This window comes from Tachypleus tridentatus, chromosome 10, assembly GCF_004210375.1.
Source record: "Tachypleus tridentatus isolate NWPU-2018 chromosome 10, ASM421037v1, whole genome shotgun sequence".
In the NCBI taxonomy this organism is placed as follows: domain Eukaryota; kingdom Metazoa; phylum Arthropoda; class Merostomata; order Xiphosura; family Limulidae; genus Tachypleus; species Tachypleus tridentatus.
Window position 1 is genome coordinate 24532695 of NC_134834.1, and position 144179 is coordinate 24676873.

At 35.0% G+C, this 144179-nt stretch overlaps 1 protein-coding gene across 2 annotated transcripts; it reads right to left on the reverse strand.

Annotated features, from left to right (window-relative positions):
• Positions 1-11195: 11195 nt before the first annotated feature.
• Positions 11196-72641, reverse strand: LOC143228895 (nose resistant to fluoxetine protein 6-like). Of its 2 annotated transcripts, none has more exons than XM_076460328.1 (15): positions 72235-72641; positions 34488-34675; positions 33423-33531; positions 32165-32261; positions 29137-29303; positions 27578-27760; positions 27067-27160; positions 20558-20650; positions 19078-19246; positions 18654-18733; positions 18131-18247; positions 17301-17433; positions 15635-15821; positions 14959-15100; positions 11196-14079 (listed from the first exon to the last, which is right to left on the reverse strand). In XM_076460328.1, the coding sequence occupies exons 1-14, from the start codon at positions 72503-72505 to the stop codon at positions 14985-14987; spliced, it is 2004 nt and encodes a 667-aa protein (XP_076316443.1). In that variant the 5' UTR covers positions 72506-72641; the 3' UTR covers positions 11196-14079; positions 14959-14984. The 2 variants fall into 2 exon arrangements, with proteins under 2 accessions (XP_076316443.1, XP_076316444.1); XM_076460329.1 differs by lacking the exon at positions 72235-72641 and adding an exon at positions 35600-35618.
• Between the last annotated feature and the right edge of the window lie 71538 nt (positions 72642-144179).

The window sequence follows — 144179 nt, forward strand, 5'->3', positions numbered from 1 at the left end:
ATGGAGGTCTAAAGAAATAAATTTTTAAACCCAAATACAGGTTAGTTACTAAACCTGAAAAATTGTAGTGGAATTCTATGGTATTAATATAGTAATCTATGATTTTGTTATTTCAAAATTCAAACCTAAACAACTTATTTGTATCTTCCACATGCAAAATTTAACAAGGCTTGGCAAATTATAGCAAACAGCAAACTAGCAAAAGGTTTATAAGTAAAAGAGGTAATTGTTTTCTATGCTTCTTTATTTACTATTTCATGTTTTTTTTTAAAAAAATCAGTGAAACGTATAAATAATATATGTACTCATACATATTATAACTGAAATGTAACTGTTTTAAAACATACTCATCCACTAGAACACAGCCTAGACAAGTTACTTTGACAGACAGCTTGTACTGTTGGACCAGTGACACGAGAGTGCATATGCTGTATCAGTGCAACTTGTGTAATGTCAGTGAGATACTGTTGAAAAGTTCATTAAGATAAAAATATTAGGTATTTATAAAGTCATGAACAAGATTTAAGCTGTTTAGACTTAACATTTGTAGTTTTGTGTTATAAATTGTAATAATTGCAGAATGAAAAAAAGTGTAACTTGTATGTGTTTCCTAATTTTTATCGTTGTTTATCATGCCAGTCAAATTAACTTCACTCGGAAAGAAATACAGAAATGAAAATAACAGGTAAAATGTAGAGTTTGTTTAAAAAATAAGTTATTTGGAGATAATAGATTTTGCATGTGAAATCTAACAATTCTCTACTGCATAAAACTGTTTTTAATCTTAATTAAAATTAATTTTATGTTGAATAGTCAACATTTAGAAACAAAAATAGACAAGCAAATAATTAATTTAAAAATCTGCAGAATTTTGTGAAGATGCATGTACAGTATAACTGCTTAGTAGTGACTGGGGGATACAAGCTGGGTTGAATTGACCCACCTGTAGTGAAAAGGTAAATGATGACAGTATTTCAGAAAAGTGCAAATAAAATGCTTCATGTGGAGTCCTTTATAATCAATGCTTGAAATAAACCAGTTAAAAATTCATTTCAATCACAGTAGTTACAGAAAAGTCATTATAAAAGATGGAAATCATTGAAGGATGTTACAAAAGTGCTTAGTTGTTTTAAAGCAGAAAGAAAAAGACCTAGTGAATACTAGTGTACATTCTCTAGGCCTGACCAGCACCTAAATTTTTTAGGGGATTCCTTGTACCAAAAGTAACATTTATCATTAAAAATGTTAGTTTGGATCTTGATTGGTAACAGAAAAGTCAATATGGTAAAATCAAATGCCCATCAGAATGAAAAACTGTGAAATACTATTGAATTGAACAAAGTTCAGTGGTAATCTTAAATACAAGTGTTGAGAATTAAAATTTTGATTCATAAATTCTATAAATTAGTTTTCTTAGAATTATTTGTCAGCAGTTAGTTTAATGTCAAAACTATCAGTCACTTGTTCATACTCTAGCTCAGTGGTTCCCAACCAGAGGTGCTTGCACCCCTTAGGGATGTGAGATAATATTTGTTTTTGCCACCTTCACCTTTATTCTTAAATAAATAATTACTGTGAGGGGTGTGAGAACATATTAAAATTTTTTTAGGGGTGCAGGGCATACAAAAAGTTGGGAACCACTGCTCTAGCTCAACCTGAAGAGAGTTAGAGTGTTTATTAAAATATTTGTGTATACAAGTCAGAGGAACTTGATTTAACTATAATTTATTTGATTATTTCTATACATTATATATGAGTAATAATTTCTGTGCTACTTACTCTGGAATGAGAGCTAAAGTGTTCAGTTTTTGTTATTTTAATGCTGTAATTTTTAGACTCTTTGTAATGATAACTTATACTTTTTTTTTTGTACAAACCTCCCACATTTGTGTTCTGTGACTTCATCCAGACCTTCCAGAGAGGTTTTCTGCTGGTATTTGCTTATATGCAACTTTTCTAGCAATTTCCATGTGGATAAGAACTGCACTTTTTATGGTTCCATAAGTCTGGTGGTTGTGGACATTTTCATCCTGGGTGTATAATAGTCAAGGAATATTAATTTTAAAATACATCCATTTGATAAAACTACATGATTGACCTTTAGTGAAATAGCTACTGGTGCATTTATTTAAGAATAAAATTATGTATTATTGTTCTTCTAAGTGCATTTACTTAGAAAACTTAATTTCCAAGACTTGAACACAAAATAGGAATGATTTTTTTTTTTTATCAAACATTTCACTGTATGATCTGCAGTTGCGGTAGTTTTCTTGTTTGGAAATTGAGTAATGTTTAACAAAAGTAAAAAAAAAAAAATTAAAGCATGTATTTAACCTATTACTGAACTGTTTTTGCAGGATTATAATTGTTATTTATCTGAATATATACAGGGTGGAGCAAATGTGACTAGACTGCTGTTTCACTTTGTTTAATTTCCACTTGTTACTCAGAAACAAACAGGGAAATTGATTTTGGTTATCTTTGTAGAAGTTTAGTATCTTTTGTTCCACCATCTTGTACGTAAAGAATGACATTGTGAACATATCTTTAGACATCTCTTATAGTTTATCTGGTGATGGTTTAAGAACTAAATACAGTGTGGCAAAAGTACATTTTGAACATGTTCAATCGACTGCAAAATTTGTAATTAGCAAAACAGTTTCTTTCACTAGTTAAGAAATGTAAATCTTTTAGCATTGAGGTTTGAATTGGGTAACTGAATAAATATGCAAATTGAGATAACATTTTAATTACAGGCTATTTTTCTCTTTCTTATTTTCCCAATCTGTGAGAGCAAATTGAAACTTTCTTTTATTTTTTCCTATGAAATATGAAAAATATATTTAATACAATGCTAACAATTTAAAAATAATTTTCCATTGAAAAAAAATGCATATTCAGTAATTTTATTTCTTAGAACTGAGTTGTGATATGTAGGTTTTCAAACTCGGTTTGTATTCTCACAGCATTTTAAAGTTGTTTGGTTAATAACAAATACAGGCTTAATGGTGTAAAAATATTTTCTTTTAAACTAATCAGATGTAAAATTATATTTCACTTGACAAGTTAATTCAGTATGTAGCATGTTTACTTGTTGCTTATAAAATTTGTTTTTTTTCTATACGAGTGTACACTGCAAACTCGTAATAGTGCAATCACGTCTTCGACACTTTAGTAAATTATAAAAGAAATATTTAATACAGCATCAACAGAGAATAAGATGAAAACTATATTGTATTCCTTCTTCAGTGATGTCTTGCATTACCAGCTTTCTTAAATATTGTGAGAGGTGACCACAGGAAGTAACAGTGCTTGTTACTTGTGTGTTGTTAAAACCTTTTATAAAAAAAAACTCAAATTATTCCTTCTTCTGTTTTTCAGGTGTGTTATTTGTAGATTATTCTCTGAAAAGTTCTACATGTTTCTAGTTTAAAATCTGTGTGAATAAATTAAGGTTACTTTGTTCAGTAATTTAAGATAGTTTTATTTTTTTTCAAGTACATATGTATATATTATAGATGTCTTTTTTGTTATTTTTAATCTAACTTAAGGAAGTTCCATGTTAAAATAGAAATGACTGATTAGATATTAAGGTGAATTGTTAATTAATCATTGTCTTTATTTTGTTGAAAGTTGGTTTGTTTTTAACTGTAATGTTAATTCCAGTAAAGTATTGTTTGTTCTAGTTTTAGAAAGTTCTGTTCTGATAGTCTGAAAGCTCTGTGTAAACAGTTTTATGTCAAACAAATTTTAAAGATTATGCTTTTCCATTGTACAAAGGAAGAATATAGTTGTTGTTACCTTGCATGTTTTTCAAAAGTGTTTGGTAATTATAGAACTCTGCACTTGTCAGCATCAGAATTTTGTTAAAAGATGCAATTTAAAGAGCGGTTAATATATGATCCATGATATTCTTTTCTTGTATAGATCTACAGATAAATGTTAAATTTCCAGAAAGCCAATTCACATTATATTAAAATTTTTCAATACATTTAACATGATGGGATAACACTTTTTTTTTCTTACCAGAATGAATTAATTTAAAATTAAATAAACATGCTTAGCACACATTTCATAGAACTAATCAATAATACAGTAAAAAAAAAACTTAATGGGATGCTTGTATTAAAATAAAAATTTTAATAAGAAATTTAATTTGGAGCTACAGTATTTACTCTGTATTGAATCAATATTATAAACTACAAGAAGGTTTTCAATGCTCAGGCTTAATTCTTGGTATTAACATTAGTAATATTTTTCTGATGATAGTATATTTTTAGTTAGGGCATTGTATCTGTACAACATAAATATGGTATAATGCTTCAGTAAACAGAAATTACTAATTAATGCATAAAGTTTATATTGTTTTCTTTAACTCTTAGGAGTGTAATTTTTTTGCATTCAGATTAAATTACTTCCATTATTTTTTGATAATTATTACAATAGGATATAAATTTTCAGTTTGTTTATTTGTGTGTGTGGATAATAATAAGGTTTAGATTAATTTTCAGCCAAAGGGACACAAATGTTATATGTTGTCACTGTCTGATGGGTAAATTAGGATTTTTGGCTGGATGCTGGGAGCACCTGCTTGGGTTTTAAGAAGTTATGGTAATTTATAATTACCATGGGAAGAAGGTAAAAATGAATCTAAATATCTAACATACAAGTAGCTTTGTAATATGATGAATTATGATTCATTACATGCTTCTTGTGGTGGTAATTGGATATAAAAAGTAAGGCTGGTTTAATTTCACTTTGATGTTTTCTTATCTTGTATAATTGAAATTAATTTATCTTTTTTGTATATTTTTCTGTTTGTTTGATTCAAGTTGTCATAGATTGTTTTTTTTCACTGGTGTGTGAATTTTTCCTTACAGTTGTCATGATGTTATGGCAACAATTAAATATCACTTATCAATGTTCTCCAAGATATGAACACTTGTAATCTTGTGCCTTCTAATATTTTTCCAATACGTCTGTATTTTAAAGTCTTGTATTATCTGTTAAGCTAGTGTGAAATACTTTCCAAAGTTAACATAGGTACTGTTCTCTATAATTAAAGTGTTGATTTGGAAGAGTTATCCATTGCTTGTTTGTGACAGAGTTCTTGTAAATTATTTATTGTTTTATTGTATAACATTGACTTAATTTTTCCTAGCTTGTTAAAATGGTTATTGATAATTGATGTTTGTTGGAATTAGGTTGTTCAGGTTTTTTAGGGGTCTTCATGTAATAAACATATCAGAATAAGATTGTCTTATGTGAGAATATTTATTATGTATTTCATTTGGTTTTTTTCCTATTAATATTACTAGCCTAGCTTTTAAAATGTGTTTTTTTTGTGTGTGTTTGTGATTAAAGAACTAGAATATCCTTTGTTCTATCAATCATAACTATAAGTGTGAAAAGTTGTAATGTTGTCAGTACATTTTTTTAAGGGTAATGTTTGGTTCTGAAATATCTAGCAAACTTGCAAGAACTTCTTATTTATGTACCAACTGTAGTACTTTTAGCAAAAGTCCAATGCACCTTGATTGGTAGAAATTTGTTGGCCGTTTTTTTTAAAGATCTCTAATGTAATCTTGAATTATTTATTTTTAATGTTTTATCTAAAATTTTGTCTGATTCATACCCAACAGATTTGGGCGTTAACTGGAAGCTTGTTATTGTGTCCCCAGCATATTGTTCCACTGCTTTTCTGGCTAACCTAAGTGTGAGTGAATAGATGTAGTGTTTAAATGCAGTTTTGTTTTCTCCTTGTTACTATTACTTTTAGTTTGAAACACGTAATTTAGAAACACTCGAGTCTGATAGCTGGGAAAGATGATTTTGACTACATGTTCATACTTTTAAATGAATATTACCAAGTTAGTTTTCAAAGTGAATAATTCTCCTATCAAACATATTACACATACTAATTACTTTTTATATATCGTTATTGTTTTACTTTAATTTTAAATTCTGATTTATTTGTCGTTTGAACCATTCCATTATGTAAAACCTCATTAGTTATTTTAACACATTTCTAGATGTTTTTTCTAATATTGTCATCAACAGAAACGTCTCAATGAACTTGGTCATCAAATCTACTTAACCCTTAAACAGTGGGAATGTTAACATGGTAGCAGTGTCAGTTGATAATGGCTGCCGTTTAAGGGTTAGCAGATGCCTGTGAGATTGGTTTTGGGGTCTCTCTTAAGCTCCCCCTTCAGGGGTACAGCGCTGTATCTACAGATTTAGTGCTAAAAATCTGGTTTCTATACTAGTGGTGATCAGAGCTTTGTGCTCAACATGAAAAAATGTTATCTTTGAAGTTTTTAAAGTAGTTGAGAGAAAAGTGAGAAATGATATATCAACTGAGGGCAGGAACTTACTGTACAGTGTTTTCATCCTAAACGTATGACTGTGTAAAGTAAGCACTGTTCCATAAATTCATTTATAAGTTTTAAAAACAGTTTCTTTGTTCCTTCATCTTTTATTTATTTTATCAGATTATCGAGTTTGTGTGTGTATATGTACACATCTTTTATTGATTCGCGTAATAATTTTGTCTTCACCTATGGTAACATTCATTTTCTGTGTAATAAACTTCAGTAGTAATTGGGGAATTTTTTTTTTAAATATTGATTGTTTTTGTTTATTTACCCCTTTTTCGTGAAGTTCGTGTGTTATAAAGATCCTTTGTGAGCGAGCAGTTAAGGCTGTGGATCGTCAGGTAATTAATACATAAACGTTACGAAAATGTTTTGTAAATCCTTTAGGATGTAAATGACTGCAATAATTCTCGTGTTAAAACTATTTCAGTTCCAAGGGCAATTATAATTGGGGCATTTCTACTTTATTATGGTACATTACGTCTTTGAAACGTTCTTTTCAAACACGTCGATGCCTTGTGGTAATGTTTAATTAAAACCTGACAATATTTATGGATAAGTTAATTTACCCTGTAAATATATTTATTCTGTGTTCTATATCAAACTAATGTGAGACTTAATAATGTGCTGCACTGTAGATTTTGGAGCTATGATTTGCAACCTGTTGCCTCAAAAAGAAATCACTTTTTGGCACTTCATGTGCAATGATGTTCCAATCCCATTATTTGATTAGCGCCTCCAATAGTCGATAAGTGGCGCTACCGCATAGCTGCCTTCCTTCTGGTAATTCAAAATTAGTTTAAAGTAACAGATGTGAAGATTTTCCTCGACCTAATTATCTGTTTATCATGTAGGCACTTCTTTGACTGTTTTAAGAAAAATTGGATTTTCCCTGGGGCTGTAAACGGGAAGAAGGTTTAGTATATATTGCCCTTTCACTGGCCTAGCAAAGCTATGTAGTTAAAGCACTCAACTCGTAATCCTAGGGTCGCGGGTTCGAATCCCCGTCACATCAAACCTGCTAGCCCTTTCAGCTTTGGGTGTTATGTGACGGTTAATTCCACTATTTGTTAATAAAAAAAAGTTGGCGATGGGTAGTGATGACTAGTTGCCTTTCCTCTGATCTTACACTGCAAGATTAGGGACAGATAGCCCTCGTGAAACGTTGCACGAAGTTCAAAAACAAATTTCCCCCTTCCCTGAAATTTCTTTTGTCCCGGCAAAAAGATATTTTTAAAAACATTTCATAGTTATTTGCATATGTACTCTATTTTGTGTGTAAATGTTTTCCAAGTATTATGTTATGATGTTTCTTTTGTAATGGGTATTCGCTATTGAAGTGTTAAAAAATTCAGTTATTTTTTTCCAAAAAGGGAGAAAATAGTATGTTATATATAAACTGAAAGAAGTGGTAGTGTTATCTGGGTTAAGGGGTATATTTCTAGCCATCCCCCCCCCAACTGAAATCATGGCTACAGTACTGTTTTCTCTTTAAAAATGTTTTCTTCTGTAGAATAGCAGAAGAAAATGCATTAATAACTTGTTACAGTTTATCTTGTCTCTATAAATGTTATCTGGTTGTGTAGTTAAATTTTTATCATAATTTTATATTTTCTGCATTATATCAAATTTGCTTCTTTTTTTTCTTTAATGACACTAAAACCTTAACCTTTTACATTTGAGAGATCACTCCTTGTTAAAGACGTTTTTTTTCTACAATAGCCTCAAGAGAAGGTTGTTTAATGAAGTGCCTAATTTCAAATGTGTTACGTATTCTGTAATGTAGTTTTAAAATGCAGGTTTGTTTTTGTATGTATTTGGAATGGCATGCGTTATTATATATTTGACTGATGAGACTTCATTGGTTCAGAGAATACTTTCAAATAAAATTACTCTGAGTTTACAAGAGTTATGAAAGGAAGAGATTTGATATGTTGTGATCATTCAGGAAATTTCAACCATTATGTTGTGCAGAAATTACAGACAAAACTATGTAATTGATCTGATTTGTGTGTCCAGGAAATGTTCAGTTGCTATTTATTGTATGTACCTAGTTTAGACTGACCACTACTACAGTGTCTTTGTTGCATTTGTAGTTTAGGCCCCCCATCATGTCATGCCGTGCAGTATGTAAGGGAAACCCCGCGTCACATTGGATCCAGGCTAGTTCAGGTAGGTGAGTCGAACTGTGGAAGATCACCTAAGTAGTACTATTGTAATAAAAAAAAATCGTATGCCGTAGTCCATTGCAGGGGCATAATTATTGTCATGGTCTTTTATGCCTGTATACCACACAGTAATTATGTACAGTATTTAAGAAAAGTTCAGTGGTACTTTTTATTATCCCTACATTTCCAAACTTGTCTACTACAGCTAAGATATTTATAATGTGCTAGATATGATGAAGGTTTTGGTTTTGTTTATACCATTCCTGTATGCGTTGATGGTTCTTCTGTAGCAGCCAGTATTCTGTTGTTTTAAGAATAACATATCATGTATATCTAAAGGTTTTATTGTTATCTGTCCATGAGTGATATTCCCTATCCTCCACTTATTGATAATGGTTTGTTTCTCATCAGCAAATGCAGTCGTCATATGATAATTTTGGCTAAGTCTAATGCTGTCATCCAAATTAAAAGTTAAAAAAAACTTGTTAAACATGCATGTTAGCAGATTTATTTGTCATCACTTTCAACATTTCCATTAAATCATTAGTATTGAATCTATCTTTAAGGATGGTGAAATTAGAACTTAGATTTAAAGGCAAAAAAAAACTTCTCCAGGACATCCAAGTACTTGTAACTAAGTGATATCCAAATGATCCTTTGTAGTGTTTTTGTAACCTGTGCTAAAACTGTTTTATAGAAAGTCATTAACAAATGTGTATCCTGTTGTAATAAACAGGTTTACCACTAAAAGTGTTGAAGTATTGAAACTTAGTGACATAAAGCATCATTCTGTAGGTGTTGTGTAGTTGTACATCTGAGTTGTTGTCAGGAATGCTACACAATAATATTTGGTGTAGAACTGTTGTGTTCATTGTATCCTCATACTCCATGTTTTTTGTATTGTTGATCATGACTGATGTTTAGAATAACATACAACAGTGATCTGGGGATACTGTTTACATCTTGGTTGTAGTTTGTATGTAATTAGGGTGGTTGCAAGTGCATCTTTTTATCACAACAAATCTAGATCGATTTACACATGATATGATTTAAAGCTTATGAAAGTGGTTCAATGTCATAGAATTTTCTTATTATAACATTAAACATTACAAGTTATCTTTTTAAGTTTTTTTTATTTTTCATTGTTAGTATGTAATAGCAGTTATTTGTATGGCATTAGTATCTATTTATAAATTGTATATCAATGCATCTTTTATAACAGTTTATTTTGCAAAATTATGTAAAAAAAATTAACGAATCGTATTACCGTTCATAGTTGTAGTTAAGTCCTATACAATTGTTTGTAACAATATGTTGTAAGGGCGTGGTGAGACTCAGCTCTGGTCGTTGTGTTTCTTGGGTTGATGAGAATGCTTGAAGTTTATTAAGTCAATATGAAACTTAACAGCTCACGGGTCCAGTGTCGTATGTGATTGCCTGACTTCTACCTAGCTAAGTAAATATAACAAAATTGTTAGGCCACCACTAAATTACCTATGTCAGAATTTTTTACTCAGGGAAAGAGGTAATTGGACATCTTGTTGATACTCAGTTTCCAGAGGCCCACATGATTCAAAATGGATAGTAAGGACAGTTGCTTTTGTCATTGAACAAGGTGTGTTAAAGGAACTTCTCGAATGTTGTACCTTGCTAAACTTATCAGTATGTTTCTTCTTACACGTGAAAAAGAATATTAAATATATTATTAACTCATCTTAGAAGTTTTGTTATTTCAACTCGGTCAGATAATCTACAGCAGACAAGTTTAACCAAATACTCAATTCATACTTAATCATTTCAACTTGGTTAGTAAATTTTAAAGTAATTGATTCCAACAATACAAGACTCTCTCAAAACTCAGTATATTTATTTATTACTAGCTGGAGTACCTGTCCGTTAGACGGACGATATAAAAAGTCGTTTGTAACAAAGGATAGTAAAATGTGCCTTTTCTTTTCCAGCATAATAAACATTGAAAGTGCAGTAAAAATATATAATTACCAAAACTGAAAAGGAAAAAATATTTCCAAGAATTCTGTTAATATAAAATTTTGTGAAAAGACTCCGAGCGCCCCCTACCTCATGACTTTCTGCATACCATTCTTATATCACTTCATAACGCTTGATGCTGACTGGTCAAGAAATGTGGAGACGCTTAAAGACAGCTTAAACACGTTTATTTATATAGCTGACGTACGTTTTCGATTACAATTTTTCAAGAATAGAAAACGGAACAGACTTTTTAAACACTGATAATATGTTAATTTACAAGAAAGATAACTCATTCTATTAGAAAAACATTAAAACTTTAGACGTATGTATATAATACGATAGAAAAAAAGTCTGCAATATTGTTTTGTTTATTTTCAAATATGAGAAAATTCACACTCACTGTAGTTTTAATAATTACTTTTAAGTAAATCTTATACATATCGAGACAAATATCACTGATGTTTTAAAAACTCATCATAAAACTGATATGTAATATTACTTAACTATGGCACCGTAATATGAAAAAATATTTGGATTATGTTGAAATTTAATAATTCAAGTAGATGTATTAGTACTAAGTACAAGATATTACCATTTTACGTTTTTGTAACTATAATTTCATTTACGAATTAAATGGCTAGTAAGTTTTCATATTCGATTATTTTTTAAATATAAGTTGAGTAGTATGTCTTAATGATCACAAAATTTTAGGATTGCTATGCGTTGTAGAAGCATATTTATGGTGTTCATGGCCAGGTTATTAGGACACTCGATTCGCAAACTGGAAGTTCGAGTCCTTGTCCCATTTAACATGCCCATTAAGCCGTGGAGGACGTTATAATGTGTCGCTCAATCTCACTATTCGTTGGTTTAAAAAGTTGACGGTGGGTAGTAATGACTAGCTGGCTTTCCTCTATTCTTTTTTTTCAAATTCAGACCAGTGGATAAGAGAAATGTGTTGCATTCTGATACGTTGAAATCTTTGTGTGTGTGTGTGTATTTACGTATCAGAAGCAAGATTCGAAAATTCTTGTAAACATAACTGCTTTCTGTTATTTCTAGTCTTGTTAATTTGGCGTAATTTCATTGCCTAATTAATTACGACTTAGTGGTATGAAAAATCAAGAGAACCGCGCTTATTTCCAAGGAAATATTGACCATACTTTAAACACAATAACAGAAAATGCACAATGTCGCAGTAAGTCTTAATTAAACCTGTTCAGCCTAAAAGAATGAAAAAAAATCTACATTAGTCATTCATTGGATTACCGAAAAATAAACATAATTGCGTCAAAAGATGATAGCTTCACTAAATTATAAGATTGTCAGCCAGCTTATCAATGAACTGCTTTGATCACGAAAGAGTATATGGATTGATTTTTTTGCATGTATTGTTAATAACACGCCAGTAAACTACAACTCATTAAAGATGGGGGAAAAAAGAAGTTAAATTAGAACATTTTACTCTTCTGAATTTTGTAAGATTAATTCATATATTGGCTTTAAGTTTAGGGTTCATCTTAGTAATGCTGCTATTGATGTTAGAAATTCGGTCAAAAGATGAACGAGTTCTCAACAGTATAAACTAGTCGTAATATTTCAACTATATACAGTAAATACTATTTTGTTGTGTTTTAAAATGAATACATACTGTAATAGGTTATTTATTATTTGTAAAGAATATAATGGTTCTAAAGAGCGATTCTAGTGTTGGCTTCTAGTTAAATTCAAAGCAGTTTGAATTCCTGTCATTAGTTGAACTGCAAACTTTTATTTCTTCCATAAAATTCAATGGAAGTTTACAATAATGCCCGTTAATACACTTGGCTGTTTTACACAACTATGAAAGTGGTGGTTAGTCAAATATTTTAAATGTTTATGGCGTAGACTAAATAAATTGCATAAGAGTTTGTTAACATGTTAAGCTTTCAGGAGTGTTAATTGTTAAAAACAAAACCATCAAAGAAGTTCGCGCAAACTGTTATGGTACAAATATAGCAGCTTAACCTAAGACCTAATGTAAAAACATTATTACAGAAATAGAAAAGTTTATCTTTCATTAAAAAAATAAATATTTCACACAAGTTTAAATAAATTTGTAGTAGTGCATAATTTTTTTTTAAAGTCTCGTTCAAATTAAACAATGTTAGCTTTGTTAATTTGAAACAAAATATGATATTTAATTTTACTATCCAAATTTTATAAGAGGTCGCTGCTAACTGTTACAGCAAATATTGCAGTAACAGGGTGGCAATTTCAGTTGTTTTGAATCAAACGATGGTAAAGTCAGCTTTGTCATCGTAGTAATAATTGTTTTTAATATTTGCGCAATTTATAGTATTGTACATGTTTGTCTCTTTTAACTAATTAATATTGAAATTAATTAGGGTAATTTAACATTTAGTACATATAATGGTTAATAAAGTGAGATACGTTAAACTCCAAGAAGGTTAATAGAAATACCCGTTAAGTTTAATTTTAGGTGGTAATGGCCAGACATTCTAGAGTTAGTGCATTTTAAACAGACAATTCGCTTTTCTAACATACTAGTTTGATATATTATTTGTTTTTAATGAGTGGACTCGAGAATCTTGTAATTTATGATCTATAAACTAGAATTGAACTTCAATGGATAGTTATGCTAACCTTCTCTCAAAATGGGATTTTCAACATAGTATTTATACCTTTATCTTCAACTGTACATTTTTCTTTGTTTTATGGTACCCTCCAGTGGCACGTCCATAAGTATATGGTCTTATAACGCTAGAAACCAAGTTTTGATACCCGTAGTGGGTACAGCGCAGATAGCCTATTGTGCTTAACAACAAACAAATGTATTTTTGTGTTTAAGAAACCAACTTGTCGACAGGTATTTTTTATACTAAAGGAACTCGCTGTGTGCTTCTCATGTTAAAATAATACTTATTCTGCATTATAAAACCGAAAAATATACTTTGCACTCTAGAAATCTAACAAAATGTTCAGAGGTATAAAGGTTTGTATATCACGCTATAATTTGGAGAATTGGTTTTTGGTCCACGTAGGCTTGACATAACTTTTTTTTTTTTTAATGTACTGGCTATTGAAACCACTTTACAGTTCAAGTTGTGCAGGCTGGTAAAACGCCATGAACATTTTTCCTTATGAAAAATCAAAGTATTGCGAGTTCAACCGTCTAGTCTTCTAATACAAAAAATACACTCATTTTTAACACTGGTTGCAATACGTTAAACTGATATATGTGTGTATATATACGTAACAAAAAAAGTACTTAAATAGTTCCTAAGTTACAAAAAAGAAAAATAAACACGACAAACACTAACGTATCAGTATGTTCCCATCACAGTTTTGTCGGTTTTGACTTCTTTAAAACTGCACCATTTTTCTGATCTATTGACATTCGAAACTCATAGTTTCGGTGGTTTTCAGTTTTCTTTCTTCAATATGACATTTTCCAATCCAGCAAATGGAAACTCGAAGAAGAGAGATACAATAAAAGCTAACATAAAAGTGAAGACTAGGTTTCCGAAGATGAGGTACATCTGCAAGTAAGTGAAGTAAGCAAACAGTTAATACGTGTTTTTTCAATTACATTTTAACATTTAAACGTGAATATCAAAAATAAAACTACGGGGCAAAATTATTCAACTGAATTATTCACGAGCATAGTATAAGGAAGGGTAATTAATACCATTTGTTAGAAAGTTTATCTAAAATTATTATTAATTTCACAATATTTCACATCCGTCATTGTAGTTAATCGACAATTGGCTATTAAAGAAACTACGGGACAGTTTTTCCTGGGGTTAGTGCTTAAAACGCGACCGTTACACTTACGAACCAAAATAACACGTTTCACATATTTTTTTTTAAGTTACTGTCGCTTGTGTGACGTACGTACTACTTGACCAAAATAAACAATTATTGGCTTTATAATATTATTACCCATAGTCACATGACTTTGATAGCACAGAGTAATCTGGTGTCAGAAGTGTAAAAACATGAAAATTAACTTGTACAATAATTAGAAAAAATAAAACGAAGAAACTGATTCCTTCCCATGAATCTGAAAGCACTTCCCACTATTTTATTTTGGGGGAAAAATATTAATGTCGTAAAGAATATTAAAATACATCGATGTTTTTGGCAAGAATATGTAAATCGTCGTTATTAAATAATATTCTTATATTTGAATTTTTTCTCGTTCGGACATTTGGTCATCACAAACCAAGACTGACAGTTTATATAAAGCACCAGTATATTCACTGGATAGCGTGAATTATCTTGTAAATAATATTATAAACTTGCTGGTCCAGTAGGACTTTTTGTGAGATTCATGAAAGAGACCAAATGATATATACTGTGAAGCAGACAAGCTAATTTATGAATATGTTTTCGAAAATTATGGTTAACTGATTTACCATAAAGCCGAAAGTTGCATCAACTGTTAATTCTTGTCCCCGTAAAGAGCTGCCATGAGAACTGGATGGATCAGATACGCAGAATACGTCAGGCGACTGAAAGGAATGAATCCTCTCCATGACAACAAAGATGTGATAAAACCTGAGTCACAGAAATAGAAACTGATGTATAGTCAATGATTAATTAGTGTGTAGAAGAGATATTATTACGAGAAATAAATGGCTTTGTAAAACCAAAATGCTTTTATTTAGTTAGACACTCGACGTTTCGCTTCAGAGTTTCTTCAGGAGTGTTCACTAAAACTGACAGTTAATATATAGCTTCAAAAGCAGCAGCTGTAAAGCGAAGTGTTCGGTATCTAATTAATTAAAAACATTTTGGTCTTATGGGGTCGTTTGTTTCCAGTAATAATAAATGTTACAAAAGCAAATAATCGTAGATTTTTAAATGTTAACTACAACTGTGTACTCGTAGAATATTGTTTAAAATCTTATGTTTCGGTCTAATTTATTTAGTTTAAACCAAAAATAACCCTCGCATCCAATTATCCACGATCACTCAAAAGCACGTGACTCGTTATTAGTCTAAATTTGAATGTCCATATATTATTAGGTTATCTTCATTACATACAGAATACTTGTAAAAAAAGACAAACCCATAAAGTTACTTCCATACCTCCATAACCAACTGTACAGGCAAACGTCAGCCACGCAAGCCCGATTGCCCAAGCTGTTCGTGCTAAAGCGCTGTACATAGCAGAAGCCAAATCATTTGGAAGATTTCCTTCGTAAGCTGGCCACATCCCGTAAAGAGCCAAGACGCTACACACAAATGCTAGGAACCATCCGAGTGTTACGTACCTCTGTAAAACGAAAGATAGACAGGTGGACCCAAACGGTGCATGTAAAGTTAAAACATTCACTGTTATTGTTTGACGTCGGAAGAAGAAAGGACAGCGTGATGTGACAATATTGTGTTTAATTCTTTAAGCTTACTTTGCAACTACTAGAATGTTTATGGCAAAAACTTTTCTTTTAAAGATCTTTATACGGTACTACTTGTTGTTCTATATGTTTATATTTTTACACTCGAAACTTTAAAATCATTCTAAGTAACTATTGTTTGTTTACACTGTCCAATCGTTACTGGCTTATACTACAACAGTATGTTGACTTGTGCTAGGGAGCTTGCGTTGTTTTGTTTCCAAGTAGGTATTAACCAATATAAAGAAACCACTATTGGTTTACATTGTGACATTAGTGTTGGTTTATAAGTACATGTACACAGGGTGTCCGAAAATTCTGGAACTGTAGGTTAGTTGTGGCTTTATTAAATTTCAGTCACGTGACTCATGATGCTGTCCAAACAGGAGAAGGTCGAGTTAATCTTTTCTTAATCTAAATGTGTTTCGAATTACAGGATTAACATGTAGAACACATTCTGTAAAAGTTGTTAAAGTATTTGGTTTTAAACTTTTGAGTGATAGATATCTCGTTATTTACGTTTATTTTATGTAAGCCTCTTAAGTTGTGAAGCATCGGAAATGTATTTTGAGTGACGAAGAATTAGGAGAAAATACTTTTACCTAAAATATTTAAATACACATGTTCAAACCCATATGTTTCAATGTAAAAGCTAAAATATTGTTACATAGCCATTTAAATAAGCTTCTGATAGGAAATCCTCAATAGCTGCGACACTTGAAATTTTTTTTGGGCTGAATTATAGTAAATTGGTTTATGATACTTTTTTCCTTTCTATTAGCTATATTTTTGGGTTATAGTAAATACTAAACGTGGGGCGCCTCAAAACCCGATTCGATGTTATTACTCATCAGGATCTCTACGAAACTACCCTCAACTTGAAATTATTCTAGACAGGATTAGAGTAAATGAATCTATAAGAGACTGGGCGTGATCGATTGCATCAATCGAAAGGGTTTGGCCTACTGAGTCTAAAACTGTAATTAGATCTCAATTCGTTCGAGAGATGGCGGAGTTGTAAGATAAAAGTTCGTACTTGAAGAAATAAACCGCAACTCACAGCCGTTCTATGAGCCGACATACAGTGGCTCAAAGTATTATGGATTAATTACTTGGAATTAAGCACAAAATCACACTGCTAAAACCGAGTTTCAATACCCGTGGTGGACCGAGCACCGATAGTCCATTGTGTGAGTCCACAGAGACGCTACTAGGGAGCTTAAAAGTATTAAGCTAGTAACAAATTATGTCATCTTCGGTGACGGAAGTCCGTCTTTCAATTCATATTTTAACTTCTTTTGAATTAGAAACCGTTAAAATATGTTTCATTTCAAGTTGATAGCAGAAAAGATGTCTACCTTTTTCAAGACCACTTTTCTTCCATTACTGTATAATATGTAACCTAGTGTCACCCCTACTAGGAAAGGACCCATTCTGCAATATGGTTTTATGTAAACCATTGAAGAGTAGGTGTTCATCACAGTTTCAGGGCTAATAAAAAGAGAAATTATTAGATGTTTAGAAACTACATATTTATGAGAAATGGTTGGTGAAAAAGTCCATATTTATATTATGGCTGATTAAAAGTAACTAAGTTATCTATAATGTTAATAAATATCAGTACTCGAAACAAGTTTCAGTTTTTATTAGCCAGTCTTACGTCACAAAGATGAATGCCAAAAAGTTGATATTTTGACTGTTTTAAAAGTAAACACTTAAAACAACAAGGTATGCTACATTTAATTACATACTAGGATGTCTGAATATTCATAAGCCTCTCGGAGCTCTTGCCATTTTAATATAAACCATGCATGTCGGATTTTGTTACAAATTAAAATTGGACACTAACTTTGTGCATACATTCAAATAAAAACTTTTCAGATAAAAATCGCTTTTTTTTTACCTATTATGTATTACGGAAAACGTAATCAATAAAACTTTTATAATCCGAGTGCTTTCAAAAAGTGGACTTTTTTTTTTCTTCGGGGACAGTTTATTATAGAAGTCTTATTATTTCCATTACGACTTCTTGAACCTACATGATTTTCTAACATCATCAACATAATTGTATTATTAACAAGAGAAAGTAAGAAAATTTATATAGAAGTACTAGTTCTGATAAACAGGTTAACAAAATTTATTAGCATCTCAAATTTGGCTTCTAATATGCAAAATACTTTCAACTTACATGGCTTTGGTAAGTAAAGGAACAGGGGGTAAGTGTTGAGATCCTGTGATGAGACCAGTTACCACCGAGGTCAACACAAAGAATCCGACTAAAATCGGAAGTCCCCATCGTATACCCCTATCGATAAAACATCGAACGTTAAAATTAACCTTGGTGTAAACCAACCAAAATTCAATACTCGGATTTCTAATGTAACGATATACAAAGTGGTTTTTTATTATTATTTCTACCCTATAAGAATACAATCTGAACATGTAAAGATATGTTTTATTATTTTAAAGCAGTGATATAATAACAGCTTGTTTAGTCTATTTATTATTAAACCAAGAAGGTTCTTTGAATACGTGACATAGTATGATATCACTGCATAAAAGAACAACAAGATAATAATATTTGTAGTTTAATCTGCAACGCACTGTTGTTTTGCGATCTATAATTAATTCTTCACAAAAGTTTGATGCTAAACATGCAAAGTAAATTAGCGTACAGGTGCAATGGATAAAGTATTAACAGGCACACGTACCTGTAAAATGGATAAATAATTATTGGCGATACAAGGTAAAACTGGAAGTCCACAGCTGAGTACCAAGAATGGCTCAAACACTGGAAAGATACGAGGACAACATTGGAATTTTAGCTCAAGAAGATACTACAGTATGGTAATTGTGATATAGTAAGTACTACAGTTTTAAAACGGACTTCATTATAAATTCCTGCATTTTTTTAAACACAAGACAAATGTACTACATTTCAGAAACACTTATTTAAATACGTATTAAATGTGCTTAAAAATTAAAATGTCGGAATATATTTACGAAATAGATATTTTAGTTAAAGCTGACTTCGAGGTGTAAAACGATATATCTTAAATTCCTTCTCACCGCAAGTCAGAGCGTCATTGAATAATTTTCTTTTAGCAACGCTTATATGACAAAATTGCATCTTACCATGTTGCTAGTGTCAATAAAATTCTGCAGGTAGAGGGCGTTCAACCACCAATTTTTCCTGCACCAAGCATCATACATGACAACTGTATCAAGCCAAGCAGGTCCTTCGAATACGTAACGTAGAATCCCCGCAGAAAAAGCAATGATAACCATCATCAACGGCGTCATACTGATAAATATATAAAATGTTATAATAATAATTTCGCACAGTATTGAAGTGTAATAATGATGTATGAAAGGGAATGGTTCGATGAATTGTTGGAAGCCAAATATCTGAAAAGAAAATGTTACTTCTTGATGTTTCACATAATTTGAGATTAAATATAGTAAAACAAAGTAAGTTCCATTAACACAACTGACCTGCAGTAGAAAGAATATTTGTAAAAGTCCCCCGCTGGGATAGCGATAAGTCCACGGACTTACAACGCTAAAATCAAGGGTTCGATTCCTCTCGGTGGGCTCAGCAGATAGCCGGATGTGACTTTACTATAAGAAAACACACAAACCTATTTGTAAAGAACTTTTTTTTTTTTTTTAGTTGCATACCCATTAACCAAGGTCAATTGAGTTAGCTACACAAACTACACAACAAGTACTGCATTCTGCCCACTTCGAGTATCCAAACCCGAATTTTAGCGTCATAAACCTATAGACTTACCGATGAGCAGATCAGTTATGAAGAGTATACCAATTATTGTAACTGAATAATATTGTAGACTACAAAAATAGTTTAATGGGTGTATAATGAAAAGTGTTAAAGAGATCTATAAATAACACTGTTCTACCCATTAAGAAGTAACTTGCTATAACGACATTCTGTTACTCTTCAGACGTTTAGCGGGTAGTTTCAATTGTTAATTTTATAGTAAAAAATACGTTTTCATAAATAACTACCCTTTTTTACATTAAGTAGCTTATAAAAGGTTGTTAACCCTAGAGTTACCAACTGAATTTTACTTAGTTCGTTACCAGTAAGGTCCTTAATGAGTAATATTTATGTCTTTGTCTCAGCGTAAATAACTTAATAAAACAATTAAGTTTAATTATTAATTTTGCAAATAAATTACATAGGGAACTCTAGCGATAATTGAATGAGTTAATTGTATAACTATTTTTTAAACATTTTTTAGGGGGTGACTCGTGTTGTCAGTGGCCAGTAAATAATTTTATGCATAAATAGCTTAAGAATATTTGATTTAAAAATCCAATGTTCGTCTATATTGATAATTCTATAGTTAAATAAAACACTAGCGTGCAGCACGCTTTATTTGCTGTTATGGTGATTTTTCGTTGTCTTTATAGCTCGTAAGTGAATGTTTTATCTAAGCAAATAAGTAAACACGAAAGAAACAAAATGGAGTTCGTGATCTTAAATACATTTTTATAGATTTTAAACAGAGTTTTGTTTTGTTTTTTTTTTACTCTTGTTCTCTGAGTTTCATGAAGAGAAAACTAACATGAAACTAAAACCACCACTTACCGCCAGTAACGATGAAAGTAAAATAGACCCAAGTGAAGTTTTCCTTCTGATTTTTTCAATTTCTTTAATGTCAGAAACGTTACGAGGAATCCACTGAAGGAAAAAAACAAACCATGCTTTATTGTGTAGAACACTGAAGGAAATAGTTGCATACCAAACACACAACTGTATTTAAGTGAACACTGCGTACATATGATTTCCTTTGGTATTTTTGTTTGCTTTCAGAATTTTACGCAGAGCTATAGGAGGGATATCTTCGTACAGCTATCCATAATTTTAAACTGATAAGCTACAGGAAAGGCAACCACTCAATAGTATCTAGTACCATTTCTGTGGTTATACTTAGTGGCATTTTGCTGTCACTTTTGTAAGGCACCCATGGTTACCCTTACTGGTATTTTGCTATCACTTTTGTAAGGCACCCATGGTTATCCTTAGTGGTATTTTGCTGTCACTTTTGTAAGGCATCCATGGTTATCCTTAGTGGTATTTTGCTGTCACTTTTGTAAGGCACCCATGGTTATTCTTAGTGGTATTTTGCTGTCACTTTTGAAAGGCACCCATGGTTATCCTTAGTGGTATTTTGCTGTCAGTTTTGAAAGGCACCCATGGTTATCCTTAGTGGTATTTTGCTGTCACTTTTGTAAGGCACCCATGGTTATTCTTAGTGGTATTTTGCTGTCACTTTTGAAAGGCACCTATGGTTATCCTTAGTGGTATTTTGCTGTCAGTTTTGAAAGGCACCCATGGTTATCCTTAGTGGTATTTTGCTGTCACTTTTGTAAGGCACCCATGGTTATCCTTAGTGGTATTTTGCTGTCACTTTTGTAAGGCACCCATGGTTAACCTTAGTGGTATTTTGCTGTCACTTTTGTAAGGCAACCATGATAACAGTTTGCAAATTGTAAATCTTCCTGTTAACAACTGGTCAAACCCGGCCCCTCTTCCTTTTTATTTGATCTTTACCCTTTAAAATCAGTCTAATTACATTAGCCTTAGACTTATCATTCTAGATGGAGTACCCCTTTTAAAGAAAGTGGTGTTTGCCAATACAGATGGAGTAGACCCAGCATGGCCAAGTGGTTAGGGCACTCGACTCGTAATTTGAGGGTCGCGGGTTCGAATCCCACTCACCTCAACCATGTTCGCCCTTTCAGCCGTGGGGGCGTTACAATGTGTCGGTCAATTCCATTATTCATTGGTAAAAGAGTAGCCCAAGAGTTGGCGGTAGGTTGTGATGACCAGTTGCCTTCCCTCTAGTCTTACACTGCTAAATTAGGGACGGCTAACGCAGATAGCCTTCGTGTAAATTTGCGTAAAATTCAAAACAAACAAATAAATGGAGTTCCCTTTCTAAAGAAAACTTGTGTTTGCCAATACAGATTATTTTGGAGCAAAGCTTTACTTACCAACTAGTAATATCACATAACATAATATATTCCAACAATAAGTTATGACAACGACGTCTCCTTTGACGTAATCTCCCACTGAATGAATATTAAGAATTTTAACCACAATGTCTAGGTAGCGCATTAGGTACAACACAGGTTTAGAATCACACATCAGAGGTTGGTAGCAATGGTGCAGCAACCCTCCCTGTATTCGTAGTTGCTTGTTCAAGTGTCACAGATCACGTGCATATTCATTAAATTCCTCAACCTATGCTGGCTACATTTCACCATATTTCATGGAAGGAGATCACAAACTAGTCCTTTAGTTATTATTTTCAGGTTTTCTGAAGTATTAAACATGGTATTTAACCACTAGTGTAATCTCCTACCATATGGTTTGACATTGGTTTAGTAGAAATGGTTTTAACCCACACTCGTAATTTAGGATCGAAAGAGTCAATGACAAGACACAGTCTCATCGGGTAGCAACTTGCATGAAGTATCTAGGGTCGAGAGGGTCAATGATCAGACAGGGTCTCATCAGGTAGCAACTCGCACGAAGTATCAAAGGTCAAGAGAGTCAATGATCTTACAAGGTCTTATGAGGTGGCAAGACAATCTGTCACCATTTTTTTGTTGTCTCACATAAAACAGTGACCTCAAATGTCCACTCTTTGCTCTCAGATGTGGTGTGACAGAAGCAGCACTGGTGATACCAATAGTTTCTAGTTACTTCCACTTTACATACTGTGCTAATATCCCATAAATTTCAGAACAACACCTAGCATTTTACATCCTCTCGGTCAGATATCTGATAATTCTGTTTGTTTTCTAGATAAGTAATAATGCATTTCTTCTATTGTTTATACCACTGCATTAAAAAGTGTCAATATAATAACCCTTGTCTGCATTAAACCGTGGAACATCACTTAAAAAATACGGTACTGTGACTTTCTACGACATTCATTCACACAGTCCACTATTCTTGGATCTGATCTGTGGTTGATTTGACCTGATTAAACATCTAGTAGGATTTTACAAAATGTGGGTCAAAATTCCAATGGGGGTCATGAAAGGTTTGAACGAGGATTACAAGTTATTTAGAAAATATTTTAGTGCGAAATTTGTAGAAGAAATAGCGCAAAATTAATGCTATTATAACCTTTTGTAAAATACATCACATTTTAATACATTTACAAATTCTACTTTTTTTAAGTAGTGTAACATAAGTTAAGTTAAAAGAGCAGAAATAGAACTACAAATATGACCAAGAAAATCTACAACCTCGCTTGAAGAAACTCGTTAATATAAAAGTTTAAAAAGAAGCCAAAACCTTGGATAACGGTATCCTTATTAGTTAACTTTTGGAATACTTTCTCAGATAATTCGTAATGATGGAGCTCTTGCGCTTAACGTGGTTCAAATCTGACAATAGGTGTTGACATGGAAAATATATAATGTTATAATTTTCAAGACACCAATTGTAACTTAGGGTGAATGAGCAGGGTCTTTATCTTTCACGAAACCTCTGCATTGTCCAGGAAGCTGGCCAATGGAATAGAAGGCCTCGCTCGGAAACTGTGATGTATGAAGTATTAAAAACTATTCATTTCATACCACCAAATGTGATGTTCTGGCTGCCCAAATAGCAACTCATACCATAACAGAAATACTAACATATTTTGTTATCTTTCCAAATGGGTAAGTATGTTGTAGTAATTAATGTGCTCGACTGTGAATCCAAGACTTCATGATTCGTGACTCATTGCTACAAAAATGAACTCCACACCTCAGGAATGAGGTTGTTGTAAAAGAGTGTTGGTTGAATCCCATTATTCGATCAGAAAAAGCAGCCTTACAGATGATGGTGTGTGCTGTTGATTTACTGCCATCCTTCAACTCCATCAGCTCAAAATTAAGGAAGGCACAGATAGTCATTTGCGTAGCTTTGCAAAAAAAAAAAAAAAAAAATGGTGCAAAGGGCACATTCTGTTGGTTTCAGGTGCTTAGACCATGCAGAAATATTGTTTTTCTGATCTGACTGAAAGTGTATTATCATCCACTTGCTAATTACCTTACTGTGTTTTGTTGACTTTGACCACATTTCCATCAAGCAAATAGGACTTCGTGGAACCATGACTAATTCCAAGAATATTTTTGTTTCTAATATAACTGTTTGTATTCTATTATCTTTGCCAGGTTATACCAGCACTTATATGTTGAGGTTATTTGCATATTACGCCTCGAAGATGGTTGAATTAGATTGTCTATTTACACAGCCTACCAGTTTATACTACTTACAAATTTTGATTCAGATTGGTACAATCTGGTAGGAAGAGTTACGGTGGAAACAAATATACACTTTTTCTTTATATATAGATGAGTCATGTGGCAAAATTAAACTCTATTTCTATTTAATAAAGCCTTTTGGTTAATTATTCCCAGCCTACTGAGTCAATCTCAAACAATCTTGACAGGTGACGCTTTAGACAATGTTAAATAAAAATTCAAGGTCAAAAGTTGCTGGATTGTTTCCCAAACCACCATATTTTCCTCATGGTCGCTGAGATGTAGAGTGTTCAAAGGTGGGATTACATAAAAATATTTATTTGTTGGTAGATGGAAAGCAAACTACAAATATTGTGTATGAAGAACCTTTGTTGTGATTTTAAACTTTTGAAATAAAGTTTATTTTTAAATTATTAATTATGAATATATGATTACTGTTAAACTTACATTGTTGGTAATTAAATGTTAAACATTACCCATCAGTTGACGGGTATTTCAGCTTGCTAATTTATATAACTTGTTTTTATCTGGTGAGTTTAATATGTTTGTTTTGAATTTCGGGCCCTAATTTAGCAGTGTAAGACTAAAGGTAAGGTAGCTAGTCATCACCACCCACCGCCAACTCTTGGGCTACTCTTTTACCAACGAATAGCGGAATTGACCGTCATATTATAACGCCTCCACGGCTGAAAGAGCGAGCACGTTTGGTACGAGGGGGATTCAAACCCGCGACCCTCAGCTTACGAGTCGAACGCCTTAACCCACCTGGCCATGCCGGGTCACGTGTTTAATCTGCTTTTCATGTAAACAGTCCCATCATTTAAACAGAATGAATACGTTAAAACTACAACGAAATCCTAACAAGATGGCGATAACTTCGCCAGTTTATATACATGCTATAAAATATTATTTCAATAAAATATGTGAAAAGATATATAAGTAGAAATATCACCGCTGAAAAAGGGTATTCGGGACATTTGTTTAAAGGTTTGAGTACCTTGAAATTATTTTAAGATTCTTAATTAGTAGTCCTGGTGGTTAGAGTGCTTGACTCGCAATCTACGAGTCGCCAGATCGAAACATGAAGGTTTCGTAATTTGATGACCGTTCCCATATTCAATGATATAAAGTAGCCAAAGGGCGGGAAGTGCTGTCGGCTGTTTACCTTCCTTGTGGTCGCTAGTTCAAAGTTAGGGATAATGACAGGTAGGCTTAGTAACTTTACCATAAACAAACAAACATTTAAAAACTGTATAATCGCTTTATGTCTAATAAACGAAGACTAATATCACAATAACCAATCAATAAAATCACATAGTAAAACACTCCACCTGTCGAAAAACTAAAAAGATAAAAGAGACCAGAATTTGATAAAACTACATTTGATATAAAGCAATCTGTAAAAATACTAATAATATAAAAGGCGCCATAGCAAAAATGTTAAAAGGCTACTATATATTTTGAGAAAGGCTGGATGGATGCTTTGTTTTTGTGAATTTCGCGTAAAGCTACACGAGGACTATCTGTGCTAGCCGTCCATAATTTAGCAGTGTAAGACTAGAGGGAAGGCAGCTAGTCTTCACCACCCAGCTCTTGGGCTCCTCTATTACCAACGAGCCCAGCACGGCCAGATGGTTTGAGCGCTCGACTCTTAATCTGAGGATCGCGGGTTCAAATCCCCGTCACACCAAACATGCTCGTTCTTTCAGCCGTGGTGGCTTTCTAATGTTATGGTCATTCCCACTATCCGTTGGTAAAAAAAGTAGCCCAAGAATTGACGGTAAGTAGTAATGACTATCTGCCTTCCCTCTAGTTTTACGCTGCTAAATTAGGGACGGCTAGTGCAGTTAGACCTGCTTGTGTGAAATTAAAAAAAAAAAAGCGACAAATGGTGAGATTGAACGTTACATTATAACGCCTCCACGATTGAAAGCGCGAACATGCTTGCTGTGAATGGGATTTACCCTAACCACCTGATCATGCTGGGCTACCGAATGGATGTATAACCTTCAGACTGAATAAGGTAACTTGTAACAGCTCTGAACCTTACAGAAAGCTTCGCTAATTTTACACAATAAATTTTCTTCTATTACTATAACAAAAATAAATATTGTTTGAATAAAAGTAAAATATTTTGCAAATTCTCGATCGTTTCCTTCGTTTAATATTGCAGTTTACATCTGTGTTGTAGACATTATGACGTTTTTGTTTTGCAGCTTGAAAAGAACAAACAAAGGCCATTTAAATATATACGTGTGTGTATGTACTGTGAAGGGAAGTCTGTAGTGTCGTTTCTCTAGCAACTTGCAATAATAAAAAATGGTTTCTAATTTTTAAACTTCTACATATAGTATATTCTGACAAAGAAGAAAGGAGTATTTTTATCTTAACTTTTTACATACATAACATGAGCCATTCTGTTTTTTGTACACACCTAACATGAACTATTAGTCTTATTTCTTACAAACCTAACATGAACAATTTTTCTTATTTTTTACGAATTTAACATGAACTATTTGTCTTATTTTTATTAATCTAACATGAATTATTTGTCTTATTTTTTACAAACCTAACATGAACTATTTGTCTTATTTTTTACGAATTTAACATGAACTATTTGTCTTATTTTTATTAATCTAACATGAATTATTTGTCTTATTTCTTACAAACCTAACATGAACTATTTGTCTTATTTTTTACGAATTTAACATGAACTATTTGTCTCTTTTCTTACAAACCTAACATGAATTATTTGTCTTATTTTTATTAATTTAACATGAACTATTTATCTTATTTTTACAAATCTAAGTCACTCAAGTTCATTGTTACCTGAGAAAGAAAAATGTATCCACAGACAAGGTTCCATTTACTAATGGCTGGATCCAAAGCGATTGAGATACACTTCCAATGCCTATAGAACTTCCTTAACAGTGATAACAACAAAGAAAAAAAACACAAAGGTCTTAACGACTGACGCTATTATAAAAAACCAATGAGAGTGTTTCGTTACTAGAAAATAATAAACGTATTTTGTTAAAAATATTTATTTTACTCAAATAGCATTGCATAAATCTCTAATAAGAAATTTTAATATTTGACGTTCACACGTAAGTAAAATTAATTTAAGTCTATAAATTCACGATTCTAAGCAACTTTAAATTTACTATAGGAGCAAGTCATCATGACATTTATATCTTGACTTTTCTGGCAACGATTCTCCTAGTATATTGGTAAAGCGCATTATTTCTCCACCTACCCAACCTCCTGAATATATTCTGTAACCACAAATAAATTCAATTCTGTGTCACAAGGTCTTATATAATTTAATTTATTTACTTACTGAAGAACAACCAGCGAAGAGCAAAAGAACAGGAATGTCCAGTGATAATCCATATAATAGTTAAAACCCGAATTCCATGCAGGACTTCAATGGACTCCTGTGATCTGGATGTGTTTAGAAGTTTGTGGGTATTGCTCCTTAGTGATAATGCTGTCAGTGCTAGTCTGATCTTACTTGCAGATCCTAGGAAGACGGAATGTGGAGATACTTGAAACTTACACTAACAAACATGTACAACATGCTTCTTTCCACACTAACTTAACATGCACATTATATTCCTTACTACACTAACTTACTGGACTTACATGTAAATTATAACACTTCTCTCACTAACTTTACGTGCTTAAAAACTGAACATTATACCCTCGAGAACACAATTTTGGAGACTTTCAGAGTGTACATTATTCCAATCACTTCGCTAGGTTACAAGGGTTACAAGATGTAACCTTTACCCCTCACCTCGCCATTCTGGGGGCTTGCAAGTCGTAAAAGTTGTTGTTTTTTCGACATTCTATAAAGTCATGAGGGATCTTTCTGCTTCTGTTTTCTTAGTTTAAAGACGCTATAGGGATGTACTTACATGTCCCTCTTCTTCGACAGTTGAGTTTAGATACAGACAAACATTATTATTATTATATAACAAAAATTACCAAAAATATTGGGATATCTACCCTACGCCCGTCACTACTCCAGTTACGTACGTTTCTCACCCATGCACTGCTATGGAAAATTTCTTAGGACTGACGTTATCTCAGACAGCGAGTTCGAACTACCGAATTCCTGCATAGCTATTCGGGGAACACCTCGGGTAGCTGTCCCTGCTTTTGAAGTGATATTGAAGTGAAAAGCAGGTATTTAAAACCAAATACTGCCAACTCACGGGCTACTCTAATCGAACAGATGGATTTACCTGTCACTTTTATAACGCACCAACGATCCATAAGTGCAGAGAGCGATTTTTCTTTGGTAGTAATGGAACACGAACCATGGTTCCACGATTCGGCACGTTAACCATTAGACCACACTCGGCCCACAAGTTGAAGCGAAGAGGAACACTGTCATTTTGCACGTGCCTGTCTTGATAGAATGATATTCTGCACGTGCCTGTTTTGACAGAATGACGTAGAGAAGGACCACATTTTTGTTAGGACACTCGTCCATTCAGCAACAGTTTAAAACAAAATAATATTTAACTGGAGTGCTCTGAAACGTTTTGGAATGCTGCCTGAGAGACAGAAAGAACAAATCTCACTGCAGTGAGAATTTTTTTTATTATATTATTTACTGTTATTTTTCCAAAAAAAAAAAGAAGTTATAATATTTAATAGCAAGCGTTAGTAATGGGATCCACTCCCTACTAAAATTAAGACTAGTCACACCACACACAGTCACTTTTTTTCAAGGCGTTATGTCCCGATAGTTTTGGTAGTATTGTATATATTCTCTCAAGTTATTGGCTTGCATAGTAAGTGTTCTATTACAACTCTTTTGCCCCCCTGCTAAATACCAGTTTACATGCAAACTAATAATAAGACATGAGAGACACTTTTTACACTTACCTGAGTATTGTTTACTTTCACAGAGGACTTCAGAGGATGCGTTCATGTTTGGTACCATAACCTGCTTGTTTTTTCTAAAGCAGAAGTCCGTTTCTTGGAACGTCTTGAGAAATATCTCAGAGACTGTACCAATGATGACAAGACAGATGATGGCGAGTAACACTGCCCTAAAAGAAATACACAGTACCAAAAAGTTTGTCAGAAATCAAAAACATATAAATATCTGTCATATATCAGTGTTCATGATCGTCACTATTTGTCTTTCTTTATTCAATAATTTCTTATAGACTCACCTGGACTACATCATATAATCTAAAACACAGTGTACGATAATGAATCCACTACTATAATTCCGTGTTGTCAAAATTATTCCTTTAGTATGAAACTATTACAGACAAGAATGCCATTTCTCTGCCAAAGTTATTGCTCTTTTCGATTATTTGCCAATGTTTAGGCTTAACAGACCTTGGAGGGTCAGGTGTTAATCACCTCTTCCTCCTCTGATAACTGGTTTAGGTGAACACGAGTTTAAATGATACATGAGGGGCAGAGTACCCCGCATTTACCCTGACCCATTTTAGGGCAATGTACATGTAGGTATTTATGTTTATATTCGTGTGAATAAATATATTATCGAGGCAAAGCCCTGCACTTGGTGATCAGTCCCTAGTGTATTTTTCACATATATTAATTTTACACCAATCAGTTTAAAGTTAACGCAACTTTCTTAGTTTAACATTAGGTGGCGTTAATAAATTCTCATTCTTAAGATATGTATTAAATAATGAGAGTTACTTAGGGCAATCTTCATATATGTAGTAGTAGTCTAATTCACACAGAAGGAGGCCTGGCATGGCCATGTGGTTAAAACACTCGACTCGTAACCTAAGGGTCGCGGGTTTAAATCCCTGTCATACTGAACATGCTCGCCCTTTCAGCCGTGGGAGCGTTATAATATGACGGTCAATCTCACTATTCGTTGGTAAAAGAGTAGCCCAAGAGTTGGCAGTAGGTGGTGATGACTAGCTGCCTTCCCTCTAGTCGTGCACTGCTAAATTAGAGACGTCTAGCGCAGTTAGCCGTCGTGTAGGTTTGCGCGAAATATAAAAAAACAAACACACAGAAGGTCGTTTTTGTGCAAAGTTTTCGCGAAATAATTTAACGAATTTTGTAAGAGTCTATCAGAGACAGTTTGTGTATTTGCATAATTGTGCATAAATTTTAATGAACGTCATCTCTGTGCATATTGAGTTGACACCTGTGATAGTGCTTTAGAAGCCCCAGCCCAGAGTTGCTCAGCTGCACGTCTGGATGCTCGTAACGCTGACAAAAACTGTTTTCTGTGCTCGTGGTAAATAAATCACAGGCTTAAAACAAACAGACTGTTCAGAATAAAATGAAATATATACTTATACGTAGTGTAGGTTTTAACAGCACTCTGCATTTTAGCGTTGTAAGTCCATAGACTTACCGTTGTTTCAGCGGGGAAACCTCTATTCCAAACAAAAGCACTGTGATCTCACGTATTCCAATTTTACAACGTTTCCTCTTCTCAGTGCCAAACTAAAGGCTTAGAAATACAATATTCAGTTTTAGATAACACTTAAAAACCAGTTGAGTACTTTGTAGACCTTCTATACTTTGATACAAAGTTATTGTTTTTTTATTACGATTAGTAAACACATATTCAGAAAACAAATGAAAAACTGTAATATTTTGTATCTGGAATTTCTTTTTAACATTAGTGGTTCAGAGAACCTACCTCGTTTGTTCTTATATTTTCAGCATCTTAAACGTTTTAAATTAAAAACTTCAAATAGATATGTTGTGCAGGAATTTTGTTTGAAATAAAGTGTGGGGTCGTTTTGCCTTGTTCACTTGTGTCGTATGTGCTAACACTAACTTTAGATGTGCTTGTTTTTATAAACTGGTACTTTGTAATTATTATTATTTTGACGAGATGACTTATAGAATAAGGTCCTGAATTCTCGTCTTCAAGAATTTTCATGAATATTCACCCTCACAAACAAAAGTACTACATTTAGAAAGAATTTTAAAAATTTAACATGAAATACATTCATGGACGCCCGCAGAAAGAGATAAGACTGAACATCGTCTTTTTACATGTTACAGCACATTTCACGTATTTTCATGTAAACTCAACGTCATAGTTAAACTAAATATTGTTAGGAATTGTTACTGAAACTGTGACTCTGTGTTTGCGTCTAAGCACACATAACACATATGTTGACTTACATTGTAAAAGTTGATTCTCTACTAACATGTTTCGCTACCGAAAATATTTTATGGGTACCTGAATATGTTTTATTTTGTGCTAAATTGTGTTTTATGTGTCACGTAAAATAACATCATCTGATTAACAAAAGAATTCCCCGTTGGTGCAGCGGTAAGTCCACGGATTTACAACGCTAAAATCAGGGATTTGATTATCCCCGGTGGATTCAGTAGATAGCCTGATGTGGCTTTGCATTGAAAAAACACACACGCACATTAACAAAATGTTTTATTTTCAAGACACGGCATACTTCGAGAAATGTTGTTCAATCAATATACTTGTTTCTCGTGTTCTTTTTTACAAAATACACTATCTAACAAAACAATATCTAGATAAATATTTTATCACGTTAAATTAAATACACAATATGACACAATAACGTCTAGATGTTTTCTTACAAAATGAAATTAATCAAATTTTCTAACGTTAAAATATCCATACTAATGTTAATACTGTAGAGTGAGGTAGATAACTTCACACCACTTCTTCATCCATGTCTATCACTGGATTATTATTGTCAAACAGTTCTAAAACTGGTCTGAAATAACGTTCTATTTTTGTTCTTTTTCCCAACCATTTAAAGTTTTTGCTTAATGAATATGTTAATCAGATACTCTGAAGCCTCTTTTTATAACTTATATTCAACTAGTAAAAAATCTGATTATATACCTATTAATATGATTGGCTATACCACTGATGACGCCAAACAGCGCATTACATGGAAGTACTTACATCACAGAAACTGCTGCTACGTCATCAAACATATTTTTTTCATTTGTATAACAATGTGATATGGTTGCCGTCCAACCGTTCGCCACCTGCTTCAAAGCTTACAAAAAAATAAAACAAAAAATATATACCAAACCTTATAGTGTAAATATTCTACCAATCAAATTCGGAAGACTAAAATAGACATTTTTTTATTTCTTTAAAATTTAAATGTCTGTAAAGTCAAATATACGTCACAAAACTACCAGTTTTTTTTTTATGTCATTTACATATCGGAGTTTATATTAAATATTACTTATTGTAATGCTTCAGAAAACGAAAACAAAACTTTCAGATCTTTGGTTTAAGTTTAAACAAATATCTAAGGATTAGTTTAAAAATAATTTACTTAAAACTAGAAAACTGGGAAAGAAATTAGGCTTAAACTACATAGTTTCACACTTTTAAATCAGGTGTTATTGTGAATAAAAATGCAACTTAACACCACGAATAAAAATAAATTGGAATTTTGTATCCTAAAGACAACTGACATAGGTATTAAAACATTAATTAAAATAAAGTTTGTTTGTTTGTGAATTTCGCGCAAAGCTACTCGAGGGCTATCTGCGCTAGCCGTCCCTAATTTAGCAGTGTAAGGCTAGAGGGAAGGCAGCTAGTCATCATCACCCACCGCCAACTCTTGGGCTACTCTTTTACCAACGAATAGTAGGATTGACTGTAACATTATAACGCCCCCACGGCTGGGAGGGCGAGCATTTTTGGTACGACCGCGATTCGAACCCGCGACCCTCGGATTACGAGTCCAACGCCTTAGCACGCTTGGCCATGCCGGGCTGATTAAAAAATAAATAAAGTACAGGACAACGTATGAAAACTTTCCTTGTTAACCTCAAGATGATCTGAAAAGGTCGAAACACTGTCTTATACTTTATTTTAATTAAAAGTTTTAATACCCATACCAGCCGTCTTTATAAAACATTTTTACTTCAAGTGAGTTTCTCGTCATCATGAAGCTGGAATTTTGTTGTCATGGTCACCTCTCTACAAAATAGTTCGAAACCCATAAATAAAGTAAATTAATATTACTTTATTGTTAGATTTTGTTGTTGTTCATCAGAAGTTTACCTTTCAAAAATGTTTTAAACTTTTATACAGATTACCCAGCTCAACAGTTCATGAAAAATGTTTTATTATTACCTTAGCGTTTTGTCAGACTGTAGTTTAACATTTGTGAACAGCTGACACTAAACAAAAGATTTACCTCTATTAAAAGCAAGAGATACGTCTTCCAGAAAGCATGTTGATGGTACACAGAGTCCTATCTTGGGGCTATTCAATCTCAATACCTTGTAAGAAGGGCCCGGTATCCCCTAATTAAAGACAATACATAAAAAAAAATATTGATAGTTTCTCATTTACGATTAGTCTGTTTGTGGAATACATCTCCAAATATGTATCTTATTATAACAGAATCAAAACAAATACAGAGTGTAGTGCTTAGTAATTAATATACTTAAAGTGTTCGCTACTTGTGAGAGTAATTCGTATCATGAGCACCCTTAATGTCATTACAAACCCAGAATATGAAATATTGTGACTGATTTGCTGCTATATGTTTATTTTAATATGTATGTTTGTGTAGGTTAAATTTATATTTAGAAATGTAAATAACTTATACTGTTAAATCTGTAATGCGAAATTTCCGCCTATTTACTACATGTATACACATGTAAACGACACTATATCGTCGGTATTGTTGTGAAAACTGAAATTTCTCGAAACTCTCATCATGCCTTTAAATATAAGAAACGCGAGGCGCCAAGAGACAGTATATACTGTTGGTTTGCTATAGTTGGTATATTATAAACCTTGGAAGTTGTACCTGAACTGTGATTAACGCTTATTAATGGGGAACTTCAGATTTATATAATTTCAGCTGTGGAAAACTCATTAGGTTTCTGTTAAGTGAATTGTACCGATATCAAATGGAAATTAATTCACTCATCGTGAATCCTCGATACGTTATCAAAGTAGTTCCAGATCAGTTAGAAACTTCAGTATTGTTTGTAAGTTTGTAAAAGGTTTGTATATATTATCTGAATACCATCACAGTCGTAAAGAAAACTACCTGAAAACTGAAATGAGCTATTTGCAAATCTAATTTAGCGTGTGTTGAGGTGCTTTTGAACAATTTCAAAAATCAAGGTTTATGAAAAATGTAATATGAAATAGCTATTATTTGGGATTTATGCCAGAGAATGCATACACGGCTTTTATTTCTGTTTTCCTAGACGATAAATTTTATTAGTCGGTTTCACACACCTACCTTAGGGGGCGTTGAGGTAGAGGCTCCAAACGACAACGTTGGTAAGCAGTATTTGCCTCGAAACGGAATAAGGGTATTTGTGTCTGTTGGAAGAATAGCTGTTGTCTTCACGCATTCCGAATAATAGCCGAGAAAAACCACACTTCCCTGAAGTATGCCGCTAGAGGGCTTTCCGAGAGCATCAATCACTGAAAATGATATTATGTGTAGAAACGTATATTAGTAATATATATTTATTTTGTTGTTTATTATGAGAACTGAGAGAATATAAATGCATGAATTACTGAGAATTAGCCGATGAATTCTTTTCAGAACAGCTATGTAAGTTTCCTTTGTAAAGAACAAAAATATTAATATATATATATATACGATTTCTAGCCGTTCCTGTAAATAACAAAATGCAGTAGGTTATGGTGTATAATACTAAATAAACAAGATAATCCAACTTTGGTTATTTTTCATTAACAGACACCGGGTACGTTTTATATATTTTACTATAATCGATTATTACCCAACCAGTAAACTACTTGCCAACTATCCAGTTTCAAATTTTAATTTCGTTTATGTTTGTTTCCCAATAAATCAATGGTAAGTTTTCCAGAGTCAGTTCCTCACGGTGCACATAACTGACTGTGCAACGTTGCGCTGAAACAACAGCAGTAAGTTTCTGCTTGGAAAAACTATTTATCCTAAACTGTTGTTTAATAAGAAAACAAATATCGTACTTCTTCAATGAACTGTATATCATGATTCTTAAAATAAAAATTCAAAATGTCGTTCCTCTTTCTTCAAGTCCCTAAGAATGTCGATATTTTAATAATTAACATAAACTTGTGATTTAAGTAAACTATCCACATAGAACATAACTAAACAAGTTAAATCCGTGAAACGTGACAAAGTGGAATTGTTTCAGCAGTTGGAATTAACCCTCGCTATTAACAATATTTTCAGTAACACCTCACGAGGACAGATCATCTTAGAAGTTTAAAGCTAGTCTTAATTCCATGTGCTAAGCTATCAATCCAATGTCACTCATTTGAAACGATAGAGGAAAAAATGATTCAGCTGTGTTCTTCCTCAACTAGTATTAATTTTATAATTCAAGTACTTACTTTAGGCTTAATAACATCTCAATCACTGCTCTTCCTATTATATCCAATCCAGTCTGAAGAGATTAGGTATTTGTTTGAATGTCCTTCTGGATATAGATATGTATAATATTATAATACATTTTTCTTCATATTCATTCATCAGCACTTATATAGTATAACTTCGATGAACGAGCACCTTAAAACAACGGGTAGCGTGCAATTAATGACAGACCTTTTCAATCTCTTTACTTTCTACTTTTGTAACTAAATTATGTCTTGTAATAACAGGTACCTCTATGTTCCTGATGAAGGGCAAAGCCTTTATTTTTTGTTCTCCATATGGGCACTGAATAAAGCAGACAGTTATCTTTGTTTGGCTTCTATGGCATACCGCTATATTCTAAATATTCCACAAGGATGACCATCATTCAAATTCTTGCAATGTTAATTGAATTGTATCCGAACCATATAAGGTAGTAAATACGTTTTTACAGATTCAAAGTGTAATCTTATTACACTGTATAATTCTTGTTGTAAAGGCTGTAAGATACATATGCTGATAAATTCCACATTATTTTCTCTGGTGCAGGCGTCGAGTCGGCTTATTTTTGTGCGCGTGCTTTGTTGCTCTCGAGAGTACTGTAGTAAAATGTACGTAAACAGTCTAATGACACAAACGGTGCATTTTTGCTTTTTTTTTCAACGTAATTTTACTTCCGTGATTTACAGTAACATAAACACGGAAAATAAGTGGATAATGTTTAGCAGTTTAAACTCTGAAGAGAAGTACTTGTTGACAACACTTCATGTCACAGCAAAGTGCATCTTATGAACACCCATGTCCTACATACACCAAACAAAATGGAGGTTCTAAAAAATCAGAACTTTGCTATAGTCAGTATATCCAGCTTTGCATTTTTTCTTCTTTTATAGAATGGATTTGGAAGGGTGCCCTTTTGCTATAGAATGGATTTGGAAGGGTGCCCTTTTTGTCCAAGTAGTACTTACTAACCATATTCCCCTTTCTTTGATGCTGTGGTCACTAGACCCATTCCGGGGTCAAGAAGAACAGTTTGCTGGTTCGACAGTCCGTCTAGATGATGAATAGATTAACTCATGTGAAAATATGTAATATAATAGTAAACCTGGAATTAAAATAAGTTTACAAAAATATTTTGCTAATAAAACCTAACCCTAATGTTTAGTGACTTACGAATATTCTTCATAATTACATTTCATTAACTTGATAAAGTTTCCACCGAAATAGTTGTTATTCAAGCTATTTAAGACCATGAATAATGTCTAGATCATTATATCACTACATTCTCAACTGGATTGAAGATTGGTTTTGTTTTGAATTTCGCGCAGAGCTACACGAGGGCTATCTGCGTTAGCCATCCCTAATTTAGCAGTGTAAGACTAGAGGGAAGGCAGCTAGTCATCACCACCCACCGCCAACTCTTGACCTACTCTTTTTACCAATCCGGCTGCAAGGACTAACATGTGTGGTATGACGGGGATTCGAACCAGCGACCCTCAGATTACGAGTGGAGTGTCTTATCCACCTGGCCATGCTGGGCCAGATTGAAGAACCCTAGTATTCGGTGAAATGTCTCGTCAGTACTGTGTAAACCAGCTAGGGTGTGATTGGTATTCTATTATAAGAGAGTTTAAAAGTCAGCATATCTAGAGAAGGAGCAGATTTCGTTAAAGAAGACACACACAGCACGATTAAAAAAGTTCAATTTAAAGAAAAATTGAAAACGTTTTGAATAAAAACCGAAGTTACTGAATGTTTACATTTTTCAGTAGCTGCTCTTTTTCATTTGTAAAAAAATAAAATAAATATTTATATTAAAACTGTAAATAACTACGGTTCAGTTTATAAACAGTAAAACCTTCAAGTAAAAGAGAAAGAAAACACAACACCAAAATATGCTACAGTTTTTTCAGATCTTTGAGTCCATTAAAAAACAACAACACTGATTTTGGGTTTCCAAGCACCAAATAAATAAAGGTTTATTTCCTTTACTCTAAATAAAGCTATGTCTAAGAATTTTAATTCGTAAAGCTTTGGAATAAGTCAAAAGCATTTAAACAAGTATTGTACATGGTGTTCGGAAAGTCACTGTGCACTTATATATTTATTAACAGACATGTTTCAATATAGAATACAGGAAGTAAATATGAATGACAATTATAAACAATGTTGAAAGTGACCCCCGTTGACATCAATACAGGCCTGGATCCTTCTTATTTTGTTTCTAAACACTGCTATCAGTTGCTGGCTTGAAATAGACTGAATAAAATATGATTTCAAAACTGCACAGTGACTTCCCAAACACTCTGTACTATAGTAATATTCTCAAGTTTCCTGATAACTTCACAGAATGGGATAATAACCATAATTAAATGTATTTGGGAATTAAAACTAAAATTTTGACTAGATCTAGTTAAAACGAAAACCGCTGGATACAGTTTTGAAGAAAGCAAAAAAATGTATATTTATTCAATGCACAAAAACAATACGAAAGCGTCAGACAGAAGTTCCAAAGTACAGAATGAAAGGTTTGAACTATCTATGTCTTCTAAAAATATTTCTATATATTCTGGATTGAGAGATCATGAGATGATATACAAGAAAAAATAGACAAAAATATCGGTCTTCTCGTACAGCCCCGCAGTGGCTCAGCGGTATATCTGCGGACTTACAACGTTAAAAACCGGGTTTCGATACCCGTAGTGGGCAGAGCACAGATAAGCCCATTAAGTAGCTTTGTGCTTAATTCAAAACAACAACTTCTCGTACATCGTTCATGCAAAACCAGTAAATTATTTGTTAAGCCTTCAATTTCAAACCTTAGTTTAGTTTATAATTTCTACCGTTCATGTCACTGGTCACCCATTGTTGAAGATAACAATAGTATCGATGCAGTAGTTAAATATCCAACAACATCAACCATTGGAAAGCTCAAACATATGCAGGTAGAACACACTTCTTGACCACGTGTAACTTTCACATAAAATAAGCACGTTACTACTGTAAAATACAGACTTCCCAAGTGTGACGTTTCACATGTAAAGCTACAGGAAGTACGTTACTAGGAAACATAATACTTTATCATAATACATATTCTCTTCACTCGTTGTATTAGGCTTGTCCTCCAGCAGTTTTAAAGTTTAAACCAAACAAATAATTAAAAATCCAATAATCATCGGGTTTCTTTAGTACCAAAATTTCTTGCGCCTGTAAAAGTACTTACACTGCATAACAGATGCATAAGACAGTTAAGCATAACTCTCAAGTTTTTGTTGTTTGTTTCGAATTGGTTATTAAAGAGCAGTTCAAGGGTTACCTGCAATAGTTAGTCTTATCTGTGAACTGATAAACGAAGTAAAAACAACTTCATTAGCACCCTTCGCTATTTCTTGAGCAAATATTATCTGATTAAATGATGGGATTTTATAATGCACCCATGACCTCAAACTGTGGAGATCAATTTGTTTTGACAGTAACGAGACGCAAACATTGCGCCGCAAGGTCCATAATTCATAGGCCATTCCCGGCCTAACCATAAACAAAATCAAAATCACAGCGTCACGGTATGTTAATAAGCATCCTCTGTCATGAAATCAAACTACAATTTCGAAATCTAAATTAATAAAATACTAAATGTAATAAACCATTTATGAAAGATAACATTGAAAATAAAAGTAATAAAGCGAATCAATATATATATATATGTATGTATATTGCCCTAATAAAACCTGATGGTAATAAAAGTACTTTAACGCCGAAAATAAAACAGAAGTAAAACCCTTTATCGTATTTAAAACACTTCAGAAATATAGAACCCTTTAACAATGACGTAAAATAATAATGATACAACACAAATATACCTTCTACGTAATATATACATTTTACAAACGACAACCCTTTAACGAAGACATGAAGATATTAGAACGTCCGTATAAAGTAATCCCTAAAAATGGCTATTATACGTGTGGTATAAAAATACACAAAAACACACACAATAAGATGATGAATATGAAATCATATGCATGTCATAATACCAAAATATCAAATAATACTGTAGCCTACTAATATCCAATAATCACAATCATAGATATATCAATATACATAAAAGTGACAGCAAGTGAAAATATGAGTTAACACGAAAATAACTAGAGTGCTCTCATCTAATTACATTGGATATATTCATACACGCCATACAATAAAATAAAAAGTCCGTCTAAATAATCAAAAACAAACATTACACATATAATTACTCACTCTTAAAATGTTAAAACCCAGATTTCAATACCCGTAGAGGGCACAATACTGATACCCCATTGTGTAGCTTTATGCTTAACTACAAATAAGCAGCCAAAATGTATATTCATTCCCCTAATATTTGGGGTGAATATCGTGTAAATTGCTAATGATTTTCTCCCCCCATTCTTCAAAACTGCTTTAGTATCTGAATATTTATTACAAATATAAGTTTGTTTGTTTTTGGTTTTTTCTTTGAATTTCGCGCAAAGCTACTCGAGGGCTATCTGCGCTAGTCGTCCCTAATTTAGCAGTGTAAGACTAGAGGGAAGGCAGCTAGTCATCACCACCCACCGCCAACTCTTGGGCTACTCTTTTACCAACGAATAGTGAGATTGATCGTCACAATATAGTGCCCCCACGGCTGAAAGGGTGAGCATGTTTGGTGCGACGTAGATTCGAACCCATGACCCACGGATTACGAGTCGAACGCCTAAACCAACATGGCCATGTCGGGCTGTTACAACTATAAGGCGTATTCAGTTCTGATGTTTCAACAACTTTCAGTGTTTAAAACATATATATATATATACTTAGTTTAACATTAATATTGCTGAACCCTTCCGGTGAGTATGTACATAGATATGTGTTTTGTTATCTATATATATACAAGCTGAGGTACCTGGTCTTTGTCCGGGTAATGAACTTAAAAAATACGTGGGTAGATGTTATGACAAATAACATAAAAATCCTAACTTTAACACAATTTATTTGTCACGTATTATTACTGTATTCATCACTAAAAGGTCTGTATAAATTTTATTTATACTTAAAACATGGTGTACCCTATGTGATGGTCAGTGTGACTTTATAGGAAGAGGTAGCGATAAAGTAGTGGTGTTAGGGGTCCTTTCTTTTACTCGCTTTCAACAGCCATCTCTTAATGTGCTTCCAAAGTCTTTCACGTGATAAATTAATTGACAGTTATTTGTCGCATAAATGTCTTACGGAATGAAGTTGAAAGGTGATGATTCAAAGTAGGAAATTAGTATTATTAACTGAAGGGCTCTTCGTGCCAACCTTATATTAGTTATTAAAGTAGAAACTTCGCCTAAGGCTATGTATTGTTTCAGTAATGACGGCCTTTCTTTTATTGCATTCCTCCGTAGACGGTGTTTTCGCACTCTCTGAGATATATAAGACGTCTGTACGCCCTTCCCCAACATTGTGTGTATATTGTGTTATCGAAAAATGTAAGTTTTGTGTTAGTAAGAACGTGGCGCCATCTATTAATGTAATTAACGTTAATTAACGTCAGAGATAATAAATGCTCAATAATAACAATGATGAGATAAAGGGAGCTCACATACTCTTTGTTCCATCATAGAAAGTTTGACTGACATTGACCCTGTAAGTAGTTAGATATCAGACAGACATTTTTTTTTTTTTTTTTTGCTTTATACAGGATGTTCGGAAAGTCACTGTGCAGTTTTGTAATCATATTTTATTCAGTCTGTTTCAAGCCAGCAACTGATAGCGGTGTTTAGAAACAAAATAAGAAGGATCCAGGCCTGTATTGATGCCAACGGGGGTCACTTTCAACATTGTTTATAATTGTCATTCATATTTACCTCCTGTATTCTATATTGAAACATGTCTGTTAATAAATATATAAGTGCACAGTGACTTTCTGAACACCCTGTATATACCATGACGCGAAAACAGTGCACACAAAATAAAACACATTTTAACAGACACGATTATAAAATGACGCTGTCAAATTACTGATCTCCCAAACACTGTAGAGCAAAAAGAAAAGTGTCTTATGAGAAATTTCATTCACAAATTACAGCACAAAATAATGTAAAAAAATGTTGTTACACGTGTAGTTGTGTGTGTGTGTGTGAAACCAAATTGCGTTTATATTAACAAAAACACCTTAAACACTATGAACCTAAACTAATTACAAACAAAACAAAAATATAATAATCAAACCACCCTATACGTTTATATATATACAGACATGTCTGTATATATTTCGCCAGCCTGTCACCAGCAGTTGGTTGACAAATGTTTTCATAATGACAGACGTCTTCCATTTCAATTGTCCCTTTTTATTGTGTCTAATGGTAGATATCTTTAAACAACCGATCGAGGAGACGCTATTTGATGTCGACACTTCTGGTAAAGAGCAGATTGTTATCACAACCTTCTGAAAGTACAAAGCACCCGCCCCCTCAGTGGCCCAGTGGTATTTCCGCTGACTTACAACGCTAAAAACCGAGTTTTGATACCTGTAGCTGAGACAGCACGGGGAGCTCATATCCATTGTGTTGCAAACTTACCATGATATAACATTGTATTTCACATATGTTAATATACGCAAGTGTTTTACAAATGTGTACGGATTTATTACACCAGAAACCAGGTTTCGATACCCATGGTGGGCAAAGCGCAGATAACCCGTTGTGTAGCTTTGTGCTTAGTTCTAAACAACAACGACAAAAACAACTTAATAAATTGATGACATGGTGTATAGAGGTGTTTTACTTCTGTCTCCTACATTAGTTCTTTCTTATCGTAACAGTAACCATTAAAACGCAGGATGTAGGCGTTCAAAACCAACACGCCATTTAAAGGTGTACAGGACTCTTACCTCGACTTCTGTCTGAAAGCTAGATTCAACTAATGTCATACCCTAAAGTATTCCAAGCAATCTTGGAAAAAGCAGGATTTTGGCGACGCGAGGTGTAATGAAGTATGCAATCTATTTAGTTACAAAACATGTCTCTCTTTGTTCGTTTTTTGTCACACACGCTGTGATCTACCGCTGAAACGTTAAAAGTTTGTCTTCTGCAGAAGAGAAATAGTTAACACTAATTCTAATGTGTTTTTTTTCCTTCATGGCAGCCTGCATAGAATTAAACTGTGTTATGGCCCTTTTTCAATACCCAGATCAACCATTATCCTCACAACCCCTTAAAAAACAACAAAATATGATGATAGAAGTTTCCCTCAGTCTCTTTAATTGTGTAGATTCACATCAAGTTCAATGTTTGAGGACACAGGAAAGCAATGATAACTATGATGACATATACATAAAACGTTACGTAAGTTAAAATAAAATAAAAGAAACAGTTTAAGTTTAAGAAGACACGTGAAATTCCCATCAAACTCTTACGGCCAGTTGAAACTGCATGTGCTTTTTTAACCTTGAAATAATTAAATTTGCTACAACTTTTGCTGTCAAGAGCACAAAGCTACAAAACGAGATCCACCAGTGTGACCGTGAAAAGTCTACAGACTTAGAACAAAAAAAAAACGAGGTTCGTTTCCCCGTGGTGAACACAGCAGATAGTTCAGTGTGGCTTTCCTCTAAAACAATGTGGGCCATCCGTGTTCAACCCACCGAAAGTATTGAAATCCGGTTTTTAGTGTTATGAGCCCTTGGTCTTACCGCTGGGCTAGCAGGAATGAGGTGAGAGAGAAACAGACTACATGTTATCAGTCTGAGTGAATCTCGCACATCCTGGTCATTAGGGCGACCGACTCACAATCGATTACTCACTTCCCGTCACCGAACATTTTCGTTCTTTCAGCCTGAAGGATTGTAATGCGTAGGTTAATCACACTATTTCCAGCGGCTCAGCGGTCAATCTGAAGGCTTGCAGCGATAGCTGTGATTGGCACAGCCCAGATACCCCTTTGTGTAGCTTCGTGTTTAAAAGTATAGAAATGAAACCCAAGATTAATTTAGGCCAAACGTTAGTTGACGTACCTGTCTCGTTTCTTTTGGCAACCGAAGTATCAGGTGTCTAGCTTGCTATTTCTTCTTTGTACACTACCAACTTACGTCAAATTTGGCAAACAAAATGTAATTTCCAATATGATCTCGCCAAGAAAATTTTAACTCGATATTTTTCCAAAACTCTATTCACCAGTTAGCAAGAATTAAAAAAAAAATCGAATCTCTGTGTCATTGTGGGAATTTACCTTTTTTTTTTGTTTCATTATTAAACAAAGGCTTAACAACATTACGTTCTCTCTCACCAAAATGCCCCCCGCTAGTACAGCGGTATGTCTCCGGATTTACAACGCTAAACTCAGGGGTTCGATTCCCCTCGGTGGGCTGAGCAGATAGCCTTTGTGGCTTTGCTAAAAGAAAACACACACACACTCACCAAAATAAAAACAAGTTTTGGCTCGGCGCATTTGTATAGACTTAATTTATTTGTTTTTCTTTGACCTTGAATGTAATTATTCCCAACAACGGACTTCAATGGTCTAAACGTTCAGAAAAAAATGTCTTAACGTTAAAATCCTAATAAACTGCGGTCATACACATATAAAATTAATCAATTGAAAGTTTAAAAATCACTTAGCTTATGACCCTCAAAATAGTAATATATGAGAAATGTTGATTAAACTCTGTAATATAGTCAGCGAAAGATGAACAGTCGTTACGTTTTTGAATTTCGGGCAAAGCTATACAAGGTCTATCTGCGCTAGCTGTTCCTAATTTGTAGCGTAAGCAGCTAGTCATCACCACCCACCGCCAACTCTTGGGCTACTCTTTTAACAGCGAATAGTGAGATTAACCTTCACTTTTAACGTTCCACGGCTGAAATGGTAAGCATGTTTGGTGTGACGGGGATTCAAACCCGCGACCCTCAGATTACGAGTCGAGAGTTCTAACCATCTGACCATGCCAGACCGAGTTGAACATGGGAGAAAAATGTACAATTTCTGTTCTCCCAGGTCAACCCTCTCTAGTCACTCAAGAGGCTACGATTTTCGTTTAGCTCACTCAAGTCTGCTAAAGCAAACTAGGTGTGACTACCTCAGTAGACAATAGTTTAGAGTTAACTTTTAACACTGTCATTTTTCCCTGAGAGAAAGACCTCTATATGTTTACATTTAGATAATTACGATAGTGGTGCATCATTTTGCAGTGTTCACAGAAATATCATACAAAAACAACAACAAAGTACTTTCTATAATGTAGTTACTGTCTTTAAAATCTTAGATGAATATCTAAAAGGATTTCTCTGGCAGCTTTGTGTTGTGGTATACTTAACATCTATGTGTTTCAACATTTCATCTTGTCACAGTAATGTAACCAAACAGTGAAATTATGCTCCAATGTACCCAAAGTTCAAACAAATTATTTATACAAAAGAAAACATAGGAAAGAAACTCAGTTGCCCAATGATAATGACAGTAACCACGTCCTTCGGTACTGGACGTATTAACTGAGTGTTTCGCACCCTTGCTCTTTCAGAACTGGGTGGTGCTCGAAATGTGCCCATAAATATTCTGGATCGATGAATATAGATTCTGGCTGATTGATCTCACTTTATATCAATCACTTCGAACGCTTAACAGTGGCTGTAGGGGCATGTCACCAACTATGTCCATGTCCAGTCCACCACAGAACAAAAATAGTTACCTCTGACCTTGGTTCTGGCATTTGTAGAATGTAAAGTGGAAACTGTTGACCAGTCTTTCCTGTCCGACAGGAGAAACTCATTTTCCGAAAGAGGTCAGGACCAATGAACCGCATGACTATATTGCATAGGGAGTCATAGCACAAGTGATGTCATTGCGTTTTGTACTTCGACGATAGAGCAATTGTTTCGTTTCCATAAAGCAGTGGCGTTGGTTCCGACAGAGAATGACGTGTTGTTTCGAGGTTTTGGGCAGTCTGCTATTTAGCTTGCTATTGCAACGGTCATTAATTGATTGGACAGCCAAGTTTTACTCAATTAACTATAATAATAATAATAAATAAACGAGTTTTCCAAAAGCTAAGAGCTTATGCAGAAATAACGTTTGTGTGCAATGTTTATAACTAATTATATCACTTTTGAAGACAACTAAATGAATAAAACTAGGGTATCAGGTTAACAGTATAACCTTAGTTTAGTGACGTTGACAATTTTAATGTTTTCTTGTTTAAATTTATAACACGTTGGGCCAAACGTGATGCACGTATATCGTAACAAAGTAGTGTATGTGTAAAAACGGCTGGTTTTGGGTTGAGAAAAATTTTATGTAAAAGAGCGAAGAACGTTTCGACCTTCTTCGGTCATCAATTGGGTTTTCTCGTCATCACTGATTGTAACAAACTGTTACTGTTGCTTTGTTTGTCTGCTCATCCGTGATGACGAGAAAACCCACTTGAAGTAAAAATGTATTCTCAGGACAGCTGGTATGGGTATGAAAACTTAAACTAAAATAAAGTAGAGAACAACATTTTGATCTGTCATAGGTCGTCCTCAGGTTATCGTTATTCTGTACTTTATTTTAGTTTAAGTTTTAAAACCCATACCAGCTGTCTTGAGAATACATTTGTTTGTCCAATTTCCATCTTATAATATTTGTTCTACTCCGTAACTGCCTTACACACAACGTGTGTTTTTTCCATGCATGTAATTACACATTTTAATGGATGGTTTCTGTGATTTGATTTTGAAAATGCAGGGACGAAAAGACATCTCTGCCCCTATTAAGAAATATCTGGGGGTATCATTCCCTACCCCTGGCTCCGATGCCTATGGTTTTATAATTATTACAAACAATTGGCGATTAGTGACACTTGAAATCATTAATTATGATTGTATTTTCTGTCGCAGGATGCGCTATTTTTAAGCACGTGCTGTACCTCTTACGTGCTATTTTACTGGAGTTTTAACCAAACTTAAGTATTGTTTCTTCGCTTATTTGTTTTTGAAGTTCGCGCAAAGCTACACGAGGGCTAACTGCGTTAGCCGTCCCTAAGTTAACAGCATAAGACTAGAGGGAAGACAGTTAGTCGTCACCACCCACCGCCAACTCTTGGGCTACTCCTTTACCAGCGAATAGTGGGGTTCACCGAAACATCTTCACGCCCCCACGGCTGAAACGGCGAGCATGTTTGATATAACGGGTATTCGAGCCGGCGACCCTCAGATTTACGAGTCGAGTACCCTAACCACATGGCCGTGTTGGGTCTCCAAACAAAAGTATCTGTTTACTTAGTTTTGGGCTGCTTTAAACAAATACGAAGACTCTTCACATTTATCCACCAGATTAATTGGCCTCGTGAACGGTGGCTTGACACTGTTAAAACGCATTTGAAAAATTTATTGTGCACGCTTCTGATTGGAAACTGTCAGGGACTAGCTACGAATTATATGTACCTAAAAGGATGAAGGTTCTTTGTTTTATAGTTTTTATTTTGTTGTTTTTTTTTATATTGGGTGAACTTATAAATGTTGGTTAAATAGTTCAGATTGATGCTGTAGTCGCTGTAGCCAGTTATGGTGAACATGTAAGCGGACTTATCGACAGTTAAAACATAAATACAGTACGAGTGCTTCCTTTTCATTGGTTACTGGTAAATGATGACAACCTTTAAACGTTGCGAAACGTTGTTTTGTTGTATATTCTTGTAAACCATTTTAGTCAGTTTTTTTTTTTTTTTTAACTGCGGCACAACGGCTCATAGAATATGAACTTTTGCTCACAGCTCCATCTCTTGATTTTGTTTTGAGCTTAAATTACTGCCGTGGCTATTGAGAATTCCCTCTTTTTTCTTTGCAGATTTGCAAATTTATGTAGTGTGTGTAGTGTACTTCTACAATTTATATTTATATGATAAAAGATTAAGGGTATATGCTAAAAACAACAGGAATTTGTGATACATTTTATTACTATTATTATCGAACATCAAAGTTTTTGTAACTTTGTTTATTGTTTTCGTAGATAAGCTACACTGTTATTACTAGACATTACGCTTCTATTTCTCATATTATTATCAGAGAAAAAGTTATTTGATTTTTATTACAATCTACACTTACTTCATTTAACAAACGATAAAAACTCACCATTATCAATATTAAATAAGGAAACATAATAAAACCAAATCTCCCTGAAAAAAAAAAAAACATTTGCGTGAAGTCCGTGATCTAAATATGAAATAATACCAACAGTGGAATGGAGATGTTTTGTTACTAGCTTTTATTACTGAAGATTTAAATGACAAGTGGTTCGCCACCAGAGGCGCTAGTGTATGTATATGTTATCTTTCGACAAAGCCATATCGAATTGTCTGTTGCGTCCATTGAGAGGAATTGAACATCTGATATTTGTTTTGTAAATAAAAACACTCGAAGTAAATATTTACAAAAGTAAAAGGATATTCCTTCATAAATTCACTAAACGTTAAATGAATTTAATGGACATAACACGCAAACACATATGATCATGTACGAATGAGCCTTACAACGTATGGCACTCGACTCATAATCTGAGAGTTATAGGTTCGATTCCCTGTCACATCAAACATGGTCGCCCTTTCAGCCGTGGGGGCTTTATAATGTTACGATCAATCCCACTATTCGTTGGTAAAAGAGTAGCCCAAGAGTTGGTGGTGGGTGGTGATGACTAGCTGTCTTGCTTTTAGTCTTACACTGCTGAATTAAGGACGGCTAGCATAGATAGCCCTTGAGTAGCTTTGTGCGAAATTCAAAAACAAACAAACAAAACTGGTTACAATACGTCAGTAAAATTATGCAAATTTGATAACGTCACGACCCAACAGCACAATTAGATTAATTAATTCCCATGCATAATTTGTGAAATTTTAATTATTTTTGCAACTTAATATCTTACAACAAATACCAAAATTTATAACTTCGTTTGAAGCTGACTGTGACACTAGTCTTTCAATTGTTTCACGTAATTAGTTCTTTGTATAAAATGTACCGCTCGGGTTACTTCTTCCACGAAAAAAAACTTAAATAAAGTTTTAAATAGTTACTAAGAATATTCTGAAAGTATCCTTAGGTAATTATTTGACAGCGTATTTTTGGCAGCATGCTTAACGTTAATAAGTTTTATTTCACATGTTTAGTACCTGCTACATACCACATACGTCCACGTGTATATATATGTATATCAAGTGTGTAGGAGTAATGTGTACGGTCATACGTGTACGTATTACCACATTCTGCATGTACGGACATACGTGTACATATTACCACATTCTGTAGTCTGAGTACAAACTTTCAAAACCCGAACTTTGCGAGGCTTCGACGAACAGTGTTTGATTTCTCGACATAAAAACAAGACGTCCTTGGCATATATTATATGTGTTATAGGTAGAGAACAAGGCGTGTTCAGTCTGTTAACAATAAAATGCGTGTTTTCATTGCATCATACTATAACTAATAAACGCAAATTGATTCATTGCTTCAGTGCACGTATTTTAGTTTTCTGGCAATAGGTGGTGTGATATGTAATCAAACCGAGTAGGTGACCCTGAAGATGAGTTTTGTCGGGCAACACATATTTATTTCCATGTATGTCCCATCCACACACACAAAACAACAACACGAGAGGATATTTATCTATACATATAATAACTCTTTGTTACATAAGAAACTTGTTCGATACCACCTGGTTTTGGATTTCAGAAACGGCCACAACTCTATGTATGCTGTAAAAAGTGGTAAACCTTCCTGTGTAACAGAAGACGATGAACTATTGAATATAGTGTTATCCCACGAAGAGGGGGTTTGCAATGTTACAGATTGATTAATTAATGAGTCTGAAATGTTGTCCCTCTATATCATTCTGCGTTTAGTACGCTGTCCCTGTATGTCATTCTGTGTTTAGTACATTGTCCCTTGGCCCGGCATGGCCAAGCGTGTTAAGGCGTGCGACCTCGTAATCTGAGGGTCGCGGGTTCGCATTCCCGTCGCGCCAAACATGCTCGCCCTTTCAGCCGTTATAATGTGACGGTCAATCCCACTATTCGTTGGTAAAGGAGTAGCTCAATAGTTGGCGGTGATGACTAGCTGCCTTCCCTCTAGTCTTACACTGCTAAATTAGGGACGGCTAACACAGATAGCCCTCGAGTGGCTTTGTGCGAAATTCAAAAACAAACGTTGTCCCTCTATATCATTTTGCGTTTAGTACGTTGTCTCTCTACAGCGTTTTATAACAACACATTGTCGCTGTATAGCCTTCTGTGTTTAGTGCATTTTCCTCTTGCCATTCCATTTTTTAGCACGTTTGTCCCTCCACAGAATCCTATTTGTACCAATAATGCTTAATTTCCTAAGTGTGTTCGTTTTTATTACAGTAAAGCCACATCAGGCTATCTGCTGAGTGCACCAAGGGGAATCGAACCTTTGATTTTAGCATTGTAACTCCGTAGACTTACCACTGTACCAGCGGGGTACTAATTTGTTGTTGTTTTGAATTAAGCACAAAGCTACACAATGGGCTATCTTTGTTCTGCCCACCACGGGTATCGAAATCCAGTTTTTAGCGTTGTAAATCCGCAGACATACCGCTGAGCCACTGGGGGGCGGCACTAATTTCCTAAGATTACAATAAACAAAACTACAAAACGTCAGTAATATTGCAACGTCTGAGTGTTTGAATATATAGATGAACCCGAAGTAAAATAAAAAGGTAAAGTTTACCTTGAAATTTTTGATTACGTTTTATATTTATTCTACCAACATAACTATTGCACGTGGATTATTCTTAAGAGACGTACCTACGCTGTTAGAACAATAAAAAAAATAACAAAAAGTAAGTACGTCACAAACTGTTGCGAAATCACCTCTAACAAAACATTCGGATTTTCCTTGACACGTGTCTGGTTGAATTTGTTAGTTTTTTTTTTCTAGTACATTGAAAACCAAAAGTATGTCATCGTTGTGTGAAAATGACACGAAAACCAACTTCATTGGCTAAAGAAACAAACGCTACGCCCTATGATTTTTTTTGCTGTTTTTGTATAATTCAATTCCATGTAAAGCAACACGAGAACTATCAGCGCTAGTCGTTTTTGATTTGAGAGTAAAAATGACAAGAAAAAAGGCAGCTAATCAACACTACCTACCGCCAACATCTGGGTTACTCCTGTCAGATCAGAAATTGGGATTTGATTGTCATTCTTATAACATATTCATAGGCCCAAAGTACGAAGCACGATTTTCGTTGTTTTGTGTGTGTGTGTAGAACGAGCCACGAACCACGAACCACGTAACTTCAGCTCTGCAACTTGAAACCACTTTGCTCCCTCCTCCCTTCAAAACGTAACTATTGCACGACCTGTATAGCAAGAGCCCCCCCCCTTAGTACAGCGGTATGTCTCCAGATTTACAAAGCTAAAATCAGGGGTTCGACTCCTCTCGGAGGGCTCAGCAGATAGCCTAATGTGGCTTTGCTATAAGAAAACACACACATAAAGGTGTAGGAAGAAAAAGAATAAAAGTGATACGACAACATGAGTTTCGACCTAAGAATAGTGTGACATTTAGTTATCAATATTATAATAATTTATATTTCCTTATATTGCAGCAACTTATGTGCGAATAAGCGATTAAAAATTGTTCAAATAATCCTATGTGAAGGCACTTCAAAAAGTTACTTAAACTTTTACAAATATCATTATATTTTCTTTGAAAAGATTTTCAATTCCTGTTTTATCAAATGGTCACCATGGAAAGTCATTGAAAGTGTTACACCAGTTAAATTCCACTATATTACATGACGTCGTGTTCCAAAAACATCCCAGTGTAAAAGTTATGTGAAATCCGACCTACAACAGAGAAAAGGAGAGTAGTCATGCTCCAAATGTTGTTGTTGTTTTGAATTAAGCACAAAGCTACACAATGGGCTATCTGTGCTCTGCCCACCACGGGTATCGAAACCTGGTTTTTGGCATTGTAAGTCCGCAGACATACCGCTGAGCCATTGGGAGGCTGTTCCAAATGAGACAATCATAAAAGCGAGAAAACTCACGAAGTTTTCTTATTTCTTATGCAGTAGAAACAACAAGGGACAATCCCACACAGAAGTCGATGACTTACTTACGTAGTTATGTAATTAGATGGATCTTGGATCCACACACTAGGTACTCAGTGAACCCAATCCTCCTCAAAAAAAAAAAACCCTTCAAAATCTGATCTTTGAAAATAATCTAACATAATTAATTTGAAAACTGTGGCTCACCCAAACGTGTAAATGTTTTGATAACTTTTAGTTAAGTTTCATTTGAATAAATAATTTCAAATCCAATACTATACAAACTTACTACTATATGGTACTATACAATGAGCCAGACAGCAGTAGCAGTTGACACATGACAATGCACACAGACAACAGCTGACACAGGACAATGAATCAGACAGCAGTAGCAGTTCACACATGACAATGCACCAGACAACAGTTGACACAGGACAATGAATCAGACAGCAGTAGCAGTTCACACATGACAATGGACCAGACAACAGTTGACACAGGACAATGAATCAGACAGCAATAGCAGTTCACACATGACAATGGACCAGACAACAGTTGACACAGGACAATGAATCAGACAGCAGTAGCAGTTCACACATGACAATGAATCAGACAATAGTTGACACAGGAGAATGAATCAGACAATAGTTGACACAGGAGAATGAATCAGACAGCAGTAGCAGTTCACACATGACAATGGACCAGACAACAGTTGACACAGGACAATGAATCAGACAGCAGTAGCAGTTCACACATGACAATGAATCAGACAATAGTTGACACAGGAGAATGAATCAGACAGCAGTAGCAGTTCACACATGACAATGGACCAGACAACAGTTGACACAGGACAATGAATCAGACAGCAGTAGCAGTTCACACATGACAATGGACCAGACAACAGTTGACAAAGGACAATGAATCAGACAGCAGTAGCAGTTCACACATGACAATGGACCAGACAACAGTTGACAAAGGACAATGAATCAGACAGCAGTAGCAGTTCACACATGACAATGGACCAGACAACAGTTGACACAGGACAATGAATCAGACAGCAGTAGCAGTTCACACATGACAATGGACCAGACAACAGTTGACAAATGACAATGAATCAGACAGCAGTAGCAGTTCACATGAATCAGACACAGGAGAATGAATCAGACAGCAGTAGCAGTTCACACATGACAATGGACCAGACAACAGTTGACACAGGACAATGAATCAGACAGCAGTAGCAGTTCACACATGACAATGAATCAGACAATAGTTGACACAGGAGAATGAATCAGACAGCAGTAGCAGTTCACACATGACAATGGACCAGACAACAGTTGACAAAGGACAATGAATCACACAGCAGTAGCAGTTCACACATGACAATGGAACAGACAACAGTTGACAAAGGACAATGAATCAGACAGCAGCAGCAGTTCACACATGACAATGCACCAGACAACAGTTGACACAGGACAACGAATCAAACAGCAGTAGCAGTTCACACATGACAATGGAACAGACAACAGTTGAAAAAGGACAATGAATCAGACAGCAGTAGCAGTTCACACAGGACAATGAATCAGACAGCAGCAGCAGTTCACACATGACAATGAATCAGACCACAGTTGACAAAGGACAATGAATCAGACAGCAGTAGACAAAGGACAATGAATCAGACAGCAGTAGCAGTTCACACATGACAATAAATCAGACAGCAGTAGCAGTTCACACATGACAATGCACCAGACAACAGTTGACAAAGGACAATGAATCAGACAGCAGTAGCAGTTCACACATGACAATGGACCAGACAACAGTTGACACAGGACAATTAATCAGACAGCAGTAGCAGTTCACACATGACAATGGACCAGACAACAGTTGATAAAGGACAATGAATCAGACAGCAGTAGAGTTCACACGTAACAATAGACAAAAGATTACTTGTATCACTTTACCCACTCAACATGACGGAAAGTCTTGAAGTTTGAATGGCCAACTATTATTGCCCGAATTAGAAGACTTCTTCAGTTGTGAGGTACGCTTTAGTACCTGTAAATATTTGTTTGTTTGTTTGTTTTCAGTTTCACGCAAAGCTACACGAGAGCTATCTGTGCTAGCTGTCCCTAATTTATTAGTGTAAGATGAGAGGGAAGGCAGGTAGTCATCATTACCCACCGCCAACACTTGGGTTATGCATCGCCAAAATCTCCTAGCCATATATCTCCCTGTTAAAGTAGGAACCTAAGGGAATGGCACACAATAACAATGATATTTGGTTTAGTTATTTTTACCTAAGTATTTTGATTTAGAATTTGTCATATGAATGTACAATAATCATTTGTTTATTTTTGCAAGTATATCATTAGGTACTTGAAAAACAAATACATGTCACCTACAGTCAGTTATAAGATATTTCAAAAGCAAAGATAAAATTAAGTGATTGCGTGACCTGACTTTTGCTTCCAAACGTTAAACCAGCCTCTCCTTCTATTACTAACCGTACAGAGATTGTACTCATTCTGTAATTCGAAAATTAGTCACGTCGTGGCGCTGCCAGATAACCATGAACTTTCTTATCTTTTGAAATATAGAAATACGTACAGATTATTTTCTGCTAGCCATCACTTTCTAGAACAGTGAGCGATAATGGCCCGAGAACCTAGAACGTAGTGCTGTGAATAATAGTTACGTACCTAGAACAACACTAGCACTGTTGATAGCTCGAGAAACTAGAACGTTAGTGGCTGTTAATAATAGTTAGATACCTAAAACAACACTAGCACTGATTAAAGCTCGAACACCTAGACAGTTAGTGCTGTTAATAATAGTTACGTACCTAGAACAACACTAGCACTGATGATAGCTCGAACACCTAGACAGTTAGTGCTGTTAATAATAGTTACGTACCTAGAACAACACTAGCACTGCTGATATCTCGAGAAACTAGAACGTTAGTAGCTGTTAATAATAGTTAGATACCTAAAACAACACTAGCACTGATTATAGCTCGAAAACCTAGACAGTTAGTGCTGTTAATAATAGTTAGATACCTAAAACAACACTACACTGATTATAGCTCGAGTACCTAGACAGTTAGTGCTGTTAATAATAGTTAGATACCTAAAACAACACTAACACTGTTGATAGCTCGAAAACCTAGACAGTTAGTGCTGTTAATAATAGTTAGATACCTAAAACAACACTAACACTGTTGATAGCTCAAAAACCTAGACAATTAGTGGCTGTTAATAATAGTTACGTACCTAGAACAACACTAACACTATTGATAGCTCGAAAACCTAGACAGTTAGTGCTGTTAATAATAGTTAGATACCTAAAACAACACTAGCACTGATGATAGCTCGAAAACCTAGACAGTTAGTGCTGTTAATAATAGTTAGATACCTAAAACAACACTAACACTGTTGATAGCTCGAAAACCTAGACAGTTAGTGCTGTTAATAATAGTTAGATACCTAAAACAACACTAGCACTGATTATAGCTCGAGTACCTAGACAGTTAGTGCTGCTAATAATAGTTACGTACCTAGAACAACACTAGCACTGATGATAGCTCGAACACCTAGACAGTTAGTGCTGTTAATAATAGTTACGTACCTAGAACAACACTAGCACTGATGATAGCTCGAACACCTAGACAGTTAGTGCTGTTAATAATAGTTAGTACCTAAAACAACACTAACACTGTTGATAGCTCGAAAACCTAGACAGTTAGTGCTGTTAATAATAGTTAGATACCTAAAACAACACTAGCACTGATTATAGCTCGAGTACCTAGACAGTTAGTGCTGTTAATATTAGTTAGATACCTAAAACAACACTAGCACTGATGATAGCTCGAACACCTAGACAGTTAGTGCTGTTAATAATAGTTACGTACCTAGAACAACACTAACACTGTTGATAGCTCGAAAACCTAGACAGTTAGTGCTGTTAATAATAGTTAGATACCTAAAACAACACTAGCACTGATTATAGCTCGAGTACCTAGACAGTTAGTGCTGTTAATAATAGTTACGTACCTAGAACAACACTAGCACTGATGATAGCTCGAACACCTAGACAGTTAGTGCTGTTAATAATAGTTAGATACCTAAAACAACACTAACACTGTTGATAGCTCAAAAACCTAGACAATTAGTGGCTGTTAATAATAGTTACGTACCTAGAACAACACTAACACTGTTGATAGCTCGAAAACCTAGACAGTTAGTGCTGTTAATAATAGTTAGATACCTAAAACAACACTAACACTGTTGATAGCTCGAAAACCTAGACAGTTAGTGCTGTTAATAATAGTTAGATACCTAAAACAACACTAACACTGTTGATAGCTCAAAAACCTAGACAATTAGTGGCTGTTAATAATAGTTCGATACATAGAACAACACCAGCAATGATTATAGCTCGAAAACCTAGACTGGCTGTTAATAATAGTTAGACACCTAGAACACTAGCACTGATGATAGCTCGAGTACCTAGACAGTTAGTAGCTGTTAATAATAGATAGATACACATATATAGATGTTAGCATCATGGACAATTTATAGTTTTGATTTTAACCGATAATAATATCTGATTTACAAGAATGAACAAAACAATACACCTGTGTAAAATTAGAGACGTGACAGCAGACATATAGTAAAGAGACAGAAAGAACACCAGAAAATAGTGTTCACTTGCTCCACTATTATAGTAATAACTCTTGTTATTATCTTCATTACATCCACTGTCTTGAACTTTTTATTTTTACTTCGTGATAGTAAAGGAGTGGTGTGGTGAGAAGTCACTCTGTTAAAGGTCAAAAGAGCAACCACTTGCAACTATTCCCCTAACCCGAGTTTAAATATCCAACTATGCAAATTCCAAATAAGTATGTTGTGTTTATATAGGCAGGTGTGCAATTATGTACGATAAACATTCGAAAAAATGCATTATGTAAAATGCACAATTTGAACAAGAAAAACAAGAGAATTATGTGAGAGAAGTCAACTGTTGTGTTAGCAGAACTGGATAGTCTGCAAAGTACGGACAAGAAAAGTTGGAAAAGTCTACTCTGACGAATGTAGGCTGACGTCACTGAAATACCAAGAATGTGAAAAGCAGTATTTTGGAGATGTTTGAAAACTGAGGTTTCCTATAGTTAACGTACAATAGAATGTGTCAAAGTATAGCGTTACTTGGAAACGTGTTTCCCTTCATGTTACCCTGCGCATGCACCGATGAGAGAGTACTTAACAACAATTAAGCCCTGACCACTACCTGCCTGCAGGTGTCAGGAGAATGGTCAATAGTGTGTGAAGTTGCCAACTCGCCACTAATCAGCATAGATCATACTGTATGTCACATATAGTCTACTAAACTCAGAACTATTCATTTTAAGCCTAATGATTTCTATTTTTGGCTTAAGTGCACCCACTTTTGGACACGTGAAAACCGAATGCCTAGTAAAGACGGATGGACAGTCAGTACTCTGACCACTGTCCGTGTCGGCCTGCACGCAAAGGTAGCAAGGTTTTTTGTGGCTTAGTTGGCTGCAAGTGTTCTACAGAGGAAATGTTTCTAATAGCGTTTTCTTTATTATTTTAAATTTAGATTCACGCTGAGTTGAAACTTGGATTGTTGAGACGTTATGGGACAGAAAGGTCAGTGTCGGCATAAGGTCAGGCAATGTTTATACTGACCATTCATTTTTCGTTCCCTATGTGTATCGAAAAGTGAGGCAGGCCCTTTTTGCACTAATGAAAGACACCAACAAACTCATGTGCAAATATGTATGTTCTGTATATTTATCTTTCAATGTATTTTATAATTTTTCCAACCATTTTCACATTGGTACATACACGTAGCTACTAAGTAATGGCTTCAAACTATATCGCTTGATTAGTGTATATTTCTGCATTTCTAAAGTGGATGTTTTGTGCTTCGTTTTGCTTCAAGAGATTTTTGTTGTTTTTTTAATAATCACTCCTTTCATACAAAACTGTTTCTAAACGCTTAATTTCGGTTTTCAACTATTCTATATGTTTCTTGTATTGTTGCTAGGTTACTGTTTTTTTAAGGGAGGACTCAAGAAAGTGAAGTTTTGAGTATTGTTGTAAAATATGTTTAATTCAACAAGTGTAATATCAAAATAATATTGTTATTCGTAAAGGACGATTTTCTTACTATTTAAACAAAGAGGGAAGGTGTTATGAACTATGCTTTGATATTTTAACATAATATGTTTTATATTGTTTACTAGAGAGAGTTTTAAAGAGATGTAATAATTATTTTTGCGTTTGCAAATTTCCCATGTGTCTCAGTTTGGAGTGGCTTGCACATGGCTTCCAAATGTGCTTGAATCTCTGTAAATATACATATATATACTGTACTGATATGAAAACGCCAGAGAATTAGTTAGTAAGTCGAGCAGTTGATTAGTGAATCAATTAGTTAATTAGTTAGGTTAGTATTGTAATTTTTGTGAATCAATTAGTTAATTAGTTAGGTTAGTATTGTAATTTTTATTTTTTTTAGTTCCTGTCGGTGATATGAAATAAATTTAACAAGTGACTGTTAGGATTCTGTGACTTAGGTCTATCACTTAGTCGTTGTTAACTCATAAACTGGTGTGAGTTACAAAACTATCAGTTAAGAGAATAAACCACTTTCCTCTAAATAAGAAGTAGTTATATAATTAGCTAATTACTTCAGCTAAGTAGACGCAGACTAAACTTATTAATTCATGCCGTTGGTGCTAGGATTTGTACACATCATATAATTTGCAAAAAATAAAGATCCGCTGGCCGTGGTTTTTAGGTGCTCGCGTTGCAAGTGCTCAGTCCACCTTTCGCTACTATACTTTCTGCGCTTACTTTTTGAAGCTGCTTTTCTTAACCATGAATAAAGAAGAACTAAAGTTATTTTAAAAGCTATTTTAAAGTATGTTTTACATTTTCACAATCAAATTTTGTAAAGGTGTGGACACTGAATTTTCCTCTTCATTTTCCTACCACTTAGAAGAATAATGCTTGCACTAATGGTTTTAGTATTGGAGAAAGATTATAGGTACCGAAAAGTTTGAATCTTTTCGAAAACTTCACACAAGTCCATAATCAAAACTGGTGAATGACATTTTGCAGACCTGTTCTAAAGATGCATAACATTAAGGACAAATATTAACATTTGCCATTTTTATTTCTAAACAAAGGTAATAAACATGAATATTTTATACATAATAAGTAACCTATGGGAATATTAAAGGTTGTAATTTTTTCTTTATTTTAACTACAAAATTATAGATTTTTTTTTTCATAATTGAAAACTCTGTTATTCCTCCTCGATGATGGGAAACTTTCTTGTCACCAAAATGTTAAAGTGAAGGTGTGTTTTTTTCTTATCGTTTATTACCGATTGGTGTGAGAAATGAATATTTATTTTACTAATAACTTATTCTAATCCAGTAACATGTTAATTATTTCCATTGTTCATACTTCCAATATTAACATCTAGCCTAAAAGATAACAATAACAAAAAATAAGACAACCAATCGACAATGTTTTTATTGTGAACTAAATAATGGTTTCGTTCAAAATGTGACCATTTGGTTCCCCCTAATAAAATTTTTGCTATTTGTAACCTGTTTATTTTTACTGTAATAAATGAGCGGTGAGCATTGAAACTCATAATACTAAGTATTTGGGGTTCGATACCAGTATTGGACACAGTGTTTATTGTATAGCCTTGCACTTAAACAAGCAACTGTAGTAGATAATACACCTCATTACTTTTACAATGTTTTCCAATTAAATTAATAAAGAATAATTTAAATAATTCTAGAAATATTATAGCCTGTTGGTTTGTGTACCACAAGTTATTTAGACACTAGTGTTTAGACACTATTGTTTATAACAAATATTTGAGCAAATTTTATAATTGTTATTAGCCCACCGAAAGGTTGGTAAAAAATGTTTCCTTATCGTTCGTTATAAGTTAGAAATACTACTAAAAAGTGCGTATTACCCACGTGATAAGCTTTTCCAAATACATTGGCTCCAAATAAGCATCTCTATGTCATGTGGATATGTTAAAATATTTAGTGCAAAGAAATAAAACAAGTGTCACAGCGATAAATCTTGAGGATTATAAAGCTAAAAAAACCGAGTTTCTATACTGGTTGTAGACACAGCACAGATAGCCCATTGAGTAGCTTTATGTTTAACTCTAAGCAAACCGCAACAAAATGACAGCATTTCTTAGAAAAATATTTTAGATGTTTGTTTTGTTTTTTTTAATTTCGGGCAAAGCTACACGAGGGCTATCGGCGCTAGCCGTCCCTTATTTAGCAATGTAAGATTAGAGGGAAGGCAACTAGTTATCACCACCTACCGTCAACTATTGGACTACTCTTTTATCAACGAATAGTGGGATTGACCGTCACATTATAACGCCCCCACGGCTGAAAGGGCGAGCATCTTTGGTGCGACGAGAATTCGAACAAACCCGCGACCCTTGGATTACGAGTCGAACGCCTTAACCCACCTGGCCATGCCGGGCCAATATTTTAGGAAACATTCAAACTAAGTACGAAAAAATAGTATGCTTATGACTTAGAAATTCCATCAGCTATTACGTGGTAACGGCAGATTAATATAAACTTAATGTTAGAGCACTGTTTGGGATATTAGTTATTGCTGCTGTTGTTGTTTTGGGGTGGAAGGGGGTAAAATTCACCAATAGGATTTAAACTTATAACGTTCCTTACCGTGTAAGATACAATCAGTTACATTACTTTTATTTTGTTGTTTGTAACTAAGCACAAAGCGATACAATGGTCTATCTGTGCTCTGCTCACCACGGGCATTGAAACCCGGTTTCTGGCGTTGTAAGTCAGTAGACATTGTGCCGTGCCACTGGGGAGACATTTTTTTTATTTTTTTATAAGTATAGAACTAGACACGACTCATGGGTTGGGTGATCTGACAGTATCTGTTTGTTGGTACTTTTTCAGGTGAAATTTGGAAAATGCAAAATTTGAAAGGAAGCTGTCTCATTTTAAAGTAATTTCTTCAACATTTTGGAATCGAGTCCTCCGAAAGTATTGCGTGATTTTTTCATCTTATAAAGTGAGAACTTCCGCCTTTTAGTGAACCAGGCATGTTATTGTGGTTGGCGTGTCGGGCTGCGTATCGAAAGGTTCGAGGTCCAATATGCTACTGAACACATTCCATACTTTCAACTGTGCGCATATTAGAAAAGTGACAATCAATGCCGATATTTGGTTAAGAATAACCCCATAAATTGTGGTTCTTAAGATCAGTGGTTCTACACTTGGGATTTCTGTAACTGAATATTTGGATTTCTGACCTGATCTTTTAACTCACGTGTCGCATAAGATACCGTTTGAAAATATGAAATGTCATTTCTAGATAATAAATGTACATTTTTATTCGGCTGTATAAGCTTTTACATTTGCCAGTTCAACAAGTGAACCCCCTAATAAACGATACAACTAATTTATTGAGTAGACAATCATCCAACACACACATCTAATACTAATAACGGCTCTCCACAAGCATATCTTTCAACTGAATGAAACCTTAAGTTATGGACTAGGTCATAGGTCTTAATGGTTTGGGTATAGCAATCCAATATTTTGAAACACCAATCAAAGGGCAGGCAGCCAGCCGGACAGTCAGCAACATCGACTTCCACAGAGGCTTTTACTGACTATTTGAACCGAAAAATGCGATTAAGAGTTACTTTTATACCATGCCCACAGCTGGCACTGAGGAGTATGTTATTTGACACTTTGATATGCCGCTAACCAATGGGCAACACCCTTATTATGCTTTTATTAGAATCTTTTCTACGTCGTCGATTGTGCTTAATTTAATAATAAACAACCTTGTATTGTTGCACAAAACTACAACTTTCGCTATAAGAAGTTTCCGCAAATGAAGGTTTGGTTTGGTTTGAATTTCTCTCAAAACTACACGAAGGCTATTTGTTCTCTCTAGAGTGTTGTGAACATAGAGTTCCACTGATCCGTGCCTTCCATGTTCTTATCATTTCTATAATAGTTATTTCTAGTTTCTTAGCAACTGTTGATAACATCATCTATCTTTCTCTTCCTTTACTTTTCCTTCCTGGGATTTTTACTGTCATAATGAGCGTTTCTATCTATCCTTTTTTCATTATACGTCCAATAAAACTCCGTTGTCTCTTTGGTAACGTTTTCCACAGTATTCCTTCAGTCTTGGCCTTTTTTTATAACGACTTCATTACTTGTATGTGTGTTCCATGATATTTTAAGCATTCGTCTTAGGAACCACACTTCTACTGCATCGATGCGCTAGCCGTCTGTAACTTAATAGTGAGAGAATGGAGAGAAGGCAGTTAGTTAGTTAAAACAGCTCACACCAACTCTTGGGCAGTGTGTTACGTAGATCAGAGTTGTTGATGCTCCTCATATCCAACCAGTTTAATACTACCCGGCCCGGCATGTCCAGGTGGGTGTTTGACCCGTATTCTGAGGGTCACGGGTTCGAATCCTCGTCGCACCAAACATGCTCGCCCTTTCAGCCGTGGGAGCGATATAATGTGACGGTCAATCTCACTATTCGTTGGTAAAAAAGTAGCCCAAGAGTTGGCGGTGGGTGGTGATGGCTAGCTGCCTTCTCTCTAGTCTTACACTGCTAAATTAGAGATGGCTAGCGCAGATAGCCCTCGAGTAGCTTTGCACGGAAATTCAAAAATAAACAATCAATACCACCTCACTAGAAGTCGCCATTTTGATTACCGTTCAGCAACTATTGAATGAGAAACAAGTTGGGAGTTGGGTAAGGACTAGGATCCTTGGTGTATTCAGCACGAGTGCACTATATTCCAAAATACTTTTCTATAAATATCATTTTCAGTTGTCGTCTAATCCGCCGCATGTATTGAGTTATTGAAAGCAAGAAGGAGAAAACAAACTCTTCATTTTAGCGTTGTAACTTCGAGAATTTAAAATAAACGCATCGAAAGGCGGAAGGGGGGGGGAGTTTGTTTGTTTGAAATAAAAAGCTTTAATATTAATGGCTAAAATTCAGAACAGAAACATTTGTTGGTAAAAAGAGTAGCCCAAGCTATCTTCCCTTTAGTCTTTCTTGTTTTGTTTTTTTTGGAATTTCGCACAAAGCTACTCGAGAGCTATCTGTGCTAGCCGTCCCTAATTTAGTAGTGTAAGACTAGAGGGAAGGCAGCTAGTCATCACCACCCACCGCCAACTCTTGGGCTACTCTTTTACCAACGAATAGTGGGATTGACCGTCACATTATACACCCCCACGGCTGGGAGGGTGAGCATGTTTAGCGCGACGCGGGCGCGAACCCGCGACCCTCGGATTACGAGTCGCACGCCTTACGCGCTTGGCCATGCCAGGCCCAATTTAGTCTTTCACAACTAAATTAGGGACGGCTTCCTGGAGAAGTGGTGGACGTCACCAGATAAATGTAGCCGAGGACCACCAATGATTCATCAGCATCTAAGATATCCCAATAGTCATAAATGGCCTCGGAACTAAAATAAATTAGGTTCGCGACACGGTGTTGTTACACAAAACATCATCCCTTTCAAGAGAAATCGCGCTACAGCAGAAAACACTTTCACTAGGCATCGCGACACGATGTTGTCACGAAAAGCTGGACATATTCAATGGGTATCGTGACACGGTGTAGTCAAAAATAATATTAGACATTTTCAATAAGCATCGCGACACGATGTGGTCACAAAAGTATCAGACACTTTCACTGGGCATCGCGACACGGCGTGGACACACAAAGCACTACACATTTTCAATAGGCATCGCTACACAATGTGGTAACAAAAAGTAATAGACAATTTCAACTGACATCACGACACGATGTAGTCGTGAAAAGCATTAGACACTTTTAATGGGCATCACGACACGATGTGGTCACAAAAAGTATCAGATATTTTCGTAGAAATCACGACACGACACTTTCACTACGCCTCGTGGTAAGATGGCTTTACTTATGGCACTACAATGATCCAACATTTCTTGAAAACTGCTACTAACATGAAACCTCAGTGCTATTAGTATTTGTAGCGAAATAATGACCTTGACCTTTATTTCCTTTTAATATCTTTAACGTACTGTTGATGAACAGGTACAGTTAGCTCCATTCTCAGTGTTTTCTTCTACAAGCTCTTTTCGCTTTGCGATAAAAAAAAATACAAAGAAAAGTTTCTTGTGGTTGATTCCAACCAGTCGTAACTTTCATTAGATTGAAGTTAACCTGCAATATCCTAGCCACTGAATAATCTTCGATCTCTTCGTGAAACTCAATATTTTACTTGTGATGGCAATTACTTGCAGGGTCCGACATGAGAGTCGCGGGTTCGAATCCCCTCCCTCCAAACATTCTCGTCCTTTCAGCCGTAGACGCATTATAATGTGTGGTTAATCCCACTTTCATGAGTAGCTACTTTCCCTCTAGTCATACATTGCTAAATTAGTGACGGCTTACTCAGATAGCCCTCGTGTAGCTTTACGCAAAATTCAAAAAACGAACAAACAGAAGCTGCTTTCCAGATCTTTTTCATGAAATGCGTCCTAAGTGTGCATAACGAACTATGCAAGTTGAAAGTTGCATTTTTTTTGCGCGTACATTTAGCATTACTCAGACAGTACTCTATACTATCTTATTAATATTTTTCGTATATATAATACAAAAGTATGTTTGTTTTTCTTGTGACAAAACCACATCGGACTATCTGCTGAGCCCACCGAGGGAGAATCGACCCTCTGATTTTAGCGTTACAGATCCGTAGACTTACCGCTGTGCTAGCGGGTGTGCGATAATACAACCTCAAAATTTAATACTTATATCCGTTAAGCATATTAATATTGCATTTTTAAGAACACTAAGTTATACTTTTAGCGTAAAATTGTTTTCTAAAAATATTTTTTTACATAGCTTCATGCTTATTACATACTAAATAAAGTTTGTCTTGTCATAAAACAAATATAACTTTTAAGCAATTTAAGGAGTTCTATATAAACTGAATCGTATTAGGATAATTTTAATACAGCAGGTTTTGTGTTTGTCTTTACTTCAATTATCGTAACGTTTAATAGTGTGTCTATACTGCGTAAACTTCGTCTCACAACATTCTGTGAAGAATCAAATATACAATATATGTATTTAAGACCTAAACACCAAAAAAAAAAAAGTACAACTAATTGTTTTGTAGTTTCTTAAGTTGTTGGTGCACACAGAATTCTTGTGAATGTGTTACAATTCAGAAACCCACCAGGGTGCAGGTTTTCGTACCAAGAATTCTGTTGGGATTGGTCAGTCTAGAAAAAGATAAGAAAAGCAGCATATTCCAAGAAAAGAATGTTTAGATTTTACTTTGTGGCCCATTTTTCCGTGCTAAGCTTGTTACCTTGCCTGAAGAGAGATATAAATTAACCCATAAATATTCAAGAGCAAAAAGAAATGAAACGTTAAATAATTTGAGTGCTGTATAAAGAATATACTTGCCAATTAAATCAATTTAAAAACTGTATATAACAGTTAGGACCAGATTATTCATTAGGCACACTGTATGTTGTGGCTACGGACTATGAAAATTAGAAGAAACTACGAAATTTATTGAAAAAAGTTACATGCTAAGACGATAAAACGATGAAGATATGGTATAACAAAGTTATAAACTTTAAAATTCGTCTTGCAAGTGATGTATCCATATACAGGTAGGGAGGTTTTTTTTTATACTGAGTCTTATCACACCGTTATAGTTTAGTAAGGCCTACGAACAATTACCTCATTTGTCTTTTCTTGAAATCATTATAGTGGAAGCTTCGCGCCAACATATGTTGGAACTATAAATCTGAAAATATTCATTTTATAATGAATTTGATTTTAAGAAAAAACACATAATCTTAAAACGTGTGATTGTTATGTTTCTGTGAAGTAGATTTTTGAATTAATTTACCTTAACTATTCCAATTTTATATGACGTTTAGAGTTAACAACTTCAACTTCAAACAGTTGACAGTTAAGCCTAAAACACATTTATAATCACTTCAAACAGTTGCTACTTAAGCCTAAAACAATTCACAGCTCGAGTTGTTTTTGAATAAATCTTTCCTTTGTACATACATTGACATTCGTTATTCACTTTTATATATTATTTAATGTAATTTGTTAGCTTAAACATTTTTGTTACTTAGTGGCGTCATTTCAGGTGAGTAAACAAAAAAAACCTGTGGTTATTCTAGGAGGTGAAACTGATACCTCATAATAATTAATGTTATGGTTAAGTTTTCTCATTTAACGTTTATTTAACTGAGCTGTTAATAATTTGATGATAGCATTTAGTAATGTAAACAACAGTGGTGGATTCAAGGTTGCGTGGGCCCAGGGACTAATAATTTTGGTGAGCCTTACATCTCATGTAATTATACATAGAATAAAATTATCATTGGTCCCCATTAATGCCATGGATCTTGGGGCTGAGCTCCTCTGGCTCCTACCTAAATATGCCACTGGTAAACAATGACCTAAATATAATTCTGTGCACAATTTCGAAAGGTTAACTATAAGTCTTTATTGAAACAAGTTGGACTCGATAAACTGCAAATTCTGTCTGTATTAGATATCTAGCTGGTATCAGCGACATGTCAAAATTTATTTTAGTCGGCAGTAAACTTACGAAAATACAATATTTTTCACAATTCATATTATTATTGGATCATAATAGCTACGCAACATGCTTTAGACATTCCGACGTCTATGAATAAACCAGATTTCGCAGGTAATGTTATCATGCAATCACAACTTTGAAGTGTACCATGTTTTACCTTTTCATCTCGCTGAGCAAATAAAACAACCAGCGGTGACACTGATAAACTTGGTGTTCAAGGAACAATTGAAGTTAGATTTTGTTCAAAACACCTTAAGGGCTATCTTTCTAGCTGCTTCTAATTTTGAAGTGACGGATTAGAGGAAACACAGCTAGTCAACACCAACTATCATTAACCCTTGAGCTACTCTTTACCGACGAACAGTGGGATTGACTACACTTTATAATGCCTTCGCGGCTGAAAGGGCGAGCATGTTCGAAAGGGCGCGAATGAAAATGGAGAAACACTGTGTGATAACTGTTTAAGCAATTCAATAACTAGAAACGTAGTGTTTTCGTCCTTTTTATAGAACGAAAAGTACTAACACTACAAGTGACTGGAAAAAATAATGTGCAAACAGGACCGGCGTGCCATCGTGTTTTTTGTATATTATTAGTTTAAAATACTGACTCATTTGACGTTTTAAATTGTGAGTATATAGAGGTAGGCAGTGTCAGTACTTTAGTGAGTAAATCTATGTCATTCTCATGACACCTTACGTAAAAGCGAAAGTGGTCTTCGAATCTCTGACCTAATTACGAGAATATCTGATTCAGGTTTAAAGTACAGTCTAAAATCAACATTGCAGGGACTCGAAGCAAAGAGGAATTCATCGTGTCAAGAAATTAATTGTTCCTACGCTCTTTTACAGAAAATAATTAAATTTATATTCCACGTGTAAAATGTATTTCAACTAGAATATATTTTGAATTTTGAAAGTGGTATTATTTTTAATTGCTGTAAATCATGTTTGTTTTGGAATTTTACGCAAAGCTACACGAGGGCTATCTGCGCTAGCCGTCCCTAATTTAGCAGTGTAAGACTAGAGGGAAGGCAACTAGTCATTACCACCCACCACCAACCCTTGGGCTACTCTTTTATCAATGAATAGTGGAATTGACCGTCACGTTATACGCTCCCACGGCTGAAAGGGCGGGCATGTTTGATGCGACGGGAATTTGAACCCGCGACTCTCGAATTACGAGTCGAACGCTTTAACCCACCTGGCCACGCCGGGCTTGTAAATCATGTAAGCACAACAAAGCTGTAGTGATGTGATAACAAAGATAGTGATATCAACATTGGTACTTGGTTTTCTCGAGCGATGTAAAACGATTGTACATTTATCTGAAAAACCAAAAACAAAAAAAACGCCCGAGATTGTGGTGTTTGACTAGAGATCCATATTCTACACTTCATAATAAACGTGTTTTACTAAATTCAAAACTTAAATATAAAACATCAAAAAGTACTGCCCTTTGGACCAGGTTTGGCCAGGTGGTTAGGAGAGCTCATCTCTTAACCTGAAGGTAGAGGGGATTCGAATTCCTGTCACCTCCAACATTTCAACCGTAGGATCGTTATAATGTTTCAGTCAATACCAGTATGTGTTGGTAAAAAATAGCCCAAGAGTTAGCGGTGGGTGGTAATGATTATGCCTTCCCTCTAGTTTAACACTGCCAAATTTGGGACGGCTAGCCCAGATAACTCTCGTGCAGCTTTACGCGAAATTCAAAACAAACAGACTATCCCTTATTATAGGTGCCTCCTCTCCCAATTCGTGGCACAGAGACACGTCTGCGAACTTACAATGATAGAAACCGGGTTTCGATACTAGTGGTGTGCAGAATACAGATGGACCATTGTGTAGCTTTGTGGTTCATTACAAACAAACAGAACCCTTATTATAGCTAGAACAAGTTAACACAGCATAACGAACTCATTTTCTATCGTATGAGCACGGTACATTGTGAGTCAATAAAACAGGTTTTAATCGCCTCCTAATAAAACTACTTACAACTCTTCGGACAGCTAACCTTGTTTATTTGCAAAGCCACATTAGGCTATTTTCTATGTCCGTTGCGGGTAATCGAACTTATCACTGTCCCACTGGAGAACTGACAGCTAACCCACTGTATCTTTGAATTACTTTGCAATAATTTCACATCTAGCGACCTAACGGGGAATTTTCATTGCACTTATTAACCGTTGCTCAAATTTTGTGACCAGATATTCGTAAATAACGTAAAACTTGCTTAGAAGTTACGTAAATTTATTGTTTTTATGTTTATTAAAGTGCCACGTTTTTCTCTGCTTATTTGACGTTTTTAAAAATAAATGTACATGTACGAAACAGATTCGTGCAAGTGTGATAACCACAGCTTACCACTAAGTTTCGGGAGATATTAATCCAGCTAGTGAATTTAAGAGAAAACAAAATATGTGGCACAGCGGCATGTCTGCAGACTTTTAACTCAAGAAACCGGGTTTCGATACCCATGGTGGGTAGAGCACATATAGCCCATTGTGGGCTATAATCAAAAAACATAAATGCCTTGGAGGAGAATCCAAATGGTTCCACCGATGGTTAACTTCACGCCAGCTACAACAGCCCTTCTACAGTCATAAACCTCATATTTTTCCACATTACTGCATGAAACGTTTCTGGAAGCCATGAAGCCAACACATAACAGTCACGTGGGTTCTTTGGGGTACTCGTTCGTCCCTTAAGGCGTAAATATCGAATGAGTGTAACATAAGACGAATCAAACAGTCTGACGATACGATGTAATAATTTATATCATCCAGAATATGTGATATGAGTCACTCACACGTACTCATTTGAGATAAAGTAAAATTTTACATCGCATCGTCAGACTGTAGCTCATTTAAAAAAACTTGTAAATAATTTAATCAATAAATATTTGAAGATAAATCACGTTTTATGTGTCGTCAATATAAAACTTCGTGTCATGTAACTGCGTTTAAAACTTTCCCTGTTTGGCATTAATAAAAGTTCAGGCTTTATCAGGCACTACACTTATCACTGACCTGGTGCCACGAAACCTGAATTAAACTAGCTTTTATAAAATTATTTCTTTAACTGCTTTATCTGTAACAAAAAGAAAGCATGTCATAAGGATCACGTGACCGTATTATTATCACTGACTGCCAGTAAGTGTTGGACAGACAAATATCGTAGACGAGAGTGACTGACGTTTCTCAAACATAAATTACCAAACACTTTAACACATATTTGACGTCATGTTTCATGTGATCAATTTTTCTGTGTGTGTATAAATATACATATTATGTTTAGTTTTAGTTAAAAATAACTTTGAAGTACAATAAAAATACATTTATATGGTCATTTATCGAAGTTCGTTTACCCTACTTTCTCCGTTTGTATGTTCTAATCTTTTTTCCTAACGAAAATATACACACATATATTTTTGTATTAAATCTATACTACGTTAACTTCTAAAGACCCGGGATGATCAGGTGGTTAAGGCACTCGACTCGTAAACTGAGGGGCGCAGGTTCGAATTCCGTTATGTCAAACATTCTCATCATTTCAGCCATGGAGTGCATTATAATTTGTCGATAAATCCTACTATTCGTTGGTAAAAGAGTAGCTCAAGAGCTGGCGGTGGGTGGTGATGACTAGCTGCCTTCCTTCTAGTCTTATACTGCTCAGTTTACTTTCCTTTGAAGAAAGACTTATTTCAGTGCTTACGTTGCCAATGTAAACACATAAAATGATAAACATTAAATAAATAACATAAATATCTTTCAAATAACTATAATTAATTATTTTTACGTACTGTTATAATATTCCATCAAATAATGCTCCTTTATAAGTTATTTGGAATGACTAAGGCACTACACTTTGCCGCAAGTCGAGACTTCAGATCATTTTAAATTAGTAAAAACCGAGTACTGTAAGTAAAGAAAGGAAGATCTCAGTCGCTAGGGGCATAAACACACCTCTCTCGTGCACTGTATATTGTCCTACTTTCACCCTTGACTCCTATGTCACGTGTGACCCGTTTTATAATGATGTCAGTTTCTTTCTCTGTCACTGTTACATTTTCTCTTTCATCACTCTCTCTATCAGTCCATCAGAGACATTATTTTTCAAAATATACGTAAATCAAATGTTTATTACGAATATCTTCCCTGTGTCACAAACCACATCACTCTAAAACTTCGTAACGAATGTACTGTATAACACTGACACGTGTAACGTATGTAAACTTTGTGGCACATAGAACATAAGTATTTTGAGATATGTAATGCAAATTTAGTTACACGTTTCACTTGTAAACTTTGCTACACAAGTAACATATAAAGTTCGTAGCAGATGGAGTAAAAATATCGTGAACCACATCACATATAAAACTGTTGAATAGTTTAACCTTAGAAACTGGTGACACGAATAACATCCAAGCTTGATCATAAGTATAGGTAAAATATACGCCTCATGACACGTGCAACGTATTTTGATTTGAATACACAAGTAGTATTTAAGAGGGCTGGTTAAGAGGGGCGAAATGTGTTTAACATAAAGTGGATAATACACGAAACGTAAAAGCGGGACATGAACATTGAGCACATGTGGTATACAAACTGGTTGGCACGTGTAGCGTATAAATTGGGTAACACGTGTGACATATAAACTTGATGGCATATGTAACGTATAAACTTAATAGCATATGTGCCCATAAACTTTATGGTATATGCAACGTTTAAAGCTGATGGCATATGTAACATTTAAAGCTTGTGACATATACAACGTATGAACTTGATGGTGTATGCAACGTAAAAATATTATGGCATATGTAACATATAAAGCTCATGACATATGTAACATATAAAGCTCATGACACATGTAACGTATAAAGCTCATGACACATGTAACGTATAAAGCTCATGACATATGTAACATATAAAGCTGATGGCGCAAGAAATTTATAATTTCACAGTACCAATGCTAATAAAATGTTAAAGTGTTTTAACGACTTGCATATAAATATAAATAACTTGATGTAATTACGAAATCTATATTATAATTATATTTTAACTTTAACAACGCTTGGAAAATAAAAATGACTGTCATATTTAAAAAAAAACAACTGTCAATTATAACTTAATACAATAAAAATATACTCAAACCTGGGAAATATATGAGCCAATACTATTTACTTATTCATTTAAATTGCTATTTTCAATCACGTGTAATTCATTGACATTCAGTTAGCACGTGTACATTGAACTTTTCTAGTCCTAAACACATAATTTTTAAAAGTTCGTATAACGTTTCAGTGTGTCTATAATAATGACAAGTACAATGAAATACCTTGGCTTGTGAAATATTTGACACATAAGTTTTGCATAAACATTTAGTGCCAATAGTGCATAATTTTTCATCCAACACATTGATATGTTTCAGCTTGAGACAAATGTCTAGTGCTATGTTTCAGCTTGAGACAAATGTCTAGTGATATGTTTCAGCTTGAGACAAATGTATAGGGATATGTTTCAGCTTGAGACAAATGTCTAGTGCTATGTTTCAGCTTGAGACAAATGTCTAGTGATATGTTTCAGCTTGAGACAGGCGTCTAGTGATATGTTTCAGCTTGAGACAGGTGTCTAATATAAGAAAAGTCAAACAAAAATAAATTAAAAGTATGTTAACCTTAATTCACTGCAAGCGTGAATCAGGAGACGTGTCAGTTCAGTTTCAGCTTGCTTAAAAGTGTTTGATCTTAAAAGTCTAACTTCTATCCTTGGGTTAGTAATTGAGAGAGAGGGAAGAGGTAAGAGACAGACGGTGGAACTCGGGTAACAATAAATAATTCGTGTTTTACTTACTGCGTAGAGCCCACGATTCCTCTGCACGGACTGCCTGTATCAAAATATGGGTTGAATTTGAACACTGATCACTTATGTTGGCTGATGAGCCTAGCTGGAGTGATTCGAAGAGTTTTTCATATAGCAGGACGACAGAGGAGATGGAAAATGAGTGTGTGGAGGATAAATTCGTGGTCCAGGAGATATTACCTGTAGGCTCTTGTTTTGGAATGTTTGTGGACTCTCCGTAAAGAAGACAGAGAACCAGGACGACAGTAGCTTCTGCTAGCATTCTTCTGTACACTGGGTTCACGAATAAAAGGAAATTCTAGATTCTTCAACCTATTTATCATAAGAAAACTAACTCAGAAGAACCGTCTTAATTCCAACCGTGTCAAGAGCTCTGTAGTTTTTTCTTGTCGAATAGTAGATATTTAAGAGTTCCATGCTGTCCAATATAGTAAGCGGATGTTTAATCACAGTCTGTGTCGCTCCCATTGGCGCTCTTTCCGAAACTCCTCATAGTTTCCGCCAATCCCGACGAAGCCTTACTTTAGTTGTCACGCGATAGTTTGAGAAATAGCATGAGAGCACAGCCCAAAAATCTTTAGACCACTGTCTTTAGAACCGCGAAGTTCTATCAGTCTCGCGGAGAATACCACACGTGTTCGCAGGAATGAACAAGCACGTGATATTTATAACTTTACCTGTGCAATCTTTGTATTTTTTTGAATCTGCGGTTTCAGAACATCGACGTCGTTGTACATTGCTACATGTTGCCATTTTATTTAAAACAAAAAAAACACGTACTTTTGCAACGACACTTCAACGTTATAACGTTTCTTAAAATACGCCTCACATGATATAAAATTGTAATATCAGCTCAAATTATTGTTACGAGAGATCACAAAAAGGCTGATATTGTCTGATTACTGACGTTTATCGTTTTCAGAAACTGGGAAAGAGAACTCGCTCGTGATGGTGACGTCACCAAGATATGGTTATATCTAAATGTGGCTCTGTTTGATAGAAAAACTACCACGTTTAATATGCTTGATTAAGGAAAGTCGCCACATACAGGATAAGGTAACGAAAAATCACATTAGCCTCCAGTGGAATGGACAGCTTCTGTGTTTTTCTTTTTTTTTTATGAAACTAATATCTAAACCCAATAGAACAGAACTACTGTTACAGTTATTTTGTTTTAAAACACTTTTGTTTTTTCAATTAACTAATTGTACAAATCGAATAGTTTATAGTTTCATGGTGTAAATAACATTAAGCCAAATAGACACTGATTATTATATGTCACCTAGAAATGAACGTTACGAATCGAAGGCGTAGAAGGCAAAGGCGGACGGATTGCAAGGTTTATTTGATCGAGCAGATGTGCACTGAAAGTGTATTTACTATGGGCGAGATCCAGGTCTTGCCTTAGGGCCTTGGAAGCTTTTGGATTCTGGATTAAATTTTACGCATTCTCCTGCTTTCTTTGAGAGTAATCTTCTTAATTTTTATTTATTTTTTTCTGGGACAAATTGGAAAGTGGGGGCCAGGTCCCCTCGTCCCTCTTCGTACGCCAAGTTCATAGAGTATCCAAATAGGATTACACTTAGGTTTCTATAGAAAACCTGATCGATATTGAAACTTATATTTATTAAACTCAATATTTTTAAAACATTAGACAACTTTTCAAGTCTTACGTTATTATCGTATTTCATAATGATACTTACGATATATATATAAATAAAAATATAGCGAAGAATAATTATTTGAAAATGGAAGCGAAACACAAAACGCTTCTCGAATTCGCTGAGATGTGGAATGCAGGAGAAAATTGTTATTGGAGTTTTTCTCAGTTTCAAACTTCAGATTAACACTAAAAAAATATATTTTTCACAGGTTCATCCAAGACTTTAAAACAGAGAATTCTACAAATACGCTATTATATAACTGACTGGTTACTTCAATAACGGTTGACTTAAATTACTTTTAAAAACGAATTAAATTATCACATCTATGTGTTAATGTTCTTGTTAAGAAATATCCTTGTCCTCTGGTAACTAAGTTGTAAATTTTCAGACATACAAAATCTGAGGTTCGATTTCTGGCGGTAGACAGATGGCGTGTCACCGATTGTGTAATTTCGCGCTAAAACAACAACATAATAATAATTGTAAAGAGGAGTCAACGAAATAAAGGGGTCGCTACTTAGAGAGTAAAATATAGATATAGATAATCTTTAAACACCTTTCTTTGTAGTGCAAAGTTACACAATGGGCTATCTGTACTGTGCTTACGACAAATATTGAAACCCAGTTTGTAGCGTTACGAGTCTTCAAACTTACCGCTTTACCACTGGGCGCACTCTCAACGTAATAATGTAAGATCTCTATAAAAGACGTGACAAATAAACAACACCCCCTGGTGGACAGAGCGCAGGTAGCCCCTTTGCGATGTTCTGCACCAAAACAGCAGGGACCCGGCATGGCCAGGTGGGTTAAGGCGTTGGACTCGTAATCTGAGGGTTGCGGGTTCGAATCCCCGTCGCACTAAATATGCTCGCCCTTTCAGCCATAGGAGCTTTATAATGTGACGGTCAATCCCACTATTCGTTGGTAAAAGAGTAGCCCAAAAGTTGGCGGTGGGTGGTGATGACTAGCTGTCTTCCCTCTAGTCTTACATTGCTAAATTAGAGACGGCTGGTGCAAAATTCAAAAACAAACAACCAAAACAACAACAATACGTTTTTATATCTTTTGGTGTTATTACACTTTCCAATGTAATGTTTAATTAGCTTTTCGATATATTTAGTACTTTTCCAGTTAATATATATATATATGTTCTCTGATCATTTAAAACATTTTTAGCTGTACTAATCAGAATGTTTTTTTTTCCATAGTGTCTCATTTTTATATTCAAATTAATCTTTGAACATTTTGCAATTCGTTTCGTCTTTCTTGGCAAGTTATGAGTCATCTTTATTTAGGACAGCTTTATTTTTTTTCCAACAGGGCGATTGGCCATCAAATGTGCCAGATGCAGTTAACTTAAAGGAAAATTTTAATAAATATTTGAATGATAAAGACTGGCGTTTAGTATGTTATTTTAAGTTTAGAAGTTAGTATGATATACTGGATTACCTAGTTGGACTAACAGGTCCATTGTTGTTCTCAACTTATTTATGTGTCTAATTTTTCAGCAGTCATTTTCCACAATTTTTCTTTTGATTTTTCACAAACGATGTTCCCCCTGAAAGTAAATTGGATGCTACGTTCTTGCAAGCAGAAACCTTAAGGTTTATTCACAAAAGGTATTTAAAAGTCTTCATTTTCAACAAATGCAGTGCAGCGATTTTTTACTACCTTTATCAGCGTTTAGTGATTGCTTGCTTTCACAGCACTGATTAAGAGAGCCTAACCAGACAAACACCGTTTTGTTACTTAATGAAGCAAATCCAACGTTTTACTACAACAAACGAATAACAGTAACTGATACTTGATTTCAACTTTCAAAAAATGTTTCGTTGCTGTCCTCGTTTTCCACGTGGTTCATAAACAACGTAGGCGCCCAAAGGAAGAAGCAAGCTGACCAATAACAGTGTGTATTCTTATGTTTGTACAAGTGTGACGTAACTTTCAAAACCTGTATTTTGTTTCTTTATTTTACCACTATGAAGCTAGACTGTTTGAACCTGCTTTTGATGTTTTTTCTCTTCTGTAAAATAGGACTACGGCCTAAAGCTAACGTAGACTACGTTATACAACAGAAATATACTTCTTTTGTTTCTTTAAATATGTTTTATTCCGACTAAACTATATGACACAGGCAGAGGTATTCTTCCCGATAACAAATGACTCATCGTGTCCGCTTACAGAATCATAAATAATAAGTTTATGAATTTAAATTATAAGATAAGAAGAAATCAGATCACACAATGTATTTACGAATAAAAAATGGTTATTTAACCTACTCGAAAAGATTGACTAAGTGAAACGATCTGTGCTAACAAAACAGAGAAACGATCTGAGCTAACAAAACAGTGAATACTACATAAAACAGCAGAGACACAAAGAAACAATTATCTCTAAGATAACTTGTAACACGAAGTTTAATAACATAACTGACAGGAATCTCCGGGTCAAAAGTTAACATAAAGTGTATTAAAAGAAATGGCAAGGAACTTTAGACCAAGAACTAACAAAAAGCATATTAAAATAAATTACAAGAAACTTTAGACCAAGAACTAACACAAAGTGTACTTAAAGTAGTGACAAGAAAGTTTAGACCAAGAACTAACATAAAGTGTATTGAAAGAAGTGACAAGAAACTTTAGACCACGAACTAACGCAAAGTGTACTAAAAGAAGTGACAAAAACTGCAAGTTGAAACAGAATAATTCAATAATACTTAGCTATTATACTTCATGAAAATTGAGTGTTCATATACGTAACCACGACTGAAATGTTGAGGTGGAGACGTGGGCTTGTATGAAGTTGAGCCTTTGTTGCAAAGTTAGTATAACACATAGTAAATAGACAGAATTACTGTCTGTAATTAAGTTCTTGTTTTGTCCCTTGACAATGAGGCTGTTAATCGAAAGTGGTACTTAAGTTAAGACGAGTAACCAGACCGAGGTTCTTTTGATGGATTTTGAGTGAAAACGTTCCACCCACATCGTGTGTACCTTAGTTACTTGAATAAGTCAACAATGGACCACACGAATGCTGCAAGTCATCAATGGATAATTCAAGACTTTAAAAACATAGACTATAAAACAATCAGTTGTAATGAGGCCTCACAGCAGATTAAAGCAAGGAGTCTATTTCTAACAACATGAACGATTCTTTGCTGCTTTACCAACACAAGTCTGAAGTGTTTATTTGGAATTAAGCACAAACTACACAATGGGCTATCTGTACTCTGCCCACCACTGGTATCAAAACCCGGTTTCCAGCAATGTGAGTCCGCAGAATTACTGCTGTATCAATAGGCATTTTAAAATGGGTGCCTGCATTTTAAGGGGATAATTTTTCTCCTCCCCCTCGCTTGCTGCGCATATGATTTTTCTACCCATATTTTATATTTATTCAGAAGGTCATGCACTAACGAAGTGCTGACTGCATCATACAACTGACCCAAGAAAAAGCTAAGACAACCTTGACTGAACCATCATTATGAGACCTTTCTAGTCTCCTCTTAAGCTAATTTCAGAACTTGGAAACTACTTATTTTGTACACATTTCTGAAATAATATTTATATAAGAGAAAATGATGACGGAAATCTACTGCAACTTCGTCGTCTTTTATTTTAGGTTTGTTTTAGGGCCCAATTGCCTTAACCTTTCCAACAAAACTCAAATCAGACAAAGGACACCATGTTCACTTTGAACCCCAGATCTAAACACATTTACCTGTAAAGACCCACACATCACTACCTTACATTCTATCTGGATCACGTATATGGTGTATTGTATACATACAATAGTCAATATTGGACTTAAGATACAAAAATACAATTCTAAATGAAACCTTACCTTCTAGAACAGTTATGTATATATATGGATAGTCAAAGTCTTCCAGGACCTTTTGTTGTAAGAAACACTGTTGGTGCCTCTATCCTATTGTTTGTTTGGAAGGACCAAAGTATCTATTTTGGTTGTGGCCTGTTTGGCACTACAAATTAAAATGCCCATATTACACCAGGATGAGCAAAAGTAAATATCACACTCAATTGTCCAGCAGGTGTGGGAGAGTTTGTAAACAAGCTATGGCTGCAACCATTTGTGTTCTGGAAAGCTAACGTATGCCAGGTTGGATCTAATTATTAACCTGGAAGAATGCAGTAGACAGCTTATTCCATTTAGGACTGGATGGTTCACTGTATGTATCAATATGAAGTTGAGTTCTTGGTTAACACCAGAGCCACCAAAACATTAAGGCACTCCAGCAAAGTCACCATTCCAGCCAGTTAATGCTGATTTCATTTTGGAAAATGGTGATTGGCTAGACGTAAATGAAGAAGCACATCTCTGGCTATGTTTAGGTAATACCACCTACAAGATGAAGACCATGGTCTTTCACCTTGGTTAAGGTACTGGGATCTTGGAAATAGACCTACTGTAAAAGCTGTCAATCACATTTGCCTGTGCAATAAGTAAGTCGGGTTCCAAGTGAAACCATCTGTTGCCAGTCATATTAGGCCTATGAACAACGGACTGCATATATTTGCAAATGTACAAGTGGTGTCCATGGTGTACAACGTACCAAGTCTAATGCGTTGTAAACATCTGTTGTGGTGAATGAACCAGTGGTCGAAATGTGCTGTTTGTTGTCCAGAGCGCGGATAACATTTGCTCAAATAGCTGTTTATGGGTGGTATTGTCATTATGGACAACTTGGCTGTGCAACATCATACTGGAATGGTTTCACAGTAAACAAAATAGAATAGTTGGAATAAGTTGTGCAGCTTCGATTGCAGAAGCAAGGCTGGCTGAAGACATATTTCTGTTGAAACGGCTACCTCACAGTTTTTAACTGAGCACTATGGATATAGCTTGTGCTGACATACAGCGAACTTTAAAGGATTCTTAATACAGCCTTCAAAAAAGTGTTTAGTCATCACTAGTGGTAATTGTGAGAAAAAGGAGGACTTTCTAATTTTCTGCATTGATTTCAGATAGACGAATGTGATGACCTCATAAATACCTTTGTATAGACAGGTTAGTGTCCAAATCAAATACGCTAGAGACCACTTATTGGTTTAAGACTTCATACCTGATCGCTGAATACACGCAATTCGGTTGGATCTATTGAGGTGTGAAATACACTTTAAAATATCTTCCGTTATGGCTAATCACTCATATCGCAGCTAATATTCCGTTTTATAACTTTTTTCTGGCAGGACTTCACTTGACTTTGCTTCTCTAGTTCTACACTTGCGCTTATTTTGGTCGCCTATATTTATACTAGAGTCTAGAAGAATATCAAAGGCTTGAGTTACGTGACATCAAGAATATTAGTAAAACCTAGACAACAGTGTAATTGCAAAAACGACATACGACTCGTAGAGAGTTAGCTTTATTTTGTTTTGAATTTTGCGCAAAACTACACGAGGGCTATCTGCGCTAGCCGTCCCTAATTTAGCAGTGTAAGGCTAGAGGGAAGGCAGCTAGTCATCACCACCCACCGCCAACTCTTGGGCTACTCTTTTACCAACGAATAGTGGGATTGACCATCACATTATAACGTCCCACGGCTAGGAAGGCGAGAATGTTTGATGCGACCGGGATTCGAACCCACGACCCTCGGATTAGGAGTCGAACCCCTTAACACGCTTGGCCATGCCGGGCCAGAGAGTTAGGAAAAAAACTGTCACGACTATCGCCTTTGAAATAACTGATATTTAATACTTTTGTTACGAAACTGCCCCTTAGTTTAACACTTTATACCTGGTCTCTGGATACTGATAAATTTAGGATGGATGGATGAAAGCAGGCATATAACTGACTTCAATGTCCTAAGATGACTTGTACTAATTCTTCATCATTCAGTTTGGCCTGCGTAATGCATCTGGTAATTTACAGCAAATGATATTAACTGTAACTATACCGTTATGACAATCTAACTCATATACCTAACTGAACTTAATAATCAGAAACCAGGTTACTTAGGCTTTTTCAATCTCTATATTTCATATACAGGGTGTTTGGAAAGTCACTGTGCAGTTTTGTAATCATATTTTATTCAGTATATTTCAAGCCAGCAACTGATAGCGGTGTTTAGAAACAAAATAAGAAGGATCCAGGCCAACAGGGGTCACTTTCAACATTGTTTATAATTGTCATTCATATTTACTTCCTGTATTCTATATTGAAACATGTCTGTTAATAAATATATAAGTGCACAGTGACTTTCCGAACACCCTGTATATGGCCAAATTCTTGACTTTTATGACTATTTTATATTTTGACTGGAAATGCCAAAGTTTTGTTTATATTCGTTTTAATGTTTGACCACCCATTTAGAAGGTTATATGGAAGGTTATACCTTTATGAAGGAGGTTATGTGAAAGGTTATACCTTTATTAAGGAGGTTATATGGAAGGTTATACCTTTATTAAGGAGTAAACCAAAGTCCTGGGGACTTACAAGAATAATGAATGAATGAAGATAATCCATCGAAGATGTCTAGCATACAGAATAGTTTTAGTTTGATACGTCATTGGTGGCCCGGCATGGCCTAGCGCGTAAGGCGTGCGACTCGTAATCCGAGGGTCGCGGGTTCGCGCCCGCGTCGTGCTAAACATGCTCGCCCTCCCAGCCGTGGGGGTGTATAATGTGACGGTCAATCCCACTATTCGTTGGTAAAAGAGTAGCCCAAGAGTTGGCGGTGGGTGGTGATGACTAGCTGCCTTCCCTCTAGTCTTACACTGCTAAATTAGGGACGGCTAGCACAGATAGCCCTCGAGTAGCTTTGTGCGAAATTCCAAAACAAACAAACGTCATTGGTACCATGTAAGTCCTAAGAGGGATATAATTACTATTTTTTATGTAATAATATCATGCTCTCTCAGTTTAGAACATACTTTTCTAGAATTATGCTCCTCAAGAATACCTCCAAAATTTCTCTAAAGAATAATAATTCAGTACTTATTGTATTCATTAATTATATTTTATTTTATATTTTATTTATTTATTTAAAATAAAACATGATCTTATTTTGTCTTATAGTAGTGTGTGTCCAGTCTTTTCTCTGCAAACATTTCGTATACATGTTTAGGTTTAAATTTCGTAAATCTTTTCCTGTTATTAGTTATTAGCGGAATTGCTTTTAACTATCAGTAACAACGCATCTGCGAATATCAGATAAGTTATTGACAGGCTCAGAAATCATTTTATATCAGTAACAACGCATCTGCGAATATCAGATAAGTTATTAACAGACTCAGAAATCATTTTATATCAGAACAACGCATCTGCGAATATCAGATAAGTTATTAACAGACTCAGAAATCATTTTATATCAGTAACAACGCATCTGCGATAATCAGATAACTTATTAACAGACTCAGAAATCATTTTATATCAGTAACAACGCATCTGCGAATATCAGATAAGTTATTAACAGACTCAGAAATCATTTTATATCAGTTCTGCGATAATCAGATAACTTATTAACAGACTCAGAAATCATTTTATATCAGTAACAACGCATCTGCGATAATCAGATAACTTATTAACAGACTCAGAAATCATTTTATATCAGTAACAACGCATCTGCGAATATCAGATAAGTTATTAACAGACTCAGAAATCATTTTATACTGCTGAATCTGTTGTAATATTTAGAATAAATTTGATACTTCAAACCAACTGCTGATCATCTGACGTCAAACTTCCCTCTTACAAGATAATACTATGCCGAAATTGAAAACAGATCCTATAACACTGTTTACTGCAGCACATACAATATAAACAAATAAAATATTACAGCAAGTACTGCAAATCTCTGAAGAGAAAAACAACAACATTTATTTAATTAAAAATGGAGCAATGAGAGTAATCACAAAAGCATTTTAAAGTAATTATGCTGTAATATTTCACATACAGCATAAACTCACGTATAATTTAGGTAATACTATGTAGATATGCTGTGGGGTTTCTACCCCTTATGTAATATAAAAGTTTTCAAAATTTTTGTACTTACAGTGCATGTACTTTTAACACAGATCTTTGGTCACGGAAGTAGCTTAGCTTCTTTCGCCCTCATAACCTATTGTTCGGGGTCATTCACCTCTAGTATGACGTGCACTTCCTTGTGGGAAAGATTCATATAAGATCGAACATACTGGCAGGTCAGGATATACCTTGAGGATATAACCTCCCTGATTTATCGAAGAGAACGACCAACAGTGACGTAGGTTGTGTATACATCCTTAGAATAGTGTTATTGTTTATTGTTTTGTATATATACTTTTATGGGCGATTCTCCACTGATGTTTGAAAAAAATCACATCTTTGCTGAGAGCTCTCGCACCTCCAGTAAGGACACGATAAACATTTTCCTTTTATTTTGTTTTGTTTGTGTGAATAAATATTGTCTCATAAATGCTGCACACTTTGCCCAGTCTCTTTTTTTCTTTAGCAATTCACTGAACCTTTGATAATACATTTTAAATATGTATAATAATTTCTTTTGTGGAACTCACTCATTTACTCTTGAGTGAAATAAGTGCAGCTGGGAATAATGAAATATTAATAAACAGCCTGAGATCTTACTAGTTTTTATCCAGCTTTCAACTAACTCTTATCATTATTTTTTCAGTTGCTTATTTGCTGGTTTGCTCACGTGTGTAGTCCTAAGAAAACTTAATGGAAATCGAACCCGGAAATTTAGATGTAGAAGGCTGGTGTGATACCCACTCCGTTCATTAAAAGACAATGGACGTTTATCAGTAGTTGTACAAAGTTTTATTAATCTCATTACCTAGCTTTATCAGAAGATTCTTAAGTAAGTGAACATAGAAGGATTGTTTAGTATTTTGACACTTCAAACGTGACGATTGTTCTCGTATCTTTGTACTCAATGGAATTATCTTCCAGCAAGTTGAACAATTCCTGAATTACTTGGTGTTTCATAGTTTCGTGTGATGTTTACGTTATAGTTTTCTTATATTAACTGTTCTCGTTATTTCGCTAATGTATACGTCACCACATTTATGTAGATGACAGTAGATTAAACTTTCTTCCATTCTAATGGATTTTAAGGAAGTTGTTTCATGTGTCAACTGAGATACGTAAGTTGCTTTGGCAGTTGAAAGTTCTAAGTTTATGCTCTTTCTTCAGATCAATCCCACTATTCGTTGGTAAAAGCGTGACCACAAAATTGGCTATGAGCGTTGATGACTAGGTACCTTCCCTCTAGACTTACACTGCTAAATTAGAGATTGCCAGCGCAGATAATTCTCATGCAGCTTTGCATGAAATTCAAAAATCAAACAAACCATATGTGACTTTACTATGTAATTCAAACAACTAATAAACTCTGAAAGACCTTTCAAATAGCGACTGGTAACTACGTGATTATATACTGTTTCAATGTTAAAGATAGCTATTGTACGTCAGTGTTTTCATCTGCAAGTCGGTTTCTTTATTTATGAGTTCTGTGTATATTAGAAACTTGGCTGTTTATGAATCCATTTGTTTACGTTTTAAAGGAAGTTTAACGTGTATTCTAGACGATTATCAGTATCATTTGGTATGTTTTGTTTTGTACAACCAGGTGACAAAGTGGTTGCTTGCTTTCGTAACAATTAAATCTAAGAGGGAATACGTGTTAACTGATTCTTTGTTGGTGGATTTTGATTGGAAATCCATAAGATATATCCATAGAGTATAGCCAACTGATTATCGTATTTCAACCAAGTTTTTGATCTTCAGCCAAGTGAAGATCTGTAAAATAATTTTGAAAATGTTCAGTAAATAGTTTACTAAGTTTCGGTGACAAAAATGATCCCCTTGTCTCTTCTCCCTTCTCATGACATGATACAGAGTTTGAAAATACGTCGTAATTAGATAGTAGACAGTAAGTTTCTGCGTGATCTGTTGATCTCTGATCAGTTTAATGTTAGTTTTTGTATCTTAGAACGGCTAGTATGGGTATTAACACTTTTACTGATAAGGAAAGAACAACGTTTCAATCTTCCTAGGTCATCTTCGAATCCCGGTCGCACCAAACATGCTCGCCCTTTCAGCCGTGGGGGCGTTATAATATGACGGTCAATCCCACTATTCGTTGGTAAAAGAGTTGGCGGTGGGTGGTGATGACTAGCTGCCTTCCCTCTAGTCTTACACTGCTAAATTAGGGACGGCATGCACAGATAGCCCTTGAGTAGCTTTGCGCGAAATTCAAAACAAACAAAGAAACAAAGGTCATCTTCAGGTTAATCTGCCGTTCTGAGATACATTTTCATTTCAAGTGGGTTTCTCCTCATCAAGAATGTTAGTTTTTGTTAGAATAATAGAAACATGTAAGTATTGGATGCATCAATGAAACTTAGGGAATCGACTTGTATGTCTGCGTTACTATCGAGGCACGGCATGGCCAAGCGTGTTAAGGCGTTCGACTCGTAATCCGAGGGTCTCGGGTTCGAATCCCGGTCGCACCAAACATGCTCGCTTTTTCAGCTGTCGGGGCGTTATAATGTGACGGTCAATCCCACTATTCGTTGATAAAGAGTAGCCCAAGAGTTGGCGGTGGATGGTGATGACTAGCTGCCTTCCCTCTAGTCTTACACTGCTAAATTAGGGACGGCTAACGCTGATAGCCCTCGAGTAGCTATGCACGAAATTCACAAAACAAACACACAAGCAAGCGTTACTACCGTACAATACAATTATTGTAAAAATTAAATGAAAAAACAACGAGAAAGAATAAAAGAAAAATTGTGCAAAACTCGTAAAACCAAATCATCATACATTTACCATTTATAATACAGAGGTAACGAAGATAAAATCCACAACTAAAAACAGTCGAAATAATTTCATATACTATGAATTGGACTTGAAAACAAAACACAAAAGTTAATTGTTACGTGAAATTTAAACGAACAATCTAAGGGTCTTAGGAAACTAGGTACAGTGGAACTTTCTGAAAGGCAGGCTACAACACTGCAATACGTAAACTCAACAGAAGATATTGTGAAGTTCTGACCAAGGTAACGAAGTAGACATTCTGTTAGGTTGGGAATGATATGAACACGTGTTGCATAGCGACAGTCATGACAACCGAAGTGTTACCTATAATCAACTAGCATCAAAATACGCCTAAATATCTTAGTAAAACAACTGCACAATGAATTTAAAGTCACTTAGAAACATAAACTGTGAACGACCCTATCTTTAGAATGACATCTAGAGTATCAATAAATTCACTAAACGTCCCGCGCTAGTACAGCGGTAAGTCTACGGAGTTACGACGCTAAAATCAGGGGTTCGATTCCTCTCGGTGGACTCAGCAAATGGCGATATGTCTTTGTTATATGAAAACACACGGATTCACTTGAAATGTACTTCATTTTAAACATCTATCGTCACATATAAATCGTAATAAGCTCAAATAATAGGCCTTTAAACCAAATCATATTCAGATGAGTAAGTACGTGAATAACAGTGATAATTATCAAACTGAAAAGATGAAGTCAAATTTTAGAGTATGTTTGTTTATTTTTGAATTTCGGGCCAAAGCTACACGAGGGTTATCTGCGCTAGCCGTCCCTAATTTAGCAGTGTTAGACTAGAGAGAAGGCAGCTAGTCATCGCCAACTCTTGGGCTACTCTTTTACTAACGAATAGTGGAATTGCTCGCACATTATAACGCCCCCATGGCTTAAAGGGCGAGCATATTTGGAGTGACGGGGATTCGAACCCGCGACCTTCGGATTACGAGTCGAATGCCTTAACTCATCTGGCCATGCCGGGCCTAATTGTAGAGTAATGTGGTAACTTTATTTCACAAATCATGGTACAGAACTTTATATCCACTTAAGGACAAAACCGCCTTAACAAGTGCAACTTTACAAAAGTCAAAGATGAACTTAAACCAGTCACACTAGACGAAATTGTACATTACATCGATCATTAAATAAAGAAAAACTGACCAATTAAAAGTAGAATTAAACATGTCAGAGATAATTGAAATTTTGCACACGGTATTGACATCAACGCTACTCAACGATGAAGTATACGTTGTATGAATTCTGATGATGTTAACTGCTATTACTTTTGTTTTAAAGTTCAGTTCAAACATAAATTTACAATAATTGAATAATATTTTATTGCCTAAAGCTTAATAAATAAATTTATGTATTTTCTTGCCTATGTCCTCTTTTATTTAAAGAAGCATGTTTTACCCTACTGGGGATTTCCACTTTTCCTCAGAAGCTTGTTCACCAATATAATGGATCTACTCGAAACCCTTCTTCAACCAGCCACCAGATTTTTTTTGAGTGACATCATTATTTTTGTACTGATGATGTTTCTTCTATTTATACCAATCTTTCTGTTTATTTAGCGATCTTCCTATGGGACAATCACAATCATTCATAGAGGTGCTTGAATTTGACAATGGCAGTTCAAGCAAGCCAATGAAGGTGGGTCACAGTTAGTGGTCTTGCAATTTCCATCTGTAAATTTTACTTGCAAGGTTGAAGAAGATGAGTAATTGGATAAGATCTTCTTGTAGAAATCAACTGTCTGTTTTCCAGCTTTTCCTCTAACTTCTTACAGAACTTTTGCTTCTTTGGGGTAAAGTTTCTTGCTTTTCTTAGGCCTCTCGGAATTCTACATGTTGTTCATCTACTCTAAAGCTCCGTGTATGTGCACTTCATCACTGGGATTTTGTGATTTTATTTCAAATGTGCCAAAGCATTGATAGGATGGCACCAGTCTATGAGAAATCACTTTACTGGGTACTAGATGCACTGCCAAAGAATCACCTGCAATTGCTATGTTAATTGGCCCCCAAAGAGTTTCTCGGATCTCAGAGCTAAAAAAAAGCATAGATTTTCCGATATCAGCACAGAAATTGAGGAACCAGAAACTCATAACTTTCAAGGCTATCTTCACCATTTCTTTTAACAACAGCTTTATGATCACAATTAACGTGTCTTGTCAGATTATGGCGTAAGTTGTCAAAAAATACCAAAAGACTACACTTTAAAAAATATACGAAAAAGGTATAAGTTGTCACTCTACCTGGGACAAGTTAGCAGTATAAGTTTTAACGGTAAGTGCTGGCCATTTAAAGCATACCCGATTTTAGCTTGGCTATTTTTTTAGAAATGAAGGTCATGTCATTGATTACTGACACTATTCTCGTCATCGTACCTACATCATTCAGACTATAGAGAGCACGTGCAACTTAAGGCTCCTGTAGGGCAGACAGTATCGTTTATTTTCTAGAGTAACTCACTATGTCAAGATTATTTGACAAAATACTGAGCCATTCCTATTCTAATTCTCTAAGATATCTTCTATATATATACATTTATTCCCGTTGACTGTAAACAGACCATTTGCAGAACTATAAAACAGTAAAACTATTACAGGAAATAGTTATGTAAAATTATAGTAATATTACACATTCTTTTGGGCCACCATTTAAAGATTCAAATTACAGGTATCAGTTCAACAGCAACACCTCAAGTATTCAGAATCTGTTGATAAGCTCTAAGCTTGTTTGGTGCATTATTTAATTAAATAAAAATTAAGTGTAGTACTATGATTAGTATACAAATTAGGGTTAACTCTCTTCAACAGTTGAAAACAAGAAAAAGGAAGACTGGTTAAGTATTTTATTTCTTGTTTTGTCCATTGATTTATTATTGATATTAATACCTGTGTACTTGGAAAGCAACGGTTGCAAAGCCTTTTTGGTCTTAAATATTATAGTTGTCTTAGATACTATCATTAATTGTTCTAACTGTGTAATAACATCATCTGTAGTTATGCAGTAACTAGATGTAATGGTCTCTCCATATCCAGGTAGTCAGGGCGCTCGACTCGTAATCTTAGGGTCACGGGTTCGAATCCCTGTTATACCAAACATGGTCGCCCTTTCAGCCATGGGATATTATTTTAATATGATAGTTAATCTCACTATTCGTTGGTAAAAGAGTAACCCAAGAGTTGACGGTGGGTGGTGATGACTGTCTGCCTTTTCTCAAGTCTTACACGGCTGAATTAAGAACGGTTAGCGCAGATAGCCCTCGTGTAGTTTTGCGCGAAGGCAACTAGTTATCACCACCCACCGCCAACTCTTAGGCTACTCTTTTACCAACGAATAGTGGAATTGATCGTCACATTATAACGCCACCACGGCTGGGAGGGCGAACATGTTTGGTGCGACCGGGATTCGAACCCGCGACCTTCGGATTACGAGTCGAACGCCTTAACAATTGGCCATGCCAGTCCTCAGAGGTTTGTTACGGTTTTTTTTTTGAGGTTTGGTCTATTTATTGTAGCTGTTGTCACACAAACTCTGTACCTCAATTATTTTGGCTTTTAGCGATTCATAGAATATAATGAGACCACTGAACAGTTTGTAGAATGCTGCTATGTATTCCTTCCAATTTGTGCAGTTCTCTTAACCACAATATCAGACGAAAAATAAAATGAATGTGTAATTTACTACCTCGATGTTTCGTATTATTCAGATGGAAGAAAACTACTGAAGTTCATTCCTCGATTTATGAATATCTTTTGCACTGTTCTGAAATAGGTATCTATTATGCAGTAAACTTGTCAATTATGGACTATGGTAAAGGGGAAGGAAGTGGATAATTTTCAGTCCACTTAGTAAAGTACTGTTGAATTTTATGCAAAGCTACTCAAGGATTATTTGCACTAGCAATCTTTTAATTTGAAATGACAGGCAGTTAAGGCAGTTAGTCAACACTACACCTGAGTTACTCTTTATTAACGAACAGTGAGATTTGCTTTCACATCATAGTGACCCTATAGCTGAGAGGACCAAAACGATCGACGACAGGTTTCGATTCCGCAAGCTACAAATTGTGAGCTAAGTGCTTTAATCACGAGTCCATGCCAGGTCCTTGGTAAAGCATCAGCAGATGCTCATTACAGCTTTTTATAATCTGAAGCAGTAAGGCTATATTCAAGGCTCTTTCAAGCAGTGTTACAAATGTTTTCAAGCATTGCCAGCTTTTCTTATGAACGGTATCTCCAACAGATCTTCAGATGGAGTAAATACGGAAAAACAAACAAACAAACAAACCAGAATGTTAAGCAGTAAAGGTTTCTTACTTCTGGAATAAACTTCCTTCTCAGCTCAGTATCAAACCCAAACTTGCCTTTTGGCCTCATCAGAGAGTCATAGAATAACCACTAATTGGGCTTAGGTTGTTGTTTTTAGTAGTAACTTAAACTTTTTTTATTTCTCCAACTTAGGTTCGAATCCTAAATCTGTTGCACACGAAGAAAGTGCTCTATTAACCTGCACTATTAATTGGTTGCTCAAACAAACACTCACAAACAAGACCGGACTCAGGCCTTATTAGGACGATCAGAGAGGGAATGTCTGGACGTGACAACGTAGCCTATAATGACGTGGTGAGACTCTAAAATCTTTTAATATAATGTAATAAATTTCTGTATATTTGTATTTTTGCGTTTACCATGTTACCTGCTAGTGTTGCGCCGTTTGGCCTACCCCCATAGTACTGTTATTATGGCGACAGTGAGGCATCTAACATAAATTCAATTGCCCAAATGAGAGGGAGGCACAATCATAAGTCATTATGGTATTCAGTCAATGAAAATAAAAATAAATTGGTTTTACGATAGACTGTCGTCTCTGAATCCCATGAGCGTATAAAAGAACTGGCTGTTTGTAAGTATTTTTAATTGTTGTTTTTCAGGAAAAGTGTATGATCAAAAAGTTTGTTTTTTTAATATCATAATTCCGTAACTGAATTGCGAAAATCCCTATTAAACTTGTTTAATAACATTCGATGTTTTTATCTCATACGACTTGCAATATATTTCCTAACGTTGTTTAGGGTTAATGCCCCTTTTATTATTATTCTCTATTTTCAATAAGAACTGAATATGACATAAGTTATTTCTTTGTGAACCTGTTTGTGTTGTCCGTAAGTACATTTTAAAGTTGTTTTTTTCTTGAGCTAAATATCTAACACTCAGTCATGCAAGTTTATCTAGGGCAGACTGATTTATCAGTAAAAAAATAAAAAAACGAGAAACGAATAATCAGCGGAAAAGAAATATCTAGCTACGAGCATGCGTCTCCCTAAAAATGTAAAATTAACTTCAACGTACGCACTCTTTGAGGGCAATAACCTCCGAAAGGTGATAGTCGAAATTAGAACATGAGCTACACTAAAATGGATTGTGCTCGGATTTTGTTCTGTGTTTTGCAGTGATAAATTCCAAAATATCAGAAAATTCTATATGTAAATTGGCTTAAGCAACAAAAAACAAAAAAAAACTGCTCAATGAGTTTAATCTGTAAGAAGTTCATTGTCATACATCGCATGAATCGCTAGTTTTCTCCCTATATTAGAAGTACTTCGATGGGTCAACAGTACGTTCATGGACTCACAAAACAAAAACTCGGGGTTCGATTCTCTACGGTGGAAAGAGCGCAGATGGCCCATTGTGGAGCTTTGCGCTAAAGCAAACAAGTAAGCATGTGCATGTGTGTTTATTGCAAAACTACATTGGGGTATCCGCTGTTTCCACTGAGGGGAATCGAGCCCCTGAATTTAGCACTATAAATCCGAAGACATAGTGCGGTCCCTCAGGGGGACAAAAAGTAAGTGACAAACTACATCAAAACTGCCGAAAGAATTAAATAATAAGACAACAATATAAGCTCCTCGCAACAGTACTAGTTTATTACTTGTTTACTGATGACAAACAAAACAAGGTAACAAAATAGAAGTAACTTAGTTAATTGAATCAAATTGTTTCAAATATTTATGAAAATATTCTTAAATGAATTTGTTTATCTATTATTTTAGGCTAAGCCACATTAGACTATCTGCTGTGACCTTCATGAAGACTCGAACCTCGGATTTTAATGTCTTAAGTACGTAAACTTACCACTGTACCACCAGGTGGCCCTCAAATAACAACAATCTTATATTAACAATTCTTTTCTTTCCTATAATTTACGTTTGAGACGCCTCCGGCTAGTACAGCGGTAAGTCTACGGATTTACAACGCTAAAATCAGAGATTCGATTCCCCACTGTGGGCTCAGCAGATAGTCCGACGTGGCTTTGCTATAAAAAAAACACTGAGACGTTTTAGACGTCAAGTAATGTTAAAATAGAATTTTTTTGTCATTTTGTGATTGACAAGGTGGGTTAAGGCGTTCGATTCGTAATCTGAGGGTCGCGGGTTCAAATCCCCGTCGCATCAAACATGCTCGCCCTTTCAGCCGGGTGGGTTATAATGTGACAGTTAATTCCACTATATGTTGATTAAAAGAGTAGCCCAAGTTGGCGGTGGGTGGTGATGACGAGCTGCCCTTTCCTCTCTAGTCTTACACTGCTGAATTAGGGACGGCTAGCGCAGATAACCCGCGTGTAGCTTTGCGCGAAATTCAAAAACAAACAAACAAACATTTTGTGATACGTTGTGACCTTATCTAATGCAGTGTCAAAGAACTTAGAGCAAAATGATAAGTAAATAAAAAAATAATGCAGAGCTATCATTACATGTACATTTTTCTGCAAGCGACCATGAAGATAAAAATTAAATACGTTAGTATATTGTTTACAGTCATGATAGCCCAAGGTTTCCTAGTGATTAATATTTTCAGGTTGTGAATCGCGATCCATTTCGCAAAAGTCGTGAGTGTGCTATAAAGGTGACAGTCATATCTCTCCAATTCATTAGAGGTAGAAGCTCGAGGGTTAGCTATGGGTACTGTTAAGTAGCTACCATTCCTTTAGTCTGTCCGCTCAAAATTAAGTATAGCTATGCACAAGTAGTTGTTTGTGCAGCTCTTCTGAAAGGAAACACAGCAACTTATTTGTATTGTATGTAGCTAGGAAAAACTATAAAGCTATAGTCGTCTTTATTAGTGACGTCTGTAAAATCAAAATATCTTGGTCAGTTATATATTTACCCCAAGATATTTTACTGAATTACAGTCCGCTAATGTTTGAGCAACAAGATGGCTGCGGTACACTGACAGTCATAACTATCACCGTGTCCAATTTACTCTTGTTATTTAATAATATATATTATATCCTCGTCAATGAGGCAAGGATATATATCTCTCAGTGTAAGTGTTTACGTCCGTTATACGTCATTATACAAAAAAAAATCGATCATTGCACGTGACTGAAAATGAAACTCACGTAAAAATCTTAACTCTGATCGTAATTGGAGAATTGCGTACAAAGAAGATATTAAAAAAAAGGGCAAAGCTTAACTCAGAACAATTGCTATTTAATAAAAAATATCAAAAATGAAAGGTTGGTTCTCAACCGTTTTGTTGAAAGTGTAATTCTAAATTTTTACTTGAAACAGATGTTATTTCAGACAGATACGTAGCATACAGAATTGTTTCTTTGTTTTGAATTTCGCGTAAAGCTACACGAGAGCTATCTGCGCTAGCCGTCCCTAATTTAGTAAGACTAGAGGGAAAGCCGATAGTCATCACCACCCACCGCCAACTCTTGGGCTACTCTTTTACCAATGAATAGTGAGATTGACCATCACATTATAACACTCATATGGCTGAAAGGGCGAGCATGTTTGGTGCGACGGGAACATCCTAACTACCTGGATATTGAAACATGTACAAACATTGACTTCAAGTATTTTAGTCGAAACCATAAGACCGATAGTTTTTTTTTTGTTTTTGTTTTCAAAAGACATTATATTTAAAACATTGTTTTTTCAGTATCATAATTCCATGAGACAATTTAATATTATTCACTAATTTTTATTTGTTCAAATCCTCTTTACACCTACGTGAATGTTTACAATATTAATTCAGAATTCATGTTTTCTCCAGTACATGATTGTGCATAAGTTTGGTAAAATCCATGAGACAGTCCAATTCTGCTTACCACAGTAGAAGCAACGACCTGAAGTATATTTTTATGGTTATGCAAATATTCGCCACAAGCGATTTTTTCTTCTTAATGTGTTTTATGACGAAGCTTTTCATGTTTAATTTGTCCGTATAACACACACATACTTATTTACGGTTTACAGTTTTAGTTTGTTTTTACATTATATGTTTTGGTAAAATACACTTTTATTTTCCATACAGTGCCTGTTCAATTATCTCAAAGTAATTCACATGAAAGAACGATTATAAATATTTTTTTAAATCGTAAGTTTATATTGTTTTCTAGAATAAACAAATTTAAATTAGCAACGATTATCTGAGATTATGGACTCAAAATGTCAACGTTTCGATATTCTTCAAATAGCAGCTTTTTGAGTTACAAGATTAAAAGGGTCCGGCATGGCCAGGTGGTTTAGGCGCTCCGAGGTTCGCGGGTTTGAATCCCCGTCACACTAGACATGCTTGCCCTTTCAGCCGTAAAGCGTTATAATGTGATGGTCAATCCCATTATGTGTTGGTAAAAGAGTAGCCCAAGAGTTAGCGGTGGGTGGTGATGACTAGCTGCCTTCTCTCTAGTAAGACTAAATTAGGGACGGCTAGCGCAGATAGTCCTCGCGTAGGTGTACGCGAAATTCAAACCAAACAAACAAGTTTAAACGTTATCAAGAGATAAGTTAGACCTTTTGAAAAAAAAAAAAATTCTCAGCCGAATAAACTTCACAAACCTTCTGGAACCTGGAAGTAGTTGTATTTTACTGTGCTTTAGTTTCGCTTTTCAAACTATTAAGTAACCTCCATTCACGGACCGTTTAATGAAAGCGAACATTTGTTGTGTATGTTTTATTTCTTATTTCAGCACAGATCATGTTAATTTGTTAACAACATTCTGTTCGTTAAGACGAGAGAAAAACATTTCAGTTTCCACCCTAAAAATGATTTAACTCATATTTTAATAAAAATTACAGTTAAAAATTTGTTTGAAAATTCGCTATTTAGCGAAGACATCAAGTCCAGTTTTGTTTAATCATTTGTCATTTAACGAACAGAGTGACAATGATGTTTATATTTTCTTTAAAGTGTGATTGAAATGAAAACTTATGAAAAGTATTTCTGTTTCGGCTGATACTATTACAATGTTTACGTTAAAGAAACTCTCAGATGGGGTTTGGTTTGAATTTCGCGCAAAGCTACACGATAGTTATTTGTGCTACCCGTCTCTAATTTAGTCTTACTAGAGAGAAGGCAGCTAGTCATCACCACCCACCGCTAACTCTTGGGCTACTCTTTTACCAACACATAATGGGATTGACCATCACATTATAACGTCTCCATGGCTGAAAGTTGCGAGCATGTTTGGTGTGACGGGGATACGAACCCGCGACCCTTGGATTACGAATCGAGTGTTTTCATACAGTATTTTATTATGCATCATTTCGAAATGAATCTCAAAGCTTAAAGTGTTCCTAAACATCTGAATGTTTCACACATGAACAACTAATTAAACAAACAAATCGAAGCTGGTTCTGCAGCAGAACTAGAGGTCGCTAAGTATCTTCTTATGCTTCCCACTCAATACCTTTACATCAGATCTAGAGGTCGCTAAACATCCTCTCTTGCCTCTTTCTAGTTGGCGAAACTAGAGGTCGCTAAGTAATTGTTTGAAATTAAGCCCACAGCTACACAATGGACTATCAGTGCACAGACCATCACAGGTATCAAACCCCGGTTCCTAGCGTTGTAAGCCCGCAGACATACCACATACTCTCATTTTCTCATCTACTCTTATGAAACAATTAAATGTTTTCTTCTATCTCTTTTTGTCTGTTCATGTATGGTTGATAGTTCTTGTATCACTTACCCTAATAAGGCTGCAATGGCGAAACGTTGGCTGAAATAAAATGTTTTTATCGTTTTCAAACCTTACGTACTTCAAATTTAAAATAAATAGCAAAATATTCTCAGTTGCACTGATTCCCCTTAATATTAATCTGATAGGTTCAGCAAACGAACAGGAGAATCGATAAAAAATGTTTTGCCAGGATAAATCAGTATTTAACTTTTAACTAAAGTTAACAATGAAAGAGACTGGACGCAAAAAAATCAAATGAAGCTCTTTTTATTCGTCTCTTAAGCACAGTCAAAAGACAAAATGAGCGTAATTATGGCTATTTACCAAAGATTTGAAGAGCTCTTATTAATATTTGATAAAATTCGTTGGAAATATGTTCCATATTGAGAAACTGTAACACTATATGCACAGAGAAATAATGTTATTCTTTCCCACAACATGTGCGTTTCTAGGTTAACTGTTGGTCATTTCTATCGAACCCTGAGGGAGGTCGTATCCTCAAGACTTATTAATGGGGAAGTTCCTTGTGTACTCTCACATGTTATTCATCTTGATAGAAATACTTCCAACAAAAAGGGACACATGATATTCTAAATGAATGGCCTAGTTCAGTAGGTAATCTGGGCAAAAGAAACTTTACTTCATTGAATAACGTTATGTGTTGAAACTACATACACTATATGTACAAAAATGTGAAATATATTTAAATTGAATGAAGAGGTAGAAAGCACATAGTTTTCCTGCACTTGATAATATTAGTTTCTTGTTTGAATTAATATTTTATCAAGTTCTATTCAACACGTGCAGATTTCATTTAGTATTCACGTACAAATCAATTCATAGATGTTTAAAAACATGTATTTGCAACTAGTACATAAACATCTAAATAGTAAAATCATTTAATATCACTGATAGTAATGGGAAGAAACTTCACTGAGTACATACCAGCTTTTATTTCGTTAACATCAAATTTAGAACGTTATTTTAAAGTCTAACTATATACATCCCACATATGTACTTCCATAGGGTCCCCGAAAGTGTTCTATTTCAAGGGTAAATAAAACCAAAATTAAAAGTAACAATTATTTTTATTTCTTGTTTTTTGAATTTCATTTGTTATGCTGTGTTATAGTCTACAGAGTGCGTAATTTTCCTCGTGATTCGTGGCATGCACTCATTTTACTGATGTCACAACAGTTCAAATTGCAACTTTAAGCACCCTTATGAGACGTCACTTTAGTGACTGACTTATCACTATTCGAAACAACACAGTATAAAACCAGTCCTTCGTATGATGTTACACCGCTATGTGTCTGATAACAAACTCTGATTTTTTTTTAATTACTGAACATTTACTGGAGTTCCAGTGAGAAGAATATAATAGCATCTCGATATCACATCCACATCTTTATAATGCAAAAGGATATATTACAAAATTTTGAACATAACTCATTATATAAAATAATATAAAGAAATTAATATGTTGAGAAATATGAAACCCACACCATGGTTGGTTTTTGTGCGTATCCTACAAGCAGCAAAACTAGTGTATTATTTTATAAAGTGCTGACGAACTGATACGTGACAATGCCTTACGTGAAGTTGCAGAAATCAAACAGAAATCGTTATTAAAATCGTAATTAAGTAATCATATGATTTATTCGGGTATATACCTATGTAGCTAATAGATGCGTAAGCACGTGTATATGTATATTGTCTATCTACAAATATTTTCTTTTCAAAATTTTTCTAGTTTATCAAATTCCGTTGCATCCGAGTTCTATATCTTTTGCCTATTGTGTTTGCAGCGTCAATAGACAAATTTTGGTAAAAGTTTGTATAATTAGTCTTCCTGAAGACTGGTATGAAGAAATTTTCGGGTTCGTAACCGATAATATCCTGCTGGTATTCAACTCCAACATTCCGTTCGAAGAAGACAACGTAAACTCACAAACACTTTTAGATTTCAGAATGGTTCTTGTCTTACTCAAGCTTTGATTTTTGCTTATGTTGTTTGTGATAAAGTAATGAACTTAAAAAAAACTGTAGCTAAACAACTGAATTGGGAAGCCACCAAAGTATTCAATAATCCAAGTTGTTGTTTTTTGAACTTCGCGCAAAACTACGCGAGAGGTATCTGCGCTAGCCGTTCCTAATTTAGTGAAAGACTAGACGGAAAACAGCTGGTCATCACCACCAACTCGTGAACTACTCTTTTACCAACGAATAGTGGGATTGACCTTCACATTATAGCGCTCCCAAGGCTGAAAGGGCGAGCATGTTTGGTGTAACGTGGATTCGAACCAACGACCCTCAGATTACGAGTCAATGCCTTAACCACCTGGCCCTGCCAGGCATAATCTAAATCGGAAAAATCTACTGTACAGAGACAGAGCTGTTGAGTTGATTTGTTGTCAGCTAAATGAAAGAAACCAGACTCGTGAAAACAAAGAGAGGCTCGAGAAGTGGTGCGATATGGAAAAATAGAAATGAACTAGACTCTGCTTAATAAAATTATGATTGTTATTGTTTGGGACATCTTAGTTCAATAGCTTCGTTTAAAACAAATCACAACTGTCTGAAAAAAAAAGGCCAAGATGAATCATATCACGTTCGGCAAAGGTTTAGTGTTAGCTATATTAGAAGAAAGGGTAGCATGTGAACAAGTTTCTTGTATTTTCCAAAGTCGAAAAAAAGTCGCTCCAAATTGAGCTTTCACATTCTCTTTATAGTTGAACAATTACGTGACGGAGTAATTGGTTGGTAGTACTTTACACCCCTCACGTGATAGCAGTAAAATAGCCTCATACACAAAGTAATATTGTCTATAATACAATCTTCCCATGAACTGGTGTATGCCATCCTTTTGTAAGAGTCCTGCCACAGACAGTAACAATTAGGGCTATTTTCACACACATGTATCAGACGGTATTTATCCTGAATAGATAATATAGTACCAAACTGTTATACGTTCACATTATCTGACAAGACTTGTGGATTTCATAAGTAACATCCTGATTTATTAAAGCAGAAACGGCTCGGCATGGCCAAGTAGTTAAGGCCCTCGACTCGTAATCTGAGGGTCACGGGTTCGAATCCCCATTGCACCAAACATGCTCGTCCTTTCAGCCGTGGGGGTGTTATAATGTGACGGTCAATCCCACTATTCGTTGGTAAAAAAGTAGCCCAAGAGTTGGCAGTGGATGGTGATGACTAGTTGCATTCCCTCTAGTCTTACATTGCTAAATTAGGGACGGCTAGTGCAGATAGAACTCGTGTAGCTTTCCGTGAAATTTAAAAACAAACAAACAGTTAAAGCATAAATTTCAAATTGTTAACTTTTTGAAGGAGCTTCTATTTATGTCATTACCAGACTTTTGTATAAAGTCTAGACTGAGTAATAATGTTGCTCACCAAAGAAAATGAACCAAAGTTCCTGAGGATATTGGTCCTTATCGTTTGTTCTACTTCTAGTAATGCAATTATTTACAATAAAATCGTTCACCGTGATACTTTTATTAGCGAAATTCGTGTATTCTAATGGTAGATTTTCTTCTTTCACGTCAGTATTTGCAATTTAAGAGTCACTGTTTCGAATCCCCGTTCCACCAAATATGCTCGCTCTTTCAGTCTTGGGGGATTTATTTACGTTACGGCCAATTCTACTATTGGTTGGTAAAAGCGTAGCCCAAGAGTTGGCGGTGGGTGATGATGACTAGCTGCTTTCCATTTAGTCTTTCACTAAATTAGGAACTGCTAGCGAAGACAGTCTTCGTGTAGCTTTGCGCGAAATTCAAACAAATAAATTCATGTCAGCAGTAGAATCACAAAATGGTGAAAAAAGAAACAAAGGTTCTCTTTGGGCGATGCAAAGCTAGAACAAAGGATGTATGTGCTCCAGTGACCTCAAAATTACAACTATGTGAGATACATTTCACAGCACGTGAAAGTGTTTTCAGAAGATGTTCGTTAAAAGAACCTTATAATCAAACAATATGTATATATTGGACTCATAACAATTTCACGAGCGCTGTTGTTTGAATTGTTAGCGCATCAAACCAGGAATCCAAAGCTTGCGCCCAGTTACCTCCAAATAAGGAATAAGGCTCCGCACTTCGGGACAGTGAGTGTCTTTTTTAATGGTGCAATTTGGTGACATTGTCTGTCCCTTCAATAAATAAACACAATCCATAAAAAACACACCAGTACTTTTGATGTTGGACAGTATCCTATTTTTATCGTTGACATATAAGTATGTTAATAAACGAACTGTATAAGGAAAATACAAGTGAAATTCATATTAATATCCTTAGTATATTAATCATTTTATCTTGAAACTAGTTTTTAATTTTGAAATATAACAATATTATTTTACTTTGAATGAACACAACATTCTCAATTCCAAATAAATGAGCTTCAAAAGCAATGTACATCACACAAAGGAACGAACAAACTCTTTTCAAAATGAATTGTTAATTATTCGAAATCATCAATTTATTCTGAACATAAGATAAATACAAGCAATGATAAGAGATGGCTCGTCATTACACTGAAGATATTCTCTGGTGCACTGAACTCCCTTCGAACAACTAGGTACGTACTGTAGAATAATAAGATGTTTGACAGATGAGAACATTTAGTCTACGGATTTAAAATTCTCGGTGTGACTTTGCACTAAAACAAAGGAAGAAAGATTTACAGATAAAGTTATCAAAGTTATCCATTAATTTTGTTGGGTTAACGAGTAAAAATAACATTGAACACAAAGAAGAAAACTCTTTATTCAAATTTATGTAAAGCAATCAAAATAAACGTAATAATGGTGCCTTTAGTGGAGGACACAGGATCGTTCAATAATTCATCAGATAATTATAACTGTGACTTGTAATCTCTCAAAAAGCTTTAAAAATCTGTTGGAATCTATCCCATACTGATAAGACATTGCATTATGTATATATAACACTTTTATTTTGCTGTCCTTCATAGGGCGTGTGTGCTACGTGAGTGACTGTTGATCATTCTAATTCCATTCACGTCAAGTTCAATGTCACAGAAACTGTTACATTAGAAACTATACATGATACCACAAGTGAATGAGCCAAAACTTAAAAAAAAACTTATGATCAACATTATATATTGAAATCACATATATCTGCATGGAAGAAAATTTTAAAACATCTTATATGAAAGCAAAGGGTAGAAAAGACGTCGTGTGTCTACATACTTACTACCTCTTCATTTTACCGTCAAGCTGTTCCAGTCGTCCATAACTTTAAATTTTTAAATTCAGTCAAGAAAAGAAAATAACTTACACAGTAAAACGTAGAAGTGAAATCAGGAATACAATCTTACAAGACAAAAGGTTACAAATAAAAAATACAAAAAAACAAACCCTCTAACAAACATCACCCAAAAATCACATTAAACAAACTATTCGTTAAACATAAACGTACGAGAAGAAGAAACTCTTGTTAAAATATCTAAGCTCACAAAATAAACCCTTTAAATATATAAAAATAATAGAATATAAATCTTTCAAATAATGCATAACTAATTCTTTACATATACAAAGCACACTACAACAGCGATATCCTAACTAATGGTAATGTATAAAAATATAATATCTTTATACTGTGTATGTACAATGGAAATAAAAAATCGAAGAAACTGCGAAAAGGAAAAGGAATAAAATTTAATCCAAATTATTAGAGGATACTTACAGATTATTAGAGGGTACTTACAGATTATTAGAGGATACTTACAGATTATTAGAGGGTACTTACAGATTATTAGAGGATACTTACAGATTATTAGAGGGTACTTACAGATTATTAGAGGATACTTACAGATTATTAGAAGATACTTACAGATTATTAGAGGATACTTACAGATTATTAGAGTATATATTATTAGAGTTCTTGGAAACTAGAGCCTCTTATCTACTTAAGGTTTAATAGAGGGCTTCAATACATCCACCTCAGCGCAAAAACAGTGCACCAGCTGCAATGGATGATCCTAATGATTTAAAATATGGTGTTGTTTCACGTTATAAAGTCTCTAGGTTTTCTCACACCTGGCGTATTGCTCTTTGCAATAGCATTTGATGGTTGATATGTGTTAAAGCATGGTGTGCTCTCTTATTTCTGTCAAGGGTGTAGTTGTGTAACTCTAGTTTCCTTAGCCATTGAGGTAAAGTCTGAGACCAGTTAGTCAGCTATGTAGCAACAGTGGCTGATGTCGATGTCTAAGGTCGCTGGATGTTCCTTTGCCAATAATTTGATTGATGGTGTTACCTTTGCACTTGTTGTAGTCGATGTAGATTGATTATCGTGATGCTTTGAAAATTACCTCAAAGACTTTAGCTCTGGATAAGGGTTGCTTTAGTGTTACACTTGGTAATTCTATACCAATTCTCAGTTTTTTTCAATTAGGTGTGGTTCAAATAATAGCCGTATCAGCTCTGGGCAAGTTGATACCTATCAGAATGTTGAGTACCAAAGATGGTGTAATCTTGGTAAGACTTCATCTTGATGACCTGGATGTTATAAACTTATTATAAGTTGATCAGGAGACTTCAGAACCATCTCGTCAACTGTGGTTGTCACCAATGCGTCTTCATCAGTGGTCAATACCAACGTGTACTCAGTGTTTGAGCTATACTGGTATATTCAAATATCTCTCCAAAGTCACAAGAGAAAACTTTTGCTGTAATCTCCTTCAGTTTTGCAGTATTAACATTTTCTGGATGGTTGAGACCAAGACAGCCAGAGAGGTTAAAGATTTAATCATAAATTAAAAAAAGTCGGGACTTAAATGTTAGTTCAATCAAATTACGTATTGTTAAAGGTTCAATTAGCTTTAAAGTTGTAAGATCCGTTACAACACTATTCTATCTTAAAGTTACATTCACTATGAACACAGCAAATATCCAAATGTGGTTTTGCTCTTAAATCAGCAAACGAACTTTTCTGATATGCAGTACACCATCATGATATACAGCACGAATTTGTCTGTCGGTTCAGCAAGAATTGTGAAACGTTTATAGCTTGTAATACGCATACTGTTACACTATAGTACTGGAGGTGCACACACCTGACATGCTGTACACGTCAGATACAACAGACTGTGACTGACTGAAGTAGTGATATTATGGTATATAAGTATACCATGGGTTTTTATTTCTTTGTATTGACAAAGGAAATTTTCAAAATTTTTTATTTGTGCAGGTATGTATAGTTTCTATATAACTTGTTAAGGTCATAAAATATCTTTTGCTCTAGCAACATACTGTTCTGTGTCATTCAACTAGAGTAGCACATTTTGCCTTTCCGTAACAATAATATATATATATGTATACAGGGCCATTTGTAATATGTGAGGTAAAACAGTTATTATTTATACCGACAGTACACGTACCTTCTCTTGTATTTTGTTTGGAATGATCGGAAACGTGGGTATCACTAGTCACTTTGGGTAAGTCTGACGTTAAAGAATTAAATAAATAACGTGGGATTTATACAGTCAGGAACAGAAAGTCAACAGAATTAGGCTCATTTTCGAGTTGAAATAGAATATCGTTTGGACTAATTCTGCAAGAGAAGTGACTCTACGTTGTTAGAAGTAAAGTTTAAATTTTCACAGTGTTTGTTTTAAATAAAAATTGTTCACCCTAATTGTACATTCGCTCAGTTTTTTTTTATTTATCACAAACTGTATTTAAATTGATGCATTGTTTTCTAGTTTCTGGACCTGAGGCAATCCAATTTCAAGCTATTCTATTCAAGTCTTTGAGATTTTTAAAAAAACTCTTTTAAAAACAAAAAATAAATGTTATACAGAAGTTACAGCTTCTCAATCTCTGACAGCACCTAGCCGGAAAAACTAGCTCTACATTACTAAAATATCACGCGTTTTTACTCAACAATCTAAATTTTATCATGGCCAAGTGTGTTAAGGCGTTCGACTCGTAATCTGAGGGTCGTGGGTTCGAATCTCGGTCGCACCAAACATGCTCGCCCTTTCAGCTGTGGGAGCGTATAAGGTGACGGTTACTCCCACTATTCGTTGGTAAAAGAGTAGGCCAAGAGTTAGCGGTGGGTGGTGATGACAAGCTGCCTTCTCTCTAGTCTTACACTGCTAAATATGGGACGGCTAGCGCAGATAGCCCTCGTGTAGCTTTGCGTGAAATTCCAAAACAAACAATCTAAATTTTATTTTGTTATATACCCATTATTATAATCAGCATTAGGTTTTTTCTAAGTTTATAAATGTTTTAATAGTTTGTTTACAGACTTCAAGCTATTACAAAGATTCAATACTGTTTTGAGAGTTAAGGTTCTAATAATTTTTTTGTTCTGTATATACATTTAATTGTCTTTTAAAAACGTATTATTTATTTCGGATATGAAGCTTTATTTATCTGTTGGTAAGCGCAAACCTACATTATGATCTCTATTGACCCTGTGAAAGTTATACCAAGAGTTTTGCGATATAAGATCGTAAACTTAGCACTGTCTCAACAGTGGACTGTGTGTGTGTGTTTTTTTTTTCTTATAGCAGAGCCAGACAGGGCTATCTGCTAAGCCCACCGAGGGGAATCGAACCCCTTATTTTAGCGTTGTAAGTTCGTCGACTTATCAATGTAGTAGCGGAGGGTGCAATAGGGGACTGAAGTGTGTTTTATAGTAAAGCTAAACTGGGTCATCTGCTGTTTCCAACGAGGAGAATCGAGCTCCGGGTTTTAGTGTTGTAAATCCATAGTCTTACCTCTGTCTCATCGGGGGACGGGTTATAAAATAATTGTTTGCTTTTAGCGTAAAGCTACCTAATATGTTATTTGCGCTGTGCCCATCGTGGGAAATCGAGTCTCGGGCTCTAGCGTTGTAAATCCGTAGATCAGCGGTAAATCTACGGATGAACTTCCATCTGAAGAACTAATTATTGTTTAAACAAAAACAAACCATCGTTTCAGTTCATGTTTTGTTGAATGGATTCTCAGGTTGTGCTGCAATAAACAGAAGTTTCGAATTTGATCCATTTAAACTTGGAAAATTAAGAATGATGCACAAACTGTTTGTTGTTCAGCTAAACACCATTCAATGGACTATCCGTGCCTTCCACATCGCAGAAACTGAATCGCGAATTTTAATGTCGTAAACTCTCCAGCGTATCACCGAACCACCACGGTGCATAATGGGCGAAAGAAAAAATGCTGTATTAGGAACAAAATATGGTTCTAAAAGATAAATGCACTGAAGAGTCAGATAGTGTTTCGATTCAAAGACAAAGAAAGAAAGGCCTAATCATTAACACGCAAAATTCCATATGTTGTTTTTGAAACTGATTTATTATTGTCTCGCATTTTGTACCCATCATATAACTTACCTGTTACAGAACGACTTGGGTGGCAATGTACCATATCGTTGTAAAACTTGGTACATTTTACTATTAACAACGCTAGAAACCTGTCGCTAATTATGCAGTTGATGGCACATAATAAAGATCGTATATAAACAGTTTTCCTCTCACACTTCTTACACTCTAACGCACAGACATTTGTGAACACAAAGTTAACCCGAATACCATCTGTTTTTGTTTTTCTTTGTTGTATTTTTTTTTTAGAATTGAGTATGATGCTTTGTCTGTAAAGGCTTTAATTTCATTATACTCCATTATACTTTGAACAGGTGAACCAGCTGCTTGGCACTGTGTTGAAGTTTTAGAATACATACAAACAGAACAAGCTAGTTATATTAATTATGAACGTATTCACCTGTTACACAGAAAGCACGGCTGTGTGCTGTTTTAAACCCGTTTAAATACATTAATAAACACGGCATGGCCAGGTGGTTAAGGCGCTTGACTCGTAATTCGCGGATTCGAATTCTCATCGCACCAAACGTGCTCGCCCTTTCAGCCGTGTGGGCGTTATAATGTTTCAGTCAATCCCACTATTCAGAGGTAAAAGAGTAGCCCAAGAGTTGGCGGTGGATGGTGATGACTAGCTGCCTTCCCTCTAGTCTTACACTGCTAAATTAGGGACGGCTAGAGCAGATAGCTCTCGTGTAGCTTTGTGCGAAATTCAAAAAAACAAACAAACTAATTGTCAGCCGAAATACAAGCTACAAGTGGCATAGGATGAAGAAAGAAATATTTTTAAACGATATTTTTAAAACAAATGTATATAAATTTGTGAAATAAAGAGTGAGTTTTGTTACTGCTTTCCTTGTACGGAATGTAAGTAGACTTTCAGTCTTCAAAGTTACATGCAACACCGTAAGTTTGGAAATTCACTTTGTTGTTTATTTCAGATAATTTTAAGAAGTTAGAAGGAAAGTTAGATCAACCTACAGCCTAGTATTTCACACAGTTGTATTTGTTTCTCTCTTTATAAATTTCGCTCAAAGCTACAAGAGGGCTATCTGCGCTAGCTGTCCCTAATTTAGTAGTGTAAGACTACAGGGAAGGCAGCTAATCATTACCACCCACCGCCAACTCGTGGGCTAAACTTTTACCAACGAATCGTCGGATTGACCGTCACACTATAACGCCTCCACGGCTAAAAAAGGGCGAACATGTTTGATGCGACCGGGATTCGAACCAGAGACCCTCGGATTGCGAGTCATGCGCTTTACCCACCTAACCGTGCCTGCCTTCCATACACTTCAAACAAAAGAAGTCAGCATAGACTTTTAAAATGGGTGAATACTTTCATAATTATTGTTAGCAATAGCCATGCTTTTGTAATCCGTCCATCTTTAACTTAACGGATATGTCTTTTAGTGTATTTCATTTAAAAAATATTTATTCAGACATTAGGTCTTTTGACTGGGTGACCTCCTTTTTCGTGGCCTGTAGAAGCCACGTTTAGCTAGAATTTGTTCGTGAGAGGAAACTCTGGAAAGCTCGTACTTATTAGTTCCCAAATACAAAGACTGAGAAACAGAAGTAATAAAAATATTTATTATTTGTCATATAAGTAATTAAATTACCATTGTAAACAAGATGAGTGTTCGCAAACTTTTAAACAACTTTTAACAACAAATCGGATAACATTTTTAATATAATTTTATTTGTTACATTTAAACACTAAAGAGAAAAGTTCGAAAAACTGAACACATAAAAGTCACTAAACACCAAACCACCTGATCTATAACAAACACTGACATATAAACATACTGATCTTAATACGGCATAGGTATCGAAACAAGAGAACCAGAAAACCCCCACCTCTAATACAAGATGCAATAGTTTGTTTGTTTTTTGTTTTTGAATTTTGCGCAAAGCTACACGAGGGCTATCTGCGCTAGCGTCCATAATTTAGCAGTGTAAGACTAGAGGGAAGGCAGCTAGTCATCATTACCCACCGTCAACTTTTGGACTGCTCTTTTACCAACGAATAGTGGGATTGACCGTCACATTATAATGCCCCCACGGCTGAAAGAGCGAACATGTTTAGTGCGACGAGAATGCGAAACCGCGACCCTCATATTACAAGTCGCACGCCTTATCCACCTGGCCATGCCGGGCCAAGATGGAATAGAACTTATTTATTCTCCTCATAAATTTAGATAGGTTTTCGAGCTCCCCAACACGAGTATCTGGCCAAAAGCGATGACTGGTTATAAATATACAAGGATTCTGAAAATAAATTGATAACTATAGATAAAGGGTCGAAAAAAAACTAGATAAACAGATTAAGGTGTTAGGTCTTCGTCTGGGTCAACGACAAATTTATAGGCTTACAACGTTAAAATTCAGGGATTGATCCTCCCCGGCGGGCACAATGCAGACGGCCCTGTGGCGTTAAACAAAGAAAATAAAAATGTGAAAAACAGGAAATCATGAATTCTCATTCAGCTACTTCTTTTAACATTAAGTTTAGTTATATTCTTGTTTTCCATCTCGACCCTGCCCCATTAAAGTAAGACCAAACTGCCAATGTAAATCATTTTCAGGAGTGCATGGTCCCTTGAACCTTTCTACTTTGGGGCATGTTGAAAGTACTTCTGACAAACTTGTTGTTTTTTTCACTAACAGTTTTGTCTCCAATTTTTATCCTCAAACGCCTTCGTAAGAGGGAACTTTCAAGTATAAACTCGTGACTATATCAGCAGTTTTTCTACATTTTTTTCTAATATATTTCTCCCTTTATTTCAAATAAATACAACAAAAATAATTAAATTCTGTAAGAACAAGTAGGGGTATCTATGTTCGTATCTAGCCAGCTTTCGTAAGATAGAAAGTTTTAATTTTATAGAAAGTACTAAACAAGACAGCTAAAGCTAAAAACACTAAATTACACTATTTTTTTAATATTTTAAGTAACTCAGTTTGTGTAGCTTTAACTCTCGTGGTTATATATTTTTTCTAGCATTAAAACTTTCTATATTACTATAGATAAATAAGTTACGTAAAAATCGTTCACTATTTCTTTTAACAAAACTTAAAAAATCACGCATTTTTGTGTTTCCTTTTTATTAGCTATTTTTTGTGTTCCAGCAATACCAAGAATGGAGAGCGCTTATACAAGATTCGATTTCATTACTCAACAGAATCTCTACCATCCTACCTTCAAATCAAATTATATGCCCAAAGCAATTCATCGTCCATTTTATAAATATGCATACTAGGTACAAGAAAATAATAATTGGAATGAGACCACAGATGGGAGAGCTCTGTAAAAGAAGCGATAAGATTCGTTATTTTTTTTGTACCCTTGTCTGGAAAAGTCACCTACTTACTAATTGAAATGAAAATTCGTTGAAATATTGAAATTTTAATTCACTCCATAAACACGTGTGTAGAGATTTAGGCAGCCTTATAATGACAACAAGATTTAGTTTTTTGTCGATAAATACTGTGAAATAGTCATTGTTAACAATCAGATATTTTAAAGAATACGGTTTAAAACGGGCGATTTTTATGGGCGCCATTTTGTTTTATAACGATCCCTCCTACTAAGTACTACTTACTTAATAATATTTAACAGTTACTTTGATGTTGTAATTCAAACTTATATATTTTAAGAAAACTGGCTTAATTCCCACCTCTCATAACGTCAAGAACTGTTATAATATCATGAAACAAGTCCTTTTATCTTTACTGAAATACTTGAAAGTCAATGTGAAGTTTGCAACTTATTATAAGAACTGTAACTTCTACTAAAGATATAAGGTACCCCACATTAAATCTCTTCAGTGCAAAAACGTTTAATTTGTACCACGAAACTCCTTTGGTCCTTTGCCAACCGTTTGTACTTCTCTTATGTGTGTATCATTCAGGAAGATTGAGGAAGATGTGCTTTAAAACTGCCATATGATGTAACGTATAGTGCGAGTATAAAACACATAAGAGCCATAGATTTTACTTTTGCATAAAAAAATGAAGGACATTAACTCTTAAATGCCTCAGATCTGATTGGATAGGATGTGAATGCCTCAAATCTGATTGGATAGATCATGAATGCCTCAGACCTGATTGTATAGACCATGAATGCCTTAGAATTGATGAAGGAAGGATTAACCTATCCTGCAGAAGGTATGCGAGCCAGGCCTTTGTAAAGCGGGTATAACAGGAAGTGTAAGAGAAATGTTTATGACACTAAATGAATTAGAAGGAATTCTGTAACAAAGATGTGTTCCTCATCAGCCCCAAGCAGTGTTAAGTACTCCGAAATCGAAACACTCTCCACGGAAGAGAAAACAGAGTTGGCTAAGTGATCAATTTGCAGATCATGAAAGGAAGGATCACCAAAGACTGCTAGGTCATAGTGTCACTCAGCCTTTCAAAGACCATTGCACTTTATATACTAGTAGCAATGTAAAAGGTATGGATAAAAATCGTGTTGATAATATGGCTGTTGCAAACATCTCGCATATCCCAACAGTAATGGTGGAGGGTCTACAAGAAGCCAACAAAATACTGTATCATCAAGTGGACTGTAGATAGAAAAAATGTCCATTCAACAAGATAAAGTTTACGAGATGGTTACTAGACCTCTCGTAGATACCTTCATCTTTTATGCTGACATATGTAGACACTTCCAAAAAAGAACTTTCTCTCTGTTCTGCGTGTTTTAACGGACTACAGAATGACAATTTCTACACATATTAATCATCTAAGGTAAAAATCAATGAAAATAATCTCACCATTCTCAAATATTCTGAAGTATAATAGCTTCATCAATCTGATGAGGGAAACACTCATTAAGAGAATGATGCATGGAAGTCATTTGTGTGCATCAGTGGTAAAGTCGGCTATGAATAAGTTATAGAGGGTACATAATGTAACTAGAAGCAGCCAAACTTATACCCTGTGCTTTTTTTTTTGTTTGATTTTAGCAACGCTACTACAAGGTAAAGGATTCTAGCCAGACGGGTGCTACTTATAATGACAACGTTTGATCTACTATATCAGTATTTCAAAGAAATGGAAAACAAATCAGTAATATCGAAACTGAAATCACTCAATTAATGTCCAATGAAGGTATCTTCACTGGAAAACATCAAGAATATCGAATAGATTCAGACATATGGCATTAAGTTAAACACAATGAAGATTGTAAGCAGACTGTGTGGAGATACGTCAGGACTACTCAGCACAACCAATGTTATGGAACTGACATATGATCAGAGATCAACACTGATAATAGCAAAGGAAAGACATGGCTACGTGAGTGGGAGTCATGTGGAGGGATAGATACATGGTGCTTGAATAGTCAAAGATGGCCTAGTACATTCAGAACAGAATATGAAACATATAAAGATGTGCGTTTATAGTTGATTAATAACAATGAAGATCACAATGGGCTCCTCAAAACTCATCACAAGAACTGAAATAGTTTTTATCTTTTAAGATACTTGAAGACCTGTATTCCAAGCCACAACAACACATAATTCAATCAGAGTAGGCCAACTAGCTTGAGATGTATGGTACGAATCTCTGTATGATGTCATCACTGATATGGCATATAGAGTAAACGAAAAGAAAAACAAACTTAATGGAGACCACAATTTTCCTCTGGAGGAAGGATGGTGGAATTATTAAGGTGGAGTTTGAAGTAAAAGTGATTAAAAATACATTAAATGCAAAGTAAAATAAATGTAATGATACTAATAATCAAGTAAAAATTAAAAATGGTTGATACCAGCCAATTGCTCCTATGTGGTTGATGGAACAAAATTAGGGACGGCAAAATGCTATCTGAACTATGTAATGAGAAATAATTTGAGACAGAAATCCAGAATATGAAGGAGGAAGCGCTTTGTGTTTTTAAATAACTAATAAAAAAAATAAAATAAAACTATGAGCTTAAAAGTCCCTGATGAAAATAGACGAAAATAACAAATGTCCATAGTCCAAGGACAAAATTGTGGACAAACACGAACGAATTTTAGACATTTTTATACTATTGAGTCATAGTCTAGCATGTGTATAAAACTTTTACCAAAGACCTTTGAGCCAAAACACTTATCAGTTTATTTCAACAAAGATAATTTCTTTAGGTTTTCTAACTTTTGTTTTCAGCCTAAACGTGCATAAGATTATTTTGTTATACCTAAGGACTGATAGAAGCTCATGAGTCCAGGGTCTACTTGACAAACAACTAACTTCAGGCTTTTTTTTTTTTTTACATACGTCCTACTAGACGGGCGCATCCTGGGGCACAGTGTTGTACATGCCCCTCTTCAGAAATTCCTGTCTTGTTAGATATTACTTCGATACTAGTGGACTATTTGGCTAATAGTCCTGAACTATGGTCCACCAATACAGCTTAAAAGGTACTATTGGGACAAACTTTAAAAACAAACAAACCAGGTTTCATCATGGCATGGCTTTTCTTTGTCATCATTAATTTTTCATAGTAATTCCGTTACTCTAAGAGTCCGGGACGGTTTGAACCTGTTTCGGAGCAGAGATATTAATAAGTGAACGTTCCATAGATGGTGGGTTTTCTTTACGTGGTTCACCAGTCAAATTTGCTTTAGAAAGGGCGTGGTTTACGTTACCATTAATTCGTAATTTATTAAAATATCTTTATTGCAAAATCATCCTTAAACAAAAACCATATAGAAACAAGTTCAAATAACTAAAGTTCCTTAGTTAAAAACATGTTATCTTTGTATACACAATCAACGTTGTTACTTGTGACTAAACTGTAATCACATTTACGCTGGACATGTTTTGATTGGTCATTTTCAGTCGAGTGTAATGATTACTATATATCAGTCCTTAATAAAAGTGTTTATTGTGTAAACAGAAAAAAAACGTGTTATTTTTAATTTTAGTATTTACTTAGAAGTGTCCAAGAAAAATGAAAAACAAGTTGGTTTTTAGAAAGTCTACTTTAGAAAGCCGAGTGTAAGAACTTCAGAAGTATTTCTCTATTTTTAGGCACATTTAACTGCTAATTTACCTTAACTATTTCCCTTAGTTGACGCCAGATGGCAACTTTCGTGAATTTATGCAGGTTTATTAATGTAGTTTAAGCACGAAGCTACACAACAGACTACTGTGCTCTGCCCATCACAGGTATCGAAACCCGGTTTCTAGAGTAATAAGCCCACATCCATATCACCATGTCACCGGGGAAGGGGAGGCCTCATGTAGAACGAGTGTATCTCTTGTTTTAATGTATATGACATAATATATCAACAGTTTATATGAACTCGTCTTTGTACAATGAACTGTTAAGTTATTCTGCGAAGATTGTTTTCAACATGTGAGATTTCACAAATCATCTCCTTTCATTTGTGTACTGTGATACTTTATTTTGTTCCAACAAACTCCCAATAAAGTGAAAAACAGAAACTTATAAATAAAAGAAACTTATAATTTAACACGAAAACGAATCAAACCATTCGCGAAACAAGGTTTTAAGAGGTATATAAATAACTCAGCTGGCGAAGTACTATTGGTTAATTGACTGTAGATGTGATGATGTTACGCAATCTGGTTGGTAAAAAAAATCTAGTCGCTTTCTTCTTTTCTGGGCCCTTGCAGACTTGAGTGTAGAATAGCGTCTGAACTTAATATCTTATTTAGCGCATTTATCATATCCAGTAGCCGATAAGAGTAATGCTGAAACTATGATCAATCAATTTTCAACCAATTATATAGGAGACGATCGTAACTGAAAAAAAAAAGCATTATTTTGGCAAACATTCTTAGTTCCATGACGCAGCCCCTAACTCCCAGTGGTTCAGCAGTAAATTTAACAAGACATAACACTAAAAAACCAGGTTTCGATACCCGTCGCGAAAACAGCACCAATAGCTCATCGTGTGGATTTGTACTTAACAACAGCAAAACTCCCAGTGGTTCAGCAGTAAATTTAACGAAACATAACACTAAAAAACCAGGTTTCGATACCCGTCGCGAAAACAGCACCAGTAGCTCATCGTGTGGATTTGTACTTAGCAACAGCAAACCAACAGCAAAACTCCCAGTGGTTCAGCAATAAATTTAACGAGGCATAACACTAAAAAACCAGGTTTCGATACCCGTGGCGAAAACAGCACCAATAGCTCATCGTGTGGATTTGTACTTAACAACAGCAAACCAACGAACTTCACAAACGCAAAATTATACCGTAAATAGATACTCATTATTGAATTTGCACAACAAGCGTTTATGTTGATGACGAAAAAAACAAAATGTGTGAAGTGCTTAGTTTATATAAAAGTTGTTTTTGGATCAAACATACGTCAAACTGAAGCAAGCGCACGTGGATTACAAGAGGGCTAATCACTATCGTAGCTTCTGGAAGTCAAAGTTTAGATCTGAAGTTCGTCGTTAATAAACGGGTCAATATGAGGCCCGAGTCGTGACAATGACCCTATTGCAGGTGGCTGGCTACCTTCGCTCCGTGAGTCAATGGTCCAAACGAAGGCTAGGAGAAGCGGGAATGGTGGCCTTGTCCCAGTTGTTACACCAATTTTGCTGGGTTATTTTTTTCAATGAGAGTTGACTGACTCGAGTATATGCACTCATCTCTTGGCGTGGCTTGTTTGTTTTCACTGTTTGTCAATAACCAAGTTTCACAAAGCGGCTGAAATGTGTACATTGTGTTCGGAGACGATAATAAGGCAGCACAACAGCTGTTAGTTGGCTTCCTGGAGAAGGTGGGGGTGGGGGTATTAATAATATTTTCATGGACAGTGAGCACGGGATAGTCGCGGCACTGATGCTGTTTTTAACAAAGTATTAGTACTTTGAAAACACCAAAGACAAAACACCTGAGAACAGAAAAATACGTCTGCTTTCTTATTTTCTAGTTTGATTTCAAACTTACTGTAATTCACAGAATCAGTTACGATTATTATCATATATATATATATGAATATTACCAAAACAAAATTACCATTAGAAAGTAGCTTTGTTTGTTCGTTGAATTTCTCGAAAACTATTTGACAGCTATCTTCTCCAGCCGGCCTTAATTTTAAAGTGACAGACGAGAGAAAGGGCAGCTAGCTAGTCAACACTACCTACAGCCAGCCATTGCGTTACTCTTTACAGACAGAATAGTGGGATTTGACCACAACCTTATAGTGCACAGACAAATATAAAGTGTGGAGCACAAGTTTTTGTGTGTGTTAACTGAGCTTGAACCACAAAATCTCAGATTCATAGTCCAGTAAGCTGACCACCGGGCATTAGCGAGTAAAACCTACAAAGCAGCCACTTTGCGTCCATACAGAAATAGGAACTCGTCCTTTTTTCTCCATTATAGCTACGGACAATGATTTCTTCTGCGCTAAAGTGCTGTAAATTATATATTTAAGGCTGCGCAACAGAAATATACACATATATATATTTACTTGAAAATAAATTCTGCAATTTGTCAAAGACATCTTCAAACAGACGTGTTGGAAATTCTAATGGGACATAACTTCAGTCCGCATGTTATGGATCTGAGTTTATTTAGGCTGGTTTTCATACGTTACCAATTTTACTAGGATAAACTACTGTAAACTTTGTACAACAGTTGCACTTGAATAAGCAAATACACACATTATATATGATATTCTAATATTAAATTATCAAGGTTTTTTATATACAACCTTACAAATTTATCCACCAGAGCTCACTCTGGACACTTAGTTTTCTACAACTATAAAGTTTTCATTAAAACTAACACTTTGAAGTTATAAACTTCCCATTTCCAAATATTTTACAATGTCTTATTAGATTCTTATTAGAATCTGTCCATCGTTAAAATATCTTGTAAACATAGCTCGTGAATCAACTCACACTTTTCATATTCGAGTTTTTTCGTTACGAGAACTATATACCAAATCCATTCAGTGTCGTGGTAAATTCAACAGTATTCTTGTTAAACATTATGGGTTTAAAAGTTTTATAGGGTTTCTAAACCTCTTGTGCTTCTCGATTTTATATCCTCTGGATGCCGTTTAGGGTTAAAGTAAATAACTCTAGTATATTGACAGTTATTTCTTTCACTAAACGTTAACTTTAGTTATTATTTTATATATTTAATATCAGGAAATTATAAAATTAAATCATTAGTTTTGTTAGATGAAGTTTCACGGTTACGTTTTGTACGTACTTTCTTTGCCGTATCTTGCTTCGTGTATGAACTGTGGAACTTTATAGTGTTTACTTCTTTGGATTTTTGAGTGGATTAAATGTTATTTATTACTTCCTCTAGTCGCCTGTAAATGTTGGTACAAGAGAGAGTAATTCTAAGAAACCGTGAATGAGGGCAAGGGAGAATATGTTAAGTCTTGGGGCAAAATCTTTTAGAGAAACTGCGTATTAAGTTTAGCTAGTTTTGTGGCTTTGTGTATGTGTGTTTTACTGTAATATTTCATATCGATATATCATAATGGTAAAGTCAAATGTTATTATATTTTATACTTATGATTTTCGTATCTTCATGAAGTTTAGTTTCTCTATAAGCCGTATTATGGTAGGCGTGTACAAACGCGCGCACAAACATATTTAACTAAAACCTTTTGGCATTAATCGTCTATGACGTTGTATATAGAGGTACGGTACCAATTTTCTTTGAAAAAGTGAGGTGAAAAAGCAAGTTTCCTAGAAAACTGAATTAGTTAGTATAATTTGGGAGAGAAACTGGTGTTTTGGAGTAGCCTAATTGAGGTTAGTTATTTTGTGTATTTATTGTTTCTTACATTAATGAAATAGTTTATACTAGTTACTATATAGAAAGTATATACCTTTATTTCATTCACTATTATATATATTTCATAGAGATTTATTTGCATAGTTAACTTACAATCTTTTTACTGTTATTATTTGAGAATACGATAAATCTCCTAAGTTGGCTGTGTCTCGTGAAATATTATTGGGTTTATGGCCGAAAGTTTCGTTAGCATCGAAAGTACCTCATTGAGACATTGCTTGTAAATAAGCTATTTTTAACTATAACCATTGTTGGCTGACAGATATAACTCTGTTTATAAATAAGCTATTTTTAACTATAACCGTTGTTGGCTGACAGATATAACTCTGTTTATAAATAAGCTATTTTTAACTATAACCATTGTTGGCTGACAGACGTTACTCTATTCGTAAATAAGCTATTTTTAACTATAACCATTGTTGGCTGACAGACGTTACTCTATTTACAAATAATCTATTTTAACTATAACAATTGTGGACTAACAAACATTATTATGCTCATAAGTAAGTTATTTTTTACTATTAATGCATTGTAATCTTTATAAGTAAGTACTAAGAACAGTATAACTGATTTCCTATCTTTACGATCAAGTTGGTTTTTAGTTTCACATACCTTACTCTGATCGGTTTGTTATTATTGTGTATATAAACTTTCAAATAATAAGGGTGTACTGCAGAAAATCCTTAAACTTGTCAAACTATAAAGTAAATATTATTAATTTTGTATAGTTCATTTAAACAGAAACTTTCAAGATTACGCTCACTCAAACAAACTCCGATAAAATATGAACTAACAATGACGTAAATGTAAACAGATTCTTGGTCGGTTTCGATTTCATCTGGTATAACATACAATACGTTCGTTGAACGGAATTTACTAATCAGATAAAATCTTAAAATAAAAGTCTAGTGTATTACAGAACTGGGTGTAGCATGTTAGTATGCTACACTGTTAATTCAAAATATCACATGCCGCTTCTTGTTGCTATAGAAACACGTTTAACCGTTACTGTTAGTTTTTTGGTTCATTTCACATGCTTTGATCATTTTGTTTTAGTGTAGATACGGAGAATTTCGTTTTGCCATAAATTTTGTCCAGTCTCTTGTATTCTTCAAACTCGGACACTTCAGAACTAATCCACGACTATATCCCGTGTAACTTAACTTGCCACTCTTGAGAAAATCAGTATACCTGAAAATACCACAAAATAGACAGAAAGGAAAAACTTTTGGTGTAGTTACCCCGGGATTCTACGCCCGGAATGGCCAGGTTCGACTCGTAATCTGAGGGTTGCGGGTTGGAATCCTTCTCACACCAAACATGCTCGCCCTTTCAGCCGTGAGGGCGTTAGAATCCTCCTCACACCAAACATGCTCGCCCCTTTCAGCCGTGAGGGCGTTATAATGTGACGATCAATCCCACTATTCGTTGGTAGAAAAGTAGCCCAAGAGTTGGCGGTGGGTGGTGATGACTAGCTGCCTTCCTTCTAGTCCTACACTGCTAAATTAGAGACGGCTAGCGCAGGTAGCCCTTGTGTAGCTTTGCACAAAATACAAAACAAACAAACAATAGCTGTGTTCCCTCTAGTTTTACACTCCTAAATATGGGATGGCTAGCGAGGATGGCCCTCGTGTAGCTTTGCGCGAAATTCAAAACAAACATATAATCTTCTGATGCGTGTATTTCCTTTTATTCGTTTTTTTTATAGTATTAAGTTTTAAAAGGTTTCGTAAGTATCTCACTGCAGTCATGGACGTGATAAGCAGAATCATCAGTATCTGGTGTATCCAGAACGGCTGATTTCCCCTGAGGATAAATCTTAATGTGATGAAGAATAAATGGGATTTCCTTTTCAGGACTTCCAGGCTTTCACATCATGCTGTTTATGGCAACTCTGGTCAAGGCAGTAGAGGTGTTGTTGAGGGATGAAATCTAACGGTAACAACTGTTTTACCAGCAGTTGTTACAGAGTTTTGTGTGCTGAATTGTTACGAGGTATCTCACATATTCTTTTCTTATTTTGTTTGTTTGTTTCGAAATTCGCCACAGATTAATTTAGTAGTACAACTCTAGAGGGAAGGAATCACCACCCGTTACCAACTCTTGGGCCACTTGCCGACGAAAAGTGGAATTGACTGAAACATTATAATGACTCAACGGTTAATAGAGCAAGTGTTTTAGGGAACGAAATTCGAACCAAAGATCTTTTTATAGGAAACCAATACCCTAATAACCAAACCATTAGAGTACACTGCGACTACCAACACCCTAACAACTAAACCATTAGAGTACACTATGACTACCAACATCCTAACAACTAAACCATTATTAGAGTACACTATGACTACCAACACCTTCACAACTAAACCATTAGAGTACACTATGACTACCAACACCTTCACAACTAAACCATTAGAGTACACTATGACTACCAACACCCAAACAACTAAACCATTATTAGAGTACACTATGACTACCAATACCCTAACAACTAAACCATTATTAGAGTACACTAAGACTACCAACACCCTAACAACTAAACCATTAGAGTACACTATGACTACCAACACCTTCACAACTAAACCATTAGAGTACACTATGACTACCAACACCTTCACAACTAAACCATTAGAGTACACTATGACTACCAACACCCTAACAACTAAACCATTATTAGAGTACACTGCGACTACCAACACCCTAACAACTAAACCATAAGAGTACACTATGACTACCAACACCTTAACAACTAAACCATTAGAGTACACTATGACTACCAACACCCAAACAACTAAACCATTATTAGAGTACACTATGACTACCAATACCCTAACAACTAAACCATTATTAGAGTACACTATGACTACCAACACCCTAACAACTAAACCATTATTAGAGTACACTATGACTACCAACACCTTCACAACTAAACCATTAGAGTACACTATGACTACCAACACCTTCACAACTAAACCATTAGAGTACACTATGACTACCAACACCCTAACAACTAAACCATTATTAGAGTACACTGCGACTACCAACACCCTAACAACTAAACCATTAGAGTACACTATGACTACCAACACCCTAACAACTAAACCATTAGAGTACACTATGACTACCAACACCCTAACAACTAAACCATTAGAGTACACTATGACTACCAACACCCTAACAACTAAACCATTAGAGTACACTATGACTACCAACACCCAAACAACTAAACCATTATTAGAGTACACTATGACTACCAATACCCTAACAACTAAACCATTATTAGAGTACACTATGACTACGAACACCTTAACAACTAAACCATTAGAATACACTATGACTACCAACACCCTAACAACTAAACCATTAGAGTACACTATGACTATCAACACCTTAACAACTAAACCATTAGAGTACACTATGACTACCAACATCTTAACAACTAAACCATTAGAGTACACTATGACTATCAACACATTCACAACTAAACCTTTAGAGTACACTATGACTACCAACACCCTAACAACTAAACCATTAGAGTACACTATGACTACCAACACCCAAACAACTAAACCATTATTAGAGTACACTATGACTACCAATACCCTAACAACTAAACCATTATTAGAGTACACTGCGACTACCAACACCCTAACAACTAAACTATTAGAGTACACTATGACTACCAACAACCTAACAACTAAACCATTAGAGTACACTATGACTACCAACACCCAAACAACTAAACCATTATTAGAGTACACTATGACTACCAACACCCAAACTAAACCATTATTAGAGTACACTATGACCACCAATACCATAACAACTAAACCATTATTAGAGTACACTATGACTACGAACACCTTAACAACTAAACCATTAGAGTACACTATGACTACGAACACCTTAACAACTAAACCATTAGAGTACACTATGACAACGAACACCCTAACAACTAAACCATTAGAGTACACTATGACTACGAACACCCTAACAACTAAACCATTAGACTACACTATGACTACCAACACCGTAACAACTAAACCATTATTAGAGTACACTATGACTACCAACACCCTAACAACTAAACCATTAGAGTACATTATGACTACCAACACCCAAACAACTAAACCATTATTAGAGTACACTATGACTACCAACACCTTCACAACTAAACCATTAGAGTACACTATGACTACCAACACCCTAACAACTAAACCATTATTAGAGTACACTGCGACTATCAACACCCTAACAACTAAACCATTATTAGAGTACACTATGACTACCAACACCCAAACTAAACCATTATTAGAGTACACTATGACCACCAATACCCTAACAACTAAACCATTATTAGAGTACACTATGACTACGAACACCTTAACAACTAAACCATTAGAGTACACTATGACTACGAACACCTTAACAACTAAACCATTAGAGTACACTATGACTACGAATACCCTAACAACTAAACCATTAGACTACACTATGACTACCAACACCGTAACAACTAAACCATTATTAGAGTACACTATGACTACCAACACCCTAACAACTAAACCATTAGAGTACACTATGACTACCAACACCCAAACAACTAAACCATTATTAGAGTACACTATGACTACCAACACCCAAACAACTAAACCATTATTAGAGTACACTATGACTACCAACACCTTCACAACTAAACCATTAGAGTACACTATGACTACCAACACCCTAACAACTAAACCATTATTAGAGTACACTGCGACTATCAACACCCTAACAACTAAACCATTAGAGTACACTATGACTACCAACACCTTAACAACTAAACCATTAGAGTACACTATGACTACCAACACCTTAACAACTAAACCATTAGAGTACACTATGACTACCAACACCCAAACAACTAAACCATTATTAGAGTACACTATGACTACCAATACCCTAACAACTAAACCATTATTAGAGTACACTATGACTACCAACACCCTAACAACTAAACCATTATTAGAGTACACTATGACTACCAACACCTTCACAACTAAACCATTAGAGTACACTATGACTACCAACACCTTCACAACTAAACCATTAGAGTACACTATGACTACCAACACCCTAACAACTAAACCATTAGTCTACACTATGACTACCAACACCGTAACAACTAAACCATTATTAGAGTACACTATGACTACCAACACCCTAACAACTAAACCATTAGAGTACACTATGACTACGAACACCTTAACAACTAAACCATTAGAGTACACTATGACTATCAACACCGTAACAACTAAACCATTAGAGTACACTATGACTACCAACACTAACAACTAAACCATTAGAGTACACTATGACTACCAACACCTTAACAACTAAACCATTAGAGTACACTATGACTACCAACACCTTAACAACTAAACCATTAGAGTATACTATGACCACCAATATTCTAACAACTAAACCATTATTAGAGTACACTATGACTACCAACACCTTAACAACTAAACCATTAGAGTATACTATGACTACCAACACCGAGCCTTTCCTCTTATGAATAACTAAATCAATGAACGTTAAGTGTTATGGAAAGCTGTAATGTAATTCCAACAAAAATAAATTAACCAACTTCTCGAACCGATCTTTATGGCAGACACAAGAACAAATGACAGTGCTTCAAGTTTCATTAGGTTTAAATAGCACAGCAAACACTTCTTTCTGGCACAAACAAATGACAGTGGTTTGGTTTTTGGAATTTCGCACAAAGCTACTCGAGGGCTATCTGTGCTAGCCATCCCTAATTTAGCAGTGTAAGACTAGAGGGAAGTCAGCTGGTCATCACCACCCACCGCCAACTCTTGGGCTACTCTTTTACTACCGAAAAGTGGGATTGACCGTCACATTGTAACGGCCCCACGGCTGGGAGGGCGAGCATGTTTGGCGCGACTCGGGCGCGAACCCGCGACCCTCAGATTACGAAGCGCACGCCTTAACGCGGTAGACCATGCCAGGCCAAGTGACAGTGTTTCAGGTTTCATTTTCTTTACATATTATTGCAATAACCTCTTTCTGGCACAAACAAGTGACAGTGTTTCAGGTTTCATTTGTTTACATAGCATAGCAAACACTCTTTGTGGCAAGAACAAATGGTTGGCTGATTTGGCGTTTTATGGCGCAAAGCAACTAGGCTATCTGCGCCAGACATCCGGGGTAGAAAGTTAAATTAAACTAAAATTAAAATTTGTAAAAAGGAATAAAAGTAAAACAAAACAAAGCTTATTTTTTGAATTAAAAACATGAATAGCGTTAAATCCAATTTTTACATCTAGTTTACAGCAGTAATAAGAGAAACTTCAATAATACAAGTTGTAAAGGACTTTCTGTAGCATAACTGTAATTATCATAACTCGCCAGGATAACTAATGGGCAGTTCAAACAGCAGCGTTAGTGACCTGAAGTTGACCTTTCCAGTCCTGGTTTCGAGTTATTTGACGTTATGGCCATTTTGTAATTTCAAATCACACTAGGTGGACTGTGATGCTTAAAAGGGAATCACACTAAAAAGGTCTAATGTATAAACTAAAAAACTTAAATAGCATTAAAAAGATTGGTGGCCTTTAAAAAAATAAAAACATTACTAAGGTGTCACCATCTCCAATAACACTGTCCAACGTCATGGACAAACCTTGGAGCAGAACATGTTTAAAATGGCGCCGTCGTTAAGAGTCGTAACGACAGTAAGAAAGTAAAATATGGCTTATTGTGACCTGAGTGTTTCACAGCCTATACACTGGTGCATCAATTCCAGATAAAAGAAAACAATTAGTTAAAAAACTGTGGCCAATGCATAGTCTAGTTAGAACAACTTCCTCTTTCCGATCCTTACGGAAACAAGACGGCCAAAGCCCATTATAAGGTTTTATTTGGAAAAGCTTGTTTTCGCGTTGCTCACTCCAAATCGACTGCCAGCTGGCACGGAGCCGAGTCTTGAATACAGGACCATAGTCCATGTATGGAACAGGCACAGCGGTGGTAGTGCCAGAGTAGATAGATTTAGCTGCGGTGTTGGCGAGCTTGTTCCCGCGAATACCAACATGGCCTGGTATCCAGAAAAAACTGGAGAGAAGTAGATGTTAGAGAAATGGGGCAGTAGGTTTTGAATATCGGCAAGAACAGGGAGAAAATTGATGTGAAACGATTTCAAGGCCAGTAGAGAACGAAGTGAATCAGTATAGATAGTGTAATTCGAGTACTGCTTAGCTTCTATGTGATCCAGGGCAAGAGAAATGACATACATTACAGCTGTGAACACAAAAACTGTAGAGGGAATCCTGTGCACAACCACTGAACCACAACAAACCATGACAGAGCCCAGAGTCACCTGATTTCGAACCATCCAAATAAATAGGAATGGAAGGATGGTTCGAAAGATGTTCAGGAAATAATAGAGAGTATTTCCAATCGGGAATGCATGCTTTTCTCAGATGACTTAAAGATAGGTCACATCTGGGGATTGTAATAAACCAGAGTGGGACAGCCTGACCAGTGAATACAGCAATGTTATCCAAGGACAAACCCAATTCATCCAACTGTGCCTGGATATGAAGGCCAAAATGAACAATGGCAGATCGTCTGTTCTGAAAAAGTATGGCCCACAGAGGCAGGAAAACACAACCTCAGGTTGGATGCTGTGGTAAGGATCGAAGTTTCGAAGCATATAGTAAAGACAGTTGCGGAGGTATAGAGGAGGTTCATGAAAACCTGTGTACAAGCTCTGGACTGAGGAAGTGCAAAAAGCCGCGGTGCAGAGCCGAAGTCCCTGATGATGACTGGGGTCCAGCATCTTCAAGGCCAAGGTACTGGCAAAGCTCTAGACCAGTGGCCCATAGTATAGTTCTGATCGAATAACAGCATGATATATCTTTAGCATAGTATATCAATCTGCTCCCCAAATGGTGGAAAATACGACACAGTGCTCTTGCACATTTGACTCGTAAATAGCTGCTTGATGTGTGGTATAAAGATCAGCTTACGGTCAAAGCTAAGACATAATAACCTTGTCTCAGGTACCATGGGTGCATAATTTCACCAACACAGAGTTCAGGATAGAGGTGAATACCCCATTGGCGCAAAAGTACATGCAAACGGTGTTAGAGAGAGATATGTTAAAACCATTTGCTGTGGTCCACTCCAGTAAACAATTGAGGACAGCCTGTAGCTGCTGCTCAATATACTTCATGTTCGACAATTGATATGAGATGTGAAAGTTGTCGACATAGAGCCCGTTTGCAACTGTAAAAGGGAGTTGTTCAGTGAGGGCATTAATCTTTACACTTTATATGCAAAAACGGTTCGTTTGGGTTGAGAAAATATTTTACATAGAAGAGCGAACAACGTTTCGACCTTCTTCGGTCATCGTCAGGTTCACTGAAAAGCGTAACATTCAAAACACAGCCCTGAGGGACTCCAAGTTCGTGTAGAAAAGAACGGGAAAGTGTCGAACTTAATCGAACTTGGAATTTCCTGTCCATTAAAAACTTTTAATAAAAATAGGCAAACGACCACATAACCCATATAAGTGGAGGTATCGCAAAATGTCATACCTCCATGTAGTATTATAAGCCTTCTCAAGGTCAAAGAATATTGATACAAGGTGTTGTCGTTTGAGAAAGGCTTCTCTGATTGATGTTTTAAGTCTAATCAAGTGGTCCATGGTTGAGCGCTGTCATCAGAACCAACACTTGATGGGCGAGTGGTTATTTGTTTTGAGGAACCATACAAGACGAGTATTAACCATCCTCTTTAAGGTCTTACAGAGGCAGCAAAGTGCACGGTAGTTTGAAGGAATCTTGGGATCCTTCCCAATCTTAGAGAAAGGTAGGACAATAGCCTGGCATCAGGCATCAGGAAAAACATTCTCCTGCCACATATGGTTAAAAACAATCAGAAAAGAAAGAGAAGCGGGAGAAAGATGGCGCAGCGTCTCGTAGTGATGCATATACATCAGGTCCGACCGATGTACTGCCAGACCAGTGAAGGGCCAGTTTGAATTCCACCAGTGTAAAGGGGTGATTATAGTCATACAGACGATCAGCTCGAAAGGAAAGAGGTGATCACTTTGCCCGAGTCTTGATGGCTAAGAAGGTGGAGGATGAAGCAGAAGTACTAGATACCCGGCAAAAGCTTTCACCTAGAGTATCGGTGATGCTCGGTATCAACTACTTCCTGGAGAGCATGGTCAAAAGGGGACAGAATTATATTGCTCACTGGCCTTTCGAATCTTGTACCATATAATTTTGGAACTGGTGGTAGAAGAGATGCTGGTTGTGAACTTAATCCAAGATTCCCTCTGACTTTGAAGTCTTATCTACTGAGCATGTGCACGGGCCTTCTAGAAAGTGATGCTTTCGAGAGTGTGGGATACCTACGAAAGACATCCCAGGCCCATTTTTGAGCCTTCCATGCCATGTGACAGGCAGGATTCCATCAAGGATGAGGATATCGTGGAAAACGTGTTTAGATTTTATGAATACGTGTATAATACAATCAGTCACTGCTACCACGCAGCTGTCTATTGATGACTTACAGACGATAGCAGGATCAAGTTCAGCGAGATCAATGAAAGAGGGCCAGTTGGCTTAGTTCAGCTTCCACTGGAGCACAAGGGTCGGGTGGCACCAACCACGGCCATTCTTTATCAAAATTATAGGTAAATGATCACTGCCTCATGGATTATTGTCAACCCTCTATGAAAAATGGGAGAATAATAAAGAGGAGCAAACTGAGAGATCAATAGCAGTAAAGGACTGACTAGGTACATTAAAATAAGTGGAAGAACCAGTACTGAAAAAGAAAGGTTGTGATCAGAGAGCATACACTCTATGAAGCGACCCCTCCCATCGATATCAGCACTTCTCCAGAGAGGATGATGACCATTAAAGTCCCTCAGGATTAAAAAGGGAGATGGAACTGTTCAACGAGAGCATCAAGGTCTAATAGATCATATGTCTATTCAGGACACAGAAATAATTAACAGTGATAGTACAACCCAAGGAAACACGGATGGCTACGGCTTCCAAGGGTGTGTCGAATGGCAAAGACAAGGTGGGCACATACTGATCAACCAACAGCACCAACCCTTCATGCACTCGTCCACAACCTGTCATTTCTGTACAAAGAAAACTACCGAAAGGTGACTGTATCAGCAGGTTTCAGAAATGTTTCCTCTAAGGAAAGACATGCAGGATGGTAGGAAGCAATCAGTGCTTTGATGTCATCCAGATTAGAAAGTAAACCTTGACAGTTCCATTGTATCAAGGTGGCCATTTTTATTTATGTGCATGTGAATTGTGTGGAAAGCCCTTCTGTTTTCGACCACGTGTTTTTTCTTTATTTTCTTTATTCGAGGGAGGTCTTTTGACCTCCATGGATCCTGCCCTGGGTCTATTGGTTCTGTTGTTGGAAGAGGATTCCAACGACTGAGGACGTGAATGAATAATCGTTCTGCATCTTGGGGTGAGAGAAAATGTACCCAAGGAAATGCCCGTATACGGAACCAAAGAAAGTGGACCTTGGGGTATACTCGAATAAATGTTAGAAACAAAAATGGGTGTTGACGTTGATTCATCAACGTTTTAACTATGAAGGTCAAAAGACTTTTTATATGATTTGAGAACGATTCTCTTGGAGGCACAGAGAGATATGTCTGCACTCCCACTGTAGTTGTGGAACGAAGTGCAGCAGCATACGTCCGAGATGAAGTGGTGGACAGTAACTTTCAAGTCTCAAAGTAAGTAATATTTTGAATCGTTTTTAAACGCTGCACCTCTTTTTCTTCCAACCTCTCAGGTCAAGAACAAAAGTAGGATGGGTGAGAGCCGTTATGATTAACGCAGTGAGGGTCTGTTACACACACATAGGCATCGTGGGCTTTGCCACCGCAACAAGCACACGTTGAGGAACCACGACATGACGTCTTCGAGTGACCGAACCGCTGACACTGGAAACATCTGAGAGGGTTTGGAATATATGGCTGTACCTTGCAATCAAAATAACCTGCCTTGATGGTGGCAGATGAACACAATGATGTAAATGTTAAAAGAAGGACATTGGTCAGCATCATAATTCCATCTTTACAAGTGAAGATACACCTCACTACAGAAACTCCTTCGGGTGTAGAAACCAGCGAAAATTTCTGACTTGGGGATGTTCTTCAAATACCTTTCAACAATAACTCCTCGTGACAAATTCAAAGTACCATGAGATGTAACCTCAATATGTATATCCCCAATCACCTTTGAATGTAAAAGGAGTTCACTGTGTTAAGATGTGGATGTTTCAACCAATATGCCACCAGAACGAAGCTTTTTGACTGACCTTAAAGAGCCAGCAAGTCCCTCTAGTCTGTTCTTAATAAAAGGGAGGCATTTTCCCTATAGGTTTGTCTGATAGAGTATAAGATCACCTAAGATCACATAAGAAAATGAGGTATGGGTGTTACAAATTGCTGTTAGAATATTCAAGACATGGTCCTATACCTATGGACTATTTTATTTACGTTTATATTTGGGTGATCCATAATAAAGAAAAAATGTTTTGGTGTCCACTGACCCCACTCACCATGGAGCCCTACGAGGTGACGCATTACATTGCCAAACAAGGGCACTGCCAGGGTTTCGTGAGCACTATACCCAAACACCAGCATCAGATACAATGTCCACAGCACCTGTTGAAAACATCCAACACAGGTTTGACCCTAGCCAAAGAGGACCAGCCGACAGACACCCTATGGGGGGCATCCCAAGGCCTCACGTCTACACGAATTCAAGTCAAAAGGATGTGTTAGGGTTGAACACTTCAACCACCAAGATCCTCTCCCACTTTTCACGGGTCGCCACGCATGGCAAACACTTTGATGGATGTTTAGGTCTCAGAGGTAAACTGAAAAAATAGAACCTTCTCTGGGAGGTCCCCTCACCACATACAGGAATCCACACCGAGTGGTATGAACAAGTGACAGTGTTTCAGCTTTTATTTTGTTTACATAGTATAGCAAACACTTCTTTCTGGTACAAATAAGTGACAGTGTTTCAGCTTTCATTAGGTTTACATAGTATAGCAAACACTTCTTTCTGGTACAAATAAGTGACAGTGTTTCAGCTTTCATTAGGTTTACATAGTATAGCAAACACTTCTTTCTGGTACAAATAAGTGACAGTGTTTCAGCTTTCATTTTGTTTACATAGTATAGCAAACACTTCTTTCTGGTACAAATAACGGACAGTGTTTCAGCTTTCATTAGGTTTACATAGTATAGCAAACACTTCTTTCTGGTACAAATAAGTCACAGTGTTTCAGCTTTCATTTTGTTTACAAAGCATAGCAAACACTTCTTTCTGGTACAAATAAATGACAGTGTTTAAGCTTTCATTAGGTTTACATAGTATAGCAAACACTTCTTTCTGGTACAAATAAGTGACAGTGTTTCAGCTTTCATTTTGTTTACATAGTATAGCAAACACTTCTTTCTGGTACAAAAAGGTGACAGTGTTTCAGCTTTCATTAGGTTTACATAGTATAGCAAACACTTCTTTCTGGTACAAATAAGTGACAGTGTTTCAGCTTTCATTTTGTTTACATAGTATAGCAAACACTTCTTTCTGGTACAAATAAGTGACAGTGTTTCAGCTTTCATTAGGTTTACATAGTATAGCAAACACTTCTTTCTGGTACAAATAAGTGACAGTGTTTCAGCTTTCATTAGGTTTACATAGTATAGCAAACACTTCTTTCTGGTACAAATAACGGACAGTGTTTCAGCTTTCATTTTGTTTACATAGTATAGCAAACACTTCTTTCTGGTACAAATAAGTGACAGTGTTTCAGCTTTCATTTTGTTTACATAGTATAGCAAACACTTCTTTCTGGTACAAATAAGTGACAGTGTTTCAGCTTTCATTAGGTTTACATAGTATAGCAAACACTTCTTTCTGGTACAAATAACGGACAGTGTTTCAGCTTTCATTTTGTTTACATAGTATAGCAAACACTTCTTTCTGGTACAAATAAGTGACAGTGTTTCAGCTTTCATTAGGTTTACATAGTATAGCAAACACTTCTTTCTGGTACAAATAAGTGACAGTGTTTCAGCTTTCATTTTGTTTACATAGTATAGCAAACACTTCTTTCTGGTACAAATAAGTGACAGTGTTTCAGCTTTCATTTTGTTTACATAGTATAGCAAACACTTCTTTCTGGTACAAATAAGTGACAGTGTTTCAGCTTTCATTTTGTTTACATAGTATAGCATACTATAGCAAACACTTCTTTCTGGTACAAATAAGTGACAGTGTTTCAGCTTTCATTTGTTTTACATAGTATAGCAAACACTTCTTTCTGGTACAAATAAGTGACAGTGTTTCAGCTTTCATTAGGTTTACATAGTATAGCAAACACTTCTTTCTGGTACAAATAAGTGACAGTGTTTCAGCTTTCATTTTGTTTACATAGTATAGCAAACACTTCTTTCTGGTACAAATAAGTGACAGTGTTTCAGCTTTCATTAGGTTTACATAGTATAGCAAACACTTCTTTCTGGTACAAATAAGTGACAGTGTTTCAGCTTTCATTTTGTTTACATAGTATAGCAAACACTTCTTTCTGGTACAAATAAGTGACAGTGTTTCAGCTTTCATTTTGTTTACATAGTATAGCAAACACTTCTTTCTGGTACAAATAAGTGACAGTGTTTCAGCTTTCATTTTGTTTACATAGTATAGCAAACACTTCTTTCTGGTACAAATAAGTGACAGTGACAGTGTTTCAGCTTTCATTGTTTCAGCTTTTACATTAGTATAGCAAACACTTCTTTCTGGTACAAATAAGTGACAGTGTTTCAGCTTTCATTTTGTTTACATAGTATAGCAAACACTTCTTTCTGGTACAAATAAGTGACAGTGTTTCAGCTTTCATTTTGTTTACATAGTATAGCAAACACTTTCTTTCTGGTACAAATAAGTGACAGTGTTTCAGCTTTCATTAGGTTTACATAGTATAGCAAACACTTCTTTCTGGTACAAATAAGTGACAGTGTTTCAGCTTTCATTAGGTTTACATAGTATAGCAAACACTTCTTTCTGGTACAAATAATAGTATAGCAAACACTGACAGTGTTTCAGCTTTCATTTTGTTTACATAGTATAGCAAACACTTCTTTCTGGTACAAATAAGTGACAGTGTTTCAGCTTTCATTTTGTTTACATAGTATAGCAAACACTTCTTTCTGGTACAAATAAGTGACAGTGTTTCAGCTTTCATTAGGTTTACATAGTATAGCAAACACTTCTTTCTGGTACAAATAAGTGACAGTGTTTCAGCTTTCATTTTGTTTACATAGTATAGCAAACACTTCTTTCTGGTACAAATAAGTGACAGTGTTTCAGCTTTCATTTTGTTTACATAGTATAGCAAACACTTCTTTCTGGTACAAATAAGTGACAGTGTTTCAGCTTTCATTTTGTTTACATAGTATAGCAAACACTTCTTTCTGGTACAAATAAGTGACAGTGTTTCAGCTTTCATTAGGTTTACATAGTATAGCAAACACTTCTTTCTGGTACAAATAAGTGACAGTGTTTCAGCTTTCATTAGGTTTACATAGTATAGCAAACACTTCTTTCTGGTACAAATAAGTGACAGTGTTTCAGCTTTCATTTTTACATAGTTTTCTTTCTGGTACAAATAGTATAGCTTTCAAACACTATAGCAAACACTTTTCTGGTACAAATAAGTGACAGTGTTTCAGCTTTCATTAGGTTTACATAGTATAGCAAACACTTCTTTCTGGTACAAATAAGTGACAGTGTTTCAGCTTTCATTAGGTTTACATAGTATAGCAAACACTTCTTTCTGGTACAAATAAGTGACAGTGTTTCAGCTTTCTGGTACAAATAAGTGACAGTGTTTACATAGTTTACATAGTATAGCAAACACTTCTTTCTGGTACAAATAAGTGACAGTGTTTCAGCTTTCATTTTGTTTACATAGTATAGCAAACACTTCTTTCTGGTACAAATAAGTGACAGTGTTTCAGCTTTCATTTTGTTTACATAGTATAGCAAACACTTCTTTCTGGTACAAATAAGTGACAGTGTTTCAGCTTTCATTTTGTTTACATAGTATAGCAAACACTTCTTTCTGGTACAAATAAGTGACAGTGTTTCAGCTTTCATTTTTTCATTTTTACATAGTATAGCAAACACTTCTTTCTGGTACAAATAAGTGACAGTGTTTCAGCTTTCATTAGGTTTACATAGTATAGCAAACACTTCTTTCTGGTACAAATAAGTGACAGTGTTTCAGCTTTCATTTTGTTTACATAGTATAGCAAACACTTCTTTCTGGTACAAATAAGTGACAGTGTTTCAGCTTTCATTTTGTTTACATATAGTATAGCAAACACTTCTTTCTGGTACAAATAAGTGACAGTGTTTCAGCTTTCATTTTGTTTACATAGTATAGCAAACAACACTTTCTCTGGTACAAATAAGTGACAGTGTTTCAGCTTTCATTTTGTTTACATAGTATAGCAAACACTTCTTTCTGGTACAAATAAGTGACAGTGTTTCAGCTTTCATTTTGTTTACATAGTATAGCAAACACTTCTTTCTGGTACAAATAAGTGACAGTGTTTCAGCTTTCATTTTGTTTACATAGTATAGCAAACACTTCTTTCTGGTACAAATAAGTGACAGTGTTTCAGCTTTCATTTTGTTTACATAGTATAGCAAACACTTCTTTCTGGTACAAATAAGTGACAGTGTTTCAGCTTTCATTTTGTTTACATAGTATAGCAAACACTTCTTTCTGGTACAAATAAGTGACAGTGTTTCAGCTTTCATTTTGTTTACATAGTATAGCAAACACTTCTTTCTGGTACAAATAAGTGACAGTGTTTCAGCTTTCATTTTGTTTACATAGTATAGCAAACACTTCTTTCTGGTACAAATAAGTGACAGTGTTTCAGCTTTCATTTGGTTTACATAGTTTACATACACACTTCTTTCTGGTACAAATAAGTGACAGTAGCTTTCAAATAGTATAGCAAACACTCTTTCTGGTACAAATAAGTGACAGTGTTTCAGCTTTCATTTTGTTTACATAGTATAGCAAACACTTCTTTCTGGTACAAATAAGTGACAGTGTTTCAGCTTTCATTTTGTTTATTAGTATAGCAAACACTTTACAAATAAGTGACAGTGTAGCATTTTGTTTACATAGTATAGCAAACACTTTTTCTGGTACAAATAAGTGACAGTGTTTCAGCTTTCATTTTGTTTACATAGTATAGCAAACACTTCTTTCTGGTACAAATAAGTGACAGTGTTTCAGCTTTCATTTTGTTTACATAGTATAGCAAACACTTTTTTCTGGTACAAATAAGTGACAGTGTTTCAGCTTTCATTTGTTTACATAGTATAGCAAACACTTCTTTCTGGTACAAATAAGTGACAGTGTTTCAGCTTTCATTTTGTTTTACATAGTATAGCAAACACTTCTTTCTGGTACAAATAAGTGACAGTGTTTCAGCTTTCATTTTGTTTACATAGTATAGCAAACACTTCTTTCTGGTACAAATAAGTGACAGTGTTTCAGCTTTCATTTTGTTTACATAGTATAGCAAACACTTCTTTCTGGTACAAATAAGTGACAGTGTTTCAGCTTTCATTTTGTTTACATAGTATAGCAAACACTTCTTTCTGGTACAAATAAGTGACAGTGTTTCAGCTTTCATTTTGTTTACATAGTATAGCAAACACTTCTTTCTGGTACAAATAAGTGACAGTGTTTCAGCTTTCATTAGGTTTTACATAGTATAGCAAACACTTCTTTCTGGTACAAATAAGTGACAGTGTTTCAGCTTTCATTTTGTTTACATAGTATAGCAAACACTTCTTTCTGGTACAAATAAGTGACAGTGTTTCAGCTTTCATTTTGTTTACATAGTATAGCAAACACTTCTTTCTGGTACAAATAAGTGACAGTGTTTCAGCTTTCATTTTGTTTACATAGTATAGCAAACACTTCTTTCTGGTACAAATAAGTGACAGTGTTTCAGCTTTCATTAGGTTTACATAGTATAGCAAACACTTCTTTCTGGTACAAATAAGTGACAGTGTTTCAGCTTTCATTTTGTTTACATAGTACAGCAAACACTTCTTTCTGGTACAAATAAGTGACAGTGTTTCAGCTTTCATTTTATTTACATAGTATAGCAAACACTTCTTTCTGGTACAAATAAGTGACAGTGTTTCAGCTTTCATTAGGTTTACATAGTATAGCAAACACTTCTTTCTGGTACAAATAAGTGACAGTGTTTCAGCTTTCATTTTGTTTACATAGTATAGCAAACACTTCTTTCTGGTACAAATAAGTGACAGTGTTTCAGCTTTCATTTTTTACATAGTTTACATAAGTATAGCAAACACACTTCTTTCTGGTACAAATAAGTGACAGTGTTTCAGCTTTCATTAGGTTTACATAGTATAGCAAACACTTCTTTCTGGTACAAATAAGTGACAGTGTTTCAGCTTTCATTTTGTTTACATAGTATAGCAAACACTTCTTTCTGGTACAAATAAGTGACAGTGTTTCAGCTTTCATTTTGTTTACATAGTATAGCAAACACTTCTTTCTGGTACAAATAAGTGACAGTGTTTCAGCTTTCATTTTGTTTACATAGTATAGCAAACACTTCTTTCTGGTACAAATAAGTGACAGTGTTTCAGCTTTCATTACATAGTATAGCAAACACTTCTTTCTGGTACAAATAAGGACAGTGTTTCAGCTTTCATTTTGTTTACATAGTATAGCAAACACTTCTTTCTGGTACAAATAAGTGACAGTGTTTCAGCTTTCATTTTGTTTACATAGTATAGCAAACACTTCTTTCTGGTACAAATAAGTGACAGTGTTTCAGCTTTCATTAGGTTTACATAGTATAGCAAACACTTCTTTCTGGTACAAATAAGTGACAGTGTTTCAGCTTTCATTTTGTTTACATAGGTTTACATAGTATAGCAAACACTTCTTTCTGGTACAAATAAGTGACAGTGTTTCAGCTTTCATTTTGTTTACATAGTATAGCAAACACTTCTTTCTGGTACAAATAAGTGACAGTGTTTCAGCTTTCATTTTGTTTACATAGTATAGCAAACACTTCTTTCTGGTACAAATAAGTGACAGTGTTTCAGCTTTCATTTTGTTTACATAGTATAGCAAACACTTCTTTCTGGTACAAATAAGTGACAGTGTTTCAGCTTTCATTTTGTTTACATAGTATAGCAAACACTTCTTTCTGGTACAAATAAGTGACAGTGTTTCAGCTTTCATTTTGTTTACATAGTATAGCAAACACTTCTTTCTGGTACAAATAAGTGACAGTGTTTCAGCTTTCATTTTGTTTACATAGTATAGCAAACACTTCTTTCTGGTACAAATAAGTGACAGTGTTTCAGCTTTCATTTTGTTTACATAGTATAGCAAACACTTCTTTCTGGTACAAATAAGTGACAGTGTTTCAGCTTTCATTTTGTTTACATAGTATAGCAAACACTTCTTTCTGGTACAAATAAGTGACAGTGTTTCAGCTTTCATTAGTTTACATAGTATAGCAAACACTTCTTTCTGGTACAAATAAGTGACAGTGTTTCAGCTTTCATTTTGTTTACATAGTATAGCAAACACTTCTTTCTGGTACAAATAAGTGACAGTGTTTCAGCTTTCATTTTGTTTACATAGTATAGCAAACACTTCTTTCTGGTACAAATAAGTGACAGTGTTTCAGCTTTCATTTTGTTTTATAGCAAACACTTCTTTCTGGTACATAGCTATAGCAAACACTTCTTTCTGGTACAAATAAGTGACAGTGTTTCAGCTTTCATTTTGTTTACATAGTATAGCAAACACTTCTTTCTGGTACAAATAAGTGACAGTGTTTCAGCTTTCATTTTGTTTACATAGTATAGCAAACACTTCTTTCTGGTACAAATAAGTGACAGTGTTTCAGCTTTCATTAGGTTTACATAGTATAGCAAACACTTCTTTCTGGTACAAATAAGTGACAGTGTTTCAGCTTTCATTTTGTTTACATAGTATAGCAAACACTTCTTTCTGGTACAAATAAGTGACAGTGTTTCAGCTTTCATTAGGTTTACATAGTATAGCAAACACTTCTTTCTGGTACAAATAAGTGACAGTGTTTCAGCTTTCATTTTGTTTACATAGTATAGCAAACACTTCTTTCTGGTACAAATAAGTGACAGTGTTTCAGCTTTCATTTTGTTTACATAGTATAGCAAACACTTCTTTCTGGTACAAATAAGTGACAGTGTTTCAGCTTTCATTTTGTTTACATAGTATAGCAAACACTTCTTTCTGGTACAAATAAGTGACAGTGTTTCAGCTTTCATTAGGTTTACATAGTATATAGCAAACACTTCTTTCTGGTACAAATAAGTGACAGTGTTTCAGCTTTCATTTTGTTTACATAGTATAGCAAACACTTCTTTCTGGTACAAATAAGTGACAGTGTTTCAGCTTTCATTAGGTTTACATAGTATAGCAAACACTTCTTTCTGGTACAAATAAGTGACAGTGTTTCAGCTTTCATTTTGTTTACATAGTATAGCAAACACTTCTTTCTGGTACAAATAAGTGACAGTGTTTCAGCTTTCATTTTGTTTACATAGTATAGCAAACACTTCTTTCTGGTACAAATAAGTGACAGTGTTTCAGCTTTCATTTTGTTTACATAGTATAGCAAACACTTCTTTCTGGTACAAATAAGTGACAGTGTTTCAGCTTTCATTTTGTTTACATAGTATAGCAAACACTTCTTTCTGGTACAAATAAGTGACAGTGTTTCAGCTTTCATTTTGTTTACATAGTATAGCAAACACTTCTTTCTGGTACAAATAAGTGACAGTGTTTCAGCTTTCATTTTGTTTTACATAGTATAGCAAACACTTCTTTCTGGTACAAATAAGTGACAGTGTTTCAGCTTTCATTTTGTTTACATAGTATAGCAAACACTTCTTTCTGGTACAAATAAGTGACAGTGTTTCAGCTTTCATTTTGTTTACATAGTATAGCAAACACTTCTTTCTGGTACAAATAAGTGACAGTGTTTCAGCTTTCATTTTGTTTACATAGTATAGCAAACACTTCTTTCTGGTACAAATAAGTGACAGTGTTTCAGCTTTCATTTTGTTTACATAGTATAGCAAACACTTCTTTCTGGTACAAATAAGTGACAGTGTTTCAGCTTTCATTTTGTTTACATAGTATAGCAAACACTTCTTTCTGGTACAAATAAGTGACAGTGTTTCAGCTTTCATTATAGCAAACACTTCTTTCTGGTTAAGTGACAGTGTTTCACATAGTATAGCAAACACTTCTTTCTGGTACAAATAAGTGACAGTGTTTCAGCTTTCATTTTGTTTACATAGTATAGCAAACACTTCTTTCTGGTACAAATAAGTGACAGTGTTTCAGCTTTCATTTTGTTTACATAGTATAGCAAACACTTCTTTCTGGTACAAATAAGTGACAGTGTTTCAGCTTTCATTTGGTTTACATAGTATAGTATAAGCAAACACACTTCTTTCTGGTACAAATAAGTGACAGTGTTTCAGCTTTCATTTTGTTTACATAGTATAGCAAACACTTCTTTCTGGTACAAATAAGTGACAGTGTTTCAGCTTTCATTAGGTTTACATAGTATAGCAAACACTTTTCTGGTACAAATAAGTGACAGTGTTTCAGCTTTCATTTTGTTTACATAGTATAGCAAACACTTTTCTGGTACAAATAAGTGACAGTGTTTCAGCTTTCATTTTGTTTACATAGTATAGCAAACACTTCTTTCTGGTACAAATAAGTGACAGTGTTTCAGCTTTCATTTTGTTTACATAGTATAGCAAACACTTCTTTCTGGTACAAATAAGTGACAGTGTTTCAGCTTTCATTTGGTTTACATAGTATAGCAAACACTTCTTTCTGGTACAAATAAGTGACAGTGTTTCAGCTTTCATTTTGTTTACATAGTATAGCAAACACTTCTTTCTGGTACAAATAAGTGACAGTGTTTCAGCTTTCATTTTGTTTACATAGTATAGCAAACACTTCTTCTGGTACAAATAAGTGACAGTGTTTCAGCTTTCATTTTGTTTACATAGTATAGCAAACACTTCTTTCTGGTACAAATAAGTGACAGTGTTTCAGCTTTCATTTTGTTTACATAGTATAGCAAACACTCTTTCTGGTACAAATAAGTGACAGTGTTTCAGCTTTCATTAAGTGACAGTTTACATAGTATAGCAAACACTTCTTTCTGGTACAAATAAGTGACAGTGTTTCAGCTTTCATTTTGTTTACATAGTATAGCAAACACTTCTTTCTGGTACAAATAAGTGACAGTGTTTCAGCTTTCATTTTGTTTACATAGTATAGCAAACACTTCTTTCTGGTACAAATAAGTGACAGTGTTTCAGCTTTAGCATTTTGACAGTTTTCACATAGTATAGCAAACACTTCTTTCTGGTACAAATAAGTGACAGTGTTTCAGCTTTCATTTTGTTTACATAGTATAGCAAACACTTCTTTCTGGTACAAATAAGTGACAGTGTTTCAGCTTTCATTTTGTTTACATAGTATAGCAAACACTTCTTTCTGGTACAAATAAGTGACAGTGTTTCAGCTTTCATTTTGTTTACATAGTATAGCAAACACTTCTTTCTGGTACAAATAAGTGACAGTGTTTCAGCTTTCATTTTGTTTACATAGTATAGCAAACACTTCTTTCTGGTACAAATAAGTGACAGTGTTTCAGCTTTCATTTTGTTTACATAGTATAGCAAACACTTCTTTCTGGTACAAATAAGTGACAGTGTTTCAGCTTTCATTTTGTTTACATAGTATAGCAAACACTTCTTTCTGGTACAAATAAGTGACAGTGTTTCAGCTTTCATTTGTTTACATAGTATAGCAAACACTTCTTTCTGGTTTACATAGTATAGCAAACACTTCTTTCTGGTACAAATAAGTGACAGTGTTTCAGCTTTCATTTTGTTTACATAGTATAGCAAACACTCTTTCTGGTACAAATAAGTGACAGTGTTTCAGCTTTCATTTTGTTTACATAGTATAGCAAACACTTCTTTCTGGTACAAATAAGTGACAGTGTTTCAGCTTTCATTTTGTTTACATAGTATAGCAAACACTTCTTTCTGGTACAAATAAGTGACAGTGTTTCAGCTTTCATTTTGTTTTACATAGTATAGCAAACACTTCTTTCTGGTACAAATAAGTGACAGTGTTTCAGCTTTCATTAGGTTTACATAGTATAGTATAAGTGACAGTGTTTCAGCTTTCATTTTGTTTTACATAGTATAGCAAACACTTCTTTCTGGTACAAATAAGTGACAGTGTTTCAGCTTTCATTTTGTTTACATAGTATAGCAAACACTTCTTTCTGGTACAAATAAGTGACAGTGTTTCAGCTTTCATTTTGTTTACATAGTATAGCAAACACTTCTTTCTGGTACAAATAAGTGACAGTGTTTCAGCTTTCATTTTGTTTACATAGTATAGCAAACACTTCTTTCTGGTACAAATAAGTGACAGTGTTTCAGCTTTCATTAGGTTTACATAGTATAGCAAACACTTCTTTCTGGTACAAATAAGTGACAGTGTTTCAGCTTTCATTTTTACATAGTTTACATAGTATAGCAAACACTTCTTTCTGGTACAAATAAGTGACAGTGTTTCAGCTTTCATTAGGTTTACATAGTATAGCAAACACTTCTTTCTGGTACAAATAAGTGACAGTGTTTCAGCTTTCATTTTGTTTACATAGTATAGCAAACACTCTTTCTGGTACAAATAAGCAAACACTGACAGTGTTTCAGCTTTCATTTTGTTTACATAGTATAGCAAACACTCTTTCTGGTACAAATAAGTGACAGTGTTTCAGCTTTCATTTGGTTTACATAGTATAGCAAACACTCTTTCTGGTACAAATAAGTGACAGTGTTTCAGCTTTCATTTTGTTTACATAGTATAGCAAACACTTCTTTCTGGTACAAATAAGTGACAGTGTTTCAGCTTTCATTTTGTTTACATAGTATAGCAAACACTTCTTTCTGGTACAAATAAGTGACAGTGTTTCAGCTTTCATTTTGTTTACATAGTATAGCAAACACTTCTTTCTGGTACAAATAAGTGACAGTGTTTCAGCTTTCATTTTGTTTACATAGTATAGCAAACACTTCTTTCTGGTACAAATAAGTGACAGTGTTTCAGCTTTCATTTTGTTTACATAGTATAGCAAACACTTCTTTCTGGTACAAATAAGTGACAGTGTTTCAGCTTTCATTTTGTTTACATAGTATAGCAAACACTTCTTTCTGGTACAAATAAGTGACAGTGTTTCAGCTTTCATTTTGTTTACATAGTATAGCAAACACTTCTTTCTGGTACAAATAAGTGACAGTGTTTCAGCTTTCATTTTGTTTACATAGTATAGCAAACACTTCTTTCTGGTACAAATAAGTGACAGTGTTTCAGCTTTCATTTTGTTTACATAGTATAGCAAACACTTCTTTCTGGTACAAATAAGTGACAGTGTTTCAGCTTTCATTGTTTCAGCTTTCATTTTGTTTACATAGTATAGCAAACACTTCTTTCTGGTACAAATAAGTGACAGTGTTTCAGCTTTCATTTTGTTTACATAGTATAGCAAACACTTCTTTCTGGTACAAATAAGTGACAGTGTTTCAGCTTTCATTAGGTTTACATAGTATAGCAAACACTTCTTTCTGGTACAAATAAGTGACAGTGTTTCAGCTTTCATTTTGTTTACATAGTATAGCAAACACTCTTTTCTGGTACAAATAAGTGACAGTGTTTCAGCTTTCATTTTTCTGTTTACATAGTATAGCAAACACTTCTTTCTGGTACAAATAAGTGACAGTGTTTCAGCTTTCATTTTGTTTTACATAGTATAGCAAACACTTCTTTCTGGTACAAATAAGTGACAGTGTTTCAGCTTTCATTTTGTTTACATAGTATAGCAAACACTTCTTTCTGGTACAAATAAGTGACAGTGTTTCAGCTTTCATTTTGTTTACATAGTATAGCAAACACTTCTTTCTGGTACAAATAAGTGACAGTGTTTCAGCTTTCATTAGGTTTACATAGTATAGCAATTTTTCTGGTACAAATAAGTGACAGTTTACATAGTATAGCAAGCAAACACTCTTTCTGGTACAAATAAGTGACAGTGTTTCAGCTTTCATTAGGTTTACATAGTATAGCAAACACTCTTTCTGGTACAAATAAGTGACAGTGTTTCAGCTTTCATTTTGTTTACATAGTATAGCAAACACTTCTTTCTGGTACAAATAAGTGACAGTGTTTCAGCTTTCATTTTGTTTACATAGTATAGCAAACACTTCTTTCTGGTACAAATAAGTGACAGTGTTTCAGCTTTCATTTTGTTTACATAGTATAGCAAACACTTCTTTCTGGTACAAATAAGTGACAGTGTTTCAGCTTTCATTTTGTTTACATAGTATAGCAAACACTTCTTTCTGGTACAAATAAGTGACAGTGTTTCAGCTTTCATTTTGTTTAATAGTATAGCAAACACTCTTTCTGGTACAAATAAGTGACAGTGTTTCAGCTTTCATTTTGTTTACATAGTATAGCAAACACTTCTTTCTGGTACAAATAAGTGACAGTGTTTCAGCTTTCATTTTGTTTACATAGTATAGCAAACACTTCTTTCTGGTACAAATAAGTGACAGTGTTTCAGCTTTCATTTTGTTTACATAGTATAGCAAACACTTCTTTCTGGTACAAATAAGTGACAGTGTTTCAGCTTTCATTTTGTTTACATAGTATAGCAAACACTTCTTTCTGGTACAAATAAGTGACAGTGTTTCAGCTTTTACTTTGTTTACATAGTATAACAAACACTTCTTTCTGGTACAAATAAGTGACAGTGTTTCAGCTTTCATTAGGTTTACATAGTATAGCAAACACTTCTTTCTGGTACAAATAAGTGACAGTGTTTCAGCTTTCATTTTGTTTACATAGTATAGCAAACACTTCTTTCTGGTACAAATAAGTGACAGTGTTTCAGCTTTCATTTTGTTTACATAGTATAGCAAACACTCTTTCTGGTACAAATAAGTGACAGTGTTTCAGCTTTCATTTTGTTTACATAGTATAGCAAACACTTCTTTCTGGTACAAATAAGTGACAGTGTTTCAGCTTTCATTTTGTTTACATAGTATAGCAAACACTTCTTTCTGGTACAAATAAGTGACAGTGTTTCAGCTTTCATTTTGTTTACATAGTATAGCAAACACTTCTTTCTGGTACAAATGGTACAAATAAGTATAGACAGTGTTAAGTCAGTGTTTCAGCTTTCATTTTGTTTACATAGTATAGCAAACACTTCTTTCTGGTACAAATAAGTGACAGTGTTTCAGCTTTCATTTTGTTTACATAGTATAGCAAACACTTCTTTCTGGTACAAATAAGTGACAGTGTTTCAGCTTTCATTTTGTTTACATAGTATAGCAAACACTTCTTTCTGGTACAAATAAGTGACAGTGTTTCAGCTTTCATTTTGTTTACATAGTATAGCAAACACTTCTTTCTGGTACAAATAAGTGACAGTGTTTCAGCTTTCATTTTGTTTACATAGTATAGCAAACACTCTTTCTGGTACAAATAAGTGACAGTGTTTCAGCTTTCATTTTGTTTACATAGTATAGCAAACACTTCTTTCTGGTACAAATAAGTGACAGTGTTTCAGCTTTCATTTGTTTACATAGTATAGCAAACACTTCTTTCTGGTACAAATAAGTGACAGTGTTTCAGCTTTCATTTTGTTTACATAGTATAGCAAACACTTCTTTCTGGTACAAATAAGTGACAGTGTTTCAGCTTTCATTTTGTTTACATAGTATAGCAAACACTTCTTTCTGGTACAAATAAGTGACAGTGTTTCAGCTTTCATTAGGTTTACATAGTATAGCAAACACTTCTTTCTGGTACAAATAAGTGACAGTGTTTCAGCTTTCATTAGGTTTACATAGTATAGCAAACACTCTTTCTGGTACAAATAAGTGACAGTGTTTCAGCTTTCATTTTGTTTACATAGTATAGCAAACACTTCTTTCTGGTACAAATAAGTGACAGTGTTTCAGCTTTCATTTTTTACATAGTTTACATAGTATAGCAAACACTTCTTTCTGGTACAAATAAGTGACAGTGTTTCAGCTTTCATTTTGTTTACATAGTATAGCAAACACTTCTTTCTGGTACAAATAAGTGACAGTGTTTCAGCTTTCATTTTGTTTTACATAGTATAGCAAACACTTCTTTCTGGTACAAATAAGTGACAGTGTTTCAGCTTTCATTTTTTTACATAGTATAGCAAACACTCTTTCTGGTACAAATAAGTGACAGTGTTTCAGCTTTCATTTTGTTTACATAGTATAGCAAACACTTCTTTCTGGTACAAATAAGTGACAGTGTTTCAGCTTTCATTTTGTTTACATAGTATAGCAAACACTTCTTTCTGGTACAAATAAGTGACAGTGTTTCAGCTTTCATTTTGTTTACATAGTATAGCAAACACTCTTTCTGGTACAAATAAGGACAGTGTTTCAGCTTTCATTTTGTTTACATAGTATAGCAAACACTCTTTCTGGTACAAATAAGTGACAGTGTTTCAGCTTTCATTTTGTTTACATAGTATAGCAAACACTTCTTTCTGGTACAAATAAGTGACAGTGTTTCAGCTTTCATTTTGTTTACATAGTATAGCAAACACTCTTTCTGGTACAAATAAGTGACAGTGTTTCAGCTTTCATTTTGTTTACATAGTATAGCAAACACTCTTTTCTGGTACAAATAAGTGACAGTGTTTCAGCTTTCATTTTGTTTACATAGTATAGCAAACACTCTTTCTGGTACAAATAAGTGACAGTGTTTCAGCTTTCATTAGGTTTACATAGTATAGCAAACACTTCTTTCTGGTACAAATAAGGACAGTGTTTCAGCTTTCATTTTGTTTACATAGTATAGCAAACACTTCTTTCTGGTACAAATAAGTGACAGTGTTTCAGCTTTCATTTTGTTTACATAGTATAGCAAACACTCTTTCTGGTACAAATAAGGACAGTGTTTCAGCTTCATTTTGTTTACATAGTATAGCAAACACTCTTTCTGGTACAAATAAGTGACAGTGTTTCAGCTTTCATTTTGTTTACATAGTATAGCAAACACTCTTTCTGGTACAAATAAGTGACAGTGTTTCAGCTTTCATTTTGTTTACATAGTATAGCAAACACTCTTTCTGGTACAAATAAGTGACAGTGTTTCAGCTTTCATTTTGTTTACATAGTATAGCAAACACTTCTTTCTGGTACAAATAAGTGACAGTGTTTCAGCTTTCATTTTGTTTACATAGTATAGCAAACACTCTTTCTGGTACAAATAAGTGACAGTGTTTCAGCTTTCATTTTGTTTACATAGTATAGCAAACACTCTTTCTGGTACAAATAAGTGACAGTGTTTCAGCTTTCATTTTGTTTACATAGTATAGCAAACACTTCTTTCTGGTACAAATAAGTGACAGTGTTTCAGCTTTCATTAGGTTTACATAGTATAGCAAACACTCTTTCTGGTACAAATAAGGACAGTGTTTCAGCTTCATTTTAGGTTTACATAGTATAGCAAACACTCTTTCTGGTACAAATAAGTGACAGTGTTTCAGCTTCATTTTGTTTACATAGTATAGCAAACACTCTCTTTCTGGTACAAATAAGTGACAGTGTTTCAGCTTTCATTTTGTTTACATAGTATAGCAAACACTCTTTCTGGTACAAATAAGTGACAGTGTTTCAGCTTTCATTTTGTTTACATAGTATAGCAAACACTTCTTCTGGTACAAATAAGGACAGTGTTTCAGCTTTCATTTTGTTTACATAGTATAGCAAACACTCTTTCTGGTACAAATAAGTGACAGTGTTTCAGCTTCATTTTGTTTACATAGTATAGCAAACACTCTTTCTGGTACAAATAAGTGACAGTGTTTCAGCTTTCATTAGGTTTACATAGTATAGCAAACACTCTTTCTGGTACAAATAAGTGACAGTGTTTCAGCTTTCATTTTGTTTACATAGTATAGCAAACACTTCTTTCTGGTACAAATAAGTGACAGTGTTTCAGCTTTCATTTTGTTTACATAGTATAGCAAACACTCTTTCTGGTACAAATAAGGACAGTGTTTCAGCTTTCATTTTGTTTACATAGTATAGCAAACACTCTTTCTGGTACAAATAAGTGACAGTGTTTCAGCTTTCATTTTGTTTACATAGTATAGCAAACACTCTTTCTGGTACAAATAAGTGACAGTGTTTCAGCTTTCATTTTGTTTACATAGTATAGCAAACACTCTTTCTGGTACAAATAAGTGACAGTGTTTCAGCTTCATTTTGTTTTACATAGTATAGCAAACACTCTTTCTGGTACAAATAAGGACAGTGTTTCAGCTTTCATTTTGTTTACATAGTATAGCAAACACTTCTTTCTGGTACAAATAAGGACAGTGTTTCAGCTTCATTAGGTTTACATAGTATAGCAAACACTCTTTCTGGTACAAATAAGTGACAGTGTTTCAGCTTTCATTTTGTTTACATAGTATAGCAAACACTTCTTTCTGGTACAAATAAGTGACAGTGTTTCAGCTTTCATTTTGTTTACATAGTATAGCAAACACTCTTTCTGGTACAAATAAGGACAGTGTTTCAGCTTTCATTAGGTTTACATAGTATAGCAAACACTCTTTCTGGTACAAATAAGGACAGTGTTTCAGCTTTCATTTTGTTTTACATAGTATAGCAAACACTCTTTCTGGTACAAATAAGTGACAGTGTTTCAGCTTTCATTTTGTTTTACATAGTATAGCAAACACTCTTTCTGGTACAAATAAGTGACAGTGTTTCAGCTTTCATTAGGTTTACATAGTATAGCAAACACTCTTTCTGGTACAAATAAGTGACAGTGTTTCAGCTTTCATTAGGTTTACATAGTATAGCAAACACTCTTTCTGGTACAAATAAGTGACAGTGTTTCAGCTTTCATTTTGTTTACATAGTATAGCAAACACTTCTTTCTGGTACAAATAAGGACAGTGTTTCAGCTTTCATTAGGTTTACATAGTATAGCAAAC

What these genes read in the sequence shown, in the direction of transcription:
- LOC143228895 (XM_076460328.1), bottom strand. Translation starts at nt 72,505, where the DNA reads ATGCTAGCAGAAGCTACTGTCGTCCTGGTTCTCTGTCTTCTTTACGGA. An exon ending in GTAGCAGCAGTTTCTGTGAT is followed by an intron (nt 29,304 to 32,164) that starts GTAAGTACTTCC and finishes TATTTCTTTTAG; the next exon opens with GGCAGTGTTACTCGCCATCA. An exon ending in CCTTTACTTACCAAAGCCAT is followed by an intron (nt 17,434 to 18,130) that starts GTAAGTTGAAAG and finishes TCTTTTTATTAG; the next exon opens with CCCTGAAACTGTGATGAACA.